General features: G+C 41.0%; 3 protein-coding genes across 8 annotated transcripts in view; 1 reads left to right on the forward strand and 2 right to left on the reverse strand.

The window, feature by feature from the left end:
• Positions 1-6,914: 6,914 nt before the first annotated feature.
• On the reverse strand, positions 6,915-20,850 carry MAPK13 (mitogen-activated protein kinase 13). 2 transcript variants are annotated; one of them, XM_036909406.2, is made up of 12 exons: positions 20,646-20,850; positions 19,785-19,914; positions 18,525-18,583; positions 15,990-16,098; positions 15,788-15,817; positions 15,347-15,394; positions 15,105-15,219; positions 14,878-14,949; positions 14,252-14,331; positions 13,931-14,009; positions 13,655-13,831; positions 6,915-7,250 (listed from the first exon to the last, which is right to left on the reverse strand). In XM_036909406.2, the coding sequence occupies exons 1-12, from the start codon at positions 20,762-20,764 to the stop codon at positions 7,168-7,170; spliced, it is 1,101 nt and encodes a 366-aa protein (XP_036765301.1). In that variant the 5' UTR covers positions 20,765-20,850; the 3' UTR covers positions 6,915-7,167. The 2 variants fall into 2 exon arrangements, with proteins under 2 accessions (XP_036765301.1, XP_057349802.1); XM_057493819.1 differs by lacking the exon at positions 6,915-7,250 and adding an exon at positions 8,107-8,357.
• Positions 20,851-36,817: 15,967 nt separating this feature from the next.
• Positions 36,818-119,534, reverse strand: MAPK14 (mitogen-activated protein kinase 14). Of its 4 annotated transcripts, none has more exons than XR_008994416.1 (13): positions 118,978-119,531; positions 81,339-81,468; positions 75,385-75,443; positions 64,823-64,934; positions 64,037-64,066; positions 63,660-63,707; positions 62,378-62,492; positions 61,743-61,814; positions 51,967-52,046; positions 45,773-45,851; positions 39,926-40,099; positions 37,573-39,121; positions 36,818-37,311 (listed from the first exon to the last, which is right to left on the reverse strand). XR_008994416.1 is itself a non-coding variant. In XM_057494126.1 (13 exons), the coding sequence occupies exons 3-13, from the start codon at positions 81,351-81,353 to the stop codon at positions 39,054-39,056; spliced, it is 852 nt and encodes a 283-aa protein (XP_057350109.1). In that variant the 5' UTR covers positions 81,354-81,468; positions 117,286-117,344; positions 118,978-118,997; the 3' UTR covers positions 36,818-39,053. The 4 variants fall into 4 exon arrangements, 3 of the variants coding, with proteins under 3 accessions (XP_057350109.1, XP_036765305.1, XP_036765304.1); XM_057494126.1 differs by adding an exon at positions 117,286-117,344 and having other exon boundaries at positions 36,818-39,121; positions 118,978-118,997; XM_036909410.2 differs by lacking the exon at positions 51,967-52,046 and adding an exon at positions 48,109-48,188 and having other exon boundaries at positions 36,818-39,121; positions 118,978-119,534.
• A 10,939-nt stretch (positions 119,535-130,473) lies between these two features.
• Positions 130,474-144,179, forward strand: part of SLC26A8 (solute carrier family 26 member 8) — a 152,886-nt gene continuing 139,180 nt past the window's right edge. For both annotated transcript variants that reach the window (XM_057494044.1, XM_057494045.1), the window contains exon 1: positions 130,474-130,658. In XM_057494044.1, the coding sequence (XP_057350027.1) occupies positions 130,474-130,658 (185 nt within the window). The remainder of the gene's footprint in view (positions 130,659-144,179) is intronic.

Here is a 144,179-nt window from a genome sequence, read left to right on the forward strand (position 1 = left end):
ACAGTGGGCAATACTGAATTTACAAAGGAAGGAGGGAGAAAAGGTAGGAAGATAAAGAGGGAGATAGGAAGAATTTCCCTTTTTAAAAGTAACTCACTTTAAAAAACTTTCTGAAATGTTAACAGTATTTCACAATGCAGACATCTCATTTTGACAGCTTGATTAATTTCCTGATTTCCAGGAAAACAACTGAATTGTCATCTTGCTCCTCCTTGGCAGTTCTTACAAAATGTGAAATGGCTGCTGAAGAAGGGATATTTCATTCTTTCCAATGTATTGCTCTAAGCCACCGACTGTTTCAAAGATGAAGACAACCAATGGAGAAACTTTCCTCCCCTCCATGTAATGAAGAGAATGAAGAATTCCTGAAGAGTTGTTTCTTGGGGAGATTTCCCATGAACTAAAGGTTCTGGACCAGTTTGTTGGGCAGGGAGGCCAGTGGGAATGAGCACAGTGCATTTTGTGAGATACCTGCATAGCTCAACCAAAGCTTAAGAGCAGTGACCTAAGCTCAGTGGCTTGTATTTCCCAAGAATATCATCATTGTCACCCTGCATTTTTGAGTACCTGCTGGTGCAAACACAACAATAGTAAAAGCAGCTAACGTTATGCACTGTATGCACTTTCCCCTCACCAGTCCTAAGAGGTAGGCTCTTCTCTTATTGCTTTTTAGTGAAAGAAAATGAGGCTCAGAGGAGTAGAGTACCCTGCCCAAAATATAGGGCATGATGGTTAATTTGCTTAATTAACGTGTGTCAATTTGGCTAGGCTGTGTGCCCAGTTGTTTGATTAAACACTAGTCTAGATGATGCTGTGAAAAATTTGTAGATGTCATTAATATTTACAATTAGTTAACTTTAAGGAAAGCAGATTACCCTTCAAAGTAAAGTTGAAGGCCTTGGAGCTAAAGCTGAGGTCTCCTGGAGAAGGAATTCTGCCTCAAGACTGTAATATGGAAATCCTGTCTGAATTTTCATCTTGCCAGCCTCCCTTGCAGATTTCAGACGTGCCATCCCCCACCCCACCAGCAGACACATGAGCCGGTTCCTTAAATCCCTCTTTCTCTTAACCACTGGTCTTTTTGTTTGTAAAGTCCATGTTCTCGACTCTATACTCTGCTGCCTCCCAGGCTGCATATACCAAAGTCCTAAAATAAGCCAACAGTGGCTGGGGCCAGACCTCTTGAGGACCTGCTCGGGGAGGATTTAACATGAAGGAGTCCAGAAGAGTGGAGAAAACTGCTGTTGAGAAGGAGGAAGTGAAGATGCCAGGAATATGGGGTAATCAGGGAGGGAAGATGTGGTAGAAAAAATAGTAAAAATAATAGTTAACGTTTGGTGAGTGCTTTTGTGCCAGGCCCTGTTCCAAATGCTTTCTTTACATTGATTTCTTTAGTAGTGTTATCCTCACTTTATAGATGAGGCCCAAGGTCACATGGCTGGCTAGCAGGCCATGTGCCTTCAGAGCCCAACACTTAACTACCATACTTAGACAGAGGGGCTGCTCTTCAGATGGAATATAAAAAGTAGAGGCTGGGCTGAGCCTCAAAGCAAGGCCCTGGTCTATTGGGCAGGAGGAAATCCAACTACAGTCATTATTAGGGCTCCTCCTTGGAATTACACAGAAGTTCTGGGATCTTATGGACCCCACAACATGAGGAAAGCCTCTCTGATCATCAGTCTGCACCTAAAACCACCAAGAGGCTATGTCAATTAAGAATTTGTGGAGCTGGTCCTGACCTCTCAGGCCTCCCTCTCCCTTGGAGAGTGTACTTTCTCCTTGCTAAATAAAATTGTCTTCTAGCCTTCTCAAAAAAAGAATTTGTAGGCTAGAGGTAGGAGAGACCCTGAGTGATATTGGCTTAAACTGCAGAGGTATTTAATTTTTTAACATAACAGTACATCTGGAGGCAGGCAGTCCTGAGTGCTTAAATAGCTTCCTAATGTCTCCAAGGATTCAGGATCTTTCCATCCTTACATTCTATCATCCTGAGTGTGTGGACCTTTAATCCTTAGGCTTGTTTCCTAATGGACACTAAGTGGCTGCCAGAGCTGCAGAGCTCACAAAAACTATCTTCAAGGCAGATAGCAGGGGCAGACCATCTGGATCACCTTCCTGCTCTTCTCCTAAGTCCTCTTGGTCAGAACCATAAACCAATCACTAGCAAAAGAGCATTGGCTCACTTGGTTTAGAGCAACCTTTTCCCCTCCCAGAGTCCTAGCAAAATATCCTCAGAGGTGAGACCTTTGGGAAAACAGAGAGAAACTTGTCTTTCTGGCAGCTTCCTCTCTTGGCCAGTTAACACAAAGCTGTTGTAGGTGATGCAGGGTGAGAAGACCACACTTCAATCTCAATCAGTGGTCATGCCATGGTTGTAGGGCAAAGAGCAGTGCAGAGGTACATAGGAGACCAGTCTCTGCTCTGGGCCCAGATATCTTCACTGGTAAAATTGTTTAGAGGGAACTCTGGGTGGGGATGGGAGAATTCCACCCAGCTTGCAAACTAGATATAGAGGCCTTGTCAAATTCCTTAGCAAAATGCCCCAGTCAGACCCATTTCTATCTGGACAGTGAGCTCAGGATACACAGTGAAACAGGGGGTAATGGGTGCTGAAGGCATCTGGGTGCAGATCTGGGAGTTTCCAAGCTGGCTCCATGATCATACAAGGTGGGGGGTGGGGAGTGAGGGGATGGATGGTGTGTGGGGGGATGGTCAGTTAAGAAATAGCAGTGCATACCTAAAGCCACATTTCAGTATCTAGAACAAAAGTTCTTAACTAGGATGAATGAACCATGGACTGTGCAATATAATTCAGAGGTTCATGAACCTGGATTGGAAAATACTACAGTTTTACTTCCACTCCCATTTCCTCAGTTATGAATAAAGACAGCAAACCACAGTTGTAGTAGCAGTGCCAATAGAAAGCACAGAGCTTTGATTTCCCTTTCCAGTTGCAGGTACTACCTCAGAACATCATTTATGCTCATTTCTATTTCAAATTTAGTTGAGTAGGTTCACCCTCAAATAGTTATTTAATGTATTGTTAAAGAAATCCATGTGTTACATCACACATTTAAATATTTTCACAATTGTATTTCAACATAACCAGCTTCTTTTGTAATCCTGTGTAATTTATCTTATGCATATGAAAATATTATTTTGAGAAGGGATCCACTGCACAAAAAAGGTCAAGAGTCCCCAGCCAAGAGTGAAAGCAGCTGTTCAGCTGAGCAGGGGTCCCACAGGTGCAACCAGATCAGAATTCCAGCTGGCAGAGCCCCAGTCAAGAAAATCTCGGGACAGTGGGGTGGGGTGACATGTTGACAGCGACAGACCACTGAGATCAGTTTAGTTGAGTGGCACTGGAACTCTACTGCCTATTGTGAAAAAGGAGAAAATCGAAAATCACCAGCCTCTTACCTTAAATCCTAGGTTTAGGGAGAATGAGGATAGGGCCCAGAGATCACTGTGGAATAAAGTAAGGGGGAGCACCCCAGCACTGGTCTTTAGGGAACTGTTTGGGCTTCTTTAAGACCCTCTGCCTAGAAGGCCCTCCATCCATCTCCTCACTTAGGAAAATCCTCCTTCTCCTTCCAGACTTTGCCTGAGGCCTCTGTCAGGGAAGTCACTCTCCATTATTTAGTGTGGTTGTAGAGCTGCTCAGGGATGTGAGAAGCAAGTTTCCCACACCTGTGTGGAGAACCAAAGGTATTTCAATTGCCCAGGGAAAATTGAGCCATGCCCCCTTCCTAACACGTCCAGCCTCACAGGTACCAGGGCATCCATGCACACTGGGCTCTCCCTGCGAGGACAGCTCCTCCCTCTCTGCCTCCCCATCCCTGCCCCTCCCTGGGAGCAGCGCCACCCGCACTACATTCCAGGCAAGCCCTGGCCGGCCTTGGCCTTGCTGTAGGTCCCAGTAGCCTTGGGAGAGGAGCTATGTGCCACTGTGCAGGGACACCTGCATTTCACAAAGGAGGGAATCGAGAGCAAGATTGCTGTTAGTGAACTGACCCCCGTCCCTGAGTCTGGCTTCCTTCTCTCTGTCAAGTCTGTTCCGACTACCCCACCAGCCACAGGGCAAAGCCCAACCTTGATGACCTAGGGTGAGGGGTACCAGACTCCCTGAGGTCCTGCAGCCCACTGTGAGAGTAGCTGAGCCCAGATCCCCCAAACTCAGCCCTTCTGCCCCACCCAGCCTGAGAATGGACTTGTTTCCTGTCACTCTGGCCATGTGCTCATAGGGTAAGGTTGGAATCCATGAACCCTTTCCACTGCTTAGCACCCTCACCTCCCTTTGGAGAAACGTCCCAGGTTTGAGAGAAGGATAGGGAAGGGGCTGAAGTGACACACAGAAGTGTAATTCCAGGGGTAGGGGAGGGACACTGAAGCATGATGTGGAAAGGCCTGAGAGTCTTGAGAGCCTCAAAATGTTCAGGGGAGCAACTCTGGTGGAGGTCAGGGCCGCCCACCTCTGCTTCCTGCTGTATTCTCTGCTGCCCTGATACTGTGCTGGTCTGGTCAGGACAGAGAATAACCAGGACCCTGGGGACATCATTCATGCAATTCACTCATTCATTCATTTGCAGGCATTTGTTCTAAGCAGGGGCTCACATATGCCATGGGAGGGGAGGCAGGACCACGCACACTATAAATGCTGTCCCTGGGCAGCCAGGACAGAGAGAGGGAGCTACCCATTCTCTAAGGGACGATAATGGAGAGTGACTTCCCTGACAGAGGCCTCAGGCAAAGTCTGGAAGGAGAAGGAGGATTTTCCTAAGTGAGGAGATGGAAGGAGGGCCTTCTGAGCACAGGGTCTTAAAGAAGCCCAAGCTCCAGGCCTGCACTGGGCAGAGGGCTCTGTGCAACGGCTGTCAGGAAAAAATGGGGTCCTGTGGTTAAGTACATTTGACAAGCTCTGGATTAAACAATGTTGAACAGACATCTTTCCTGTAGGACCTGTTAGAGCCTTTAACCTGTTAACATGCAGAGTGAGCCTCCTGGTGCATCCCAGGGCTGACATGCCATAGCAGGCCATGCTGGGGGAAGGAATGGGGAGGCAGTGGGAGTTGATGATGAGGTTAGAGAGGATGCAAAGGGCTTTGAACGCCAGGCTAAGGCTGGACTTTTTCCTTGATGCCAGTGAGGATGTCAGAAGGCAATTAACTGAGGGATTTAGACTCAGGGGACCTGGGATAGTTTAACCAGCAAGGTTAAGGCTATGACAAGTCACATGGCCAACCCTCCCTTCATCTACTGCTCCCTCCTTGGCAGCAGGGCTGCTCTAGGGGAAGAGAAAAAAGAACCCATGGACACAGGCATCAGTGAAGGAGCCCCGAGACAGGCTAGAAGGGAGGGAAGGCTAGGCAACACTTGAATTCAAGTTTGGATTAAGACTTCTGCACAGTGGTCCAGGCTGCTCTGGTTCAAATCCTGACTACACTTGCTAGCTGTGTATCTGGTATACTCAGATTGGGTATCTGCCCCAATCTTTCTTGGGGAAAGAGGCCTCAATGTTTTTTTAAGACATGATTTTTTAGGTCAGCTTTAGGATTATAGAAAAATTGTGCCAAAAGCATAGAAGATTCCATATACTTCCTCCCCAACCCTCGCCCCACCATTCTCCTATTATTAAATACAATTGTTACAATTGGTGAACCAACATTGGCACATTATTAAGTAAAGTCCATAGTTCACTTGATGGTTCACTGTGTTGTACAATTCAATTCAAATGGTTTGACAAATGCATAATGTTGTGTACCTACTGTTATAATATCATACTAAATAGTTTCACCACCCTGAAGATGCCCTGTGTGAGCCTCAGTTTTAACATCTGTAACATGAGAGTGTGAAGCCCTTGTGTCAAACACTGTAGATTTCTACTTTAGGCCTCTTGACAAATTAAGTGGTACTGAAATCAACTAAATGTTTTGCTGAATATGGTTTGATATCCATCAGAATCATTGGGCTTGGGGAAGTTGAGTGATCCTCATTCAAACATTGGAGCCTGCATTTTAACCAGGCTCCTTGTGCATAGGGAAGTTTGAGACCCACTGTGCCCAGGGCAGGAACTCTGGAGCCAGGATCCTGACTCCTTGTGCATGGGAATTTGTTCTACTAAAGCTTTTCAAGCCTAAATAAAAGGCTCCTAGCCATTGTTGCATTAAAGATGTACCATTCCCAAAAGGGGGAAGAAGGATAGTTTTCCAGAAAGCCTAGAAAAAGCCCATTTCTGCCTCTGCAGCTCCCTGTCAACAAGCCTATTTTTCCCTGTCTTGATTGCTTATCACTCACCCAAAATAACTTGCATGCAGTATCTCACCAGCTGCAGCTCTCTCTGCAACTCCCTTAATTTACCAGCCAAATACATTTGATTCTGCAAGAGCACAGGGTCCAGGAGGGGACCTCCCCCCCTTGCAGCCATGCTGTAGTGAGTTGAATAGTGTTTCCCTGAAGTTCATGTCCACCCAGAACCTCAGAATGTGACCTTATTTGGAAATAGGGTCTTTGCAGATGTAATAAGGATTGAAATGAGATCATATTGGATTAGGATGGGCTCTAAATTCAATGACTGAGTTGTAAAAACAGAAGACGGACAGAGATACAGGGGATAAGGCCATGTGAAAACAGGCAGAGATCAGAGAGATACAGTTACAAGCCAAGGAACACCAACGATTCCAGGAGCCACCAGAAGCTAAAAAGAAGCAAGGGGAACATGGCCCCACCAACACCTTGATTTCAGACTCCTCACCTTCAGAACTGTGAGAGAATGAATTTCTGTTGTTTTAAGTCATCCAGTTTGTGGTAGTTTGTTACAGCAGCCCCAGCAGACTAATATGCCATCATTGCTATAGACACCTGCCCTGGCTCAGCCCCACTGCAGCCGAGAAGGAAAGGACCCCACACACAGGTGATTCTCCCAATGGGATTTTAATGTAGTGGGTTATGAACAGAGTAATTTCTCCCAACCAACTTCTTTGAATTCTGCATCCAATAGGCCTGCTTTCTATACAAGGACAAGGGTGCTCTGTCCTCTGCTTGGAAGGCTATAATCCAAGAAGGGTTGAAATTTTAGTAGTGACAAATAAACATCGGTTCTATGGGCAGTGTCTGGTAGTTGGTGCCTGTGGCAGTCCCCAGGCTCAGTCAAGTGTCAGGCTGGATGTGTCACTGCAGCTTCATGCCACTCCGGCGCCGTGAGTCCTTCCGGGCAATGGGTCTGAAGTTCACAATCTCCTTGTAAATGTGCTCTGAGAAAGGCAGGATGGCTCAATGTGGGTGGAGGGTGCTGCAAGCAAGAGAGAGCTTCCCTCCTCCCCCAGATAAAGCGTGGAGGAGGGAATCAACTCAGGGAGAAAGAAATGCACATAGGTGACGATGTCTGCCCAGGGAGGAGGCAGGAGTCTTCAGGAGGGTGGTGGGGCTGGCTGAGGCCAGGTATGAAAATAAAAGAGGAGAGGCGCAGTGCTCTGAACAGAGGCAGAGACGGAGGTGGATTATGAACCTGCAGACTGTTGGATGCAGACATGATCCTAGTGCTTGATGTACGCCATGAGAATAAAGCCAGGGAGAGGCGGAGCCAAGATGGTGGTGTGAGTAGGACAGTGGGAAGCTCCTCCCAAAAACATACATATTTCTGAAAATACAACAAGTACAACTATCCCTAAAAGAGAGACCAGAAGATATAGGACAGCAGCCAGACCACATCCACACCTGCGAGAACCCAGTGCCTGGCGAAGGGGGTAAGATACAAGCCCCAGCCCAGCGGGACCCGAGTGCCCCTCACCCCAGCTCCTGGTGGGAGGAGAGGAGTCAGAGCAGGGAGGGAGAGGGAGCCCAGGACTGATAAATAGCCAGTCCTAGTCATCCACACCCAGGCGTGGGGTGCTGGATACTAGGGAAACAGGACAGTAAGACCTGTGAGCAGGTTCCCGCAATCAGCGCCCCTGGGACAAAGAAAAGCAAGTGCTTTTTGAAAGTCTTAAAGGGACAGGGTCCCCACAGATGGACGGAAGTGTTCTGGGACACTTAGCCCAGCAGCTTGGAATCCTGGGGAACTCCGGGCACCCTAACCCCCTGGGCAGCAGTTCTGAGACCCCTCATGGTGATAAACAGCACCCCCGTCTGTTCCTACTCTGGCGTCCCGCCATAGCAGAGAAGCAGCCTGAGGCTGGCCATGCCCACAGCAAGGGAGCTTCCTCCATAGCAGCTGGGCAAGAAACAGACCCAGTCTATGCACAATTGCCCAACAAAAGCCTCTAGGGGTTGTCGTTGTCCCAGTAAAGAAAGGCCAGGAGCAAGTGGAAAAGGTCTTGGCTCTCCCAGCTGACAGACAAGTCAATAGCACACCACTGCACCTATCAACATGAAAAGGCAAAAAAATTTGATCCAGACCAGGCTAACCCAGACACCTTCGACATCCTCTCCTGAGAAGGAATCTGGGGAGGTAGATTTAACCAATCTTCCTGAAAAAGAATTCAAAACAAAAGTCATAACCATGCTGATGGACTTGCAGAGAAATATGCAAGAACTAAGGAGGGAGAATACAGAAATAAAACAATCTCTGGAAGGACTTCAAAGCAGAATGGACGAGATGCAAGAGACCATTAATGGACTAGAAAACAGAAAACAGGAATGCAGAGAAGCTGATGCAGAGAGAGATAAAAGGATCTCCAGGAATGAAAGAATATTAAGAGAACTGTGTGACCAATCCAAAAGGAACAATATTCCCATCAAAGGAGTACCAGAAGAAGAAGAGAGAGAAAAAGGGATATAAAGTGTCTTAGAAGAAATAATTGCTGAAAACTTCCCCAACTTGGGGAGGAAATGGCCTCTCAGACCACAGAAACACACAGAACTCCCATGACAAGGGACCCAAGGAGGGCAACACCAAGACACATAATAATTAAAATGGCAAAGATCAAACACAAGGACAGAGTATTAAAGGCAGCGAGAGAGAAAAAAAAGGTCACCTACAAAGGAAAACCCATCAGGCTATCATCAGACTTCTCAACAGAAACTTTACAGGCCAGAAGAGAATGGCATGATATATTTAATGCAATGAAACAGAAGGGCCTTGAACCAAGAATACTGTACCCAGCATGATTATCATTTAAATATGAAGGAGGGATTAAACAATTCCCAGACAAGCAAAAGTTGAGGGAATTTGCCTCCCACAAACCACCTCTACAGGGTATCTTAGAGGGACTGCTCTAGATGGGAGCACTCCTAAAAAGAGCACAGAAAAAAACACCCAACATATGAAGAATGGAGGAGGAGGAATAAGAAGGGAGAGAAATAAAGAACCATCAGACTGTGTTTATAATAGCTCAATAAGCGAGTTAAATTTGACAGTAAGATAGTAAAGAAGCTAACCTTGAACCTTTGGTAAACACAAACTTAAAGCCTGCAATGGCAATAAGCACATATCTTTCAATAATCACCCTAAATGTAAATGGAATGAATGCACCAATCAAAAGACACAGAGTAATAGAATGGATAAAAAAGCAAGACCCATCTATATGCTGCTTACAAGAGACTCACCTCAAACCCAAAGACATGCACAGACTAAAAGTCAAGGGGTGGAAAAAGATATTTCATGCAAACAACAGGGAGAAAAAAGCAGGTGTTACAATACTAGTATCAGACAAAATAGACTTCAAGACAAAGAAAGTAACAAGAGATAAAGAAGGACATTACATAATGATAAAGGGCTAAGTCCACCAAGAGGATATAACCATTCTAAATATATATGCACCCAATACAGGAACACCAACATATGTGAAACAAATACTAACAGAATTAAAGGAGGAAATAGAATGCAATGCATTCATTTTGGGAGACTTCAACACACCACTCACTCCAAAGGACAGATCCACCAGACAGAAAATAACTAAGGACACAGAGGCACTGAACAACACACTAGAACAGATGGACCTAATAGACATCTATAGAACTCTACATCCAAAAGCAACAGGATACACATTCTTCTCAAGTGCACATGGAACATTCTCCAGAATAGACCATACTAGGCGACGAAAAGAGACTCAGTAAATTCCAAAAGACTGAAATCCTACCAACCAACTTTTCAGACCACAAAGGTATAAAACTAGAAATAAATTGTACAAAGAAAGCAAAAAGGCTCACAAACACATGGAGGCTTAACAACATGCTCCTAAATAATCAATGGATCAACAACCAAATTAAAAGGGAGATCCAGCAATCTATGGAAACATAGGACAACAACAACACAAAGCCCCAACTACTGTGGGACGCAGCAAAAGCAGTCTTAAGAGGAAAGTATATAGCAATCCAGGCATATTTAAAGGAGGAAGAACAATCCCAAATGAATAGTCTAATGTCACAGTTATCGAAACTGGAAAAAGAAGAACAAATGAGGCCTAAGGTCAGCAGACGGAGGGACATAATAAAGATCAGAGAAGAAATAAATAAAATTGAGAAGAATAAAACAATAGAAAAAATCAATGAAACCAAGAGCTGGTTCTTCGAGAAAATAAACAAAATAGATAAGCCTCTAGCCAGACTTATTAAGAGAAAAAGAGAATCAGCACACATCAACAGAATCAGAAACGAGAAAGGAAAAATCATGGCAGACCCCACAGAAATACAAATAATTATTAGAGAATACTATGAAAACCTATATGCTAACAAGCTGGAAAACCTAGGAGAAATGAACAACTTCCTGGAAAAATACAACCGTCCAAGACTGACCCAGGAAGAAACAGAAAATCAAAACAGACCAATTACCAGCAATGAAATTGAAGCAGTAATCAAAAAACTACCAAAGAACAAAACCCCCGGGCTAGATGGATTTACCTCAGAATTTTATCAGACATACAGAGAAGACATAATACCCATTCTCCTTAAAGTTTTCCAAAAAATAGAAGACGAGGGAATACTCCCAAACTCATGCTATGAAGCCAACATCACCCTAATACCAAAACCAGGCAAAGACCCCACCAAAAAAGAAAACTACAGACCAATATCCCTGATGAACGTAGATGCAAAAATACTCAACAAAATATTAGCAAACCAAATTCAAAAATACATCAAGAGGATCATACACCATGACCAAGTGGGATTCATCCCAGGGATGCAAGGATGGTACAACATTCAAAAATCCATCAACATCATCCACCACATCAACAAAAAGAAAGACAAAAACCACATGATCATCTCCATAGATGCTGAAAAAGCATTCGACAAAATTCAACATCAATTCTTGATAAAAACTCTCAACAAAATGGGCATAGAGGGCAAGTACCTCAACATAATAAAGGCCATATATGATAAACCCACAGCCAACATTATACTGAACAGCGAGAAGCTGAAAGCTTTTCCTCTGAGATAGGGAACAAGACAGGGATGCCCAAATCTCCCCACTGTTATTCAACATAGTACTGGAGGTCCTAGCCACGGCAATCAGACAAAACAAAGAAATACAAGGAATCTAGATTGGTAAAGAAGAAGTTAAACTGTCTCTATTTGCAGATGACATGATGTTGTATATTAAAAACTCTAAAGACTCCACTCCAAAACTACTAGAACTAATATCGGAATTCAGCAAAGTTGCAGGATACAAAATTAACACACAGAAATCTGTGGCTTTCCTATACACTAATAATGAACTAACAGAAAGAGAACTCAGGAAAAGAATTCCATTCACAATAGCATCAAAAAGAATAAAATACCTCGGAATAAACTTAACCAAGGAAGTGAAAGACCTATACCCTGAAAACTATGAGACACTCTTAAGAGAAATTAAAGAGGTCACTAACAAATGGAAACTCATCCCATGCTCCTGGCTAGGAAGAATTAATATCATCAAAATGGCCATCCTGCCAAAGCAATATACAGATTTGATGCAATCCCTATCAAATTACCAACAGCATCCTTCAATGAACTGGAACAAATAGTTCAAAAATTCATATGGAACCGCCAAAGATCCTGAATAGCCAAAGCAATCCTGAGAAGGAAGAATAAAGTGGGGGGGATCTCGCTCCCCAACTTCAAGCTCTACTACAAAGCCACAGTAATCAAGACAATTTGGTACTGGCACAAGAACAGAGCCACAGACCAGTGGAACAGAATAGAGACTCCAAACATTAACCCAAATATATATGGTCAACTAATATTCGATAAAGGAGCCATGGACATACAATGGGGAAAGGACAGTCTCTTCAACAGATGGTGCTGGCAAAACTGGACAGCTACGTGTAAGAGAATGAAACTGGATCACTGTCTAACCCCATACACAAAAGTAAATTCTAAATGGATCAAAGACTTGAACGTAAGTCATGAAACCATAAAACTCTTAGAAAAAAGCATAGGCAAAAGTCTCTTAGACATAAACATGAGTGACTTCTTCATGAACATACCTCCCCGGGCAAGGGAAACAAAAGCAAAAATGAACAAGTGGGACTATATCAAGCTGAAAAGCTTCTGTACAGCAAAGGACATCATCAACAGAACAAAAAGGTACCCTACAGTATGGGAGAATATATTTATAAATGACAGATCCGATAAAGGGTTGACATCCAAAATATATAAAGAGCTCACACACCTCAACAACAACAAAAAAGCAAATAATCCAATTAAAACATGGGCAGAGGAGCTGAACAGACAGTTCTCCAAAGAAGAAATTCAGATGGCCAACAGACACATGAAAAGATGCTCCACATCGCTTGTCATCAGAGAAATGCAAATTAAAACCACAATGAGATATCACCTCACACCAGTAAGGATGGCTACCATCCAAACGAAAAACAACAACAAATGTTGGCGAGGTTGTGGAGAAAGGGGAACCCTCCTACACTGCTGGTGGGAGTGTAAATTAATTCAACCATTGTGGAAAGCAGTATGGAGGTTCCTCAAAATGCTCAAAATAGAAATACCATTTGACCCAGGAATTCCACTTCTAGGAATTTACCCTAAGAATGCAACACTCCAGTTTGAAAAAGACAGATGCACCCCTATGTTTATCGCAGCACTATTTACAATAGCCAAGATATGGAAGCAACCTAAGTGTCCATCAGTAGATGAATGGATAAAGATGTGGTACATATACACAATGGAATATTACTCAGCTATAAGAAAAAAACAGATCCTACCATTTGCAACAACATGGATGGAGCTAGAGGGTATTATGCTCAGTGAAATAAGCCAGCTGGAGAAAGACAAGTAACAAATGATTTCACTCATATGTGGGGTATAAGAACAAAGGAAAACTGAAGGAACAAAACAGCAGCAGAATCACAGAACCCAAGAATGGACTAAGAGTTACCAAAGGGAAAGGGACTGGGGATGTTGGGTGGGAAGGGAGGGATAAGGGTGGGGAAAAAGAAAGGGGGCATTATGATTAGCATGTATAGTGTGTGTGGGGCACAGGGAGGGCTGTGCAACACAGAGAAGACAAGTAGTGATTTTACAGCATCTTACTAAGCTGATGGACAGTGACTGTGAAGGCATATGTGGGGGGGACTTGGTGAAGGGGGGAGCCTAGTAAACATAATATCTTTCATGTAATTGTAGATAAATGGTACCAAAAGAAAAAAGAAAAAAAAAAGAAAGAAAATAAAGGAGGAGAGAGAGGCTGCAAACAGAGAGGAAGGAGCCTGAGGCATGCAGCTCTTACGCTTCCACTCGTCCACTGTAAATTTCTCATGTTCTAAGGAATCATCAAATGGCTGCTGGGCCTCCGTCTCCTCCTCCGGGTCCCGGAAGGGTTCAAAGAAGGGGTGGGTGAGGGCCTGCGAGGCTGTCAGGCGCTTGTCCACATCCAGCTCCAGCATCTTCTCTAGCAGATCTATGGCTGTGGTAACAGAACAGGAGCCTCACACCCCAGGCCCAGGAGAGCAGACCTGGTGGGACAGAATGCAGAGGCCCTGCAGGGACAGGCCTCAGGACTCACCCTGGGAGCTGGCTTGCGGGAAGAGCTGAGAGAAATCCTTCTTGGGGCTCTGTGGCAGGGCCTGGATATAGGATTTGGCCTGGAAGACAGAAATGCACTGAGTAACACCAACTGTCTGCTGCCCAGAGCTCAGGCCTTGGGTTACAGAGCAAGGACTCCAGAAAAGTCCCCGAGCAGGGCTGAAGGCTCAGGTCAGAGTCCAGAGTGGGATGAAAGCAAGAGCACCTGCCAGGGCTTAGGGAAGCAACTTCCTCCCCCAAAGAGGTGAGCCCCTCAACCCCTGGATGGCTAAGTGCACGGCCTAGGCCCATTGCCACTCACCGCTTTGTCCTTCAACTTTTGCACAAACTCTGCACCCGGCACCCCAGTCACCTTCAGGATCTGGGTCAGCTGGTCCAGGTCTTGGCAGCGGGTTAAGGCTCAGCCTTGCTCTCTGCTGGTGGGTCTGAAGCTATCCTTCCCGCCTCCCTCCGTCATTCCCACCCAGGCACCTTGGCGACCAGCCAGGCGCCTCGCTCTTCCTGTTTTCAGAGAGGATGTTCATCCCTCAGGACTCAGGTCTCTGGGAGGATTCCCATCTGCCAGGCTGGGTTAAAGGTCCCTCCCCACAAATGTTCCTGAGTGTGCTACCTTCCCAGCCTCCTCCCACTCGGCCACCTTCATCCGTTTCTTCATCACTTTACCTCACCCTCTCACTCCGCGATCAGTGCGACTCTGGTGGGCCACAGCCTGGCACACACAGGTGCTCGGTCAGTGCAGTATTTCCTTCATGGTAGTGGAATGACACGTGACTAGTTTTTGCCATTCTGCTTACCTGCACTTTAAAATTGTTCTGCAGTGAGTATATATCACATTTGCAATAAGAAAAGAGAATGATTTAAGTAATAAACATGTCTGTTGAAGGAATGAATCCCTGGATGGAGTTTGGCTTTTCCTGCAAAGGATACAATCTTTCCCTTTGAACAGAGTTTTTCCTGTCAGCATCTCTGCCATGATACAGCCTACAGACCAGATGTCCACTGCAGAGGAGGGCAGGGAAGTGTCGCCTTGACTGGCTGACCGGGACCCGGCAGTCAGTCAACCCAGAGTAACCCAGACGGCCTTGGGGAAGCTGCCAGAGAAGACCCCCAGCCCCCAGCCCTGTGCCCCTCCCCTGGGGCAGCTGACCACTGACCAGTCTGGTTATAGTGCATCCAGCTGAGGATCACCTCGGGGGCCCGGTACCAGCGGGTCACCACATAGCCTGTCATCTCTGCGTCTGCAGGCCGTGCCAGCCCAAAATCCAAGATCTACGACTCCAGGGATATAGGGAGAAGCAGCTTGCTGAGAAGAGGAGCGTCCCAGAGCAGATTCTGGGGCTCCCACAGGAGAGGGGCCCATCCCTACCCCAGGCTGACCCTCCTTGGGCCTGCTCACCTTCAGCTCACAGTCCTCGTTCACAGCAAGGTTGCCCGGCTTCAGGTCCTAGATGAGAGGAGTGAGTGAGCACTGGGCTGAGAGACACAGACGGGAGCTTGGCCTGGCCTGGCCACCACCCCGCATACGGCCACAGCCAGGCCCCTTGCCCTCTCTGGGCATCGGTCTACTTGTGTAAAATGAGGGTTGGTGTAGGTGTCCTCTAGGGCCCATCCAGCTCTAAAATGTTCCTGATTCTTAGAGCCAGAAATGCCCAGCTCAGGGCTTGCTTTGTTTGCATGAACATTTCCCAGAAAGTTCCCCATAACAAAGCAATTCCTGGGCCAAGGGTGGGTCTGAAAAATCCACATTCCATGCACCTGAGGACTGTCCCCTCTCTCTATCTTACCCTGTCCGGGGACGGGAGGGGCATCTGAGGACCACAGCAGAGAAAGCACTCACCCTGTGGATGACGCCAGCTGAGTGGATGTACTGTTGAGGAGAGAGAGAGAAAGAGAGGGGTTGAGGCCAGCGCCCAGCTTCCACAGCAGGCTGCTCACTCAGATCACCCTCTGCACTGTCAGTGTGCTCTCCTGGCCTCCCCCAAGGCTCAGGGCTCAACTCTGCAATGCCTCCCTCTGCCATCTTCCATGCCCTTACCCACCTTAAGACCCTTGAGCATCTGATATACCAGGTACTGGATCTTGTCCTCGCTGAACTCCATCCCCATGATCTTCTGCAGGTCCGTCTGCATGAAGGGCATTACCAGGTAGCTGCAAGGCACAAGGGCTTCTAGAACAGTCCCCAGCCCCACCCAACCCCAGGTCTGAGCTCCAAGGAGGGGCAAGGGGGCTGGGAAGAACAGGAACCTTAGCAATGACCTCCACCCGCAAGAAGAACCAGCCCCACCACAGCCAGCTGGACCTCCGCCGGGCCTCCTGGCTCCTGGCCCCCGGCCTGGCCACAGCAGCCACCCAGCTGGCAGAGCTCAGGGTAAGCACAGCTGGAGGATGCTCAGGAAAACCAAAGGAGCTGTGTTCCTTCTTCAAAGGTGTCCTCTCCCTGCCCTCCTCCATGCCCCACAGAAAGCCACAGCTGCCAGTATTTCCTGCTGCGTCTGTCCAAATATTTTCTCCCCAAGAGGCTCACAGCCAGCTGAGATGGCTCTACAAGCAAGCAAAAATGTCTCGGCTTCCAAGAAGGAAACAATAAAACAATTTCCAGGAGGAGACAGCTGAGCCCCTGCACCCTCTCAGGGGTTGCAAAAGAGGTCAGGGTCAAGAAAATGTAACTGTTACTCAAAGAAGTAACAGCAAAGTCCAGAACAAAGAAGATTTAAAAAGAATACTAAAAAAGGAAGGAAGGGAAGAAATAAACGATGCAGTGGGGACCATCTCCACCAGCCTGTGACTTTGAAGCCTTCCTCTACCTGACCACCCTTGCCCCCACACAGGGACCCTGCTCCAGGCACAGTTCCCTCCCTGCCTTTTCCTCCACTTCCACATGGGCTCTGGTTCTTTCTTCTCTTCTAACAAATCCGAAGCCTCACTGTGCTAGAACCACCTTCCCTTGACCTTGTTACTTCATATAAGTACCCCTTCTCCTTCTTTCCCTTCCAATCAAACTTCTAGAAAAAGTGGTCCACTGCCTGAACATCCAGCCCCCTGACAACCTGGTGTCTACTTCCATGCCCCACCCTGCTCCCGTCTACCCCCACCCCGGCCAAACTGCTTCCTCATGGATTGATGTCAGTCAGCAGCACTACATCACATCCCACACTAAGCCTGTTCATGGGCCTCAGCCATCACCCACGGGTGATAATTCTGGCCCAAATCCACAGCCCTAGCCCAGACCTTCCTGAGCAACAGATGTATTTGCAACTGCTGATTAAACACTTGAATGTTCACAGGCTCTTCAGAAGTGAAGTGTCCAAAATAGAGTTCATCGAGATCTGTTTTTTCTCGACTTTGTAGTCCAAGCAGGGGCCTGGTATTCCTGACCCACATCACCTCTCCCAGCCACTGCAAGCCACTGGATGCAACATTCTGATTGGTCTCAAGCCTGCGCTCAGCATGCCATCACCTCTACTTTATATAGATCAAAGTCTGCATCCGGACCACCACCCTCCAGGCATTCCCACACAGAGTCGCTCCTGGCTCCTTTCTCATTGCCACCACAGTAAACCTCCAAATCCAATCTGACCACATCACCTCCAACACTACTCAAGCCTCCATGGACTTGAGGTTACCTGTGGGATCAAGTCCAGACTCTCCCCTTGAGCAAACCAGCTGCCAGCCTGCACTAGCCACAGCCCAAACAGGGCAATCTCTTCCCTGCACTATGACCTTTGCCCAGGCAGTTCCTTCTACCTCAGGCGAACTGCTGCTCATCCAACAGGGTGGAGTTCCAATGCTCTCTCCTCTGTGAAGCCCCCCGAGGCAGCACGCAGTCCCAGCCTCCACTGTACCTAGAGCGCTGACCACACTACTGGCCTTTTTCATTTAGAAACTGCGCCCGCACCCCGCCTGAAGGGTTGGTCCACTTTAACGTCCCATTGCTAAACCCAGCATGTGGCATTATAGGAAAGACTCCACTCAAAGTTACTGTGTTAAATTTAAAACAAAAGTGTCCTGACGAAAAGACCTTCAAGCTGCATTTGATGTAGGACTGAAAAAAAAAATCCACCTTCCCAAAGGTTCCTGAATTTTCGGCCAGGCACTGCACTAACAAAGCCACACTTTTAGCAACTGAATTTTCTGGTTCTGGGTGATTTTCGAACACCTCCATCAGCCAGAGGCAGCCAAGGCTTCCTGATCCTCACTTCAGGCTAGGAAGAGCCCCAAGGTCCAGACCACCGCTGGGGCCCAGGGAATGGCGAGGTGAATCAGGGCAAACCCTTTGAGGACTGACAATGATCCTGAGGGTGTTAAAGCTGCGTAACAAGTGAAGCAAGTGGGCAGGCAACTCTGTCAGGCAAGCACACCTCAAAGCTCCTCCACCATTCCTGCCTGCCTTTTTCTCCACTTTTGGCTGCAAAATCTCTCCAGAAAGAATCACACCTCGACAGCCCAAAGGCACAAGAACAACCAGGGCAGGAACCCTCCCAACCTAGGTGAGAGAAGCTAGACCCTCGCCAAGTTGCTCCCAAGTGACAAGGGAGGCATGCAAATGCCCTGGAACCCAGTGCAGCCCGACTCACAAGTCATAGAAGCTGCGCAGAGAGGAGGCTGAGGTGAAGACATCCAGGAGCCCGATAACCTGGGGAGAAGGTTGCCAGTGAGGACTGGGCCGATGTCATGCTCTTCCACCCTCCCAGGAGACGCAGCTGGCACAGGACCACCCTCCCTTTCCTAATGTACCATCCCCAGCAGCAGGCAGCTTCCCAGGCTTCCTGGAGGCAGTAAGGAGCAGAGGTGGAAGAGGAACCCCCTTAATTGGAAGGGAGCCTGCTGTGCACAGTGATGGAGTCAGGCTGGGGAGAAGGGGAATTGGACATTCCTGTACTCACTGCTCCCAAGTCTGTTGTTCAGGGCAAGCAGCACAAACCTGCTTTCAACTCAAGCAGAGAACCACCAGTGGTGAAGGGACTCAAGGAGGGAACAGGAAGGGGGCCTTCCAGCAGGCTCCCTGCCCCCAGACCTCGGGTCTCCCACCACATCCAGCCTTGGCCACCAAGGGGCTGGCTCAGAGCCAGGTGCAAGATCACCCCTGGCTGTAGACCACAGGGAGAGGTCTGCTGAAGAGGAACAGGACTTAAAATGTGCACAACATTGTGCACTCATTTTAAACGTTTGCCTTCCAATCTTGGTATCCCAGAGCAAAGCCTGGTCATCAAGCGCACACTGGGTCACTGGTTTTCCTAGCTGTATATATCAGACAGGACAGGCTAATATTTAGTCCCTTAGCCTGGAGCCAGCCTGCCTAGGTTCAAATTCCAGTTCTGCCACCGATCAACCATATACCCTGTGAGTCGTTCTGTGCCCCATTTTCCCCATCTGTGCATGGGAGTAACAGTACTTATGTGATATTGTGAGGATTAAACAAATTATTCAAAGCTCTTAGACCCCAGCACATAATAAGTGTTCAGTAAGTATCTATAGTTGTGGTTATTACTCTCAGGGTCACATGTGGAACAACACGTGGAACTAGGATTATGGGCACCAGTTCTTAGATCTAGGCAAATCACAAAGTTCCTCAGTGCCCATTTCCTTATAACACTGAGACAGGAGTTTGCACCTCGCAGAACTCATTCTGCTCCACTGCCAAAAATACCTGCACACCCTTCCTGGGAAGTAGGCAGGGCAGGTCCTGGCACCCCATTTTAATAATGAGGTGAGGAACAAGGGTGGGAGGAGATTCTCCTGACCTTGTCCTGAGCTCTCCATTTCCTCTCCTGCACACAAAAGGGTCTGACCCCTCCCCTTCTGCCCTTCTCAGAGCAGCCCCAGGCCCAGCCTACATTCTCATGCTGCATGTGTTTCAGCAGAAGCAGCTCGCGGTAGGCCCGCTTGGCAAAGATCTCGGACTGGAAGGGCCGGCTCAGCTTCTTGATGGCCACCTTCTCCCCTGACCGCTTGTCAATGGCTGAGCTGTAGGGCACAGGTAAGTCATCATGCAGCAGCTTGCCTCCCCCGAGGCCCCCACTCCAGATCCTGGGTGGTATCTCCCAGGCCATCCCCCAGTCCCTCTTGGCCAGCAGGCCAGGCTGGGAAGAACTGTTGCCCACCACCTGGAAATAAGGGAGCAGCGGGAAGCAGGTGCAGGTGGGGGTGGGGAGAAACAGAGGGTGGGACACAAGTTAATACCAACAGGATCCAGAGCCTGGAGGGAGTCTCGCTGTATGCAACTTGGCAAGTCACTTCTCCCTCTTTGGGGCTCAACACACCCACTTTTAACAGTGGGGATTCACGAGGATGAACTCTGGGGTCCCTCCTAAGGTTCAGGTCCTGGAGAACGAGACCCAGTCCTAACTCAACGCACAGAAACCCCACAAAGCCGATGAGGAAATGAGATGGCACCTGGAGGGGCCCCAGGCCAGCGTTTGCCACAGCAGGCTGCCCGGCCTAACGCCTTGTCTGTCGCAGCTCCCCGCTTACGTCTTCCAAGCCCGCAGGACTCTGGGTCCTGGGGTCCTCAGGCCGGGAGGCGGGCGCGCGACTCCGAACACCCAGCAGGAGAGGGGACACCCAAAGGGGGTCCGGGAGGGGTGCCTTGGTCTGGTCCCGACTTGTCGGGAGGCTCCACCTGCGTCCAGGTGCCCGGGCGTCCGCCCCAGTCCGCCCCGCGCCCCTCAGCCGGCGCGCAGGCCCGGGGGTCTCACCACACGGAGCCGTAGGCCCCGCTGCCCAAGTGCGTCGGGGACACGTAGGTCTTGGGCAGCTCCCAGGCGGTCCTATTGACGTCCTGCTTGTAGAAGCCTTTTTTCCGGGTGAGGTTCATCCCGGGGGCCCAGTGTCGGCGGCCCGAGCGCAGTGGCTGCGTGCGCTGCCCGCGGGCTCCCACACCCGGCCCCTGCCTGCCCGCCCGCCGGGTCCGCCCCGCCGGGTCCGCACCTCCCCCGCGCGGGGGCGGGGCCTGGGCCCGCCGCGCGGCCACCTGCCGGCTGCCCCGGTGCGCCGCGCGGCCACGCCCCGGCCTGCAGGCGCTCCCTGCGCCGCCGAGCCCCGTGTTTCCGCCAGTCCTGGCGTGTGGGGCCCCGACGGGGTGCGGACCTGCAGAAGCCGGTGCCTCCCGGCAGAGCGCTGGGGTGGGCCTGGGGCTGTGAGGGACCCGAGGCGCCCCGCGTGGAGGGGTGGGAAGCCAGGGCCTCCTAGCTGCCCCCAGCCCGGGACTCAGTAGGAAGATCTCCCCGGAGATGTTGAAGACAACTTTGAAAAAAAACAAAACAAAACCTCACAACCTTTTGATTACGGAAAGTTTCAAACGTTCAGAGCTGAATAGCCCAGTATTCTCACATTTGAAGTGCGCCCGAATCCCTTGGGAAATTTATTAAAACATAGATTGTGATTCAGTAGGTCTGGGATGTAGCCAAGATCCGGCATTTCCAACCAGCTCCCAGGCTCAGAGGATCCCAGTCAGCATTTTGTGAGGTTCTAGTGAACCTGCATGACTCCAATCCCTCAGCTTCCACAATTAAATCAACTCTTAGTCAATTTTGTTTCATCTACATCCCTCCTTCCCCATTACTTTGAAGCAAAACCAGGCATCACAGAATTTCATTCATATTTTTTGTATCTCTAAAAGATAAGGATTATTTAAGAAACATAACCACAAGTTCATTTTTACACCTAAAATTACAACAGTAATTCTATAATATCAACTATCCAGTCCACGTTCAAATTTTCAGTTTTCAACAGTTTTTTGCTGGCTTCCTAATGCCCATTGGGGCAATGACAAGCCAGGGCCTTCTGCCACCTGTGTCTGGTGGCTTTCACAGACTGAAGAAGATTATATGCTCACATTATATCACAGAGGCCTCCCAGGAACAGGGCTGGGGACAGAGAATAGCTCAATGCCTGGCTGACTAGTGCCCTTGCTGGCCTGCACACTGGGACGTGGAAGGGGTGGGGAATTCTTGCTTCCTTTTGTTAAAAGGAAAGAGGGTGTCTTAAAGAAGGAAAGGAGCTTACTTGTGGTCTACAGCAAGCCAAGGGTCCTCACTAGGGTGTTCAGCAGGCCCTCAACCCTGTACCCCATCCCCACCCATCCAGTCCTACAGCATCAGGCACAGCCTAGAAGAGCATTCCAGGGTGAGGGAGCTATGCAGGCATTGCAGGCAGAAATCTGTCTTTTTCATATCTGGCACACAGTAGGCTATCAGAAACTGTATGGAAGAGTCAGCCCATTTGAAGTGAAAAAAATATTTAATGAACACATGTGTTTGCCATGTGCCAGTCATTATTCTAAGTGTTTTGCATTTTGCAACTCTCTTAATCCTGATGAGAGGCCTATGACTGAGCACTATTATTATCCTCATTTTAGAGATGAGGAACCAGAGGTATAGAGAGGTTAAGTAACTTGTGAAAGGTTGCACAGCTAGTGAGGGGCAGAGCTGGGTCAAAGAAGCTAGCACAGCCTGGTTCTAGAGTCTGTGCTTTCAGCTCCAAGGCAATGAGTGTCTATGGGTTGAGAGGCGTTGATCCTTAAAGGAAACAGCCTGTGTTTCAAATCATCTGCCTCACCCACATCAGGAGGACATGTCTACTGATCAAGCCATGGGGTATCTGACATAGTCCCCACCCTCTTCCCTGCCCCATGCCCTACTGTAGCCCTGAGGCCCTTTGAGAGGAAACGGGAAGAGGAGTGGAGGTGCCAGTGGAGGGCACCCTGATTCTGAAGTCAGAGCAGAGTCCTGGAAGCCGGTGGTCAGGACTGGGCACAGCAAGGGAGCGCCATCCAGGGTTTCCTTCTGGGTTGAGGATCCATTTCTCCAGCGTAGGGCTGGGGCTTGAGCCTGTGTAGTGTGTCTTGAAAACCAGAGCATGGTAGACGTGAGGCCAGAAAGGTGAGGAATACCAGGAAGGTAAGTGCGCATTGTTCCAGTGGGTGCAATGCTGTGAGGGCCGAGCTGGCCGCCAGGCTGTGGCCCTGACGCCTCTTAAGCAATGGTCAGGAAGTGACTCAGGCCTCAGACTCTGAGGACACCTACCCCCACCTTAGGCCTCAGCTGTGCCTGGGTTTACTCAGCAGCCAGGCAGCCTTGGAAAGAAGTGCCTTACAGGACCAGTCAGGAAAGTCATACATGGGCGAGGAAGAGGAGAGGGTCACTGAGGATCCTGCATGTTTCCCTCCCTCAGCTCCAGACTCCTTTCCCTTTGAGCTCCAGCGCCTGTCTGCTCTTCTCCTTCCAGACACTGGTCCAACATCATAGTGTTGATTTCTGCCCTACCAATGCCCAGGCAAGGGGGTTAGGAGACCCACTTTGGAATGAGACCTGAATTTCCATCCCACTCTGTACTACCAGCTGTATGACCCTGGGCAAAGTTCCTTCTCCTCTCTGAGTTTCAGTGTCCTTGTAAAATAGAAATCATTAAAACATGACAAGCATATTTAAAGAGTCCTTGGAATGTATCATTCCAAGTGTAATATAACAACCCGATGAGGTGGGACTGTCCCTGCCTCCAGCCAAAGATCACTAGAAACACACCCATGGGTGAGCAAGCTGAGTTTCTCACTCACTGCGGCAAAGGAGAGCAGGCACCATGGGACCCGTGGGGCATCTCTGTGAGGTGGGGGTGGAGAGGACTTGGTGTCCAGTTTGGGCTTGTGTTAGGTGCTTGGAGGAGGGTTTAAGGAAGCAGGACTTCCTCTTCCTTGGATTAGATGCTATCAGGAAGTGGAGGTGAGTCTATGATGAGGTGTCTTAATAAATCTTACCTAGAAGGAAGGCTGACTAGAAAGAGGAGAGAGCTGAAACTGGTAAAGAAGCAGTAGCTAGATTTGGGGGCGGGTGGGTTGGCCATTGTAGTGGTTTGGACTACATTTAGTGGGTATTCATATTCATGTTTTGTCTGTGTTCAGACATGGTTATGGGGTGGCCTTATTTTTGTTTTGATCCCTCATAGTCATGGATGGCCTGGCTGATAGGGTTAAGGCTGCTCCTGGCTCTCAGGGCCGCGTTTCTCTGCCTGGATGCTTTTGTTCCCCTTGCTCAGATGGAGAAACAGACACCCAGAGAGGTTAAGTAATTTGCCTGAAGTCACACATGACCTAGAAAGTGGTGGATGTGGTCTTCAAACCTGGTGTCCTATTCCCAAGTCTGCACATTTCGCCACCTCCTAGATGGCTCAGTGCCTGGCAGGTGACTACATCGTATAGGATTTGTTGTCTTCCTAGCTGTGAGCCTCTGGATGGCAGGGATGGTTTTGGGAACTGATAACTGGCTTCCTAGAAACTGAGACAAAAGCCCCACATGATTATGAGGCTAGCTGCCCCTGTTGCCCGTCCTGCCAGCCAGACTCCATCTTGCCTCGGGAACATGGCCGTTCCTCCAACACAACAGCCTCGTGCCTCAAACAGCAGGGCCAGCAGCACAGCCTCTGCATGACTGGCCATGGGGCCTCTACAAAATGAAGAATCATGGCATGCCTGGGGTCCTGCAGGGCGTGTTCCTTAGGGACTTTCAAAACCCATGGAACAATCAAAATCGCAAGGACATAGGGGGATGCAGAGGAGAGACCCTGCGTGCGGGGGCTGTTCCGTGGTTGGTTGTTAGTTCCTCAAAGGCTTAGTTAGCCTCCCTAAGCTACAGCTCCCTCATCCGTAAAATGGGAGTGGGTAACAATACCCACCTCATGCGGCTGTCATGAGAACTAAAGAAGGTGACATGGAAGCGTCTAGTTCAGTGCCTGATGCTCGTCCCTGGGGCTGCCCCCCAGGAACACCCTCTGCCCTTTTGCTGTTGGGTTCCCATCCCAGAAGCAGCTCCCTGGTCAGTTCTAACTCACATCCAGCTCCTTTATCAAGTTTTTTTGCCAAATGCCCAGTCCAAGGATTTATTTGCTCACTCATTCAACATTTATTGAGGGGCTTCTATGTGCCAGGCACTAGGTGGTAGGAATGCAGCGGAAACGCAACAGATACAAACCCTGCTGGGTGGAGCTGACATTCTAGTGGGGGAGGCAGATGAAAAACCAATGGAGAAATACATAGTACCCTGTAGAACTGCTGATCTTTGACCGTTTCATAGGGTTCAAGGCAATGTAATGTCAGAAAATATTAAGTGCTATGAAAAAAATACTGCAGAATAAAGATAAGAAAAAAGACTGTGAGTACTGTTTAAGATGGAGGACGGGGGAAAGAGACCTCAGGGAATGTCTGTCTGAGGAGGTGACATTTGAGCAACAAATGAGTGGGCATGGGAGTGCATCAGGGAGGGAGGGTGGATCCCTGTGCCAGGAGAAGGTGTCTGCCTTCCAGACTTTTCCACTCGGTTCCCACCTCTGACCTAGAGCTCCAGTCCCAGTCCTCCTGGGCCATCCTGCACCCCCAACTCCAGCAGTCCCCTAGCTTACTGGGCCATCCTTCCCCAGCACCTCTTCCCCTTCTGGGGGCTGAGGCTGCCCGAGCAGAACATCCATCCCAAGAACAAAGTAGCAGGCTGCCCCTTCTCACTGGGGCCCTCTCAGCCTCCGCCCCTTGCTTTGACCTTGTCCTCTCTCCCACCCTCAGCTTTAGCGCCCTCTGGTGGACGGCAGAGGAGGGACAGTTCAGCTGGAGCGGCCCCTCCCAGCCAGCCTTGGGCCCCGGCAGGTGAAGTTCCCCTCTTCACACCATACCCCGTTCTGTTCCTCACCGCCCCCCTCCCACCACCCCCATGCCCACAGCCCTCCCCCCAGACTGCAGGCTGGGGCGTTTGGCACAATCCTGGGAAGATGTGGCCTGGGGTGGGTCTGGTGGGTCATCTAGCGATGACGAGGACTCTGCCCCGACTTGATCTCTACATTGTCCTTTGTGGCATTCATCATAATTTTAACTAATCTACATTGTCTCCTTTGGAGTGTTCACCTCTGCCACCAGACAAATGAGTCCACGACGGCGAGGGCAGACTGGGTCACTGCTGAACTCCTGGAACTGTGCCTGGCCCACAACAAGTACTCAATAAATACTTAGTGAATGAAGGAACTATAGATTTTTCAAATCTCTTGTGGCTTTAAGAGGCAGTGAGGATTTGAAGACTGAGATGGTGGGATTGAGGACGCACCAGGAGGGGACTTGCGCTTAAAATCAGGTCTAATGGGAGGTGTCTGCATGTGCGTGGGTTTGGGGGGGCCCAGTCTGTCCCGGAGGCATTCTGGCTTTGCCCTGTGCTTTTTCCCTCTCTGAGGCGAGGCCTGTGGGTGTCTTGCTTGTATGACCCTCCAGCTCCTGTGTGTGGTGATAAAAGGCTTTTGATTAAGAACCAGGGCACACAACCCGAATTTTGGCACCTCTTCTTCTCTTACCCAGAATTTGCACCGAACTTCCATTCTAAGGCAGGCCTCACTCTGCCTACAGCCATCACTGCTCCCACCGAGGCTCCCAGTAAGCCAGACCCTCTCCCTTGAGATTTGCCCTTTCTTCCTGGTCTTTAAAGCTCATCTCTAAACTCGCCCCTTCAAGGAGGTGCTCCAGACTGACTCGAGCCCCGCTCAGCCCAGCAGCCCTGCACCTGCCCTCTGACGCATGGCCCCGGCCGCTCCCACCAGACTTACGCAGACTGTGAATGTGCTTTGCCTCCTTTGAGCTGAGGACTGGGAGGCGGGGCTGGGTCTGAATCTCAGGCCAGCCCTTATGGGCTGTTTGACAAGCAAGTGGGTGCATGTCTCTGAGCTTCAGAATGGGACAGCAGCACCCACCTGGCCAGGGATGGCAGAAGGATTTAATGAGACTGTGGGTGCGAGGCTGCGGGCTTTGTGTGTGGTGCGCCCTCCTGTCCCTCAGGACTGCTCGTATGTCAGCTCCTCTGAGAGTCCTCCCCAACCCCATCTTAGGCCATGCCTCACCTGCCTTTCTTGGCCTCAGATTCCTTCCAGCTATCTTTCAGTTAACTTGGTTATCATCCACCTCCCCCTTCTACTAGAACGTCATGTCTGAAAGAGTAGGGGCTTTGTCTATTTTGTCCATTGCTGAATCCAAGTACTTGGAATAGTGCCCCGCATGCAGCGACGGACGACATGGCGGGGACAGAGTAGGGATGGAATATAAATGGAAGCTACTGTTCATTATAAATGGCAAACAAAGCTAATGTGCACCATTGTTTTTTCTATTTGGAACTGATAAGTTGGCAGAAATCACCTCCCCGCCCAGGGCAGTCATAGCACGAATGACCTGCCAAACTGCAGTAATAGTGTCACTACCCTGCCCAGGCCCCTGTGGGCCCTGCCTTGGGCAAGGAAGGCTGTGCATCCTGGAGGCCACCTCAGCAACCTGACCCTTCCAGGTCAGAGGCCACTGGGTCTGCCTGCTCCACCCCTTCCATGTAAACATCAATCCAGGACATATGTACTCTCCGCAGGAGACCCATGACTCTTGTCAGGGTCACAGAAATCCAGACATGCCTAGCAGGCTGCCTGCCGTGACAGAGGCTGGGGCTCTCATTCTAGCTCTGCCTGCAGTTTGCTATGTGACTGTAGGTAAGTCACACTGCTTCTCCAGACACTTCAGTTTTCTGTTTTATGAATTTTGCCAATATTGACAGAGTTACTTGCCAAAAATTGTTCAAGAGCTTTAGGTACATGGAACGCATTTAATCACCTGGAGAACCCTAGGAGATGGGTTAATAATATCCTTTTTTACATATGACAAACACAAGGCCCAGAAAGGTGATGTGTGCCCAAGGTCACACAGCTGGTAACCAGCAGACCCAGGACTCCAGCCCAGGCACACTCCTGGCAGAGCCGCTGCTGGTAACGCCTGTGCTCAGCAGCATGGAGCTGCACTGGGAAGGGTGAGCTTGCCTTTTAGAAATCTGAATTTACTTCTCCTGATGCTTCCTCCATTATCTGGCCAAATGCTCATCTTGTAAAGGTTCCACTGGCCTCCCTAAATAAGAATATCCCTTCTTGCCCTCTGCAAACTGAATAAACTGAATCCTCTTCCTTCCTGAAGGAAACAGCCAGTGGTGTGCTGGAACACAGGTGCTGGGGTCGAGGTTGGGGAGCCCCAATGCTCAGTGTTTATTGATCTCTGTGGTGTTAACATTTCCACCACAGCCAAGTTCAAGCTACCAACCTGATGTCCCTGAACGTGGAGTTGAGGGCACAAAATCAGCTCTCAAGAGCCCCAGTGTGTGGGCTCTGGCACAGGCCTGTCAGCACCAGCACAGGTGTGGCAGCAGGGATGTGGAGGGGCTGCTTGGGAACAAGCCACAGCGTGCCGTCTAAGCCCAGGGACTGTGCTTCTCCCCACCTCACAGGCCTTCCCTCCTCACCCAGGGCGGGATCCAGCTTTGGTCACCTGGAAGTGTACCCTGGCAGCTTGGGAGCAGTACCGAGCAGGTGTGGCAGGCAGCCCAGCTGTGACCAATTTTCCTGGTCAGAGCAGCTCCTCCTGGCACTCCCCACTATTAGCTCCTGGTTGCCTCCAGGATCAAGTTTAAACTTCTTAGCCTGTTGAGCAAGGCTTGCCCCCTTCCAGGCCCTGCCTTCCTTGCTGATCGGATCCCCATGGTGCCTCTTGGCACAGACGACCTCCATCCTAACTCTGTCACAAGCACGCCTTACTCATCCTGGCACGGCACTTTGCTCGAGCTCTTGCCTTCTGGAATGCCATTTCCCTGCTTTGCCGAGGACGGGGAAGACCCTCATGACTCAGGACCTGCTCGGTAGTACTTGCTCAGGCTGGCTTTGCCAGGCCAGTCCCACCCCGTGCCCTCTCCCCCTCTGCCTTCTGTAGGACATAGGGCACCACAGGCCCTTAGACTTGAATTGTCAGTTAACTGAACTGTAAGTCTCTTGAGGGCCCAGGTGTCTTATTTCTCTCTGTCTTCTGCACCTATATCAGTCACAACGTGTTGTAAGGTCTTAATCCATTCAACCAAATTTTGCTGAGCACCTATCCCGACATTGAGGACATGTGGACAAACGTCACAGTCCTTTTCCTCACGAAGCTCAGACCCTGGGGAGGGAGGCGAGGCAGAAACGCAATGACTGTGCAATGCGGCCTGCAGGGGGAGTGCCAACTCGTGCAAGTTTTTAGGAGAACCATTTGGCAATGTTATCAAAATGGCGAAAATGTGTACCTCAGTTGTCCTGATAATGCCTGGCTATCAGTTTAGTCTACACGAAACCAACAAGGGAGAACACGTTTATCACTGTATTGTTTATCATCTAGATCAACAAAGAGACACTAGCAGCATCACGGGAAAAAAGGAAAAGGAAAAGGGAAATGCCTGGATGGATTGTTCCAGATCCAGGGCATTGGCGTGTATCATTCCCAGATGGGATTTTTCCATGTGCTATATATGTATGTATCTGTAAAGATATCAGACTGGGCCGTTCTGCACTTCCTTCTTCACTGAAGGCTGGTGGCGAGATCAGCCCACGTTGACTGGATGCAGCTCAGGGCTTCTCAGCCTTGGCCTTCAGGGCCTGGTAATTCTCTGCTGTGGAACGACTGTCCTGCACATCACAGCCATATCCCTGGCCTTTACTTCACTCCCTGCTCCCCAGTTGTGACAACCAAAAACGTCTTCAGACATTGCCAATTGTCCCCAGGACAAAATCGGGGAGAGGGGGTGGGGTGGGGGGGCAAAGCCACTCCAGTTCCCTTGTTCTCACTGCTGGGGAGTATCTTGTAAGAATGCACTACAATTTATTTTCCTATCCTCCTATGGATAGATTTTGACCAGTTCCAGTTTTTTCCTGCTATTATAAATAATGCTGAGTGAAGTCATTGTACTCATTTCCTTGAGCCCATATGGGAAAGTTTCTCTAGAATAATTACCTAGAAGTAGAACACAGGGTCATAAAGTATGTGCAGCTTCCACCCTTACTAAGTCCTGCCAAACTGCGGCCAGTTGGGAAAGCTTTACAATTTTTGTGTTGGTTTCTTTAGCCCTTGCCTTTACGGTTTCTTGGTTTTGTGGCATATTTGAAAGCGCTTCTCTGTTTAAAGCCTTGATTTGTAGAGAAGTGATTATGTCTACGGGAGGAAAGTAGCTGTCCAGTTGTTTCCACACCATTTATTGACATGGATGACTGACTCATATGCATTCAATTTTATGAAAGTTAAGTCTTTTTACAGATTTAGGAAATTTCCCAGTAGTTACACCAACCTGTCAACAGCTATCATTTCTGGGTAGTGGGATAATGGATGTTACCTAGGTAAGTTTAAAAATTTTTCAATTACAAACACATTTTATTTGTGTCATGAAAGAATCATAATAGTTAGAAAAGTAATGTGGCAAGTGCTCTGACTCCAGGAAGATTGGTGCAAGATGCAGAGGCACCTGCTGCGGGTGCCCACCTGGACAGGACGCTGGGGAGGGCCTGGGCGGGGCTGGGTTTCCTAACCTGGGAGCAGGGTGGGGCCCGCTGGGGGCAGAGCAGCCTCCGGATGGGACACGCCCCGCCACAAGCACTCTGTCAGCAGCCATTATCAGATAGTCACTGCCTCTGTCACTGGGCAGAGCTGTGGGTGTGAGTTTTCCGTACAGTGCCCAGCCCATCAGCTGTGTCACGCCTGAGCAGTGGCGAGGGGAAACAGGCCCTCGTGTATGGGCAGTGGATGATGATCTCACACGCTCCTCACAACCGAAACAGAGGCAGAGGCTCCGTTGGCAGCCCTGCAAGTGGAGCCAGCTGATCAGGCCAAGGTAACACCCAGCAGGACCCACAGGCCTAGATCCACACGGAAAAAACCCCACCACCTGCCATCTGTGTGCCAGAGAGGTGGGTCCAAGGTGTGCCTGGCCCAGGACGGCCACCAGCAGCGGGCGGGCCCTCGGAGGTTCTGTCCCAGGGTGCCAGGGAAACAGCACATTGTTCCCACTGTCTTTTCCCATTAGAACCCCAGCCCCAAGAGGGCAGGAATATGACTTTTATTTTTGTCCTGTTTCCAGCGCCTGACATGTGGAAGTTACCCAGTAGCTCTTTGCGGGGTGGTTGAATGAGGCTGCAAGTCACCATCCTGACCCAGTTCCCCTTTTCCGCCTTTCATATTTTTATTTTAAAGCAGTGGATGGATGGGGAAACAGTAGGAATTATCTGAATCACGGCCATCAGACGCCTTCAACAATCCTTTGATTCTTGTACCAGTTCATGAAATTGTTGTACATTCAACTTGAATTACACGGCAAGATGTAGCCAAGAGAAGCAAAATCCAGTTCCAACACTCTCTTCTTAAACTGGGAGCTTACACACAGTACCATTTCTTAGGGCAGATGAACTGTACATACTTGGCTTCTGTCTTTCTTCAGATGGTCTTTGCTTCTAAAGATTGTGGACTGTAAAAACAGGAAGCAGAGGACAAGATGATTTGCAAGTGATTAAAAGATGACAGCCATTCACTGACTCAGGCAATAAAGACTGGATGCCTACTGTGTATTGGGTGCCATGCCTGGTGATGTGGACATAGTAGTGAACAGGACAGTCTATGCCCTCAAGGACATACCAGCTTGATCTAACATTTGCTGAGCATTTAGTATATGCCAAGGGCTTTACTTGCCTTAACTCATTTAATCTCACAACAACCCTATGAGGTAGCTTCAGAGAGATTAAGTAATCTGCCCAAGATTGTACCAGTAGGAGATAGATGGACTGGGATTTGAACTCAGGCAGACTGGTTCAGAGCCTGTGTCCTTAACCTTTATGTATTTTTCTTCCCTTGGGCAGCTGATGCAAACACAAGGCAGTGACAAAGCAGTGTGACTGGTGCCACAACTGATCAATGCAGACGAGGACGAGAAACACACAGAAGGGACGTGTAATCCAAGGGTCATCAGGCAAGATTTACAGATTTTACAGAGGGAGTGATATGGGAAGTCAGCCAAAGGAGTGGGAGAGAAGGCAGGGGTTCTAGGCAGAGGGAGGATCGCACGAAAAGACGAGGGGAGAGAGCGCTAGGGCACATGGCGGCACCGTGCATCTAGGGGGCACCCCTGAGAATGAAGGAGAAGGAATGTGAAGCTGCAGAGACGCACTGAAGGGAGCCAAGGGAGGGCAGAGGCAGCTGCTGCAGCCCCATCTGGGCCGCTGCTCTCCCAGGGGCTGGGGGTGCCTTTCTATCCAGGTGAGTAAGGAAGCGAAGGGAGGCAGGCTGTGACCTGGGAGGAAGGCCCAGCCCTCGCTGAGATTAGGCACCAGGGCCCAGCTTTGGCTGCCGCGGACATCGGTGCCCTTTCAACTCCTCTCCTCTTTGGCCAGCAGCAGCCAGCAAATTCTTAGGGAAATTATGCAGAATGAATACATTTTTCTCGATTTCTTTCAAACCCAGGAGAGGCATATCTAACGTCAATGCTAAAAATAGTTGTGGAACTAGGGGTCTTTTGCCATTGATTCCAGGATGGTCTATTGATTCCAGCCTCAGTTGCAGTGTGACTCTGGATGAAGATTTGAAGGAAGGGGAGGAATAGGAAATCAGATCTGTCCTACAATGTGGAGGTTTCATTTCTTAGGGCTCCATATTCCTTCAGTCATACCATCTACGTCAGCAGTTCTCAAAGGGTGCCCTCTGGAAATCTCTGGGGTCATTATTAGCCAAAAATGCAGGAGCCATCATGCACAGCAAGAACTGCTTCATGTCACAACCAACCATCCTGCTGGACATTCCTGTAGGTGGAAAATCCTATTTATGATGATCTGAGCCTAGACTGTAACTTGATTTTAATGTATAAAACACCAAGTTTTTTTTGCATATGAGTGTACTTAAAAAGATCACAATGACTGACTGAATAAAAAAGATTACACTCACTTGGGTTGAAATTTTACCACGAGTTGTTCACCAATTTCAGTCACATGACTGACAGCAGTCATGGTGTTTGAGTTGCTGAGACAACAATGCAGTTGTCACATTCAAGGGAATTCAGTGTTTAGCTGTAGGCATAATTGTTTAATTACATTTTTTATGTAGTTGTGCTTGAGTGTTTACATATTGAAATGAATTTTTAGTTTTTCTTTATCCATTGTTTATTTTTTGTCATTACTTCCTTAGAAGTTCTGTGTATGTGTATGTATATTATCTATGAATTTCACTTCAGGATCTAAAAGGGATGTTATGAAATATTAATTATGCAAAGGGTGTTGGATCTGATAAGAGTTGAGAACCACTGATCTTTGTTAAGGGGTTAGGCTGGTCCTGGGGTTTTATATATTTCTTTCTTTTCCCCCTTCAAATGACACTCAAAAGGTGGTGACATGTATTTTTCTAACTGCAAAGTTGGACTTAAGGTTACTTCCTCACTTAAGTGCTTAGTGATTTCTAAACAAAGCACATTTTCTAAAATGAACTAATCGGATGGGGTTGCAGTACATTATCCCACTGGCTGTGACCACTCAGACCACAGGCTCTGGCTTGGTAACGGTTTTCCAGAAACTGCGCTGGAGCTAGCCCCTGGGCCACCCTCAGGAGCTCTCCTCCTGGTTGGTTTTTGGAGGCTCACACTGTTCCCAGGGCAGAACACTCCCTCACTCACTCTAATAGGAAAACTCAAATCCCAAGGTCAACTCAAGTGAAATCCAAACTAACCAGTATCTTGACTGTCCACAACATACTGGGCACATTGAGGTGGTGTTACTTTGTTGAATCTTTACAATCACCTGAAAGCCAGTGTCACATACCTGGTAAGACCTTGAGCTGGGATTTGAGTCCAGGTCTGTGTGACTTCAAAGCCCAGTATTCCTTCCACTGTAACCCATCACCAGCCTATCTAAGAAAAATCTTGTGGTCATACCCCAGTTTAATCACTAGTTTCTGGCTACGGATAATGGCCAAAGAGCTTCTGAACAAAGGATAACTTTATTCACTAAATACCCACCTCCTTTTTTTTTTAATAGGAAAGGAATTGCCTTAATCCAGTATGGAACATACTTTCTTCTGAACTACCTAAGATCTGCCCTTTCCCGCAAAAGATATACTCAAGTCTTCCTTTCATACTTACACTTTCCCTCAAGATATCAAGCTACTTCTTTAAGCAACAACAGATTAGAAGTTGTTAGCCTCATTTCAAGAAAAGAGGCTTTGTTATTCTGCAAGACTGCAGGTGTCTAAGCTTTAGATCAGTGATTTTCAGCCAATGTCTGGAGATGTTTTTGGCAGTTATAACTGGGTGAAGGGGGTTATGTGCTGTCACCTTGTGAGTAGAAGTCAAGGAGGCCGCTTAACATCCTGCAGTGCACAGGCCAACCCCCACAGCAAATGACCCTGCCAAGTTATCAATAGTGCCAAAGCTGAAAATCCCTGCTGCAGACCTTCTGCTGGGGAAGACACCACCATGCCGTCCCCTGCAGCAGAAGAACCCTACTATAAAGTATAGAGCTGGTGCTCTGCTTGCCGGAGTGCCAGCTGAGTGAAACCCCTTCCCAGCAGGTGTTCTCCTGTCTTGCAAAGTCAGAGGAGGGGGCAAACTGGCCCTGGCAAAACTGAAATTGGGAAATGATTCCCCAGGTCATACAGACTTAAAAAAAAAAAACTTACCAAAAACAATTTGAAGTTTTTGTTTACAAAAGAAATTACTCAGTGTTAACACACACACAGAAATTGCACAAAAATAGAGCGTCTCCTACAATCCCAGTACCCAGGGATGGTTGCTAAGAGTTGGATGTGGTTCTTCCTGGTTTCTCCCAGCCAGAAACTATCTTTCCATCAAAAGTGGGGAGAGGATACTATAGTCTGCCACTCACTTTTTCTCCCTCATTAAATAGCCACACCTGGGTGCATGGTATGCCACCAGACAGACGGCATCTGATTCAACCAAGTCCTCATTGACAGATACATAGATTACTCCCAATGTCTTGCTATTGCAAAGAACATGACATGAATAACCTTTTATTTTGTCCTTTATGCTTTTGTGAGGCCTTTAAGTTCTGAGAAGTGTAAATGCTAAGTTCAAAGGCTATGTATATTAAAACATGTTATAAATAAAAAGGGCCCTTATTATTTGCATATTCATTAGTCAGGTCCTCATAGCTATCAGATTGTATAGAGAAGTGCAAGTCATCACATGAAAACATCCACCAATGAACGGACTACTTATGAAAGTAGACCCTCCTTGCTTTGTAAGCCCTGGAACCCAGTGTCTCTCCTACCCAATCTAGTCATTTTCTGTTAGTCTGTAATTTATTATATTGTAAGCATATGACAAATGACACAGATGTAATGCAGGTTAATTGCAATTGCAAAACTTGTGCAAGATGGTAGATTGGATGAACTTGACAAATAATGCTAGAAAACTGCTCAAATCTGAAGCAAAGCCACTGGAAAATGTGAATCCGGCACACTCAGACCAGTTAACAATGAAGGGAAGGGTGGTAAGGTAATCACCAATACATATGTATGAAAAAGAACAATATCCAAAGATTGAGGCTCTTAGGAAAACTGAGGAAGAACTCAACTACTGTTGCAAAAATTCCCTGTAAAATGATGCCGCAAAAATCAAATGGGAAGGACATTATAGGATATGGATTCACTTGAAAAACAAATACAATTCCTTGTTTATTCATTATAAGAATATGTTTGAAATTATGAATAGGCTTTAAAATTTCATTGTTTCCATGATGAAAGTCCCAGTCAGCTTCCTCTCTCCCCCAGCTCCCACCACAGGCAATGGATTCATCTTAGGCGAGCTTTTTTTGGTGTCAGCTCTTTCCTTGAGCTAAGCAGGGCCCTCACTCTCAGCAGCCTGGATGAAGGTTATGTCCAATGCTCATGGCTGGTATGTAAAGGCAAAGTATTTCCTACAATTGTCTGATCCTTATAGGGGCTGATATATCATACGCGACAACTGGGTCCTTTTCTTTTACCCCCTTATGAGTCACTGAGGATAAAGACTTGGTGTGCCTTTTATCACTGTCATCATTCCCAGCTGCCAGCCAGGAACCAGACAGCACAGGACAAAACCCCAGCTGCCCTCCCAATACATTCACAGGCTGGGCCTCACAATCCACCGGGGACACCTGTCGGCATTCCTGGGTCCCTGAGCGAGGAAGCACACAATGCAAGCCCTGAAAACAGCTGTGGGACCTCGTGGCCCTTTAACTCTGTGATACAATTCAGTAGTTTTGAAGAATATTGCCAAGGGCCAGATTTTAAAAGAGTCATGAAATACATTTGCTTAAAAGTCTACAAAAATATACACATATATGTACACATCCAACCTTCTTCTCTCTGGCAATTTTACAATAAAAATACGCTTCTACAGATGGTCTTAAATATCAAAGCTGAAAAGAAAAGCAAACTTTACTTGACAGATGAGGAAACTGCAGTCTTCGGTCAGGGTTGGCAAATGTTTTCTGCAGAGGGCCAGAGAGTAAATGCTTCAGACTTTGGAGGCCACATGGTCTCTACTGAAACTAGTCAACTCTGCTACTGTAGCATAAAAGCAGCCGTAGGCAAGATATAAACACGTGTGGTTATGTTCTTTTAAACCTTTATTTATGGACATTGAAATTTGGATTTTACATTATTTTTCACCTGCTACAAAAATAGTATTCTTTTGTTGATTTCAGTCATTTAAGAACCATTTTTAGTGGGCTACACTAAAGCAGTGTTGGTCCTTGGGCCACAGTGTGCTGACCCCTGTCCTAGGCCACGCTGACACCCAAGTGTAGTAATACAGAGCTCCCGTGTTATACCTTGTTCCTCTGCTCATTGCTTTACCTAGCCACATCCAACTCAAATCCACTTCACCATAAAATGTACAACTAAGGGGCCCTATAAATGTTTTGTAAATTTTGGAGTACTGTTAAGGTCTATCAGAAATGTATGCCAGGCTACAGCTGAAAGAACATTGATGTAATGCCATATTGTGCATTAAATAAAAACAAGAGAAAAATATGACAAATTTGAGAAACTCACTACATTTGAAAAATAGCCTTTATTTTAACCAGTGGTATTGTATGACATCCTATATGGCATAATTGATTACAGCCAAGTTTTATGAATACAAATAAAACAGCAATTTCCCTCATTCTCTCTTTTGTTTTCTGTTCAGAGAAATCAGGAGATGGAGCATTATGCTCAGAAGTCAAGGAGCTCTTGCGCAGACTCCAGCTGAGTCCAAGCTCCTAACACACATATGGTCACATGTGCAAAGACCTTTAAGAGAAAATATTCAGAGCGGTATTTCTGTAGAAAATCACAATAGCATTTACAACCAAACATGGCTGATACAATTCATCTTGCTGCGGATTGTGAGGATTTGAACTGCATATAAAGGAGATGAGGCCTTCGCACTCACTTTCCTTTAGAGAGGGGGAGAGGTGTGATCACCACCAGCCTGCCTCCTTCCTTCTTGCTCCAGCTGACTCAAGGGTCCTACCCTGTCCCTCTGGAGTGCATGAATCACTGCGCTGCGACAGAGAAATGCAAATACCTTAGTCCCAATACAAGATTTCATCACACAGCCAACCCTGGAAGTGGCTTTATACTTTCTTATTTCACAAAAGCTTTGACTATATGGGCCCATATGTAGCAGAAGATGCCTGAAATTCAAAAATTACGAAAACAACTCTTCTCCACCCCTGAGGATATTTCACCTTTTATAAAGTTGAAAATACAAAATATTAAAATAATTTGCCCTTTCTCCCCATCAAAAGGAATCACATTCTTACCAAGAAGTCAATGTTAAGCTGCCAAGAAGACCCTTTTCCAAAGAAGGGTGGAAGAGACATCTCGTTACTATTTTTTTTTTAAATACCATATTTAGCAAAGATAGCCAAAGGAGTTTCTGTCCTCATGAGCTTTTGTTTTTCACTTTGATTTTCAGCATTTCTTAGCACTGATTACTGGGAGTGAAGAGAATAACTTGTTTTCCAAAGTCTGAGATATTCCTGGGAAAAGCCCTGATCTTTCCCATGATAGCTCCTCAAAAACAGTTTGTTGAAAATCAGATGGCAAGACTGATAATGTTATACACCCATCTGTTCCATTTCTTCATAGTTTTCACATCAAAAGCACCTGGAATATCAATTGTGTTCAACACAAAACAGCACTGGGAGCTGAAGAGAGGATGTCATCACCTGCCCACAGCGTCAGTTGCAGGGACGTGGGTTCTGAACGACCCAAGAGGTCTCCACTGGCACCAGGGCCTCCCGAGGAGAACAGGACAAGCAGCTGTGCATGCTCAAATAGCAAGACGTGCAAAACATATTGCCACTCTGCTAGGGAAAAAGAACACACAGGAGGTATACTGACAGCAAGAACTGGCTTCTCACTACTGGAGCCGATACTCAGGGAACCTCTGCACGGAAGGTGGGCATAAGCAAAGGAATGGCAATGCCTGGGGGGTGAGGCAGAAAGAGAGAAGCACATATATGCATGCTCACACATGCACACATGGTGCCTTAGAGGGCTCCCTGGTTACTTCAGGTTCATAAACGGCCGTCTGACAGCCTGACTACCTGCCTGGCCCAGAACCTCACTGGCTGCACTTTCCTACAATCTACACTCCATCTCTCCTTTTAAGGCACAAACATATTTATAGTTTCGGATACACTGCTGAGTTCTGAGAATCATACTGAGCAAGTTAATCATAGCCTAGTGCACAGAAGCCAGTTGGTCCTTTTTGGCTTTTCTCATGGCTGAGGGATGGCTTCAGATCTGAAGCAGCCAGACGGTACACGTCTTCTCTTTGTTCCACTGTGGGATGGGGTCAAGTCTACACCCCCACCATCAATGTGGGGCCACAGGATGACAAAAGCATGACCGAGAGCTGGGACATTTAATATTCTTCACTTTGCTTTTAACAAACCCTATGAGATGGCAGCTCTTGCCTGCCCGAGCTGACCCTCACAAAGAGCAAGCAGAGGCTGCCACGGAGCATCTTACCTCTACATAAAGTCACTGTGATCATTGTTTGCTCACCTTCTCTTACCCTCCCACAAAGACAGACACACATAAGTGCACATGCACACGCACACACGTGCGCGTGCATGTGTGCTCATGCACACATGGACACAGACACACACACACGCCCCTTCCACCATGGAGGAAATCTTTGCAACAAGAGGCACTTGAATGATATTTGGAGAGTTCCCATGAAAAGGCCTTCCCCTCACAGTGAAGTGGGATCAGCAGAACAGAAACCAGGTGCTCAAGATTCCATCTCTTCTTGGTCAAGGGGCGGGGGCACAAAGCTGATGACTTCACCATAGGTCAGGCCTAGAAATTGAGAAGGAAAAGTAGGAGGTGAGAGTTTAGACTGTCTTTGCTGGCAAGCCATCTACCTTCCCTGTCTAGGCCAGTGGTTTGATGCGCTACTTCAAATAACTGCCTCACTGCTTGAGTTGATATCCTAGTGGAATATGTCATTACACAGAAGTTCAAGGATACGTATAAAAGAAACATTTTTTCTCATTTATTTAATCATGTAGTGCCTCCTCTTTAAAGCTCTCTGAGAAAGTACTCAAGAATAACAGAGCATTTCCACAAGCTAGAGCAGCAGACAGTCCTGGCTTAAAATCCCAATAAATTGGGATTTAACTGGAGTTTGAACTTCTGCTTTACGGAGAAAATATGAGGTTGGACATAGGAGACGTGGGTGCCATTTCTGGCTCAGTCCCTAACTAGGCCTTAGGTAATAGATAAGACAGAAACTCTTTTTGCCCCAGTTTTATCAATTGTGAAACTACAAAAAAATGCCCTATTCCTTACTTATCTCAGAGAGCTACTGTAAATACAAAGATTCTGAGAACCTCAAAGCTCTGTGCAGATGTGAAGGGCTGTACGCAAAATCAGGTCAGATATAAGCATCTCAAAGGTCCAGAGAGTGTCATCATCTACAACAGACAGTTTCTATCAGAAGAACATATTTATTCTGCATTAGAGATCCTAATTACAAATTTTAATGAGTTGGTTATAACCAGAATTTTAATTTTTCCCAGCTTTTGGTGAGTGGCTCACCTAGGAAAGATTTTTAAATCTAAATTCCCAAGCTAGATGTGAATCTTGCCCCTTATGACTTACTTTTCCATTCATCTATAAGGAGGTCCCTGCTTTCAAAGGACTGATCGTAAGGATCAGCCACTGGTTCATCATCAGGATCGTGGTACTGAGCAAAGTAGGCATGCGCAAGGGCTTGGGTGGCTGTGATTCTCTTGTCTGAGTCTAACACAAGCATCTTCTCCAGCAAGTCGACAGCTATCAGTGTCACAGATAGGAAGGAAAAAGGAAGAGTTTTTAATGTTACCAAAAAAGTATGCCTTTATTAATAATGAAACACAGTTTTGACCCTTCCTATCTAAACAAAGAATTCTCTTCTGAAGTGTCTGATCTAGGATATACAATCCCTCTTTTCCTTGTGTGTGTGTGTGTGTGTGTGTGTGTGTGTGTGCATATGCACTTACATGTATTTTGCACCTTTTAAGAATATGTAAATCTGTGGCTTTCCTATACACTAACAATGAACTAACAGAAAGAGAAATCAGGAAAACAGTTCCATTCACAATTGCATCAAAAAGAATAAAAAACCTAGGAATAAACCTAACCAAGGAAGTGAAAGACCTATACCCTGAAAACTATAAGATTCTCTTAAGAGAAATTAAAGAGGACACTAACAAATGGAAACTCATCCCATGCTCTTGCCTAGGAAGAATTAATATCGTCAAAATGGCCATCTACCCAAACAAATATACAGATTTGATGCAATCCCTATCAAATTACCAACAGCATTCTTCAATGAACTGGAACAAATAGTTCAAAAATTCATGTGGAAACACCAAAGACCCTGAATAGCCAAAGCAATCCTGAGAAGGAAGAATAAAGTGGGGGAGATCTCGCTCCCAAACTTCAAGCTCTACTACAAAGCCACAGTAATCAAGACAATTTGGTACTGGCACAAGAACAGAGCCACAGACCAGTGGAAAAGAATAGAGACTCCAGACATTAACCCAAACATATATGGTCAACTAATATACGATAAAGGAGCCATGGACATACAATGGGGAAATGACACTCTCTTCAACAGATGGTGCTGGCAAATCTGGACAGCTACATGTAAGAGAATGAAACTGGATCACTGTCTAACCCCACACACAAAAGTAAATTTGAAATGGATCAAAGATCTGAATGTAAGTCATGAAACCATAAAACTCTTAGAAAAAAACATAGGCAAAAATCTCTTGGACACAGACATGAGTGACTTCTTCAAGAACATATCTCCCCGGGCAAGGAAAACAAAAGCAAAAATGAACAAGTGGGACTATATCAAGCTGAAAAGCTTCTGTACAGCAAAGGACACCATCAATAGAACAAAAAGGTACCTTACAGTATGGGAGAATATATTCGTAAATGACAAATCCGATAAAGGGCTGACATCCAAAATATATAAAGAACTCACGCACCTCAACAAACAAAAAACAAATAATCCGGTTTAAAAATGGGCAGAGGAGATGAGCAGAGAGTTCTCCAAAGAAGAAATTCAAATGGCCAACAGACACATGAAAACAACAGACACATGAAAAGATGCTCCACATCGCTAGTCATCAGAGAAATGCAAATTAAAACCACAATGAGATATCACCTCATACCAGTAAGGATTGCCACCATCCAAAAGACAAACAACAACAAATGTTGGCGAGGTTGTGGAGAAAGGGGAACCTTCCTACACTGCTGGTGGGAATGTAAATTAGTTCAACCATTGTGGAAAGCAGTATGGAGGTTCCTCAAAATGCTCAAAATAGAAATACCATTTGACCCAGGAATTCCACTTCTAGGAATTTACCCTAAGAATGCAGCAGCCCAGTTTGAAAAAGACAGATGCACCCCTATGTTTATCGCAGCACTATTTACAATAGCCAAGAAATGGAAGCAACCTAAGTGTCCATCAGTAGATGAATGGGTAAAGAAGATGTGGTACATATATACAATGGAATATTATTCAGCCGTAAGAAGAAAACAAATCCTACCATTTGCAACAACATGGATGGAGGTAGAGGGTATTATGCTCAGTGAAATAAGCCAGGCAGAGAAAGACAAGTATCAAATGATTTCATTCATATGTGGAGTATAAGAACAAAGGAAAACTGAAGGAACAAAACAGCAGCAGAATCACAGAACCCAAGAATGGACTAACAGTTACCAAAGGGAAAGGGACTGGGGAGGATGGGTGGGAAAGGAGGGAGAAGGGCAGGGTAAAAGAAAGGGGGCATTACGATTAGCATGTATAGTGTGTGGGGGGCACGGGGAGGGCTGTGCAACACAGAGAAGACAAGTAGTGATTCCACAACATCTTACTACGTTGATGGACAGTGATGGTAATGGGGTTTGTGGGGGGGACTTGGTGAAGGGGGGAGCCTAGTAAACATAATGTTCTTCATGTAATTGTAGATTAATGGTAACAAAATAAAAAAAAAAAGACTATGTTACCTAAGAGGAATTTTTTTAAATAACTGAAATTCTGTTTGAACAAGCTTTTGTCACTGTAGTCAAATTGTGTCAAATGAAAGCCTACAACTGATCTAGACATGGTAAGCAGGGCTGCTTTTCTGTTTTTATTTTTTACTTTTTTGTCCTCTGTCACTGTTTATTTACTAACATAAGGCAAATGAATATTCACTGAGCTGATCTTCAAACAATGAACAAATTGAGGTTTTTATATGGGTGTGTGGGTGAAACATGTTATTTGGAAAAAAAAATTCTTATTTTTAAGATTTTCATTATGAAAAATTTTAATATACAAAATTGTACTGTGAATACTCATATGCCCACCACCCATATCCAACAGCTAACATTTTTTATTTCTTTACCTGTCTAGCCATCCATCTATCTATATGGTCCTTGCTGAACCATTTTAAAATAAAATTATGGACATGACACTTTACCCCTAAATATCTCAGCATAAAGACATCTTCCTATACAATTATAAAACTGTTACCTGACAAATAAATTCCCAAATATCCTATAAACTCTAGTTCATTTAAAATTTCTCCAATTATCCTCAGAGTTGTCTCTTATACCTACTTTGCTCAAACCAGAATCTAATTAAGGGCCATGCATTGCATCTAACTGAGTTTGTTTAGTCTCTCTTAATATAGAATAATCCCCCCACCTCTAACCTATTTCTTCCCAATTTTGACCTGAAAAGACCCTCCAATTGTTTCAAGAATACTGCTTATACCCTGTTTTTCTCTGTCCCTTATATTTCCTGAAAACCATGTTAGATCTAAAAATTTGGTAAGAATCGAGTTAAACATTTTATAGGTGATGCTGTGTACCTGACAGTGTATTAAGGCCATTTGTCCCATTACTAATGATGCTAAAATTGATCACTGAGTTTCCTTTTTGCCCTAAGAAAGTAATCTGTGGGATACTTTGTCACCCATGATGTGAATATCAGTTCCTTTCACTTAGGGCTTTTAGCAATCTTTGATTTTCCTTCTCAGCAATTATTTCATAATGGGTCACAAAGTGGTGATTGTTCTAATTCTGTCTTTCAAATGAGGATGTTGACTTTGAGAATGGCTGTGCTTGGGAGGTTAAATATGCCATGACCATAGTTATAACTTGGGTGAAACAAAGACTTTTGAGGCTTTATAAATTACCGATGGTTCCTTAAATGTAGAAAGAGCTGGGAGTGGGTAGTGAAGGTTAGCCAGTTTTCTGAAAAGATCCCTTGCTGCTGTACACTTGTGAAAAGACCTGTCCTGCAGCCTGAATTGCAGAGTAACCCGAGAGATATGTGGGTTTCAGAGGGACACAGAAATGGCGAATATTTATGTATCAGTTCAAATTCATAAGTTTACACTTAAAGCACTGTTAGAATTGTGAATATATATATTCTTCTCTTAGAAAAATAATCAGCTGTTGTTTGGATCCTATGGGGAGTCTTTGCCATCCCTGGGGTAAAAAGTACCAGGTCCTTATAACCAACATCTTGATGAGGAAAAGGTCAGGAGTAAGAAAGAGATTCCTCTAAGATCTTGGCAGATACAAATACACACATTATGTCAAAGGATGATTTAAGTTTTAATCAGGTTTTGAGAATAATGGTGAAACATGAAGTCAGTGACCAACAAAATAGAGCTGTCATTATTTTTATATCACTGGTATATTTCTGCTCAGTTACTATGCTGGGCACGGTTTGTGGTCAGTACACCATGTTACATCTGCAAGAAGAGACCCTTTATGTAACAGTATTGTTTGGCAATGAGCTGCTAGGTATGTTTAAATTCTGAAAACTGTAGCCTGAGCACCAGATGGCCCAAAGCCTCCATTTACCTCACTCACCATCGTCTGTATTCCTGAGTGGTGTCCAGTTTTTTTGTATGTTTAAATGTCATGATTCCAGAGGATGGATGTGATGTGACCTAAACAAGCTGTTGGGACACACACATTTCTCCCCTTCCCCAGAAAAATGAACAAATCTCTAAATTGGTGAACAGGAAGTCAAACAGTGAGCATTGCCATGTCTAAAAGATGAGCTGATGTGGTGAAAAAAAAATTCAGAACAGAATGACAGACAAGACAGCCACCAGCATACAACATTGTTTCCCAATATTCTAGAGTACTTCTGACTCAGGGAGCTCTTTACAGATCCTTGAACTAGATAATATGACTCAAATATATCACGCAAAGCCAATGACAGCATACCGGGCACATGCAAACCTAAATCAAGCCCAGCTGAATTCTGTGTACCCCTAATGAGTCTGTGAATTCGTCCCTGGGTGTGAGAGTGACCCGGCTGAGATCTGACATGCTCTCCATTTCCAAGACAGACATGGACGCATCCACGACTGCCCACCACTGCAAAGAGGGGGGCATCCCTGCTATTGTAAGAGTTACCCCAGTAACACTGGAACCACTCTCAACAATCACTGTGGATGAAGTACTTAAAATACCACTTAGCCTTCACTTCAGCCTCTGGAGGGGTGGTCATGGCTGTTAGCCCTGAGGCTGAAGCTAAACCTGCAGCACAGCTGCTGGGACGCTAAGCAGCAGGATGACCTGAGGAGATTCTGAACCATTCCACTGTAATGCATCTTGAGAAGAGTGAGGAGAATGACGGACTGCTGTGGTAGCACTGCTCCCCTCCTGTCACAGGGAGGTCCTGGTCAACTTTTCTGAGTTTGCCATTAAACAGTACTGCTCCCTGCTCTATTCTAGAGTCAGGGGATTAGAGCCTCAGACAATGTCACTCTTGGGGACCAAGTGAAAAGCACATTAGCCCCCAGTTTTAAGGAACAAAGCAACTCCTTTTATTAGCCAAGGCAGGTCATGTCCTACAGCTGCCGCTGTCACGTCCCTTTGCCAAGGACCCTGGAAGTGATGGTGGGAGGAAGGAATATACAGCCATTCCTTAAAGTCTGAGATTGCGAATTAGCTCCACAAAGAAGAGAGAATGCTACGTCTCAGTGCAGAGGAAGGGGGGAGGGACAGCATGAGAACGGCAGGACCTGCAGCACTGGGAAGCTCTGTGCAGAGCAGGCACTGCAGGGGCTCCTGGGGGGGCTCTAAACATCCATCTGTGCTACTGTCGTTTTTATCCTCAACTTGGGACACCGTAAAATGACAGCAGTTGTGAACAAATCAGTGTCTCCTCTGTACCTCTTCCTCCCAGGGCCCTTCAATCTCTTCTCCCAAAATTCCCATTACTTTCTCTCCTTTTTTCACTGTACTAGCCCATTTCCCCCACCAAATTCTGTATGTCACATGATTTATAAAAACTCTCAAAATGCAGAGATAACAAGCAGTAGCATAATTTACCACCTTCTAAGATTGAATTAATGGTACCCTTTTTAGTCAAAAGGAAAAACTCTCTCTAATTTATGTCATAACCAATTTTATATCCATGAGATGAGGATATGGTCAACTTACCCAAGGGATTGGCACCAATAAATACATTTGCAAAGTTCATCTTCGGCATCTGGGTCAAAGACTGAATGTAGTTTCTTGCCTGTAAAAACATAGGGTTTTCAAAATGGTCTCGTTCAATAATTTTACTGCTCTAAAAGGAGTCTTGCTTCTGTCAAGGAACAAGTGTTAACTGACAAAGTCTGCCAGCTCCAGTGTTGATGACTTATCTCTGACATTCATTAAACACTTCTCCCTTACCGCCATCCTAATTCCCTTATGTACGGTCACCCCCTTATTAACTCTGCAATCTCTCACAGGTATATTTCAAGTGGACAAGAATGCTTTCATTAAGCTTTGTGATCACAGGATCAGAAGTTTCAAAAATGAGGCCAAGATATCTAATAAGTAGCCTTTGTGAGAAAGCCTTCCTAAAAAGCTGAAACTGGCACAGGGATTGGGATTTCTGAGGACAGTCTAGGGCCAGCAGACTTTCGATTGTGCTGCTCTCAGTACATCCAAAGGGTATCAGTGTTAAACCTGGCTAACCAAGTAATCTTGGTAACAAGAATGTAAGCATACGCTTAGTGTATTATTCTAGGAAGCTCAAACACATTTAAAAATATTAAACCAACTTAATAAGAGTAATAAAGAATAGTGGGTTGGTTAACATGATCTAGGCAGAAATCTTTCCCCTACAGCTTCTTGGGCAAGTCTCAACTAACATATCAATTTCTGTATCGGCAAAATATTAGTATTAATATTAGTCATGAGTGTTTGCCTTGCCTATATCATATGGTTATTGTGATGCTCAAGTGAGACGAAACCCACAAAAGAGCTTCAAACTGAAATTCTGATACAAGCAGCACTTATACTACTAATGTAATTGTAAGTTTGGTCCCTGGGTTGGGACAGGCTTGAGTTTGAATCTTGACTTTATCCCTTTGGGCAAGTTGTTTATTCTCTTTAAGTCTTGAATTCCTTACCTATAAAACAGAATTAAAAACAGTGCCTACCTCAGAGTGCTGGAGTAAGGATTAGAAAAACAAACCAGTACTTTGTAAGCACAGTGCATGGTTCAGAGCAACGGCTCAGCCAACAGCTGCTATCACTGCCGCCTTTGGAAAGGAAAGTCTGCTCTCATTGCATAAGGATGTTCAGCTTTGCAATTTCTGAATTTCATTCTAAAGAACTTAAAGTGCCAAGTGCTTTCAAAGACTGATAGCTCTGATCAAGGCAAAAACCAAAACTAGTCTTGAGAATAATCATATAAATACAAATGTAACTCATAAATGTATGCTTCAGATATTAGGTATTCAACTATGTCTATGACTTTCCCTGTTGCAAAGAATTAAACCCCACTATCAATCCAAGTAGCTGTTGTAAAACTTCTTTGAATCTATCTTAATCACCTCCTTAAAATTCCTGAATTAGAAGAAGCTCAATAGTAAAGGTATGTATGTCTACAAACGTACACAAGATCAGAAGAGAGGGAGAGGTTCACTTTGAAAAGCAGTTGAGAATCTTCCCAATTTGAAAAGAAAGTTCTAGGAATTGAATATCCACATGGCTGTAATCCCTTCCTAATTAGCAGGTAGATAAAAAGATAAAGGGAAAACAGAGGCAAGAATGACCTGTCTCATGCAGAGAACAGTCATCCCTCTAATAACATAAAGATAAATAAAAAGACTACCTGAATATAGAAGTAGAAACAAAACTGCTGGGAAGGGCCTCTGTGATGCCGACCTGGTTCCCAGAAACACTGAGGGCGCCTTAGAAAGATACACCTCAATCATCTAAAACTAGAGTTAGATGAAGTAGTTAAGAATTGGTAAAGAAGGCACCTAACCCTACTTAAGTGTTCATATTTATTCTGTATTATTTATGGATTTTCCTTTAAATATTGTACTTATTAGTGTTGGATTTTATTTTATTTTAATGAAGAATCCTCTTTGGTCATTAAAAAAAATTGATGAATAGGAAGGCATGCTAATGGCCTCCTGTTAACTACATCTCCAGTGGAAAGTCATCAGATGGGCAGCACACCCTAACTGCAGGCAAGAACCTAGGAAAACACATGCAGGCTCTTGAGCACTGAATTTGTAAAACCCAAATATAAAAGTAACATCATTTTCTATACACAAGCCTATGAGCTATATTCTCAGTCCACAGGACTAGATGACATTTCACTCCAAACGTCAACATCTCATGATAGCACATAGGCAGTCCTTGCCTTAGTAGCCCTCAAGGCACATGCAAGCATTCAGTGACATTAAAAGTTGTGTTGGTTATACAGTGGCAATAAAATGAGAATGTGGCCTTCTGAATTAGATATCCCTGTACAGTCTATTTGTTCTCACCTCATGGCTTGGCATCCTGTTAATGAGATAAGCAGGGGGGGTCCCCGTCAGACGCATAATCTGCTGAAGCTGGTTAATATCTTAGATGCCTAGTCAAGGGCATTGTTAAACATACAGTGCAAAAAATAACTTTAAATTCAAGTTTTAAAACAGGCCCAAACAAACAAAAAAACCTACTCCCCACCCATCCCACCCACCTCAGGCCACAAAGGCTGCAGTTAAAGCATGCTTCTGTGAATGGCATGAGAGTTTTTCAGCATGGAGCCAGTGATTGGCCACGCAGATAAGAAAAATTAATTTTCTTTGGTTTTAGCATCATCTTTGGTGTTAAATATTTTAGGCTCCCTGGGAAGAGACTGCCCTTTGATCCAGGATGCCAGCCAGATAACTGTTGTCAAGTACTGACGGCCAAAACCTATTTGTTTGTGGGGTAAGTAGAGATAATTCAGAAAATTCTGACTCAACTTTGGACAAAATAAAATATCTGATATATCCACTCAAGGAAGAGGTTAAATTTTTGTGGCAGAGGTTCTGGTGATTCTCCAAGGTATTACCCCTTCAAATATAAGACATAGGTGGGTGTGTGGGTTGATAAGCAATGCCAAGTTTCAAAGACATTAGTAGTGGTACATTTAAAATACATGCCACAAACACACAATGGTAAGTGAAGAAAGGGGGGGTGGGGGGAAGTTAGAAGCTAAGGGCAAAGACAAAACAGAAGTCATGGGCTGTTGAGAGCATTACAGCATGCCACAGTGATTTCTCCCACAAGGCTCCTTAACAGGTCAAGACTGACTTCACTTAAATAGCTGCAAGGAAATTCGCAGAACACTCTGCAATTATCTGACAAGGGCAGAGCTATGAGGTCTTCCATATATATATAAACATACACATAGTTGTTTTCCACACTTCTCTCTTTATTTGTCTCATCAATTTTAACACACTTCCCCCACCTCCAAAATATTATGAGAACTGTTAGTTTATCATGTGCTCCCATTAAAGGAGAAATGATGGGAGTTTTAAAATCCTTAACACAATTCGATCAAACCCATTTTATAATCCCTTTTGATGTTAACCATCAATTCCCTCCTTCAATTGTAGCATCAACCTCAGTAAGCACCCTGGTCAAGTCATTTCATCACTTCTTTGTGGCTCCCCTCAACAAATTTTCCACTGTAGCTCATTCTCTGAACTCAAATTCCTGAGTGGTCAGATTTTACTACAAGTACATGTTGAAGTCTGACCAATAGGAACATGCTGGGGTCACGTGCTCCACCCTGGTACTCGGTATATCACAAAAGGGGGTCACTAAGTAAACTCGCAGTAGAAGAATATCAGTTGGGCTTCAAAATGCTAAAATCCTGCTACCTCTCTCTTCCTGTGAACGATACTTGGCCTATACATTTTCTGTTTCTGTCTCCTTTAGTCAAATAGGTTACTATATCCCTGTCTTGTCAGGAGGTTAGAAAGAATGTGTTTCTAGAGAAAAATATGAGAGTGAGTCAGTGAAAGGGCTTTTGCTTTCTTAATAAGATTTTTTTTCTTTCACTGATCACTATTGGTACTGTCACCAACCAAAAAAATTCTCTCTCCTTAGCCAATGATCACGACCCATTCCTCCCTTCTCACAGCACATTCTAACTTGTTCTCAACGAGCCCATCCATTATTGCATTCTCTTGCAGAGAATACCTATTACTTACTGATTGAATTTCTACATAAATGATGGCATCACTACTTCACTTTTCAGGAGTAACAAAAATAGCTACTGGCTTGCTCTGTTTATTACATTCCTTCACTAATGAGTTTTTAATTTTTAAACGCGTCTACTCACCTGGCTTTGTTATTTACACATCATGTGTACTTAGGATAAAATGGTACTTGGGCAGTACCACTAACATCAAATTAATCTTGTATACCCTTTTGAATGTTCAAACTACTTTTATCCACTGACCTTAACTATGTAGGAGAAAAAAATTTTTTCTTATACTTATATTCAATAAGATATTATTTGGGAAAGTTCTGTAGTGTGGTACTCAATTTTATTATGGCCAACTCTACACAAGAGCTGTTGAAATATATGGTATGCCCTATTTCGCATAAGAGAAATCTCATTATTAGGCTGGGCACTTGGTATTGTTTCTTTCTTTAAAATAAATGATGGGTTAATGATAGGTAAATACATTTTACCCATACTTCTTCTTTTAGAAATTCTAATGACTAACAGCACACATCTATAGGGAAATGTTTCAGCAGTAGGAGAGGGGACTGAGAAAGAGTTGCTAGTAGCCATTCCCAGACAGCAAATAAATTTGCTACCTTAGTCTCATTAGCACTATTCATTAATAAACTAAGCTTCCCAACCCCACTCCCCTGCCTCCACATCCTATCAGTCAATCTTTCTAAGCAAATGCATTTAAAATAAAAAAGCACTATCTTTTCTAATCATAATCTCATATCATCTTTGATTCCCTCCAATCCAGCTTCTGCATTTCCTAAAGCAAAATAAAACTCCTTCAGGTTGACACTGTGGTCAGCAACTCTGATAATGGCTTTCAAAATGGTGTGCAATCACCTGAGATTGGATTTGAGATGATGTTATCAGGACATCTGGGATCTATGCTAAGCTCTGCCAAGTGACTCAGTGGGCTCACTCAAGGACTCAGACAAGTCATAGGCCTTCTGTGCTTTTGCTTCCTCATCTTAAATAAGTAAAGGAAACAAAATATAATAGGGCCAACATGCTCTTATATCCCTCTGTGTGGAAATTCACAAATGCGGTGGGCTTTTTCTTCTCTTTAAGGAATGCACCAGAAACACACCAGATGACAATATTCTTTCTTTCGTCAGGGAGATGATGAACAATTCAAACTCACCTGCTCAAGCTGGCCTCAGGCTACCCAGCAGTCTTCCCAACTGGGCAAAGGGACCCCTTCAGTCAGAATGCTGGGAGCAGAATCCAGGAAGGCACAGCTGGAGCTCAGCTCCACAGTTCTTTTTCCTTTTGTCAACTGCCTGGCAGCAGGCAGAGAGGAAAAGGGAGAAAGGCTGGGCTTTCATGATTTCTCTCATGTCTCTAGGCCAAGAAAATGACCAACAGCAGGAAATCATAGCCAAAGTAAACCAGAGTCACATGCCCATGGCTTCTCTCTAAATCCCTGCTTAGAGGCAGGAAAGCAATTAGCTCTGTAGCTTTTTCTCAGCTAATAACTTGTAATTACAAAGGCAGGCTGTGGGAGGAAGGATTTACAACTCTATTCTTACGGATCTGAGGTATCAGGGTTGGTATATTACCTTTGATGGTCTGGACCCTGGGTAGAGAGGTACCCCTGTTGGAAACATCTCACACAGGATGTGCGAGTTGTCTATTCTAAAACAATAAAAAAAGCAAGAAACTTCTGGAAAAGGGGCATTCAGACAATGCATATTTCATTCTTTTAGTGATGAAGCTAGATTACTACATAGTGAAACTCATGCTCTGAGGACAAACACTAACCAAAAAGTAAAAAGAGATCCAGTACATGTGAAAGTTATGAGATGATGATGACAGGACTTGAGAATGGAGACAAATTTTCCATTAATCTCTTGGAATGAACTAGAATCTCATAATTCTTTTACTGGGATACTACTGCCCAATACAAGCTCCCACGATGTAAGTACATACCCAGACAGAACAAAACATACTCACGCATATGAGTGCACGCACACACACACACATACCTCCTCCTATTCCTTCTGGAATTCAGCACACAAAGGGCCCACATGCTTACAAATATACCCAGTTAAAGTACAGATTGATGGCAGGCAAGTAGCAGAGGTTCCCAACAGGGCAGATAGTTACAATCAAAGCATCAACTCACAGACTCTGAGGAGATTTTCTTCAAAAGCTCAGCCCCTGGGGTTCCAACGAGTCTTAAAATGAGCTTCAACTGATCAATATCTAATGGTGGACTATAAAGGAAAATGTTGGGACAAAATAAAAATGAAAAACAAACAATAAACAAAACAAAACAAACAAAATACCCCAATAACAAAAACTAAAAACCCAAAACCAAGCCAAAATGGTGGTTTCATCTAGGTGAAGGCTTCTGCAGGAGGGTCACTTCAAGTTGAACATGCTCCTCCTGCACAAAGATTCAGAGCACTACCACACACATATCTAACTTATATTCGTTTTGTGCATCTGTCAGCATTACCTATTGAGCAAAATGAAGCGACTTTAGCTGGGTATTTAGCTGCCACTGTTAAGCAGAGTGCTACAGATAAGAAAAGGCAGCAGAGCATAGGCGGTAGGGATGTACGAGCCTACATGAGTATTCCCTCAAGGCTTACCTAAGGAGCATGTGTGATTATCTCAGAGCCTAAACACTTGAGCATGACATCTAGGAAACCACTCCCTCTGTACTGGCCATACAGTAGGCAAAGAAGGATTGTGGGCGACAGAAGGCCAGCAGAGGGCCCCACTTCCCCACTGCATCTGCAAGTTCTTCAGGAGTACCATAATACAGCAGGACAGAGGAGGGGGCAACCTTATAAATGCACTAAAATTTGTAAGGCTCTAAATGATAGGCCACAACATCCAAACCTTTATCCTGGTAGCCAACTCTTCCATGTATATGCATAACGTATGTGCACGTATTAACCAGAGGACAAAAACTTTCCATTTGCTTTTACTACTTTCAGCCTTGCCTAAAAAGGAAGTTAAAAGGAGAAATAAAAATCATGTAAAAATAGCTTGTAATTTTCTCAATGAGTATTTGAATAGTTTATCCACTATTCAGGGGGAAAAGGGAGGATGGCTATCTTCTGATCCCTGTCAAAAATCCTCTCACATTTTTTGCTAATTAGATCCTTCTCAACCTTAGGTCTCAGCTTGAACGTCACTTCCTCAGAGAGGCTTCCTCCAGCACTCAGTATAAAGGTGCCCCCCTTCCCTTTTAGTCTGTATCCTCACAATGCTTGAAAATATCACAGTGTTTATCATAATCTACAGGTTCTGTATCTGCTTACTGCCTGTCACCACTACTGCTGTGTAGCTCTGTGAGGGCAAGGGTCCCTCTGCCTGGTCACTTCTCCCTGGTGCCGGGTCTAACAGGGTACATGGTAAGCACTCAAAATATTAGAGGAGAAAGTAGGGCAGGATGGAAGAAAAGATTTCTGCTTATGATTATACATACAAATGGAATACAGCATAACTTAAAAATACTGACCTGCGAACCATAGTTGCCCAAGATATTGGAATTATTTATGTAGTAATATCATTGGCATTTTGCCCTGTTTTTTTTTTATTTTTCCCAGATACGAAATTGGCTTAAGTGGAAGAAAATGCTAGATGGGAGTCAGCAAACTGCAGCCTGCTGCCTGTTTTGAAAATAAAGTTTTATTGGAACACAGCCATGTCCTTTTGCTTATGTATTGTCTATAATTGCTTTCATCCTACCCGGCAGAAATGAGTAGTTACAACAGAAACAATATGGTCCCCAAAGCCTAAAATATTTACTATCTGGCCTTTTAAGAAAAGGTTTGCCGATGCCCATCCTAGACCAAACAACTTGTGTTCTATAGAAAATAAGGATAAATTGAAAACAACTCCACTCACACAAATTATTTCTGAATTAAGAATAGTAGAAAATTTTGTCATCTGCAAATGACAAAAATCAATGTGTGTGGAGGTTAAAATATCAATACTGATTCTTAGTTCAAGGTGTTGACAAGAAAGGAAATTTAAAGGACACATTAATGGGGACAGAGCAGGAATGGGGGGATGGAACTGTCTTGCTCTAAAATTAACAAATTAACGATATTACAATTTAGTACAAAATCCTCTTTAATCATTTAAAATGATTCTGTTTACAAAAATGTAGTTCCCTCACACTCCTCCAGAACATTTTAACTGGGTAGCTACCTACAAGATAAAACATATTGCATATGAGAAAAAACTAGACTACTTCGACTCTCAAGCAGGTACTTTTACAATATATGCATCAAAACAAATCTCTAGAAATAATGATGTTGAGATTGGTACTCTTATTTAGAGACTTCTGACTACTGAAAATGAGAGTCAAGCTGGAAGACAGAAGACCCTGGGCTATGAATTTTTCAATTGCCCTGACTTATGCCTGAAAGTATGCCACTGCCACAGGTCACAGTGGTTCACTATGGCAATGAGTTGGGGGACCCCATGTCTTTGTCCCACTTCTGTCTGTATGAAACAAGCACAGGCCTGAAGAACAAAGCCCCAGTCCCTCACCTCATCTTCATGGTGCTCTCTGATTTGGTATCAAGCTTGTTTTCTGACTCTGACTCAAGCTATTATTTCCTTAACGCACTCAATGCTTCAACCAACAACATTCTCAAACACCCTAACTTAAGTGTTTACACCATAACAGGAATACACATATAGTGCCATGATTGTGTAAGGGCTATGGACTAAAAGAGTTGGCAGGGCATGACAGCCAATACTTAGAGGTCATTAGTAAACACACAATGCAAAATATAAATCTACTTAGTAGCTAAAAGCATTTGCATGAAGGAAGTCAAACCATGCAAACCTCAGAAGAAATCACCATAGGTTCTCCAAGAGCTGGCACATCCACTGAAATACAGGTCAGTCTTCCAATAGCACCAGCTACAGTAAGGCCACTACTATTTGTCCAGGCAGTTAAGGCCAGAAGGAGCTTCAAGTAGCTATATAAGCAGAGCAAAGCAAAATTTACCACATTATAACAATTAGTTATTTCCACAGCAAACCATCCTTCAGAAGAAATTTTTACTAATAGGTAAAAATGTGTTTTACCTGAAATCACAATGTCAAAATTTAAATCTAAAACCCCTGATCCTTTCTAAAACCACCACTTGGGCCTAAGATTACTCTTTACATTGGGTTCCAAAATAAAAGGCAGAATGAATAGGTGAAGGAAAAAACGTAAGAATAATGGGGTAATTAGGAGGGAAGTAAAAAAGGAATATTTTAGTCACTTCCAAGTGTTCCAGGCAACTCCTAGAAGACTTCTGTAGGTTAGAGAGTTGAAGATGAATAAAGCACTAGGTGCAGGACCTACCTGCGGCTACAGCTGCGTGGGAACAGCGGTTTTCAGTGAAAAAACTCCATATGGGACAAAGCTGGAATACTGATCTTTGGAGGGTAGAAAATCCTCCAGGCGACAGACAGGGCAGACTAGAATGAGACTTAGCTTACTTCCTTCTCGGTTGTTAAAATAGTCATTTTCACTGTTACACAGAGAAGATTTCTTAAGGTACTCTAGGTTTGTGGAAAAACCTGAGAATTCTAGCCTCTATGGTAAAGTATATATTCTCAAGGTAGATAAGAGAAGGCAAACAGCAATCAAATAAAATATTTTTCTTCAACATTTATTAGGACGCTTGCTTTAAGTGATAAAGAAACTGGATTTTTTTAAATGAGAGAGAGTATTTGAAATCAATGCCTGAAAGTAAGGGGTAATTGTGACAGGAAGGGTTCACCAGAAGTTTTAGCTCTGCTGGCATGTTTTATCTCATAATCTGGATCCTATGAACAGGAACATAACTGTTCATTATATTATTGTCTTTTATATGAAGTCTTCATAAAATATTTGAAAAAATCAAAAGAAGAATGAATAAAGAAGAATTAAGGAGCAAATTTTAAGAAAATTCATATGGAGCAGGGCAGCAGCTGATGGTTAAGTGGATTATAATTAGTTAATATCATAACAGTACCCATTTCTATTAAACTTAAAGAAGGAAAAAAGTTTTACACACAAAAGAACTTCATCTGATTTACCTAGGAAGGCGAAACGAGAGCAAGTCGACGCTGTGATCTCTGGAAGAGAGAACAAGTATCTGGCTCGAAACAGGGCTAGCAAACTCTCTTTCTGTCCCCTCGGGCTGCAGACTTAACATTTTCTAACTGACCCACCCTTCAAAACCAAAAGCATTTGAAATACGTTAGCACTATACCTGAGGAGACATTCTGCATCTTCACTCCCTTCTAATATAAAGCTCAGTCAGCTGTGTCTACTTGATATCCCCAGTCAGCTAGACTTAGGGCTTCATTCTCTAAAAAAGTATGTTACTATTTTGGAGCTAATGGAAGGGTTCTGCAAAGTCACAAACAAGAATAATTTCTAATCTAACAATATATAATTAGCTTTAAGACAAAAATTAGTATTTGTGATATCTTTACAGGAACTCCAGGGATTATTAACAACCAGTACCAAAAGAATCTCTCAAAAAATGAGAAAAAGGTAGAACAGGAAGACTTGCAGAGTCTCAAACTACAGTCCCAGATAACACCAGAAATCATGTGTGATTAAGTGTAAATGTAAATCTACAATGTAATCAAATTTGAAATTCAGATAAAACCACTCATAAGACTATGAACAGAAAATATTTCCTCAACATGATAAAGAGCATTTATGAAAAATACACAGCTAAAACTATGGTGTTTCAATGGTGAAAGACTGAAAACTTTTCCTCTAAGATAAGAACAATACAAGGATGCCCACTTTCACCACTGCTATTCAATATTGTACTGGAAGTTCTAGCTAGAGCAATTGGAAAGGAAGAAGTGAGACTCTCTCTATTTGCGGATGACATGATCCTAGACTAGAAATTACCAAAGAATCCACAAGAAACCTACTAGAGCAAATAAGCACACCGAGCAAACTTGCAGAACACAAGATCATCAAAAATCAGTTGTGCTTCTACATACCAACAATGAACAAACCAAAAAGGAAATTAAGAAAACAATTCCATCAACAGCACCTCACCTAAAAGAATAAAATATCTAGGAATAAATATAATCAAGGAGGTAAAAGACTTGTCCACTGAAAACAATGTTCTTTCAGAACATTGCTGAAAGAAATTAAAGACCTAAAATCAATGGAAAGACATTTCATGTTCATGGATAGAAAAACTTAATGTTGTTAAAATGTCAGTTACCCAAAGTGCTCTAAAAACTTATCACAATCTCTATCAAAATTCCAACAGCCTTTTTTTTGCAGACATGGAAAATCCCACCCTCAAATTCATATGGAATAGGAAAGCCCAAAGAGAAAAAAAAAAAAAATCCTGAAAATGAAAACAAAGTTGAAGGACTTTGTGATATCACACTTACTGATATCAAAACTTACTAAAAAACTACAGTAATCCAAACAGTGTGGTATTGCTTTAAGGGTAGATATACACCAATGGAATGGATTGGCCTTTTACAGGGCTGCCAAACCCATTCAATGGGGAAAGCACAGTCTCTTCAACAAATGGTGCTGAGACAACTGGATTTCCACATGTAAAAGAATAAAGTTGGACTCATAACCTTATATCATATAAAAAAATTAATTCAAAATGGATCAAAGATATAAAATAAGAGATACAAAAATAAGAGATATAAAACTCTTAGTAGAAAATACAGTGAAGCTTCATGACCTTGAATTTGGTAATACATTTTTAGATATAACACCAAAAGTATGAGCAAAAAATGAAAAAAATAGATAAATTGGAACTTCCTCAAACTTAAAACTTTTGAAAAAAATTAAAACTTTTGTGTATTATAGGACATTGTCAATAAAGTGAAGACAGCTCAAAGAATGGGAGAAAATACCTACAAATCATATATCTAATGAAAGTTTAGTACCCATAATATTTAAAGAACTCCTAAAACTCAACAGAAAAAAAGACAACTCTACTAAAAAGATGGGTAAGGGACCTGAACAGATATTTCTCCAAAAAGATCTACTAATGGCCAGTAAACACAGGAAAAGATGCTCAACATTATTGGTCATTAGGGAAATGCAAATCAAAACCAGGAAGAGACACCACTTACATCTATGAGAATGGGTATGAGGAAAGAAAGAAAGAAAAGAACAAGTGCTGGTGAAGATATGGAGAAATTGCTCATACATCACTGTTGGGTATGTAAAATGGCACAGGTGCTGTGGAAAACAGTTTAGCAGGTCCTCACAAAGCTAAACATAGAATTATCATATGACCCAACAATTCCACTCCTAGATATGTATCAGAAAGAACTGAAAGTAGGGACTGTAACAGATATTTGTATGTTAATTCCCATTATAGCCAAAGGGGGAAACAACCCAAGTGCCTATGAACAGATGAATGGGTAAACAGTGTGACATAAACATACAATGAAATAGTATTCAGCCACAAAAACCAATGGAGTTCTGACCCATGCTACAATATGGATGACCCTTGAAAACATTATGCTAAGTGAAATAATCCTAACACAAAAGGTCAAACATTATGTTTGGGGATTAAATATCCACTTATATCAAGTATCTAAAAAAAGCAAATTCATAGAAACAAAGTATGAAGGAGGTAACCAGAGGCTGTGGAAGGAAAGAATGGGGAGTTATTGTTTAATGGGTACAGAGTTAGTTTCTAATAAAAACATTTGGAAATACATAGTGGTGATGCTTGTTAAACTTTGTGAATGTAATTAGTGCCATTGGATTGTATACTTAAAAATGATTACAATGGTAAATCTTATGTATATTTTACCACACAAAAAAAGTTAAAATGGCAAATTTTATGTTAATATAATTTTACCACAGAAAGATTTTAAATTCAGTTCCTAAGTTTCACTAGACACATTTTAAGTGCTCAATAGCTACCTATCACCATAGTGGACAGCACAGATATAAAACATTTGCAACACCACAGAAAGTTCTATTAGATAATTCTTATCTAGAAGTTAAAACCACCAATTCTAAATGCAAGATAATAAATAAATTAGGAAAACAGAGAGAAAAGCGTGCACTAAAATAAAGAACATACTCTACAGGCTGCCTCAATATTCAGCTGCATTTGAAAATCATAAATAAGCTGTAGCTTCATGCTTCCATGGCAAAGGAAGAGTGTGTGGGGCCAATACATTCTCCAAAGGTTTTAAGACGAGGAGTTCTAGGAATTCAGTGAATAAGCAACAAACAGAATATTGGAAAGAAACTGGCCTAAGTCCCCGATGATAGCTTTGGATCTATCTTCCCCTGGGTCTCGGTTTCCTGATCTATAAAAACCAGGTATTCAAGATGTTTTCTAATGTCTTTTTAGGCCCCCAAGTGAATAATTCTAGATTCATAACTTTCTGGTATCACTGGTACCTTTTAAAAAAATGAGGAAAGACCACTAACTGAATAACTTTCTCAGGATCAGCCCAAAAGTTTTTAGTAAAATTCAACTGAGTTAACCTGTAGTTGTGCTCAACAATGGTTTACACGCTAGAATGAACTAGGGCCTTAAAAGATACCAAAGCCTGTGCTTTGACCCACACCTATTGAAGTGGAGTCTCTGGGGTGGTGGCCAGGCATTCAGAGTCTTTAAAAGCTCCCCAAAGTATTCTGATGCACAAAGAGGGTTAAAAATCACTATGCTAGAATATAAGCGATTGTACACTTCAAGCAAGAAAAAGGAACAGAAAATATTTTCATGTCTCCTTGTCAGAAAACCAAATCTACATCCACACAGATGGCAACTGACAAGATAGGGGTTACATATATTACAAATACAAATTCTCTAACTGTGACTTTTACGATCCAGGAGAACATCTGTTTGACAAAGAGCCACGTAGGAAAAAAAACACTGCATTACTAAAATACGAATTTTGAAATGAATTCCAATGTATTAAAGTAGGAAACCCATAGTGAAAAGTTTAAAGGCTGCATTCCCTATCTAAAGCTCATAGAAGGAAAGATGCATAAACGGGAAGACTTTACAAGTTGAAAGTTAGCCATCTAAAAGGGTCAAGCCATCAGGGAGTGGGCCTGTCTGTGAGATAGGACCATTAAGGGTACAACTGCTTTGAAACCTTTTACTGCCTGCTAAGGGGATCCATTCTTTACTACCTGTCACAAAAATCTAATAAATAAAACAAAAAATTAACCTTCAGTGATTCATAGATAAACAATAAAGTGGTAAGGTGAAGGGAAAATCAGTTTCCCAAAAGTCACTAATGAAGATGGCTACTGTTCCCCTGGCAGGCTCTGTTCTAAGTACTGTTCAGATATTACCTCACTAAATGCTCATAACCACATTGTGAGGTATGTACTATTATCAGCATTTTACGGTTAAGGAAACCAAGAGGCAGAGGTTAGAATACCTGCTCAAAGTTACACAGCTGGAAGTAAGAGGTAGGATCTACACCCAGAAAGTCTGGTGCCAGAGCATGTGCTCTTAATCAGTATGCTCTGCTGTCTGACTCTCTACACCGCTCTGAGTGTCTATGACTGAAGGCAGATGGAGATACAGATATAAAAAAAGTAGAAAGGAAGGGAGAAACAGAAATGCATCAGAGCAGTGTGCTTGGGAGGACAGACTGAGGGACGGGACTCTGGGATATGCACCTGAGGAAAAGGGGAATTACAAATCTTCCCTAATCCTCTTAGCTTGGACTATAATGTATATACCAAATTTTTAGGAAATAGATATAAGGTGGATGAAGCAAAGGGCAAAAGAGAAACACTGGGTATTAACCTAACTTAAAAGCTGAGGATAAAGAGCAGTAAGGTGAGCTAAGTATAGACACACTGAATTCTGTATCAATCCCGAGGGAAATAAACAGAATTTCCTGAGGGACAGAAGTTTTTTCAGCTCATTAGGCAAGTACATTTTCTCTAGCAGAAGACAGAGTATTTGGACAGATAACATGAACATCACAGTCACTATAGAGGTATATCTAAAACTATAAGCAAGTAACATTCTGGTTTAAAATTCAGTGACTTTGCTGAGGTGAGGGGCTCAAACAGCTTCTAGGTCTCTATGCCTGACAGAACACAGGAGACATCTCAAAAGCCCCAACAAAATCCATGGAAGGCTAGTCAAGAGAATTTCACAAAAATCCTCACACCTAATTCTGGACACGGATTTCAACATTCTTTCTCACCAAAACATCTTCCCCACGAAGAGCTGATGGAAGTTCTAACAAACCACATTGTGATGATGACATTACTAAACCATGAAACGGGCATGCAGCAGATGGGAAAGGAGCTAAAACAAAGGGGCAAGTGGTAAACCATAAACTAGGCAGTGACTCTGGAAGTGAAAGGTTTGGCTGCAATCTGCAACAGAAACAAAGCTGTGCTGGGAAAAAAAAAGCACACCACAGGTGACCTTATCATTTCTTGTTTTTATTATTTATTGTTAAAATAACACACACAGTGAGAGTTAGCAGGTGTATCAGTACAGGGATCAAATATAGCCTTTTTAATACGTAAGCCAAACATAAAAGCAAGCTACTCCTGATTGATAAATGGGTATCTTGTGCTTACTAAATGTTTGTACAAGCTGACTAAACCAGTCACTGAGATCTAGAGCGTCTCATGAATGCCCTCAGGTGGCAAAACTGCTGTCGGACGATTAATGTAACAAGAGACTTGCTGAAAAAGATGACATTTGAAAGATTTAAAAGGTTTTCCAGCTAACGAGGAATTTTTCCAACTCACAAAAGTCAATCAAGTCCAAGGCAAAGCAAGACACTCAGCAAGAGGGTAGATCTCATAATGCGTATCTGGACTATACAAGCAAGTAACTGAGAGCCTTTCCTAGAGATATGTAAAGTAATAAATATACTTCTATGAGCACTGAAATACAGGTAAGTAACAAGAATCCAAAACTTTTTAAAGGATACGGTCTGTACCAGGAAACAATGTTCTTCCAGTCAACAGCTCGGCCATTATACATCCCACTGACCAAATATCAACTGGCAAAAATAAAGAGAAATTAAAGTACATACAATGTCACTATTATCACACCTGGCTACAAATGAAACTAAATGGGGTGAAATACCCAAGTTAACATTTAAGACATCTGAGGTTCAACAACCATATTCAGTTTTAAGGAAATAAGACCTTTGCCCCACTAAAGGGCTTCATCAGTGAGATAAGTCAAAACATAGTTAAGGCAAGAGAAATAAGCTGTTCACAAAGGGGCAAAAGTTTCTTTTTGTTAGAAATGGTGGATTCTTCCAAGTAATACTAAGAAGATTATGAATCCATTGTCTTCAGGTAGAAGTACTCAGAGAATATGATGAAAATCTAAATAAAGAAAAACCCAATTACTAAATCACAAAGTTTGAAAGCTATGTATAAAAACCCTACCTTCCTCATCTGAAAAACTGAAATATTTTTTATTTGTGGACTGTAAAAGGATGACTGAGGGAAGAAAAGATGTTTCCTTCCACTCCTACCATTTCCACTTCTGAGAAACCAAAATACACTCAACATTGTATTAATAAGGCTCTCAATAACCAGTAAAAGCAATAACCTGTCTGGTTGTAATGCATCCAATTCAGCATGATCTCAGGAGCCCTGTACCACCTAGTGGCCACGTAGCCTGTCATTTCATCATCTGTGTGTCGAGCCAGTCCAAAATCCAAGATCTAAGGGAGAAAAAGGAAAATCAGGTTCTTAAGCAGTCAAATTCCTAAGACTTGTAAAACAGAAGAGAAAAAACTCTAATGCCTTATAAAAAGGGAGAAAAATAGAGCACTTTCATATTTCCTGGACCAAGCTTAGAATGCATGGTAAACATTAACAAGAACTTTAAAACATGAAATTACAAAAAGCAAAACAAAATTGCCACTCATAGGTATTTATTTGAGAGCAATGAAATCATACACTTACACAAAGGCTTGAACCTGAACATTCACAGCTTCTTATAGCTCCAAACTGGAACGGAAACAAATGCTATCGATGGGTGGATGGATAAGCCAATTGTGGTATATTCATAAAATGGATACTATTCAGCAATAAAAAGGAATGAACTATTGATATACATAATGCATATGGATCAAAAATATTATAATAACTAAAAGTCAGACAGACATACACACACACACACACAAATACTGTATGATTCCATTTACATGAAACTCCAGAAAGATAAACCCACTCTATAGTGTCAGAAAGCAGATCAGTGGTTGTCTGAAGATAGAATTCAGGTTATCAGGGTGGGGACTGCCTAGGAAGGAGTGGGTGCAAGGGAAACCTCCTGAAGTAATGAAAATGTTCTTTATCATAATTGCGTTGGTGGTTAAATATATGTTTGTCAAATGTACACTTAAAATGGTGCATTGTAGTGTATACAAATTATGTTTCCAAAAAATGGAGTAAAAAATAAAATGAAACAAAAATTCCAGAGCTGCTTTCTCTTTATAGACAATTAATTTACCTCTGATTTGAATTATTTTGAATGAGTGGGTTTCTGTCATTTTTCTCTTAGGAACCTACAAATAATTATCTCTTCAGGATTGCTTACTTGATATTCACATTATAGTTTTCCTTTATTATAACCAATATATTAAATTTCTAATTTAACTTTATTTTAGAATGAAAACAAGACACCTGATGCCACCTTCACTGTCACTTAAACTAAAGCTTACTAATTCTATGCTTTAAATTTCAAAGTCTGATATTCCTAAGGACAATATGAATTTTCAGATAAAAAGTCATGGCTTATAAACCCTCTCCCTATATAAATTTGCCTGGTTAGTCAAATATATAATTACAAGGTGAGACGAACAACTACCACTGCCTCTTCATCTTACCTTCAGCTCACAGTCTTCATTCACAGCTAGATTACTAGGTTTTAGGTCCTAGGAAACAAGTACAGAGAGGAGAGGATCAACTTTATGACGCATGGTGAATTGTCTCCCTACAGTTGATGATGAAGATCCAAACATAAAAGTTAAGACTTCATCCAGCTATAAAAACACACTCTCCATTCTATAGTCACTATCTAGTCCTAATTAGCCTTAAATAGGTAAAAACAACACATCTTTTTTCTTTAGTCCATTACGAACAGAAAAAAGTTACAGTCTTTCAAAGGCTGAACTAGATTTAGATTAGGACCTTGTCTAAATGTCAGTCTTCCCCCATCACCTACCAGCTTGCCAAATAATTTAATAAAAATTACAGAACATACCCTGTGAATTATGTCAGCTGAATGTATATACTGTGAAAGAGAAAAAAAATCAGTTAAATGAAAAACTTATCTCGAACCTCCTCCTGTCACATTATATGACATATATGAAGTTTATTTTCATGAATCAGTAAGAACTGCTAATATTAACAGTGCTATTAGAAATCAGAGCAAGTAATAATCAGTAGTCTGTACATTTATTATAGTTGTGATTTCCATACCATAACTTAGAGAGCTGGAGTAAGAGTGAAATTGAGTTTTCAACCTATTGTCTGGTAGGTGCTCTGGAGCTCAGTAAGGACTCAAAGCTGTTATATATCAAAGGTGGTTTAATAAATTTTAAATCACTGCTTACTGCCCTTCCCACAAATAAATTAGCTTCAATGAGGATGTTTTTAAAGTTTCAACATGATACTGACCACATAATTAGATTATATCAAGAAATTATTATTACTGTTTCGATGTAGTAATAAAAAGTCCTTAACTGTCAGGCATACATACTGAAGTATCTAAGGGTAGAATATGATGTGTAGACTTGCCTTAAAATAATCCAGGGGTTGAGGAATACAAAAGAAACAAGATTGGCCATGTGTTGGTAACTGTGGTCACTGTGTAAACATAGGGGCTCATTACACTATGACTGTACTTGTAATTTTGTGAGTGTTTGAAATTTTCCCAAAGTTTATTTTTTTTGCAGTCTCAAAAAACTTTTTCCTTAAGCCCTAAATGGAAGGGATAAAGCAAGAAGGAGAATTCACTCCTCAAAATTACTACCAACACTGTCTGTACCTTGAGGCCTCGGAGAATTTGGTAGATAAGAAACTGAACATGGTCATCTGTAAGCTTCTGACACTTCACAATGTTGTTCAGATCTGCCCCCATGAGATGGGTCACCAAATACCTAGAAATTAATGGAGAGTTACACAATAATCCAGAACCCCTAAGAAAGCTCTTATCTTCAGAAGACTTTTGAAAGTTTTTAAGAAAAGGCCACCCTTTTAAGTACCATACCAACAGCTAAAAGCTTAACTACTCATGGGGGGGCTCACTATCAACACTGCTATTTTCACTTTACCACCTACCATCAACTTTTCTAACATTCCTTATACTCATTCCTACTTGACATATCTTTTCCTAGGTTCTCTAAAGAAAAAGGGGAAAAAGCAAAGATGGAGATTAGAATGATGTATGTGTTAGTATCAGTTTTCTTTAAAATGTCACTATTGCATGAGAAATACAGTACAACTAAACTAAATGCATAGCCATAAAAACATTGCATTGTTAAATCCACCATTACATTTCACCTTACTATAAATCCTCCAAGTTGTAGGTTCTAAAATAGAAGTATCTTTAAATTTTCAAATTATGATTCTCCTTTGTTTTCAGGGATGACTAATAAAAGGATATTGTTACTGACAATGTTCCTACATTTACTTTAAAGGAAAGAGGAACACATTTTATCTGCAAGTAAGATGAGGCATTCCAGAACTTCTCACAGTTGTGGTGCTGGTTATTAATCCTGTCTTTACATGGTAAGATTAGGGAATGATTACATTCAAGTCCAACAAGTTCACCACAGGTATTCTAGATGCAATGTCTTACTCACTCATTACTCTATTACACAGCTTTGGGAACAGAAAAACCAGATTAGTACTAAACAGGATGAATTTCTAAAAATTAGCTTAGGTTTTATTTACTATGTAAGAATCATCACCCATTCCTGAGACTGAATAATAATGTGTACCAGTTGAACTACAAGGAATGCTGATTTCATTTTTTAAATCTATTAACCTAGTTCATGAGAATATATGTGTATGACCTCTCTTTATACACACACGCTATATTTATTATTTTCTTTCCTCAAAGAGGAACTGAATTTTTTTTGTTTCATAATCTCCCTATTGGGCTGACATGGTCAGTTCCCAATTTCAGGAAGATCACTAGGACTTAGCTTAGATGTAACCTTAAGAAAAGATTTAAGCCTTTCATATTTTAAAAACCTTTGTGTTTATATTGCCTTGAGGAAATATTGGACTCTAAATGTAATTTAAGAGTAAGCTGGACTTTTTGAAATGTTTACATAAAGGTAACTGTGATTTAAGAGATGCTCTAAGTTCAACATAACTAAAGGCGATTAGTACTTATTCCATGCCAAGCACTGCTTATTATGCCCATGTCTCATGTACTCTTCCCACCAACTCTATACGGTAAGTCCCATTAGCATTTCTATTTCATTGATGAGGGAACAGACAAAACAAGGACATGTAACTTGCTCAAGGTTAAAAGGACAGTTATGTCAGGGGTAGAATACCAATCTATTTGATTTCAGAGACCATGATCTTAATCATAGCACACACTGCCTCCACATTTGTCCAGTTGACAAAGAAGTTAAATCAAGAGAATGATCCTTTAAAAAAGTTTTATAAATGTGACAATAACCAGGAAAATGGTATCGCCAAGTAATTTCCTTAACAATTCTCAATACTTACTATCGAAGTTAATCTTTAACTAATGAAGAAGAAAGCTGACAAAAACAACAATATTCCATCCTAATCAGTGTCTTTTTAACCCAAAATTGACAAAAAATCTGATAAATATGAGAATGTTGTGAATAACTGGTTAATATTTTGAAATCAGGAAGCCCCCCAGAAAATCTAGGACAGTGGTTGCCATATTCATAACATCAATTATGACAAACTGCAAGACTCAGGATAAAGAAGAGAGAATCCAATTTCTGTCTTATAAAAGACTGCTTTCCAAATAATGACATTTTATGACATTGAATAGTAAGGACCATTCTCTCAACTTTTAAAAATAATTTCAAGGAGAAAAGGCAAATAAAGGAAACATTGTTCTGGATGATTCTACATAAAATCTATCTTAATTTGTCTTGAAATAAAACTTAAAAATCTTAACTCTCTGATATGTCTGTACATATGTCACAAAGGTGTTGGCAGTATTACCAATGCCACCATAGTAATTTCAAGTATAACTATTGTATTTAAATGGTTACCAGTGACTTATGAAATCCCATAGAGCCAGAAGGCCACTGACTACATAGCCTGAGAGAGAGCATGCTTTTAATTACAATACTCTACCACTGCGTAATGCCCCTCAAACCCCCTCCCCAATAGAGACCACATCCATTTTACAGCTAAAATTTCCAGACAGAAGGTGAGACTATCAAAACATTATGCAAGCATATAAGATAACCAGTCTATAAGGTGATAACTATCAAGTACTGCTGGGCTACAATTAAATCAACTGAAAAGCATTATTCATGGCAGAAATGATTTGCAGGAACTAACATAATCACTATATGTTGTTTCCAAGAAGCCCAAATACCAATTCATGACAACCAATTGTCATATTCTAACTCATCAGATATAGAAATGTTTCCAAAATAAATCTCACAACACTGGCCAAAAAGCAAGCATCATACAAAGTTACTGGATGTTTATGGGAAGAGATATCAACTTTTAAAGTAGTGAACAAGGGAATGGGGGTAAACTGTAGATGAGCACATTTTAAGCATGTCAATTCCAAACAGAACATTAATGGGCAACCACATAATTTCTACAGTATTTATCTCTGGAAAGCAAATTTAATTACATTTTAGTAAAGACATGCCTACTGCTGTCAGTGTTCATAACACCTCAAATAAATTGATGGTTTGCTTTGAGAACACTTGGAAAGCTATCTAGTTCTCCCACCTTTAAAAGGAATTAAGTAGGACTTTACTAGGCTAAAGGCTGAAAAGATGATTTCATGGCCTCGTATAAATCTCGTTTTGTACATTTCTTGTGATGATGGGCTCCTCTTAAATTTAATCAAACTATAAAGAGCTGTGCTGAGAAATCACCATTTCTCAATGGCTTAGTTAAATGCACAAGCAAAAAGGCAAAACTACAATAATGGTTGTCAGTATGCTAGATGGTGCCCTATTCTAGAGCTTCATTCACTAAGCACTTCTTTGACAGCACCTGACTGCCAAACTCCTCCCCTACTGCTTTTCTTTTTTAATGTGTAATACAATTTGGAAGAACCTACAGATAAAAGAACCTCTTCTTATATATAGATTGGTACCTCTACTATTGTCAGCCCGATTTGATAACATAATTGTCAAAAAGGCAAAAAGCATTTCCATATTTAAACCAAGTGTTTAAAATAATCACAGGGATTGACAATTTATAACCACAAGCCTCTGAAATACATCCAATGATCTTTGGGACTCACTGTCATCTGTTCCTAATACAGCAGCAGACACAGTGATTCTTTAAAAATAAAAATCAGATCAGGTCACCCCTCTACTCAAAAACCTTCTCATTTCATTTAGAGTAAAGACAAAAGTCCCTTCAATGGCCAATCAAGCCAAAATCGTCTAATATCCTGTCCCCAAATACCTCTCTGACTTCACTGCCTACTTCTCCCGCTTGTGCCCATCAGCTCCACGGACTGGCCTCCTTACTGCTCCAGCCACACAGGCCCCCTTGCTGCAATTCCAATACAGCATGCAGCCTTTTGCCTCAGGACCTCTGTGCTGGCTGTTCCAGAAGGCTGGAATGCTCTTCCCCCAGATTTCCATGGGTCTAATTCCTCTATTCCTTTAAATTTTTGCTCAAGAAATTCACCTTCTAAATGAAGCCTATCTTTACCACCCCATTAAAATTGCATCTCACCCGCTGCCCTCTCACCCTATTCTCCCTTCCTTCCCTGTTCTATCTTGTCTTTTTGTCCACAGCATTTTCACCTACTAACATACTATCTAATTTCCTTTTTTATATGCTCATTGTTCATTGTTAACTACGTGTAGTCAAGGAGGACAGGGTCCTTTTTTGTTCCCTGTAGTATCTAAAATGCCTAGAACACTGTCTGGTGGATAGCAGGCATTTCGTTACTACTGAGTTGAACTGAATGACCCAGGACAACTCATGGCATTACTAGTAAGACCAGGCAAGGGTCCGGGTTTAATGTGAGGGCGAGGGCGAGACTGAAGTTCAGAGTTACAGCGAGGTTTGGGTGATGTCGATGGTGACGATGAGGGGTTGGGTTCAGTTTCAAAGATTAATGCCAAAGATTTTGTCTGGTAGGCAGACCAGACTATTCTAATGTGAAGGGGGAAAGCACCATTCAGCAGCCAGCTAGGCAGCTTAGCCAGCTTATTTCACAATAAACAATTCACCTCATTTGAAGTAAAGATTACTGAAGGGTGCCCTCTGAGTTACCTGCAGCAACCAAACCAGACCCTGCATCTACATTACAGGATAAGAACAAGAAGCTAGTCAAAAGAGGATGCCTTGGGCATGTTCTCAGACAACTAGATCATCCATGAGTTATAAACAAGACAGCACAAAGTTATTCATTCATTCAATCCCTCTATCAACAAATATTTATTGTTGAGCACTGGGGATGCAACAGTGGAAAAGATACAGAATTTGTATTTAGTTAAATATAAAATCATAATAGAGCATGATTAGAGCTATAAAAGGGAACATCAAGGTGCTAGATAACACAAAGGAGACGGCTCCAACCCAGACTTAGGGAGGAGTTAATTAGGGAAAGATTTCTTGGAGGAATCAAACTCTAAGCTAGAAATTTAGGCCTTTTTACCTTTCTAAAGTCAGCTCATCTGAGAAAAAGGGGGCATCTTCTGGGTCATGTTGGAAGAAAACTGAATGATATTTTCTTAAAGGATGTGTAATTTATTTAGATTTTTTAATGTGAGTCAGTGAAAACATCTACAAGGAACTTCACCCTCCATTTGGGCACACCTCTCTGCTAGGAAATAAATTGCACAATATAACTGCTCATAGAGTTATAACTCATTCATCTTCCTCCCAGACTGCTTCTCTTCCTGTGTTACCTATCTTGAGCATTGAGCCTATTTTCAAAGAATAAAAGTATGTCTGTAAGTCCAAACAATTGGCCTGAGTATTTCTTTCAGTGATGGAGGAAAGCATTATTTCCTAACAGATAATACGTATTAGCTAAATTAGGAAAACAACTCGCCTCTGCCACAAAAATAAATAAATCAGAACTTATGAAATACAATTTTTATCCAAGTACAAAAGAAATATCAATGGTTATCTACTCCTTTAACATTCTCCATTGCATACAAATCTCTTTTTCTGTACACTTTCCTTAATTTCTTTGACTATCTGGAATCAATTTCAACCTCTACACCCCATCCATATTTATTTGTTTCTTCAGATACAGTTATTATCTTCTTTAGAAGCTTTCCTCCACTAAGTTTCTCTCACATTCTGAGATCACTTAATACCCTGTAAGTTGCTTAGACATTACATATTTGACTTGATCCTTTAGTTGTTTTAGGTATTTATGCTTCATCTCATTCACGATACCCCATGCAACTGAAAGGCCTTTAGTGTTAACATCTGACACAGGACCTGTCATAGCATTTGCCCAGTAAGAAGGCTTAGCAGACTTTGAAATAATAATCATAGCCCTGGAGCAAGAGAAATATAATTAAAAATGGTCTTAGAACCAAAACACCTGGGATGTATGCACTTTTATATGTGGTAATATACAATTCGGTTCATCTCAACATTAGTGTCCTCAACTGAAAACTTCTAAGTACCAAAAGACTCAACAAGGAAAAAAACAAACTTTCTACTCTAATCAAGTTAGAAGGAGAAGAAAGACAATAACAGATATATGATGGTAAAATTTGCTAGGAACAAGTAGGAAAACGAGCAGACACTGACAGTGGGGTAGTGTTTCAGCTATGGTGGTGCGGGAAAAAGAGCTTCTGATGCAGACCTTTGAGTATGGTTCTGAAGGAGCCAGGCACGTGGATGAGGGTGGGCAGTGTTCCAGACCAACATGAGAAACCAGTGCAAAGGTCCTCCCAGAAATGTGGATGTCTGTGTTCAAGGAAACACAAAGAGGCCAGAGTGGCTGGAATGGAGAGAGTGAGTGGAAAGGCTGTTAGATGAGGTCAGAGAGTGCACAGGAGCAAATTGTGTTAAGATCTTTCAGAACTCACCACACAAAATTTCGTTTCACCATTGAAATTCTTCTTCTCTCCCATTAAGAGTCTCAACTCTATCATCAGGGAAGGGATCGTGTCTTATTTATTGTTATGTTCCCCACAGACCAGTACTGTGCTTAAGCCTAGGATGGGTATTCAAATATTTGAATATTCAATATAATATTCAAGTAAATATTCAAATATAACCTGAATCAAATCAGATTAAAATGGAAATCCAGAGACTCCCTTTACCTATTCAATGTGTTCAGCAGTTTTCGTAATGATACAAAAGGCTAAATGTACTGGTTGAACCATCATTTTGAGTAAGTAGAAGACTAAGCTAGGTGATTATCTGCCCATTGGCTTTCACTAAAACAGTGGCTGCTGACCAACCTTACTGTGGTGTTCTGCTAGATGACAGCAGAATCTTTAAAACCCCACTTCTATTTCCCGCTACGTGAACTAAGCAAAGATAAGGAATTTGGGGGTAAGAAACCTGGAATGGGAAGTTGAAGAATAAGGAGAAAAGTGGCAGAAAATAGTAGGGAGAGACCATTTTCTGCTTAGTCCATGACAATTCAAATTTTCCTTAAATTTGAGGAAATAGTTCCTACTAAGATTGCTAAACTTGATCAGAGAAACACTATAGTTTAGAGAAGGTAGCACGACGTTGCATCTTACTCTAAGAATTAGGTTCTAATATTGGATATTTAAAATTTTTTATTTCTATTGCTAAGAAATTATTTGCATATATGTGCACATGTGTGCCACCTCTTGCCTAATATATACCATCAAGAAGCCAACAGAAATGTCCATATGATTTCTAATCATTTAAAATATCTAGATGTATATTTACAAAATTTTGCCATCTGTACAATCACATCATATGGCAGTCAAGAACTTGATATACTCATCTTTTAACTCCACGTTTTCCAAACACTGTATGTTAGATTCAGTAACTGTACAATGCTCATAATGATCAAATTCACTACCTACTGTTCCTTTCTCAAAAGTATAGTCTTACAAATGAAGTATGCAGGATGCCTATTAACGGATGAATTCAAGTTTTGAATTTTATGATAAATGAAAAGTGCTAACTGAAGCATAAAGGCACAAATACATCATAAAGGCATGTAACACATGATTTAAAGCCAACTATAAACATGAACGGTAATTAGAGATTTTGTTAATTAGCACAGAATATTCATTCTTAAATTCATTCTTAAAAAAAGTTCAAAATAACCTGCTCTACACCTAGCAGCCTGTACAACCACTCTAGCCTTCAGCATGTCTGATTTGGCCAGAACAGTGGATTTTTACTTGTTTGCTTGTTTTGTTTTAATGTGAATTTGAATGCATTTAGGAAGTGCAGGTATTCTGTTTTACTACAGATGCCACCATTCCCAGTTGTGTAACACTGAGCCTCATTTGTGTTTTCTGGCCCTAAAGGCATTTAAATTTTTAAGTTTTGCAATTGCAGGTGAAGATGTTTGGTTTCTTATGCAAATTCTGAAATGGCTTTGGAAGACACTGAAATAGACATAGTCCAGAGCAAGCACTCATTTTTTCAGTGATACAAACATCATAAGAAGCAAACAACGACACATTTTCCTAAAGGCAACCTTAGGTTCCTCATTCTATTTTCAGAGATTCTCTGGGACTGAAAACCTTCAGAAGTTAAACACCCCAATTTTCACCATTTAGGGAAGTTAACAGGGGCCCAGAGTGGCAACGACTTGTCCAAAGTCATACAACCAGCTGGCAATTTGATTATGGAAGTGGTTTGAATTTATTTCCCCTAATAAGATTTTTATTTAATCAAGGGAAAAAACTAGTATTTCTAATTATTCTGGGTCCACTCAGCAAGTATTCAACAAGTAGTACACTGAATTTGCTCTGAAGAAATGAACTCAGTTCTTGTTTGTAAATAATCAGAACCCAAGTTACACCCTGCTGTATGTCAATTATATCTCAATAAAGCTGGAAATAAATAAATAAATAAATAGTGACAGTTAAGTAGAAAGAACAGATTGCCGCTCAGCAGCCATGGTATTTGCTGATTGAATAAAGAAATGAATGCAACTTTAGTTCAATGGGTATGTTTGTAGTCAGTGGACCTTCAAATGGATAGAAGAGCCAAAGGCACTACTATGGATTAAAAAAAACTTTCAAATAGACAACTAATCTTAAATAAAATCTTTTCACATAGGAAAAACAGGTTCATAATTCAGTTCCAAAATGCCTGATTAGCCAAAATACAGCAGTTGTCCAGGTCAGCAAAGCATTAATTCCTGTTAAATAAATCCACCCTCATTATACCTAAAATTTGCTCAGACCTGATTCAAATTTTCCAAAGTAATTCACAAACACATTGCTTTAGCGTTTCCTCTGCATTTAGGCAGGATATCAAAAACCATCATTCTTAGGGCAGTGAAAATATACTGTACAATGTTATAATGGTATGTCATTATACATTTGTCCAAATCCATTGAATCTGCAATACTAAGAACGAACCCTAATGTAAACTATGGACTTTGGCTGATTATGATGTGTCAATTTTGGTTAAAAAAAATCTACCATTCTGGTGAGTAATGGTGACAAAGGGGATGGGATGGGGGGAACTATGCGTGTGGGTGGGGATGGGAATTCCTGAACCATCCTCTCAATTTTGTTGTCAACTTAAAGCTGCTCTAAAAAGAAAAGTCTTTGAAAAAATAAATACTAATTAATTAATCTGAAAGGAAAAAAACATCATTCTGCAGTATTCTCTTTTCCAAGCATAACCTACTGCAAGGCTCAACAACTTGCAACATACATGTTCCTACCAGGCAGCACCCAGTAATCTTTAGAAGCCTCCGCATTCTAGGGCCAAGCGGGGCTGCAGGAAGCACAACTGTTCTCAGTTATTTCCTCTGCTTGTTTCTTAAACTTTCATCAGCAAGATCAAGGTAATGAGGGTAAGATGTCTTATGCTTAGACCAGATTCTCCTCTCTCATCTATTCTCCGCCATATCACGTTCCAACTAAGTCTAAATGGTGGGAAAATTTTTTGCTCCCTTTCCTCCTCCTCTTTCCATTTCATATTGTACTTTTTTTTCTCATATTTTTCTTTCCCCCTTTCATTAGACAGAACACACAAGCTCAAACATATGCCCCCGCTTGTTCTTTGGGAACGGGTAGAATGGTGCTTGCACTCAGCCTAGGATAAGCATAGGAGAAAATGAACATAGGACTAGGGTGGAGAGAAAATGGTTAATTCAGCATTAGGGACAACGGGGAGTACAGGTTAAGGAAAAGCAGCCATGATCTGCAATTCTGTTTTGACTTCACAACAGTCATCCTTTCCAGATAGGAATGCCAAAATTTCAACAAAACAAAATGTATAACTGTGAATTTAAAGTTTCCTTCTACCTTACGGTATAGTATATCTGCAAACTGGGGGCCGGAAGGATGTGTGCTAATACAGATAGTGGGAAAGCTACAAGTAGGGGGCTCATATGTGCACATCAACACCTGCTGGACTCTATCTTGCACTCATAGATGTGCAGCCTGGGCTTATGAGGCATTAATGCCCCAGGAGGCAACCCTTACCAATGGGGTCAGGAGCCAGTTGGTAAATGCTCCCATTGCAGTGCATTCTGTACAGCTTCCCAGAAGATCCTGGCAGTTTTCAGCCAACTGCCCATAATGAAGACCAGCATATTCTTGTAGCAACTTTCTCTCCCCTGTTTCATTTTCCCTAGCCACCCCCAACCCCCTCTCCCCACTACTGGTTCCTGAGAATTTCAGGCTCTGCTCTCCAGGGGGGTCCTAGGCTAAAATAATAGAGACTGTCACAAAACTGGGAGACTTAGCACTATTCATCAGCTTTCTCAATATGTGAGGCCTATTCCTTGCCCCACTGCAGAAATCTAATACTTCAAGGACCAGCATGCAGTTCAGGTACCATTTCCCACATGCAAGTGGGAAATAAAAAGAGAGGAAAGAATGCATATGGAACCACAGATCCATTACATTTCTTGATGTAAATATAATAATATAAAGGTGTCCCTTTCAAAGCTGAGACAGGCAATTTGAGAACAAAAATCAGTCAAAACTCCCTGTACTCTTCTCCATGGAATTCTTAGGACTCACCACTGACTTCCCAAATAGGGCACAATGTACCTGAAATGATGAAAATACTAATATATACCACTTATAATATACATCTTCTATATCTCTCCCCACCCCTTGAAAGAGCTGGATGATAGAAGTAAAGAATCTTTTGAAGTCTGCACACCGCTAAACCGTTTGGAAATAGAGATGGGTTGCTAATCTTTATTCTCTAGCTAAAGAAGGCAAACACAAAAGATGTACTTACACATCATTGAACTCCTCCAGAGACCTTGCAGGTGTGAAAACATCCAACAGACCAATCACCTAAAAGAAAACATAAAAACCTAATAGTAAATAAATATGCAATTCACTACAGTATCCATCAGGTCTTAATAATTTTAACATGTAATTCCAAATCCTGTTCTCAGTTCAGTATCACATTATATACTTAAACTCCAACTTATTTTCTACCCTAATTATTCTTTTTTTTACTTATTATCACTTTTCACAATAATCTATTTTACTATTAAAAATCTTCATCTCTTTAGAATTTGGTCACATAGAGCCATTAGTTTGTCAGGAGGCAAAAAGATTTAGGGCCCTTGACTTATATATGCACTAATAGTGTAATGATTAACAAACAGAAAAATGTAACACTTCTATACCTGTTGTTACAGTATCATTTCTCTTTTTAAAACATATTGTTATTCCATGAAAATGTTCCAAGTTACTATGTAGTCTTCAAAATTGAGTTTTAAATCCCCAAAACATTCTCTGAGTATATTTGAGGTGTTATTCTTATAAAATTCTTAATATTAAGATAATTTTCTTAACCATTATCAGGTATTTGGTTCTGACTATTTAAAAGTGAAAAAAAAAAAAGCTATCTTTATAAAGGATAAAACAAAGAGCTACTTAATACTCATTAGCCCGCAGTCTTTGAGCAGTTTTCTAGCCACGGATTTATACTCATTAATCCACATTTACTACCCTTCCCCTCCTCCCAGCTCCTCCTAAAACCCAGACCACTTATTTCTACAAAGTCAGGCACTGAGAAGGCAAACCAGAAATATGCCCAGCCAGATTTAAGGGCATCCTAAAATGACATAGATGAAAGCTGAATGGCCTATGTGAAACTGGCCCATGACTGTGGTCTCATCAGCATGCTGCTCTAAGGAACCAAGTTAAACAAACAGCTCTACAAGTAAAATATACCAATGCTCAAAACATTATCATGAAAAAGAGCACTTCTAATTAGGATGTTACTTCACTCATCCAAATATCAGACTTTTAAAAGCAATTTCAATTGTACAACCTGAACCCAAAAGGTTAACTAAAAGTAAGGCCTTGGAATTCAAGGTCAATACCTTTTTAAGTCTTTGCATCTTATTTCAAAGGAAAGGCACAGCTTCCCATCAGGTCCTTACCTGGACAACTGTACACAAGAACACCAAAATTACCTGTATTTTCATTACCCATTAGAACTACCATTAACATTTTGAGACATTTCCTTTGATTTTTTTATGTGCATAAAATAAATTAGGGTTATACTATGCGGTTTTTTATCCTGCCTTGTCACTCAAATGTAATGACTACTCTCATTTCCTTAAATATTTTCCAATAATATGCTCTATTATTTGTATATAGCATAACTTAATCCATTTCCTATCTTTGGACATTGAAGGAACACTACAGAGGTGTGTGTATGTGTGTGTGTGTGTGTGTGTGTGCTGGGGGCAAGGGGCACTACTTGTATTTTCTTTCAGAGAATAAATTTCAAGACATAGAATTATAGGATAAAAGGACACCAACATATTTAAGGATCTTAATATTGTCAAATTGTCTACCACAAAGGTGAGGCCAACTTACATTCCCACCAGTAGTATACCAGCCATCTTTTAAGACTCTGAAAAATGCTTTAAATGTAAATCAAATCATTTTTTTTCCTTTCCCATCCAAAAATAAACCATACTTGTTTTCCTTGAATTTGATACACTCCTGGCTTAAGACCTCTGGTCTTTTGGTTACTCTCCCCAACACCCACTTGTGCTTAGGTAGCTGAGAACTACAAGCCATTTGTTTTTACCTGCTCCAATATTTTCTAATCGTGATTCTTGTTATCTGAGATGCCCCATCTCCTCAACAAGAAAGGTTTAAAACAATTTATACTGTTTTATATTATTTCAATTATGATTGTGAAAATCATCCTCAGAACAAAATAAAATTAAACCACTACAGATCTTATTTATTCAGGAATATTTATGCAAGAGTTCTCTCAAAGACAGTAAAACAAAACAAGTCCAAAACATGTTCAAATAAAAGCTACAAAAACAACAGGCATTTCGGAATCAGTTTTAAGTTTGAACCCCACAATCAGTTTGTGATTCCTTGGATCCACGAACTTGTATCTTTTCCATTCTAATAACCCCAGCACTTGGAATAGTGCCTGGCATAAACCAGCTCAATTAATATTTGGTAAATAAATGAAAGAAAGGTTACTTCTCTGAGCCTCATTTTCCTCATATGAAAGACATGGGGATATCACTGCTTATTTTCACAGTATTATGGGGAGATTAAGTAGACAATATATCTGAAAGTGTCTTGCACAAAGTACTGGCCTTCTGTGGATTACTAAAACACTGATCACATTTCAGAGTATAATAAAATGAATTACAAAATACAAATCACAGAGACAAAACTATTTGAAGCAGCTATTTCCAGTAACAAAATTTGAGATATAAAGTTAAACCACATTATTCAAGTGATTAAAAAGCATAGCTTCAAGAAGCACAATTAACTTGGCAAAAATAATAGAGCAAAGCATATTAGTAAGTACCCTATCATATTTTAACTTCCTAAAAAGGAATACATTTTATGAGATTAAAACTACCTATGTAACATCAAATTATTTTTATTTTTTATGGGCTTTTACAAATATCCTTTCTCCATTAATCGTATTTATGGAGTACTAATCATAAGGGAAATAGTGTAAAACAAAAGCTACCCAGCATTAAAATAGATCTGGGGAACATTTTAGGATTATTCCATAGTCTATTCATTTTTCATTTCTTAAATGGAAATTTCTTTTTAGTTCAAGTTGTATCTTAGCTTATTGGCTTACTTCTGCCATTACATGATTTCAGACACCTAAAAGTAACCCAGGAATCAAGTATTTAGAAAAGATATTTATAATACCAATAATCAGCAATTACCTCTGATAACTGTCCTACAACTGTCCAAAAGCTGACAGACACAATACATTTTCATTAAACTGTAGTATTCAATTGTACCAGTCAAAAAAACACTTTAACTCAGTAACCAATCAAAGACAATATTTAATGTCTTTAATGCAAGCACACCAAAACCACCATTTGGTCTACGATGGTAAGGTTAAATGTAAGGCTCCGGAGCAAACCTGATAAAAGGAATCCCTTAATCATTTTTAAATTTCAAAAAATGTACAGATCTCCAGACCCTTAACTGGGTGAGCTCTGTCGTACCTACTCAGCAAAAGGATGCTGCTGGTGGGCTACTTCCGTCATCTCCTCAGAGCAGGTGTCAGTGAGATCAAGGTCTCAGGGACAGCCAGGTGGGCCAGCTAACTCCGTCGGAGAATAACTCTAAAGTCACAGAGGACACCCTTACTTAGCTCCTGCTGCCCTTCCAATAAGGTGTACCTGTCACTCATTATCACTAATAAAAGAAGTAACTTAAGATGAACTATGGATTGTGAGTCAGAGGCATTTTGTGTAAAAGATCACATGCACAGGCTGGCATGTAAAAATTACATTTGTTACCAACACTTAGGATTTTCAAGAATTTTTAAGCTGCTGCCGCTGCTCTCTCTGGAAGCCTGATGCTAAAACCTGGATGGTAACCAAAACAGTCATTTTTTTAATAAAAGAAAGAGGAGGATGAAGAAAAGGAATTCCTCTTAAAGTCCTCGATCCAACTTACTCAGAAGTCTTGGTTTTGCACTGGGCAAAACTACTTCTACATCGTAGGCACCTAACAAATGCTTGGGGAATAGGCTGAAATTCAGAAATTTTTGTACATTGAGTCAAAGTCTTTGGGCTCTTTGCCATCCCCCTTCAAACATTTGCCATATAGAACAGAGAACTAGGAAACATTCAGCCATGTGCCTTCTTACGTTCAAACAACAAATCACCAATATCTAAGTATAGGTGGCTCTCTACACCGATACTGCTAAGCCTTACACATCTTAATATAAAAAAGATGTATTTCTATGAAGCAAGCTGCTTATAAAACAAGTTATATAAATTAAAATCCTGTTTTCCTAATACTGTTAGCCCTGTTTTTCAAGAGTCTTGTTGCCTTCATCTCTGCAAATACAGAATGGCCCAAAAGTAATCAGCCCAATGTCACATAAGACACATTTTGAAGTATCTCATTACAGAAAATCAAAGCATAAAAAACCTAAATAAGGTTGCTCCTGTGATCACTAGAAAAGCCAAGGTATGGATTCAGATAACCCAAAATAATTTTTGCCCTAAATGTTGGCTTAAATTTTCTATGAAGAAAAGCAATAAAGTGTAGTGCTGGTAATCCTCTAAACAAGATGTTCTTAAAGTAGCATAGACAACATCAGTAGGATCCCGGGGCCTCCTGGAGGTGCTTTGGGGTTCCATAAATGTTTGGCTTTCATTCCATTTTCAAAGTATCCTCTATATTTAAAAAGCTATTGCAATGTCTCTGTCACATTTTTAATGTGTAATGAAAAGCAGCATACACATTCAACTGTATTAAAAAGCAAATGTAAACTCATCAGTTAAGCTGCCAGTCCACTTTGATTTTATGCAGACCTTGGAATAAAGCTTCTCCTGCCAGCTTTTTCCACATATCTCAACTTCTTGTAAACATGTCACTGATCAGGAAGGCAACAGCTCTGCACTGAACTTTTCAAAAACTCAGGTCTATACATGGATGCTCACACAAAATTATACCTAGGAACAGAGGTTACCTGTGGAAAGCAGGATTTTCTCAGTAGTATGCAATCAAAGTAAAACACAAAAATAAGAAGCTGCATCTATGATTACAATGGCATCCATAATCCAAGTCCACATTTAAGTCTCAGTTTAGAAGAAATTTGTACTTTGTGAAACAAATTTATATTAAAGTATCACTTATCTGTGACTTTTTTCTTACCATGCTGCGCTGGTGGACAGTGACTGTAATGGGGTATGTGGTGGGGACTTGATAATGGGGGGGAATCTAGTAACCACAATGTTGCTCATGTAATTGTATATTAATGATACCAAAATTTAAAAAAAAGAAAAGAAAAAGTCTGAATAGCCAACTAATAAATTAAGATTTTGAATTTTTTTCTACACAGTAACAATCAATAGGGTAAAATGACTCTAAAATCTCTACAGCCATTGTTTCTACAGCACTACAAATTTTAGTCCCTTTCATACAGCAATCACATAAAATTCCTTTTAACTTAATTTGGAATTCAGAAAAATAAGTATCCTCAGGCTACTGCTTTTTCACTCAGTTAATATTCCAGATGCAATTGGAATATTAACTGAAAATGAAAATATATCTCATCAGGATTTTTAACCACATCCTAAGCAGAATGGCACTGTTCTCAAATTTCCAAATTGATAGAAAAGAAAAAGTTATATTTAACTAAATAACATCTTTGTCACACTTATTAAAATACCTGAATCTGGAAAAGGTGTCTTTTGAAGAAGATTAAAGAGAAAAATTACAGTATTAAATTACACATAAAATAATAGCCATCTTTGATACACTGAGCCTAAGGCACTCTTCCTCAATCTTCTGTACTGAAATAACCCATAACAACACAAAATGGCCAGGGACTCCCATATTCTGGTCATGTAGCCTTAAGTAAATCAGATAAATACAAAATTTCTTGGTAATATTTTCGCTTAAACACCTTTGTGAATTTTTTGTTGTATCCCATAATATACCCTTTTTAAATATTTAAAACAAATTTTTTTATGTTTTCCCACTAACAAACTTTGAGTAAAACTCATACTCCAGGAAGGTGTACCAATTTCACTGCAAGGCTTTGAGTAGCTGCCTGACAGAACGCAGTGGACACTAAGACCCCGCACAAGAAGCATGGTCCAAATTTTGCACACTTTAATGTATTCCCATCTGCAGTAATTAAAACACAATTTTTTCTAGTCTCTTCAAGAGCCGTATATATTCTTTCTTGAATGAATAACTTACATTTTCATGTTTCATATGTTTAAGTAACCGCAGTTCTCTGTAGGTCCTTTTGGCATGAATAATGGACTGAAATGGTCTGGATAGCTTCTTCACTGCTACACGCAACCCAGTTTTTGTGTCAAAAGCAGCACTAAGGAAAAAAAAATTTTTTTTAAATCATCATTAAATGTACTCTAAATACTTCTATATTAGTACTTACAAGGCTATTGCATTTCTAAATTAAATGGTCTAAAATAAAATACAAAAAAATAATGATAAAAACTAAAACGACCTGTAATCGCACTACCCAAGGCAGTGGTATTTTTTGGTGCTTCCTTCTCATCTTTTTCCCCATGCATCTAGATCAGGAGTCAGCAGACTTCTGTGTAGGACCAGGATAGTATATGTTTTAGATTTTGTGAGGTTTTTAGGGTCTCTGTCACTACTACTGAACTCTGTGGTTTGGCTGGAAATCAGCCAGACAACAAATTTAAAATGGATGTGGCTGTCTCCGTAACACCGTAAAACAGGCAGCCACCTGATCTGATGAACTAACAGACTGATATGCAAAGAGCTGGATTCTGTTGGTCTTCTCTGCCTAGGCCTTACTATCACCTTCCTACCATATGCTGTTTTCAGGACAATTAGTTGGCACAAAAGTTTCTTGAGCACCTACAAAGTATTTGCCACTTTTTAGAAGCTGAGATACAGTGGGGAAGTGGAGATACAGTGGGGGCTGGGGTTAGAGGGCAAGAGTAGAATGATAAAATTTCAAATAGTGATGAATGCTATGACTAAGTAACACAGAATAACTAGATAAAGAGTGACAGAAAGCCAATGAAGTTATACTATTTTAGCTAGGATGTCTGAGGAAGTACATGTGAGCTGAGACAACTGAATGATGAGAAAACAGCAACCATATAAAGATACAGGGGAAAAAAGCTTCAAGCAGAAGAAACATATTAACATTCACTGAGTCTTTATTGCATACCAGGAATAGTGCTAAGCCCCTTATGTTAATTTGTAAGATTTGACTCTTCTGATCCCCTATAAAGTAAGTACTATTATCATTCCTCGATTTACAAGTGAGGCAACTGAAGCAGAGAGAGGTTAAATAACTGTTCAGTCACAAAGCTAGAAAGGGGCAGAACAGGGAGTCCAGATCTTGAGCTCATGCTATTAACCACTTTGCTATGCTGCCTCTCAGAAAAGCAAGTATGAACAAAGGAAAAAATGAAACAAAGTAGAAAAAACATGGCTTGCTGGAGTGACAGAAAGACAGCCTGTGCAGATGGAGCACAGGCAGCAGGAGGAAAAGTAGAAAAGAATGAGGTCAGAGATGTAGGTAGAGGCCAGATCATGTAGGACATCTATAGCAAGAACCATGAGGTCTATTTTAAATATTTTTACGGACCATTTGGGCTAATTCTATCATGCTTCATCCTCAGTCTCTAAAGGGCATCCAGGACTTTCACATTGCCTATCATCAGCAAACTGTCTTCCCGTATGACTCTGTACTTGCTCCAAAATCCCACCCCCTTCACTCCCAAGTCCTTCCACCTTGTCCTTGGTTCTTTGGCTCCCCTTCTATGACAAACCTCTGTAACTCTTCACCTCCTTTTCTGAGCCTTCCCTTCAGCATCTCTTTGCTTTAATTAAAACTAGGCTGTACCTTGGAAGACACTACTTGTTTTACAGCCCTGCCATTAGAGGGGATCCAATCTCTCATACTAGGTACCTGATGGCTAGCAGATGTGGTGGATGTCCTCCTTGTCAACCATTAACACTTCTGAAACACAACTCTCCCTTTGTTTTACAAAAGTCCCTGCTTACAAGCATTTCTCCCTCTCTGCTGCTGCTATCCACTGACCTGGAATTTTCCACCATTCACCAAAAAGTTAGTTCCTATTTCAAAGTCTCTCTCCAATCCCGACTTCTGTCATCATTCTTGGCAACTTCAACATCCAAGTAAGGGCACATCTAACATCCAGGCCTCTCAATTTCCTGGCTCTCCAGGAAACTCCACCTCATCAAGCCACCTCCACAGTCACACCCTGGACCTCTATCACCACCAAAAGCTGCCCTGCCTAGAGAATTCTGAATGCCAGCACTCATTTTCCATCAGAAATCTCCTATGCCTTTTAGTTGACTTGTACCCTGACTGTAACAATTCATTGACCTCATCACCTGCTTCTCTCCTTCAGCCCTCTCCTGTCTTCATTTCCCTTCCTGCCTGGCTTATACTACATGCTCCCTTGTATCTCTCATTCTTTCTCTCTCATACACTCTGATAAACCTAGATAAAGTCTAAATTCGGGTGATCTTAACTATTCACCTTGTCTGAATCCAGTAACTACTTGTCAGTGGAGAAAAAAAGAATGCACAAACATACAGATTGGTTTCATTCTTAATCTCTGACCTTAACTTCATAAAAGGCTCTCAATACTGTCATTTTTTTCTAGTAAGTTCATTTTCTTACTCATAGTCATCATTTGACACCACCACTCTCCTCAAACTTCCAATTCACCCCCCTCCTTCAGGAGTTGCCCTTACCTTCATTGAGAAAACAGACACCATCAAAGGGGGACTCCATTTGCCTACACTAAATCTACAAACCATCTGCATTTGGACTCATCTTCTATACTTTCTCTCTTGCAATCAGTAAGGACAGTGCCCTTTCTTATAATATTCTAAGACCTAAATACATGCTTTGGAGTCACCCTCCCTCATCTTTTCAAGGATTCACTTGGTTCCCTTTTTCTCCTATCTTGTGGATCATTCTCATCAGCATAAAAATGCTCTAATTATTTTCAACGTTCAACAAACAAAAAAATTCCCTTGAAAGCATCCTATCAGTTAAAATTCTCCAGTGGTTCTCAAAGTGTGGTTCCTAGACCAGCAGCATTAGTTTCACCTGATAACTTAAAAGATAAGCAAACTCTCACATGCCACCCCAGATCTACTGAATCCCAAACTTTCTCAAGTTTGTCCAGTAATCTGTATTTTATCAAGCCTACCACATTACCCTAACACTGAAAGAGCAACAGGAAAGAAGGCTGCAACAAACTGTCTACATATGGGGGGAAGAGAAGACCTCACAGAAAAGGGTAATGTAGCAAAGCCGCTATCCTATGGTACCCAAACTCTTCCCCCACCCCAGCTCACTGGCTGGAGGAAGAGAAATGGAGGGGGGAGGGAGTGGAGGCCTAGGACTGGTGAACACCCAGCCCTGGAGAACACCCATACCTGGGAGAATGAACCTACATTGCATGGTGCTCTGGATTAGTGGGGTTGTAAAGCTAAGACAGGTGGAATACTTGGAGAGACTAAAATTCCAGCAGTTTGTGGAGAACAGACATCCAAAACAGCCTGCTCTGGGACCAAAGAAAGGCGGGTACTCTGACTTTCCAACAAGGAGAGGGCTGCTAAAGAAGCAAGGATTACACAGAGATCACTGCTCAGGAGAGAGGACAGGTGGACAAAATTGTGCCAGCACATTCATCCCAGCAGATTAGGAACTTTCAGGAGCTTCAGGTGCTCCATTCCCCTGGCTGGCAACACAGCGCTAAGGCTCCCCACCCTGATATGCAGCCTGCCGCTCCTTCCTCCTGCTGGCACAGCCTTGCAAACCTGCTGCCCCTGCCACTGTGCCAGGCCAGGGAGAGGATGGCCTCGCCTATGGCAGCTACAAGGCGTAGCATAGAGGCTCCTCCCTGCATGCAAGAGCCACCAGCCCTGACAGTGGAGGCAGGCACCGCAGCTGGGAATCAGGAAAGAGGTCTTTCCTCCTGGCAGGCATCAGCACTGCTTGTGTGCCATCCCCACCATCGCTCCGGGTGCTGGGCAGCTCCAGAGAGTAGAGCTTCTGGGCATTGGAGGTGCCACCTACACAAAGTTATTACTTGATAGGAATCATTAGAAATATGAAACACAATAGTTTCCTATTATTCTGTGTTTCGTATTACAGACTAATTTCGTATTACAGAGATACCTGGTAGAAACCAAAATACCACAAACACCATAAAGAGGACCAAGTGAAAATGAAATCACCAATCTTCCTGAGAAAGATTTCAAAATAAAAATCATAAAAATGCTCACAGAGCTACAGAAAAATATTCAAGACCTCATGGAGGAATTCAAGAAAGAAACAGGAACTTTGAAAAATACAGTATCCAAACTGAAACATACAATGGAGGGAATTAAAAGCAGATTAGATGAAGTAGAGGAGACGGTAAATGAAATTGAAATTAGTGAACAGGAATACAAAGAAGTTGAGGCACAGAGAGAAAAAAAGGAACTCTATGAATGAAAGAATATTAAGAAAACTGTGTGACCAATTCAAATGGAAAATATCAGCATTATAAGGGTACCAGAAGAAGAAGAGAGAGAAAAAGGGATAGAAAGTGTCTTTGAGGAAGTAACTGCTGAAAACTTCCCCAATCTGGGGAAGGAAATAGTCTCTCAGGCCAAGGAAGTACACAGATCTCCCAACACAAGGGATCGAAGGAAGACAACACCAAGACATATAATAATTAAAATGGCAAAGATCAAGGATAAGGACAAGAGTATTAAAAGCAGTCAGAGAGAGAAAAAAAAGATCACATACAAAGGAAAACCCATCAGGCTATCATCAGACTTCTCAGCAGAAACCTTACAGGTAGAAGGGAGTGGCATGATATATTCAGTGCAATGGAACAGAAGGGCCTTGAACCAAGGCTAATCTACCTGGCAAGATCATCATTTGAATTTGAAGCAGGGACTAAATAATTTCCAGATAAGCAAAAGTTGAGGGAATTTACATCCCACAAACTGTCTCTACAGTATATTTTGGCAGGACTGCTCTAGATGGGAGTGCTCCTAAGGCTAAATAGCTGTCACCAGAGAAAATAAAACCACAGTAAAGGAAGTCGACCAATTAATTACTAAGCAAATGCAGAATTAAATCAATTACCCCCAAAGTCAGTTAAGGGATACACAAAGAGTAAAGAATATGACACCTAATATATTAAGAATGGAGGAGGAAGAAAAGGATGAGGAAAAAAAAAAAACCTTTCAGATTGTGTTTGAAATAGCACACTAAGTGAGTTAAGTTAGAAAGCTAGCTTAGTAAAGTATAAAAAGGAAGGGGAGAGAAACATTAAGTCACATTCCCAGAAGCAACTTTGTGTATGTGCAGTAAAGAAGCTACCTTTGAACCTTTGGTAACCAGGAATCTAAAGCCTGTAATGGCAATAAGTACATAGCTATTGATAATCACCCTAGATGTAAACAGACCAAATGCACCAATCAAAAGACACAGAGTTACAGAATGGATACAAGAACAAGACCCATCTATATGCTGCCTACAAGAGACCCACTTCAAACCCAAAGACATACACAGACTAAAAGTAAAGGGATTGAAAAAGATATTTCACACAACTAATAGGGAGAAAAAAGCAGGAGTTGCAGTACTTGTATCAGACAAAATAGACTTCAAAACAAAGAAAGTCACAAGAGACAAAGAAGGACATTACATAACAATAAAGGGATCAGTCCAACAAGAGGCTATAACCATTATAAATATCTAAGCACCCAACATAGGAGTACCTTCATATGTGAAACAAACACCTACAGAATTAAAGGGGGAGACAGAATGCAATGCATTCACTTTAGTAGACTTCAACACACCACTCACTCCGAAGGACAGATCCACCAGACAGAAAATAAGTAAGGAGATAGAAGCACTGAACAACACATTAGAACAGATGGACGTTAACAGACATCTACAGAACACTTCACCCAAAAGCAGTAGGACACACATTCTTCTCAAGTTCACATGGAACATTTTTAAGAATAGATCATATACTGAGAAGCAAAAAGAGCCTCAGTAAATTCAGAAGGATTGAAATTGTACCAACCAGCTTCTTAGACCACAAACGTAAGAAACTAGAAATAAATTATGCAAAGATAACAAAAAAGTCCACAAACACATGGAGGCTTAACAACATGCTCCTAAATAATCAATGGATCAATGACCAAATAAAAACAGAGATCAAGCAATATATGGAGACAAATGAAACAGTAAGTAAACACTGCAGAATATGTGGGATGCAGTGAAGGCCATGCTAAGAGGGAAATATATTGTAATGCAGGTTTGCCTCAGGAAAGAACAATAACCACATATGAACAGTCTAAACTCAAAATTAATGAAACTAGAAAAAGAACAAATGAGGCCCAAAGTCAGCAGAAGGAGGGACATAATAAAGAGTACAGCAGAAATCAATAAAATCGAGAAGAATAAAACAATAGAAAGAATCAATGAAAGAAGCGAGTTCTTCAAGAAAATAAACAAAAAAGATAAACCCATAGCCAGACTTATCAAGAAGTCTACACATGTAAACAGAATCAGAAATGAGAAAGGAAAAATCACTACAGATACCACAGAAATACAAAGAATTATTAGAGGATACTATGAAAAATTATATGCTAACAAATTGGATAACTTAAAAGAAATATACAACTTTCTAGAAAAATACAATCTTCCAAGGCTGATCCAGGAAGAAACAGAAAATCTGAACAGACCAATTATCAGCAATGAAATTGAACTGGTAATCAAAATACGACCTAAGAACAAAACCCTGGACCAGATGGCTTCACCACTGAATCTTATCAAACACTTAGTGAAGCCCCAATAAGTTCATCCTCCTTAAAGTTTTCCAGAAAGTAGAGGAGGGAATACCTCCAAACTCATTCTATGAGGCCAGCATCACTCTAATACCAAAAACAGGCAAAGACACCACACAAAAAAAGGAAATTACACACCAATATCCCTGATGAACATAGATGCAAAAACAATCAACAAAATATTAGCAAACCGAATTCAAAAATACATCAAAAAGATCATCCATCATGATCAAGTAGGATTTATTCCAGGAACACAAGGATGGTACAATATTCGGAAATCCATCAATATCATCCACCACATCAACAAAAACAACAAAAACCACATGTTCATCTGCATAGATGATGAGAAAGCACTCAACAAAATTCAACATCCATTCATGATAAAAACTCTCAACAAAATGGGTATAGAGGGCAAGTACCTCAACATAATAAAGGCCATATATGACAAACACAGAGCCAACATCATACTTAACAGCGAAAAGCTAAAAGCTTTTCCTTTAAGATCAGGAACAAGACAAGGATGCCCACTCTCCCCACTTTTATTCAACATAGTTCTGGAGGTCCTAGCCACAGCAATCAGACAACACAAAGAAATACAAGGCATCCAGATTGGCAAGGAAGAAGTTAAACTGTCCCTGTTTGCAGATAACATGATATTGTACATAAAAAACCCTAAAGAATCCACCCCAAAACTACTAGAACTAATAAGTGAATTCAGCAAAGTTGCAGGATACAAAATCAATGCACAGAAATCTGTTGCATTGCTATACAATAACGATGAACTACCAGAAAGAGAAATCAGGAAAACAATTCATTCACAATTATAAGACATTCATGGGAGAAATTAAAGAAGACAGCAATAAATGGAAATACATCCTGTGCTCATGGATAGGAAGAAATAATATTGACAAAATGGCCATCCTGCCTAAAGCAATCTACAGATTCAATGCAATTCCTATAAAAAAAACCAAGAGCATTCTTCAACAAACTAGAGCAAATAGTTCTAAAATTCATATGAAACAACAAAGTACCTCAAATAGCCAAAGTAATCCTGCGAAGGAAGAATAAAGCTGGAGGGATTATGCTCTCTGACTTCAAGCCCTACTACAAAGCCACAGTAATCAAGACAATTTGGTACTGGCACAAGAACAGATCCATAGATGAATGGAACAGAATAGAGTCCAGATATAAACCCAAGCATATATGGTCAATTAATATACAATAAAGGAGACATGGATATACAATGGGGAAATGACAGCCTCTTCAACAACTGGACAGCTGTATGTAAGAGAATGAAATTGGATTATTGTCTAACTCCAAACACAAAAGTAAACTTGAAATGGATCAAAGAACTGAATGGAAGTCATGAACTCATAAAACTCTTAGAAGAAAACATAGGCAAAAATATCTTTAATATAAAATGAGCAACTTTTTCTGAACACATCTCCTTGGGCAAGGGAAACAAAAGCAAAACAAACACATGGGACTACATCAAACTAAAAAGCTTCTGTACAGCAAAGGACACCATCAGTAGAACAAAAAGGCAGAGAATATATCCATAAATGATATGTCTGAAAAGGGGTTAACATCCAAAATATACAATGAACTCACACACCTCAAAACCCAAAAAGCAAGTAACCTGACTGAAAAATGGGCAGAGGATCTGAACAGACACTTCTCCAAAGAACAAATTCAGATGACCAACAGGCACACGAAAAGATGCTCCACATTGCTAATTATCAGGGAAATGCAAATTAAAACCACAATGAGATATCACCTCACACCAGTTAGAACAGCCAACATCGAAAGATAAGCAACAACAAGTGCTGGCGAGGATGCAGAGAAAGGGGAACCTTCCTACACTGCTGATGGGAATGTAAACTAGTTCAACCATTGTGGAAAGCAGTATGGAGGTTCCTCAAAAAACTCAAAATAGAAATACCATTTGACACAGGAATTCCACTCCTAAGAATTTACCCAATGAAAACAAGATCCAGATTCAAAAAGACATATGTTTATCACAGCACCCCTATGTTTATCACAGCACTATTTACAATAGCTAAGATATGGATGCAACCTAAGCATCCATCAGTAGATGAATGGATAAAGAAGATGTGGTACATATATAAATTGGAATATTATTCAGCCATAAGAAGATAACAAATTCTACCATTTGCAACAACCTGGATGGAGCTGGAGGGTATTATTCTCAGTGGAATAAGCCAGGCAGAGAAAGACAAGTACCAAATGATTTCACTCATTGTGGAGTGTTAACAACAAATCAAAACTGAAGGAACAAAATAGCAGCAGACTCACAGATTCCAAGAAGGGACTAGTGGTTACCAAAGGTGAGGGGTGGCGGAGGGCGGGTGGGGAGCGAGGGAGAAGGGGATTGAAGGGTATTATGATTGGCACACATGCATGGTGTGGTGGGGGTCATAGGGAAGACAATGTAGCACAGAGAAGACAAGCAGTGACTCTACAGCATCTTACTATGCTGATGGACAGTGACTGCAATGGGGTGGGAGGGGGCTTGATAATATGGGTAACCACAACGATGTTCATGAGAAATCTTCTTAAGAGTGTATATCAATACCTTAATAAAAAAAACAAAAACAAAAAACACCATGAATTTAAGAAACATATGTGTGCACACATGCATACACAAAGTTGTTTCTGGGAATGTTACTTAATGTTTCTCCCCCTTCCTCTTTATACTTTCTTGGTACATTCCAAATACTTATTAATAAGTACCTATTGATTTGTCTGTGTTTATTTTCCTAATTATAAAAGCAATAGCTGATGATGCAAAACTTAAGTGCTTCAGAAACCTTACAGTCACAGTCTCTATCTCACTTGACATTTTTTTATGCCTACATATTACTTGTTGTGCGCTGTATGCAAAAGTTTTGAGGTGGAAGTGTATACTGGTGTGTGTGGGTATGCACCAAAAAAGTACAATAGGTTGACAGATGCACCGAAGTATGGATAAATGTGTGCTAAATAAGCAGACAAAATGCAAACAATAGAATCCAGATGGTTGAGTATATTGATGTTTACTGTAAAAATCTTTCACCTTTACTGTTTGAAACTTTTAATAACAAAATGTTAGTGGGGGAAAAACCCATAAAGATTAAGAAAAAATATCAAGTATCTATGACAATGTAAGAAAATGGGCACTTTCTTATATACCTTTAGAAAAAGAAAAGTTGGTGCTTCTCTGGAGTGTAATTCAGCAATAAGTATTTATCCAAACATGTATGCCCTTAGACTCAGAAATCCCATTTCTAAGAATTTTCTCTGAGGAAATAACCAAGGATATTCACAAATAATAGTATATTGAATAAATATTTAATTTTGAACCACACATATAAGCAATATATGTGGTCAGCTGTGCTCCTCAGTACCCACAGGTTCCAGGCAGGAGCCAGCAGAGGCCCACTTCCGCTTCCACCACAGTAGGTCTGTTGTGATCTTCTTTACATACTGGGGTTCCATTTAAGTCAGTTCCACTGCTTTGCAATCATTTGAAATAATTTGAAAATCTTAGGAGCAGAATATGTAGTAACATCCTAAGATGTTCAAGATATTACTAGCAAAAAACATCATGTATAGTATGATTCCATACATACAAGTAACAATGAACATCCCTCAGATTGCTAACCACTGTCGGAATCTAGGTGGAAAGATTATAGGTATTAGACTATCAGTGTCACATATCTGTAATTATGTTTCTAAATATTCTTTAACACATATTACTTTCATGAAGAGAAAAAGGTCACTAAAAGGGCAATCAAAAAATGTTCATTATAATTCTTTCTATTGATGATGTTAATAAAAATATAAAATTGCACATCCTAAAAAAACAAAAACAAAAAAAACTCCAGGTTAATTCATATACATCTTAACATTTGAGAAGCACAGATCTACACACTGACTCATTTCCTCAGCTCATTCTTCCCTCAACCCATTCCACTGAAACTTCTCTCAGGCCTCTGTCACCAAATCCAATGACCACTTTGCTGCATTAGCAACTGACACGAACACTTTCCCTTTGTCTCAATGCCCTCCCTCCTGGAGTCCTTATCAGCATGTTCTGCTGGTTTTCTATGACCTCTACAGCAGCTCCCTCTCTGTGTCCTTTGCATGTAGTTCCTCTACTCAGACCCTGTATGCTGGGATTCTTCATGTCCCGGTATGGGGCCTTCTTCTCTCTCCCATTCTCCTAGATAATCTCATCTAAATCCATGACTTGAAGTTAAATGACATCTATATCCTGAAAACTCCCAAATCTACATTTCTCACTGAAATTTCTCTGGGCCCTATTGCCTACTTGACATCTCCCTATGAAAAATACATAAGCACCTTTAACTTAGCAAATTCAAAACACTGAGAATTATTCTTTTCCCTAATTTATTTCAATAAATGGAGTCTTCATCCAGTCGCTCAAGCCAGACATTTGAGTGTCATCCTTGCTATTATCTCCCTTTCCTCCAGCCTCCATCCAAATCTATTAGCAAGTCTCGTGGTTTCCATCTACAAAAAAGTCTGATCCAACCTCTCTTCATTTCATTGCTACCATACTTGCCCAACCAGCCTTCCTTTTATATTGCTCTCCCCGCCTCCTATTTTGTTCCTTTCTAATATACTCTCCACAGGCATCCATACAATCTTTTAAAAACAGACACCAAATTTAGATAACACCCCTCCCCTGCTTCAAGTCCTTCAAAGAATTTCCTAGGCATATAAAATAAAATGCCAGTTTTCTGTCCCAACCCACAAGGTTCAGGTGGTCTGACCGCCACTGACCACCCCATCCTGCTCGTGCGCTCTACTTCCTTCCCCTCAGCCACTACATCCCCACCGTGCTGGCTCCTTTTCGTTCCTTGAACTCTTCAGACAGGCTGTTCCTGGCTCCTGAAATGCTCTTCTTCTGCACCCCCATTCCATCCCACAGCTGAACCCTTAATTCTTCAAGCACTGGCTTAAACAGTCATCCCCTCGTACTAAAGGTCTCAGGCATTTATTCTCTGTCACAACACCCTCAATGTTTCCTTCCTTCTCCTACATAAAGGATATGTAGGATATTTTCTCTCCCACTTCCCTTATTTCTACAAACCCATAAAGAGTAACTTCATCCCTCTCGAAGTACCAAGGAAATTCACACTCTTCTCTAAACCCCTCACTGGCTTTGGTGAAACTTGGAAAATGGCATTGCTCCTGTGTGACCCACCTCTTTAACTCCCTGCCTCAGAGTATGCCTGCTTGCCTGCAGCCTAAGCACTTTCTCCTCTCCTCCACTGGGAGGCTTGCTGGGGCCAGGAGTGACTTGCCTGTGACCGAGTATGCAAGTTCCATTTAGCGAGGAAGAAATAGGAAGCCCACTTGAGCAACCTGTCTGAGCCATTCTCCATGCCAGCTTTACAGTAATTAAGTACGTGTTCTTATCTCTATTTGACTCCTGTATCTATTTGGCAAAAGGCAGGCTAGGATTAATCAGTACCTGGCAGACTCTATTAATGACAATATTTTACTATATGTTTACTTACATCCAGCAAAGTGGTTAAATAAGGGCTGGAGCTTTGGTACTAGAGTATCTGGATTTTAATTCCAGTTTCGCAACTTAGTAGCTGTATAATCTTAAGAAAGTTAATTAAATTCTTTCAGCCTCATATACAAAATGAAGATAATGTTTGTATCTAATCTGTAGGAAGTTTTTTAGGATTAAATGTGGTAACTTTTACAGTAGGTTTAGCAAAGGGCCTGGCCTATGATAAAGCTCAAATATTAGACATTAATCATGTCTGCCTTTCCCACTCATCGTAAGCATCCTGAGAGCAGCAGTGTCATCTGTTTTATTTACTGCTGTATTCAACAGGACTTACCATAATGCCAGGCACATAGTACATTCTCAATAAATGTTTAACAAAAGTATAAAGGAGTATTTTATATTGCACTTATCTGAAATATGAAAGAGAAAACTTCAGCTTTATCATTTGGCTCTCAGTTTTTATAAATTCAATAGCATCCAACATTAAACTGATATTAATGTTAAAAACTTACATTATTGGGTGCTTATTATTGCTAGGCACTATTTGTATATCTTTACAAGAAGAAACATCTTTATCACAATTTAAGACAAAACGTAATTATTCCCACTTTTCAGATGAGAGAACTGAGTGAGGTACAAAGAGGTTAAGTAATGTGCCCATGGTATAGACAGAAAATGTCCACGCTGGGACTCAAATCCAAGTGGTGTGTTTCAAGCATGAACTTATGACCACTATACCATAATGGAAAAAGAAGTTTAATTTTGCTAACAGTATAGTCTATTTTAAATATATTCTAATTGTATGGAATCTGTTTCTTTTCTAAAATGCTTGCAACTACTGCATTTTACATAGAGAAAGTTTTCCTATAATCTGACATTGAACTCAGGATAGAATTAATGAAAAATACTTCATTAGAAACAGCTTTCACTCTCTATATACTACTTTATTAAGGGCAAGTTTTTCAATCCCTGAAGTTCTACTACTCCCTGTGAATCTAAAACACTGAAGGAGACAGCGATGTAGTATTTTACAAATACCAAATATCACTTCCTCAGCATTTAATGAATAATCTCCTTCATGAGATTCTTTGTGAGTACAAAAGAAACACTAAACTTAATGTCGGATGTCACAGAACTTACCATTTAACTGAGATGGTTAATCATATATGAAAGCAAAGAATGTTTTCACAATAATATAGTGCAGCTATACAGACAGTTGACCACTTTCATAAAAGTTGGGCTTAAAAATATATTAATAAGGAGAGGGGCAGAAGATGGCAGCGTGAGTAGAGCAGCGGAAATCTCCTCCCAAAACAACATATATCTATGAAAATATAACAAAGACAACCCTTCCTAGAATAAAGACCAGAGGACACAGGACAATATCCAGACCACATCCGCACCTGAGAGAACCCAGCGCTTCGTGAAGGGGGTAAGATACAAGCCCCAGCCCGCGGGAGCCGAGCGCCCATCCCCCCAACTCCTGGCGGGAGAAGAATAGGCAGAGCGGGAGGGAGACGGAGCCCAGGACTGCCGAACACCCAGCCCCAGCCATCCGGGCCAGAGTGCAGGGCCCTGGATACTAGGAAAACAGGGCAGCAAGAACAGTGAGCAGGCACTGGAGGCTGGGCGACAGAGGGCATAAGAAAAGCACGCGACCATTTTTTTTTGCTTTTTTGCTGTTTTGTTTTGGCGAGTGCTTTTTGGAAGTCTTAAAGGGATAGGGACCCCAATACTAGGGAAACAGGGCAGAAAGACCGGTGAGCAGAGGCCTGAGGCTGGCACCGCAGAATAAAGAAAAACGAACGACCACTTTTTTTTTTTTTTTAATTAAAAAAATTTTTTTTCTTTTTATTTTTTTGGTGGGCGTTGTTTTGTTTTGGCGGGTGCTTTTTGGAAGTCTTAAAGGGGCAGGGCGGGTCACTTAATCCAGAGGTAGGGAATCCGGGATCTCTGGGCACCCTAACCCCTGGGCTGCAGGGAGCAGGGAGGCCCCTTACGGAGATAAATAGCCTCCCAGCAGCTCCTGCTCCAACGCGACTCCACCATTTTGGAGTAGCTGCCCGAGCCAGGCCACGCCCATGGCAACAGCGGAGATTAACTCCATAGCAACCGGGCAGGAAGCAGAAACCCTGTCTTCGCGCAGCTGCGCAGCACAAGCCACTAGAGGTCGCTGTTCTCCCAGGAGAGGAGGGCCACAAACCAACAAGGAAGGAAGTCCTTCCAGCCGTCACTCGTCCCAGTTCTGCAGTCTATTCCTATCACCATGAAAAGGCAAAGCTACAGGCCGACAAAGATCACAGAGACAACACCAGAGAAGGAGACAGACCTAACCAGTCTCCCTGAAAAAGAATTCAAAATAAGAATCATAAACATGCTGACAGAGATGCAGAGAAATACGCAAGAGAAATGGGATGAAGTCCGGAAGGAGATCACAGATGCCAGAAAGGAGATCGCAGAAATGAAACAAACTCTGGAAGGGTTTATAAGCAGAATGGATAGAATGCAAGAGGCCACTGATGGAATTGAAATCAGAGAACAGGAACGCATAGAAGCTGACATAGAGAGAGACAAAAGGATCTCCAGGAACGAAACAATATTAAGAGAACTGTGTGACCAATCCAAAAGGAACAATATCCGTATTATAGGGGTCCCAGAAGAAGAAGAGAGAGGAAAAGAGATGGAAAGTATCTTAGAAGAAATAATTGCTGAAAACTTCCCCACACTGGGGGAGGAAGTAATCGAACAGACCACGGAAATACACAGAACCCCCAACAGAAAGGATCCAAGAAGGGCAACACCAAGACACATAATAATTAAAATGGCAAAGATCAAGGACAAGGAAAGAGTGTTAAAGGCAGCTAGAGAGAAAAAGGTCACCTATAAAGGGAAACCCATCAGGCTAACGTCAGATTTCTCAACAGAAACCCTACAGGCCAGAAGAGAATGGCATGATATATTTAATACAATGAAACAGAAGGGCCTTGAACCAAGGATACTGTATCCAGCACGACTATCATTCAAATATGACGGTGGGATTAAACAATTCCCAGACAAACAAAAGCTGAGGGAATTTGCTTTCCACAAACCACCTCTACAGAACATCTTACAGGGACCGCTCTAGATGGGAGCACTCCTAGAAAGAGCACAGCACAAAACACCCAACATATGAAGAATCAAGGAGGAGGAACAAGAAGGGAGAGAAGAAAAGAATCTCCAGATAGTGTATATAACAGCTCAATAAGCGAGCTAAGTTAGGCAGTAAGATACTAAAGAGGCTAACCTTGAACCTTTGGTAACCACGAATTTAAAGCCTGCAATGGCAATAAGTACATATCTTTCAATAGTCACCCTAAATGTTAATGGGTTGAATGCACCAATCAAAAGACACAGAGTAACAGAATGGATAAAAAAGCAAGACCCATCTATATGCTGCTTACAAGAAACTCACCTCAAACCCAAAGACATGTACAGACTAAAAGTCAAGGGATGGAAAAACATATTTCAAGCAAACAACAGCGAGAAGAAAGCAGGGGTTGCAGTACTAATATCAGACAAAATAGACTTCAAAACAAAGAAAGTAACAAGAGATAAAGAAGGACACTACATAATGATAAAGGGCTCAGTCAAACAAGAGGATATAACCATTCTAAATATATATGCACCCAACACAGGAGCACCAGCATATGTGAAACAAATACTAACAGAACTAAAGGGGGATATAGACTGCAATGCATTCATTCTAGGAGACTTCAACACACCACTCACCCCAAAGGATAGATCCACTGGGCAGAAAATAAGTAAGGACACGGAAGCACTGAACAACACAGTAGAGCAGATGGACCTAATAGACATCTATAGAACTCTACATCCAAAAGCAGCGGGATATACATTCTTCTCAAGTGCACATGGAACATTCTCCAGAATAGACCACATACTAGGCCACAAAAAGAGCCTCAGAAAATTCCAAAAGATTGAAATCCTACCAACCAACTTTTCAGACCACAAAGGCATAAAACTAGAAATAAACTGTACATAGAAAGCAAAGAGGCTCACAAACACATGGAGGCTTAACAACACGCTCCTAAATAATCAATGGAACAATGACCAGATCAAAATGGAGATCCAGCAATATATGGAAACAAATGACAACAACAACACTAAGCCCCAACTTCTGTGGGACACAGCAAAAGCAGTCTTAAGAGGAAAGTATATAGCAATCCAAGCATATTTAAAAAAGGAAGAGCAATCCCAAATGAATGGTCTAATGTCACAATTATCGAAATTGGAAAAAGAAGAACAGATGAGGCCTAAGGTCAGCAGAAGGAGGGACATAATAAAGATCAGAGAAGAAATAAATAAAATGGAGAAGAATAAAACAATAGCAAAAGTCAATGAAACCAAGAGCTGGTTCTTCGAGAAAATAAACAAAATAGATAAGCCTCTAGCCAGACTTATTAAGAAGAAAAGAGAGTCAACACAAATCAACAGTATCAGAAACGAGAAAGGAAAAATCACGACGGACCCCACGGAAATGCAAAGAATTATTGGAGAATACTATGAAAACCTATATGCTAACAAGCTGGGAAACCTAGGAGAAATGGACAATTTCCTAGAAAAATACAACCTTCCAAGATTGACCCAGGAAGAAACAGAAAATCTAAACAGACCAATTACCAGCAACGAAATTGAAGCGGTAATCAAAAAACTACCAAAGAACAAAACCCCCGGGCCAGATGGATTTACCTCGGAATTTTATCAGACATACAGGGAAGACATAATACCCATTCTCCTTAAAGTTTTCCAAAAAATAGAGGAGGAGGGGATACTCCCAAACTCATTCTATGAAGCTAACATCACCCTAATACCAAAACCAGGCAAAGACCCCACAAAAAAAGAAAACTACAGACCAATATCCCTGATGAACGTAGATGCAAAAATACTCAACAAAACATTAGCAAACCGAATTCAAAAATACATCAAAAGGATCATACACCATGACCAAGTGGGATTCATCCCAGGGATGCAAGGATGGCACAACATTCGAAAGTCCATCAACATCATCCACCACATCAACAAAAAGAAAGACAAAAACCACATGATCATCTCCATAGATGCTGAAAAAGCATGTGACAAAGTTCAGCATCCATTCATGTTAAAAACTCTCAGCAAAATGGGAATAGAGGGCAAGTACCTCAACATAATAAAGGCCATCTATGATAAACCCACAGCCAACATTATATTGAACAGCGAGAAGCTGAAAGCATTTCCTCTGAGATCGGGAACTAGACAGGGATGCCCACTCTCTCCACTGTTATTTAACATAGTACTGGAGGTCCTAGCCACGGCAATCAGACAAAGCAAAGAAATACAAGGAATCCAGATTGGTAAAGAAGAAGTCAAACTGTCACTATTTGCAGATGACATGATACTGTACATAAAAAACCCTAAAGACTCCACCCCAAAACTACTAGAACTGATATCGGAATACAGCAAAGTTGCAGGATACAAAATCAACACACAGAAATCTGTGGCTTTCCTATATACTAACAATGAACCAACAGAAAGAGAAATCAGGAAAACGACTCCATTCACAATTGCATCAAAAAAAATAAAATACCTAGGAATAAACCTAACCAAAGAAGTGAAAGACTTATACTCTGAAAACTACAAGTCACTCTTAAGAGAAATTAAAGGGGACACTAACAGATGGAAACTCATCCCATGCTCGTGGCTAGGAAGAATTAATATCGTTAAAATGGCCATCCTGCCCAAAGCAATATACAGATTTGATGCAATCCCTATGAAACTACCAGCAACATTCTTCAATGAACTGGAACAAATAATTCAAAAATTCATATGGAAACACCAAAGACCCCGAATAGCCAAAGCAATCCTGAGAAAGAAGAATAAAGTAGGGGGGATCTCACTCCCCAACTTCAAGCTCTACTATAAAGCCATAGTAATCAAGACAATTTGGTACTGGCACAAGAGCAGAGCCACAGACCAATGGAACAGACTAGAGAATCCAGACATTAACCCAGACATATATGGTCAATTAATATTTGATAAAGGAGCCATGGACATACAATGGCAAAATGACAGTCTCTCCAACAGGTGGTGCTGGCAAAACTGGACAGCTACATGTAGGAGAATGAAACTGGACCATTGTCTAACCCCATATACAAAAGTAAACTCAAAATGGATCAAAGACCTGAATGTAAGCCATGAAACCATTAAACTCTTGGAAGAAAACATAGGCGAAAACCTCTTAGACATAAACATGAGTGACCTCTTCTTGAACATATCTCCCCGGGCAAGGAAAACAACAGCAAAAATGAGTAAGTGGGACTATATTAAGCTGAAAAGCTTCTGTACAGCAAAAGACACCATCAATAGAACAAGAAGGATCCCTACAGTATGGGAGAATATATTTGAAAATGACACATCCGATAAAGGCTTGACGTCCAGAATATATAAGGAGCTCACACGCCTCAACAAACAAAAAACAAATAACCCAATTAAAAAATGGGCAGAGGAACTGAACAGACAGTTCTCCAAAAAAGAAATACAGATGGCCAACAGACACATGAAAAGATGCTCCACATCGCTAATTATCAGAGAAATGCAAAGTAAAACTACAATGAGCTATCACCTCACACCAGTAAGGATGGCTGCCATCCAAAAGACAAACAACAACAAATGTTGGCGAGGCTGTGGAGAAAGGGGAACCCTCCTACACTGCTGGTGGGAATGTAAACTAGTTCAACCATTGTGGAAAGCAGTATGGAGGTATATCAAAATGCTCAAAACAGACTTACCATTTGACCCAGGAATTGCACTCCTAGGAATTTACCCTAAGAACGCAGCAATCAAGTTTGAGAAAGACAGATGCACCCCTATGTTTATTGCAGCACTATTTACAATAGCCAAGAATTGGAAGCAACCTAAATGTCCATCAATAGATGAATGGATAAAGAAGATGTGGTACATATACACAATGGAATACTACTCAGCCATAAGAAAAGGGCAAATCCAATCATTTGCAGCAACATGGATGGAGCTGGAGGGTATTATGCTCAGTGAAACAAGCCAAGCGGAGAAAGAGAAATACCAAATGATTTCACTTGTCTGTGGAATATAAGAACAAAGGAAAAACTGAAGGAACAAAACAGCAGCAGAATCACAGAACTCAAGAATGGACTAACAGGTACCAAAGGGAAAGGGACTGGGGAGGATGGGTGGGTAGGGAGGGATAAGGGGGGGAGAAGTAGGGGGGTATTAAGATTAACATACATGGGGGGGTAGGAGAAAAGGGAGGGCTGTACAACACAGAGAAGGCAAGTAGTGATTCTACAACATTTTGCTATGCTGATGGACAGTGACTGTAAAGGGGTTTATAGGGGAGACCTGGTATAGGGGAGAGCCTAGTAAACATAATATTCGTCATGTAAGTGTAGATTAGTGATACCAAAAACAAAGCAAAAAAAAAAAAAAGGGCAGTTCCTGTGTGGTAACCTCCAACGAGTTCTACACAAGGGTATAAAGGGCATATAAAAGGGTAGGCAAAGGGTCTGCTTGTGTTTACACAGAGGATCAAAGCCTAATTGGGCTACCCCAAAAATGAACTAAGATACGATATGAAAAAGAACTTCCAACATCTGCACTCTCTGGAAGACTCATGGCAGAAGATGATCATCAAAAAACCCCAAGAAAGATCCACGCACTGCTACAGCTGTAGATGCACTCATCCCACCAGTTCCTGGACTTGCCATGGGAATGAGGAAGGAGATATCTAAGCTGGCCTGTGCATACAGTAAAACAACAAATTTGACTGGATCTATACTGTTGGAACTCAACCAAGAATTTGGAGAAGTGCAAATTGTAGCGCTCCAAACTCTTACAACTACAGACTATTTACTGTTAAAAGAACATATGGCATGTGAACAGTCCCCAAGAATGGGTTGTTTTAATTTGTCTGATTTCTCTCAGACTGTTCAAGTTCAGTTGGACAATATCCACCATATCATAGATAAGTTTTCACAAATGCCTAAGGTGCCTTAATGGTTTTCTTGGTTTCACTGGAGATGGATGGTAATTACAGATATGCTTTGGTTATGTAACTATACTCCTATTATGTTAATGTGTGTGCGCAATTTAAGTAGTAGCTTAAAACCTATATATGCTGAAGTTACTCTACAAGAAGATATGTCAAAGAAATAATCAATCTTCCCATGTTTTCTTCCGTCTGCTACTTCTATAGCTTTTCTTCTTCCTTCCTAATTACAACCCTTAAATAGAATTCGTGCCTCATATCAAATTTACCGAGTATCATAACTCCTCCAAGTGGTAAAGATACCTCAAGACAAATGCTGGGCATAGAAGCCACAGGGCATAAATACGCAAAGAAGTAAAAAGCTAAGCTTTTCAAACAATAAGGCTTCCCTCTCACTTACCAACTTCACATTTCCCTGTATGGCCCCGGAAGATGACTGGTTAGCCAGAGACGGGTAAGATTCCTCAAGGGAGGAACAACCTAAGACAGGCACAGTCGCAGGGGGGCCATCAGGTGAGAAATTGGGGATCAACAGAGGTGAGGCTTAGAACCTCACCCCCCCGTTCTGAGAGAAATCTTCTGCATACGTGGATGTTTTATTGCCCTGGTCTAGCTTGGATTAACACATAGTCTACAGGCACACACCTGATCATCTACATTTGCTCTCTTACAACACTAAACTATGTTTTCTACCTTTATCTTGTATCTACCTACCACTTCAGCATTTTATTAAAAATAATAATAATAAAGAGAGAAATGTGGTATCCACATATAAATCAAGTATAAAAACCAAATGAGTATTCATATTTGAACTGACTGTTTAGAGTTCATAATGCATGAGCAAAACCGAAAGTTTCTGTGATGACTGCCCTTGTACTGTTCACTATGTAACTTATTCATTATGTAAGAATTTGTTCTACATGTAAGAACTTGTTTGTTATGCCTCAGAAGATTGGAGACTGACGAAAATTAGGCTTGGGGTGGATTAATGATTGTGCATTGAGCATTGACTCCCCTATACAGAATTTTATTGTCGTTAACAACCATTTGTTCAATAAATATGAGAGATGCCTTCACAAAAAAAAAAAAAAAAAAAAAAAAAAGGACAGACTTCCAATGGTAAAATAAATTAGTAACCGGGATGTAATGTATAGCATAAGGAATATAGTCAAGATATTGTAACAGCTTGGTAGGGTGATAGCTGGAACCTAGAATTATGTATATAAATGTTCTACCACTGTGTTGTACACTTGAAACTAATGTAATGTAATACTGTGCGTCAACTACCCTTCAATAAAAAATAATTATAAAAAAAAAATATTAATAAAAAATTTTAAGTAAAATACTTTTAGTTTTTATTTACTTAACATACATATTTAATTATATTTATATTTTTAATAAAGTGAGATATATAAACAAAAATTTATATGTAAAATATATTAGCTAGGTTCAAAATATATAAAGGTTCATTGCAGTCTGTTCACAAGAACAAAACCACAAACTATCTTAGTGCCCCAATAGGAAAGAATTTAAATTACAATACATTCTCATGTACCATATATATTATAGCCATTAACAAGAATCTCCACATAGTAATATGTACATGTTATATTACTGATGGGAAAAAGAAGTTTCAGAAGAATGAGACTATCTGTGGAAAAAGCAATGTATACTCTATATGAATATATACCTGTACAAAGAAAAGTTAATATACTCTCAGACCTTTATTATTTTTGCTTTTTATATTTTTCTATCCTATTTTAAAAAGATGAGCTTACATCTTTTAATAAAGTCATTAGCAAAGTTAAAGGCATAAATCATCTGTGTTTTGTTACCCTTAAAAAAAGAAGGGCACTCTTTCTAGCTTTAAAAAACCACTATTAACAATTACATTTCCTTCAAAAGATACTTACATGGCTATATTCAGTATACAATTAAATTCGTATCCTCTAATCCCTAAGTCATAACATGAACAATATTTACAATAATTTAATTAAATGTCTATACCATAATCTACTCAATCAGTTCCCTTACTGCTAGGCATCATAAGCCATTCCATTCATTCACACACACAAGTAATACAAATACTATTACGATGGACATCTTAATTCATATTGCTTGTTCCATTAATTGCATGATTTTCTTAGAACAGACTAGTAATGTTTACTTCAAAGGACATACATTTTCACTTTTTAAAACGTATTTTACTTATGAAAGAGAACAAGCAGAAACTGCTGTTTACAAGTCAGGAATCCCTATAGCAAAAGCAGCTGAAGCAAGGAATCTATTACCCACTCATACCCCCATCTTTAAGCATTTAACTGCTCTGACCTAGTCTCCGGTTTCTTTCACTAATCAAAGCAGTATTTGGAGAGAAGGTAAATCACATCTTTCACCCTATATTGTACATTATAATTACCAAAAGCAGAAATTCCTAATAATTTTTTTCATCACCTGATAAAACCAACTGAATATTCAGAGAAGAAATTTAAATTTATGTAATAACTGATTATGCCACATATTATTTGGGAAATGTTTATTTTAATCTTATAATAACTTTGTGAGATAATTATTATTTATTTACCTAAATTAGAAACAAATTGTCAGAAACATTAACAACTCACTCAATGTCATGTAACTCATATGCAATGAGATTCAAACCCCGGTCTATATCATTTCAATGCTCACTCTTTTTCCAGAATGCCAAGCTGTCAGGGATAAGGACAATCCAAGGCCCAGCTTTGCCTTTATTATAATGATTCACTTACTAGTATTACCAGTTGGGCCTCTTAATCATGTCTTAAAAACCAGAGCTACAAATAAACCTTGTTTTCATTAACATAACAAAATGGAATTACGTTTATGATGATCAGGTTCCCCAAACTGAAATCAGTACATTAAGTTTTTCCCTCAACTGCAAATCCACATAAAGTCTTCCAAAGTTATAAAATTCACATTTTAGAAAATCAATGATATGGTAAAAAAAAATTAAGGGAAGGAATATAAAATTCATTAAAAGCAGTTATATTAGATGTCATTGTCACTCATTTACTGCTCTCCAGTGCTTGGGACACAATATTTATTAAACAAAATGCAATACTTTGTTACACATTCATACTTGCCTCTCCCATCCCCATCCCTCCCCTCCCCACACCCCACTGAAAAAAACTGGCTTTCTAGATTCTTAATATATCCTAACATAATATAATTTTGTTTAATTTCCAAAATTTTTTTCATATACACTTCTTAATTCCACAATGGATTTAAAGCAGCCTGGAACTGTATATACACAACTTGACAGAGCAGTAAGTGACTAAGGGAAAATAAGATCAATTTTGTATGGGCAAGAATAGCATACAAATGTATACAATGAGGTCCTTTCAAATATCTACGAGAGGTGGGCCTCAAATTTGGCTCTGAGCCCACTAAAGCCATCACACAAGAGACTACAACCAGTTAAGACATGAGTCACAGGGACCATACCATAAGAACAAACCAGGTACTCAGGAGAACTAAAGAGAGGCATAATTATTCCTGTAATAAAACAAGAGAAGAGTGTGTATGTTTATGAAAGAGACACTGTATAATGTGGTTAAGAATGTCCTAATCAACATTCTTACACAAATATAATAGTGGGTTTCAGACACTTCTCTTCTTAGAGCATCCATCAGTGCACACTGTTTCATAAAGCCAAAATACGGCTCATTATTAGCAAAGGGGGAGAACAGTACAAAACAGCATGGCATGCTGCTCCCTGACAGATTTAATCCAAAAGGTAATGTTAATAACTTCGTTTAGAAAAATAGATAAGCTCCATATTTTTCAGACAGTCTTCCAAAAATGATTTTCATCAATGGAGCTTTTGATAGGTATAAAAATATAAGGACTTTGTTAATGCTTGGCACCTGGCTTGCATATTTTCCGTGTTGCAAGGTAAAGGCAGATCAATATGCTTTAACAGTCAGCTGAGTTCCTCGGCAGCGGAAGACGGAACACGTCTTTAGAAAGGTGAGATGCTGCCTAGTCAGGACAAGTACCCACATCCACAGAGCATGACAGTAGAAATGACCACACCAGGATTTTCCTTAAAAAACTATTTGGGTTTTCCCCAACAGAATGAAGAATGCACTATCACCTGACAAGTCTGAGTAATTTGTGAGGATCGTAAATGATTTAACAATTTCTTTCAATGGTCTTAGATGCCTTCTCTAATCCCTGAATGATTTTAAGGAAAAATGAACCCTCAGTAATGGTTAGGAAGACAAACACAATTTTATTTTTGGAAATGGAAATATTTAAATATGTTAAAATCTGTAGTTACACTGAATTGATAAATTCTCATTAGTGCATCAAATTCATTAAAATATCTAAATGGAAAGAAATAATTTGCAAAAAAAAAAGGCATTTCTTCTCCTGCTCATACCATTTGAGACTTTTTTCTGAATGAATTCATGTTAATTGATACGTGCCTTCTGACTAATTCAGACTACCAACTTGGAACTTCTCTTCAACTATTAACACTTGATACAAATTTCGATAAATACCATACTGGGAATATTTTTCAGCACATATCTCCCTCCTCTAAAGAAATATACTTTTTCTTCCTTCTAAATTCAGATAAATGTGCAAGTAAGCGCTTATCAGTGACTGATGTTTGCTGAACACACATTCTGTACTTGGCGTTAAGTTTCCCATTTGGTAACAAAAAAACCATGTGCAAGTATCATCACTGTAGTTTAGATACTTGTGCTCTGCCCCTCCATTTTGGAAATAACTTTTATGAAAAAAAGGCAATTTTATGCAAAATCCAGAACTCAAGTTTTGATTTAGAAATCTCAACAAATATTCTTCAGAGTAGCAAGGGACTAAAACATTGACTTTAAAAACTCAAAACATTTGAAATATTATTAGCTTTTTTAGAAGGATCTTTGCTACCTCTCAAATACTTTTTAATGTCTATATTAACACTTTCATTTTTTTTAAATCACAAAATAACTTGACAATTTGCACTATATATATAGTATCTTTAAATGAAATGTAGTTTCTTACAATAAGACTTTCATATTGATGAGAATGTCTGATGTTCTTAATATAATAGTAGCAAGTATGTGTAATACAATCAATCCCCAGCTTCAGTTTCTAAAAATTCCTCTCAGAGGTTTAAAACATAAAATGACATAAAGATCTTATCACAATAGATAAGCAGCCCAGAATGCAAAAAGAGTCATTTAACTGACCACTTACCTTGCCTTACAGAACTTACAGTTCAAGAACTTTTGTGCAAATTCAGTATTTTCATGAAAATCTCATTCAGATAGGAAAACACATTTGTGAAAGGATTTACTAGAGACATTAGCTACGGAGCAGGGACTCAGGAAATGGCAACACATATGCTAGATACTTGCCATTCCTAATCTGGTCCAGCTCCTGCTGCAAAAACTTCTGAAGCAATTCATTCCTTCTAAGCTACTGGGGCAGAAATATTTTTTACAACTGCCTCAATTTTTAGTAGGCTAATGAAAGCTAACATTCAAACAATGTAGAAATTCATTTAGACATGTAATCTAAAAATCCAAAACCATTTTTGATTAAAATGTGAAATAATCTTCATTTGTTGCAAGATCCATTTAAAAATGAAATTTTGTATTTCTTCACTGAAGTTTTGAAAGCTACAGTGGTGTCAGTTAATACATTTCTTTGCTTACAAATGTGAAGTGATATATCTGCAAAGAACAATGGTTATCCCATATTAATTGCAAAAATATTACAAGTGGATTATTTTATTTCTTTTAAAAGAGATTATTTGCCAAAGCCTCAGTAGAATGTTGTCAAATGGGTGTTATCTTCTCTGTGTGTTTGATATTTCAATAACATGTTTTTGAAGGCAACAATTTTTAACTCCTTTCAAGCAAATCTGAAATACTGGACTAATTATATATTACATTGTAACTATTTGGTATTACTATCAATTTTGCCTTGCTACTACATTCAAAGGCTTTTACAGTAATAATATTATAAGCTTCATATCCAGAAAAGTATTCTACAAATATATGCTATGAACATACTATAGATGTACATAATAGGCATTGATGTGTCTTCACAACTTTTGATGTTTGCTCAGTTTGTGTCTTTTCATCCAATATGACATTTTTTTTTACATTAACACTAAATGTAACACTTAATTGTCCATTGCTAGAATAAATTACCCCCAAATTTGGTGGCTCAAACAAGATTTATTATTTCACAGTTTCTGTAAGTCAGGAATTCAGTTCAGGAGTAACTAAGCTGGGTGGTTCTGGCTCAGTCTCTCAAGAGGTCACAGTAAAAACGCTGGCCACTGCTACAGTCACCTGAAGGTGTGACTGAGGCTGGAGTCAAGATGGCTCACTCACATGGTGTTGGCAGGCCTCAGTCTTTGCAATGTGGGCCTTTCCACAGGGCTGCTTCGATGTCTTCTTAACAAGGTGGATGGCTTCCTTTGAAGCAGTGGTTCTCAACAGAGGGCATTTGTACCCCCAGGGGACATTTAACAATGTCTGAGACATTTTTGGCTGTCACAACTGGGGTGTGTGGGGGTCCTACTGGCATACAGTGGTGTGAGGCCACGGATCCTGCTAAACATCCTTCACAACCAAGAATTATCTGGCCCAAACTTCATAATAATGAGGTTGAGAAACTGCCCTACAGCAACTGATCTCACAGAAAGATCAAGACAGGGGCCATAATGTCTTTTATGACTTAGCTTCAGAAGTCACACTCCTCATTATTTCTGCCACTTTCTATACATTAGGGGAGTCACTAAATAACAGCCTTCACTCACAGAGAAGAGAATTAAGCTCCACCTTTTTTAAGGGAGGACTATCAAATAATGTATGGCCATATTTTAAAATCACTACACTTGGCAGCTTGATTTTTTTAAATCAAAATACTGAAATTTTCAAGATATCTCACTTTTTTTTTGTTTTATGGGTTTAATGTTTTATTATTTTTTTAAATTAAGGTATCATTAATATACACTCTTACGAAGGTTCACAAGAAAAACAGTGTGGTTGCTACATTCACCCATATTATCGAGTCACCCCCCCACGATGCCCCACTGTAGTCACTGTCTATCAGTGTGGTAAGATGCGACAGAGTCACTACTTGAATCTCATTTACTTTTGAGAATACTAGATGAGAATCTTTTTTACTGTTCTAGAAATATCACTGTAATTCCATTTAACAAAGCACTTTTGAAACCTAATGAATGAATGGTCTCTGCAGTATTTTGATGACTTGATCTTGAAAAATTCTATTAAGCATAAACATATGCAGTCTGATACAGAGAAAAGTAAAATAGTAGTCAACAGACTTTATTTCTAGTTTTGGTTCTGCCACTTCCTAGCAGATGATCTTGCCCAAAGTTACTATAAGCCTGTTTCCAAATCAATAAAATGTGGGTATCACCAGCCCTGCTTACCTCACAAAGCCGTTTTAAGGCTCAAAAAAGATAATTATGTGAAATTGCTTTATGAACTATAAAAGGCAGGTAGTTTTAAATGTTTCAATTTGAAATGAAACTGCTATTATAACATGGTTCTACAATCAGCTTCCAGCATGGGGTTAATCACACAGTAAATTCTTTATATTTTTAGATCTCTTATTCTCAAATTTGAGGTTTATTATTTCTGAAATAGCAGTAAAACAGGCAAGGTTATTAAAATATAACTGAGATCCCAGATCCTTGACCATTTGCTGTCATGCTAAGGATAACTAAAATACAGTTTCTACAAATTAAAATGCAATTTATTCAGCTATTGTTAGAAAGGATCTAAAAACTACTACAATCAACAGCATAATGTAATAACCAATACTGAACCAAAAAATTATTCCTTTATGTATTTGCTTCCTACAGTGTGAGGGAGAGCAGAAGCTATAGTTTATTTATCTGTTTATCCTCAGAATCCAACCCAGTATCTGGAATACCAAAGCAGATACATTCTGACCTCAAGAAACTGAGCAATCTAGCTAGGGAGTTAGAATGAACACACATACACATAAACAAATTACTAAAGACTTTTACAAAGCAACATATTTGCTTCCTCCAATCCATTCTGTACTCCAGTAAGACCAATTTTAAAACGCTTTTCCTCACTACTTTACAACCCAAGAAACTATGAGAATTCTCCATTGCCTATAAAAATGCAGTTGCCTTAGTCCTACTCCAGAGCTAATTCTTAATCCTGGGGGCAGACCCAGGCACCTGCATGTGTAAAAGCTCCACAAGTGATTCTGGAGCACAACCAGAATGAGAACCACAATTGGGTTTCACCCCACCTGAGATATTCCTCCTGTCAGGCCAGTCCATCTCATACCTACCTAATTCTCTTAGTTTTGTTTTCTCTTGTTACCTAAAAATGTTCCTTTTCTTCCTCTCATATCGCCCATTCTTCAAAATAATCTTTAAATCCTTCTTCCTCCATGAAACCATTCTAATAACTACTACAGCCCACAATGGTCCCACATCGCTATACACATCAGTACCTTTTTAGATACTCAGTTCACGAGTATCTTGTGTTTCTTTAATACAATGTGGGTATTTAACACTATCTGATGGATGACTAACAGATTTCCTTCACTACAGTAAGTCTAAAACATAACCATAAATACATATACAGACAATTTCAAACTTTCAAAATTATGTTGCTTTAATACCTAAAGTTACAGAAATCTTCAGGTAATTGGCTTTTAACCTCACTGTAGTTTTCATGACCCCTGTCATTCATTAGTGCTAATGATAAGCTTCCTTCAAATATCTCCTCCACATATCTAAGGCTGAACCCATTCAAGTTTATCTTGTGAACCTATTCTGGGTAAGTTAGTGCTATGTCTCTGAGATTGTCCTCAAGAAGCATGTACAAAAATAATCAAAGGTAAGTATGAAACACTGCATTTCAATAGACTTGAAATCCAGAAGGCTCAACATTTGTAAGATCAGGTTTGGAAGTACAAATCTGGAGAGATAGTATATGAACAAAACTACTGTTAAGACTCTATCAGATGTGAATTCAAAAAGAATAAGTACAGAAAGTATAGGGTTTCTGCCTTTTGCAGGTGGGAGGTTCAAGTTATCCTATCTAGTTTTTACTCTGGGCCAATCATCCAAATATATAGGGTTATGTAAGTTCTCAACCAAGGATGATGTTGCCTCCAGGGGACATGTGGCAATGGCTACACATTTTTGGTTGCTACTGGTGTCTAGTTGCTAGGTTAGAGGGATGCCACCATACATACTACAGTGCACAAGATAACCCCCCCAACAAAAACACTAGCCCACCAAAAAAGGTCAACAGGTTGAGTAACCCTAGATTATGTCACATTTGGGAATGTAAACACAGCTTGACAGATGCTCATAATACTTCCTGTCTATTCTCTTAATTTGCAATATTTTTCCCTTTTGCTCCCTTTAGCATCAGTATCATTTAATTTATTGAGATTGCTAATTTCAAAACATATTAGTCAAAGCATAAGGCACTTAGCACACTAACTAGGAATCAGAAAACGAAGCAAGCAAATTTATAATGTCAATTGAGGAAATTATTAGAAATATATCAATATAAGACACAAACATCAATATTTCATTTCAATGTAATACGAAGATCATTTGGGAGTCATATTTTATTATATCAAATGAAGAAGATAACCAATATTTTCACAGGCATTTGATAGCTTGGAGAACAAAGTTTATTATGCAAAAGGTTAAGGTTCAAGCTAGCTAAAGCCGTAGATGAAGGATTTGATAGAAGGCAGAAAAAAGTAGCTACTGGGGACATTAAGAATAAAGCAATTAATTCAGAGAATAAAATTATTGTATCTACTACAGGGGTGAAGAAATACAAGAAAGAAGAGTTCAACATACACTTGCATAAATAGACACTTCAAGCTGTGTGTCACAGGACAAATTAAGGGCATGATTAGGGGCACATAATTCGTAGGTGAGAAGACTGTCACAGCAGACACACTACCCCAGCAGAAGAGCTATGTTAAGGATCTAGAGGACTTTTACCCCCCAGCTACTTTCCTCCCCTAAAACATAGCCTCCTCAGCCCTCTACAGATCAAAAGCAGAAGTTCGGACCTCTTGTGGGCACAAGCTGATGTCATCACTTTCTAGATCTGAATCATAAGATGGAAAGGCTTCTCTGACATAGATTTCCAACACGTATCCTTGCACAGAGTTGCCCTAGATGTAAAAAGTGACCAGTATGTCACTAGACTCAAGAGAGACACAGAAGAATCTAAAAGAGGATTTCAAGGGAAGCATTAGAAATATAAAGATTGATCTGAGATGACAGCTTAAGCTGAAAAAATGCAGAAAAACTACAGACAATTTGCAAAGCAATCTACAAGGAAGAAACATAAATATGTTCCTTCTAGAGTGATACTGTCAAAAACAGGGACCCTTCCTGCTTTTTTGCTTATTTAATCTATATAAATATAACACATAGTACAGTGCTTAGCAGTGGCAATACTGAAGTAAGGAATTTTAATAAACAAAGAGGACAATTGGTATGCTTTTTTTCATAGTCATGTGTTCTGTGATGCCTACACTCTGGACCATAGCTTGGAAAAGCAGCCAGTGCATGCTTGTTGGGTACACTGACAGTAAAACACACATTCACATATCTTCTTTCATGTTACAGAACAGTGACAATACCAAGGCCTAAGAGAACATTTTGAGGAAAACAAGGAAATCTGTAATAACATCATTCACAATAACAGGAGCCAACACGTTCAGGGTCTAAAGTAACCCAGCAGGTCTAGACAAAATAAACATTTGTTCTATTACCTTTTTGTTATGTTGCCATGGGAATCTGTGTTTAGGAACACTTATTTTCTGCAACTAGATGACAGAGCAGTGAAAGGGGGATAGCTTTCATGAAAGAGAAGCTTGTATCTGTAAAGGCAATAAATCCCATGGGTTTTTAGAGGGTCACATGTGTAGAATCTTTCAATCTGTAAGACTGATTCAAATTAACAGAGAAGTCCTTGGGGCCTCAAGGCCAAAATATTAGTAACAGGTAAACAACAATCCAACCTCTACTAAAATTATTGTAATGGGGGAAAAGGAGGAGTAATGTAAAGCAGATACAAGGCCAAATAAAACAGAATATCAACGAGACCTTAAATGTTGCAAGAGAGTAAAGATAACTAAAAATATGACCCAATAGTTCAGAAAAAAAACCTAGAAGCCCAATAAAAGTTAGAAAACATTCAACCTGCTAGCAGGCTAATCTTTTGTCTGCAGAAGTCTAGAGCTAATCTCTTTGCTCCCTCCCTTTTAGCAACAAAAATCCTGAGAAAGTGAAACAAGCCCACATTACTTAAAGAGCTGGACTGAATGTCTAGGGCCCACCAGACGTACTGGTACTCTGGTACTCTGAGCCTTCTAGAATGAGAGGAGAGCATGGGTCAGGACTGTGCACCAGTGCACCTGACTCCCATTCTACCATAAACTAACATCACCACCTCTAACAGGTAAGGAACAGAAATGTAAAGACACGAACCCCAGAGCAGAGTGATGTGCTAAAACGCAGGTTAGATCGTGTCTCTCCTCTGGTCATAACCCTCCATGGCGTCCCCTCTCACTCAGAGGAAAAGGCAGTTCTTACAAAGGGACAGTAGCCCGTCTACCTGCCTCTCCTCTTCCTACTATTTCGCCCTGGTTCACTCAGCTCCAGCCACGCCAGTCTCCTAGCTATCCCTGGAGAATGGAGCCTTTGCTTCAGGCTTTTTGTACTTGCTATCTCTCAGCCTGGAATGTTCTCCCTCCCCACCCACGTCCAGCTGGTACCCACATCACCTCCTTCAGGTCTCTGCTCAATTGTCACTTTATCACTGAGGCCACCCTGTCCACACTGCTTAAAAGTACAAGTCCATCCCAGTATTCTCTCTCTTTTCCTTGCTTCATTTTCCCCAGAGCACTTACCATCTGACAAACTGTACATTTTACTTATTTATTTATTATCTACTTCTACTTTTACCCTCCTTAGAATATAGTTTCTTATGCAGTCAAAGTTTGTCTGTTTTATTCATACTCCATCTCCAGCACCTAGAGAATAACCCATAGATACATATATAGTAGGTGCTTAAAGTATCAGTATAACAAACAGTCCAGTCCTCAAGGAAATTAGCATGAATCCATCTTTTTCTCCCTTGGCCTCCACAATCCTGTAACTTATAATATTCCAAAGTTCAGATCTTGACACTAAAATCTACCCATTTGTCCAACATCAAAATTTAGGGGTCATCCTAGACTCCTCTCTCTTCTCCACCTCCTTCTCCCAACATTGAGCCTAGGAGCCAAGAATGCCAGAACCCAGGGCCTATTTGTCAAAAGTGCAGAATTTACACATCACATCTTCTTCCCTACAATAATTCTTAAAAGGCTGAAATGGTAGAAAACTGGTTAATTTTATAAATTCTTAACACAGAGGTACTTAATTCATGGAACCACTATGCAAAGAGAAACTACTTCTAATACTGAAAGCTTCATTTAAAAAAATACCAAGTTTAAAGAGTTGGTTTTGTTTGTTTTGTTTTTTGTTTTGTTCTTAAGAAACATGTGCATGACTTCCAAGTACATGGCAGCCATGAGACAAAATCCCTAGGTTCCAAGTCAGGGGAACCTACCTTATAATGGGGCTTTTATGAGCACTACAGTAATTATACCTCTTGGATGGACAGAAACAAATCAATACCAAATTTCACAGCAGAGAGCAAAACTCCAATGTATTTTCAAAGGCCTGGAAAAGCAGTTATTTCTATTTATATCCTACACTTACATAACACAAACATGTACAGATAGTCCCAACTTTATAAAATGCACCATTGAAGAATTTCAAACCAACAGGATTCATAAATTCAGGAATTAACTATTTGCACTGCATATGAATTATTTGGGAAAAAAATGTAAACTGGGGCAATGAGTTAACGAACTCATTCTGGTTTATCCATTCCAAGGAAGAGATGTGACTTTAATAAGTTAAGTCATCATCCCTCAGATAGGCTGGACAATGACATTGGTGGGATTGGTTTCATTTGGTCACAGTGACCCAGCAATCTCTTTCTTCACAAAAGAAGAGATAGGAGGAGACAAACAGCACAAGGGAAGGTACCAGCACACAACCTCAGCAGCCTACATGTACAGGAAAGGAGACATCCAAAGTGCTGCAACCCCAAAACCAGACCCAAAGCAGCACTGAGAAGCATGCCATTCCTTTAATGAGTGAGTCCAGCTCCTCGTCTACATAACTGGGTCAGCAATAACAGCCTTCATGGAAGCAGTGCAGACAGAATGTTAATGCTTGAAGGAAAATACTTCATAAAGTGTAAAATCACATAAAAATATCAGTCAATACTAAAGTGACAGTGAGCTAGCCCAGTGAGTTCTTCCACTCTCAATCTGAAACCCCTGGAGCTCAGTACTGCCTGCAGTGTTGCAGTGAAAGACAGAGTCAGAACCCACATTGTCCCTGAGGCTTGAGTTAGAGGGAAACCAAATGCAGAGTTCTCCTCAGTTATCAAGAAATTAAACTGACTGAATTGCAAAGTCAGGGACCCAGGATACCCTTATTTTACACTGGGAAACAGAAAAGTATTAATGGAAAAATGGGATTCAATAAATACAATAGGACTCTATAGCCAACTTGATCAAAAAGTCTTTCTTTAAAGTCTTTATATATTAATAATATAAATATTTGCCACTGTGATGAACATTTATTAATGTTATTGGTAGCACGCAGCCAATCACCTTGCTTTTGGTTACAAAGAAAAGCAAATGGGAATAAAGATCAACATGGGTCTATTATCCACTAGAAAAGTAAAGGGCATGCCCTCTCGCTGACAAGGAGTCAAGAAAGTCATTTTTGAATACTCAATAATGACATTTTCATTTGTTTGTGCCCTAGCTCATCTTTAAAAAAAAATTTTTTTTTTAATGGTGAATGACTATTAATACTAAAAAAATTTAGCTTCATTTATTTTTTATTACACTATTTGTATACAATCTTGTTCCACAAAGCATTTAGGAAGTGGGATTCAATTTCTTATTAAATTTTGCCATCCTTTTACTGAAAGTCTTGTTATATACTTTATACACTGATGATAAATATATACTGCACAGTACAATGCCTAGAACACAGTAAGCAATCCATAAAATGTAGCATTATTCACATTAGGCTAAAAGCTCTATGAGGGAATGCATTAATTCTCTTGTTCTGTCTTGTACAGCACTCAATCTCAAGAAACCTAGCCCGCTATCTGGTCCACTGGTATTCAATAAATATTACTGAATAAGCGATTTAAGAGTAACTCTCTCTCTCTCACCTATTTTATGGCTACCAATATCTCATTTCCTCTAATCAACATCAAGCGTCTGGAAAAACCACCGGGAGGAAAGGCATTTAAATTCCTGTTTATATTTCCTTAAACTCACTGGCAAAGAGTCCCCCCTTCTGTCCTAAAACCACAAAATCAATGCTTTGCAACAATGTATTCTTAAACAATTTTGCTTCATTTCCCCTCACACAGAGTGCACACAGTTCCTTAAAACTGCAACTTACTTTAGTTCCCTTCACCCCTGAAAAAGGGAAGGCATATTTACAAAGCCCTATCAATTCTCAAATTTCTGGTCTGTTTCCTTGATCTTTGATTTCATAGTTGGTTATCACACTGGCTGCTACGTACTTTTTTACTAATACACTTCGTGCAAACGAAAATAATGAAAATAGGTTTACTATTTAAAAAACATTTTTAAATTACACATTAAAGTGCATCACACTTCAGAGAAATCACATTAAGAAACTGACACATATTTCAGTGATGTTGCATTCCTTAAAATATCTTTCAGAGACTCTTTCTGGAACAGACTTAAGATCCAGTTCTACAAGTCACACAAGAAATTGTGTCATAATTGTTTATAGTTACAACTCCTATTTGACCTAAACTGTATCACCAACCTGGTTGTCTCAATCTTTTTCACCAGACTTGAGTACAAATTTTCTACCTTATTTGGACTCTATTTGATTTTGCTATTCCCTAAAATCCAATCTGCTCTCAAAGGATGATGGTGAAAAACAGGCTTTATCCAGCACGAATTCCAAAAGTTTAGAAAACATACTTCCTACCATACCTTAAAAGTTGCTAACTGAAAGAACAACTTCAAATTACTACTGTGAATAAGGTAACACTTATAAATCTACTGCTGATATTTTTCTGATTCCCAAATCAGTTACATTTGTTTATAGTCTATTGTCACAAAGTATCATTTGTATTTTCCTCCACCAACATGCTATAGGTTATACTTAAGTCCCTTAGCACACATAAGACTAAAAAACAAACTCTGCCTCCCCGGAAAGACACCTAAGAAACTTAACAGTGGTCATCTCTGACAAAAGATCCCATGGTTGGAGAACAGTAAAGGAAAGGAGACTTTTCACTAAACTTCCTTTTATACTACTGGAATTTACACAATGTGAGTGTACTGCCTATTTTTAAAAACCTTTTTAAAAAAATTACATCTAAGTGTCAGATATTTCTGACTTCTGTAAGCCAGAACAGTATTAAAGAAATGGGGAGTTTGGCTTAATGGCATTTCACTGTAAATCTGGATCACCAGTTCTAGGGCAGTTATTCACACCAACATTAGAGAAAACTTACAAGTTCTTTTCAAGCTGATTAAACTTCCCATCGCTGAGCTGTGTGTCTGTTGTGTCACTCTATTAAAGAATAAACATCATTGGAAACAAAAACATAATACTACAAAAATAAGTATGTCAATATAAGTAGGAAAAACGGAGGTAAACTAATGAGCTATCCAAGGAGCAATAATCCAAACACATGTTTGAAAATTAGGAAACCACTACACACACACATAAAGTAAAATGCTGCAAACTCCCATAAAATGTAAACTTCCATACTATAAAAATGGGAAAAAGGTATCAAGCACGGCACCATCAGCAACACAACTTTTACAGCCTAAGCTAGAAAATGCAATATGATCTGTTACTGGACACAATTGCACAATCTCAATTACTCAGAAGATTCTACCAAACAGGAAATGCATCAAGTAACTTTTTAAGAAACTGCAGGAATTGATTAACATGTCCAAAAGCCTGCCACATCTTCCAAAACAAAAAATAATTTCATAGATCCCTTTTCATATGATGCATGAACATGAATTACATAAATTAGTTTCAGGTCAGGAACGTTCAAATTACACTAAACCTAAAATACAGTGTATAAAACCTTGTAAATTAGATAAGTTAGTGAAATATTTAAGGTACGGAAATTTTACATCAATTTAATTTCAAACACTCAGTATGAACTAAAGCTGAAAAGCGTCTTTTCCTTTCTTCGATATGTATTCCATATTCTTAAAAAAACCATCGTGTACCTCGGTCTACAAATGTAGGTTAAGTTCCATGCAAACCTCTCAAGGGACTTTAAAAAATGATATTCACGAGAATTACCGCAATTAGAAAATATTTACAATACATCCCAGCATTGTTAATAATTTTTTTTATCTTAAGGGCGTCCATCGGATCTGATGCTCCAAATAAGACAGTTGTTTTGTCAAACAATACTTAAATGAGCAGTGGTATGTGACTAATCAGTGAGGCTGCCAGTTTCTCAAACTGCAGTGGTCTCGCAGGCAGTACCACCCGCCCCGCTACTCTGCGAAAAGGAAATACGCTTTCAAACGAATCGGAAACACACCACTCAAGCTGGCACAGTGCTCACAGAGATAAAGTCGGTATTTTGAGCTCTATGGGTCGCTGCTAATTGAAGTGCGAATTCAAAAAGAACGCTTCTCAAAATGAGATTCTGAAAGAGGTCTGCAAAAAAGCCTGGACAGAAGGCTTCGTCGTCAGTGTTGCTCAGATGACCGCAGTGTCCTGGTCCGTCCGGCTTTGCCCTCTTGCTTCTGCCGGCAGCTCCCTGGACTTCTGTGCTTAGACAGCAGGCTCCAGCGCCCAGGGCAGGCGCACCTCCGGAGAGGGTCCTTATACTCGACACCAGCAGGGAGACCCCCCAAAGAGAGCCCCCCACCGTGCTTGCCCCGGAGCAGAAACCCCCCGAGAAGGGATTACGCAGGGTGCGAGCCAAGGCCGTGCTCCAGCACCACCGCCCACCGCCCACCGCAGACCTGCATCCTGCACGCAGCTGACCACCAACCAGAGTGTGCAGGGTGAGGAGGGCAAGGGGTGCAGGGAGTGCAGGACAGGGTTTGAAGGAGCAGAGCCCTTCCCCAAAGAAAATTCCTGCCGCTTGGTGCATTGCTGAGCCGTGGAAGCAGGCCTGGCTCTGGGGCATGAAGTCCACCGTTGCCCCAGGCCCTGTGACACTCACCACACGGAGCCATAGGCGCCGGAGCCCACCGGGGACAGATTCTGGTAACGCTCGGGCACCTCCCAGATTGTCTTGTTAAGCTCCTGCCGGTAGAACGTGGGCCTCTCCTGAGACATCTTCCAGCGGCAGCCGCAGGACGAGGAGATGGCCCTGAGGGGCCCCGCCTGCTCCCGCACCCACTCCCAGGAGCCCAGTCGCCCGCCCTGCAGGGCGGGGACCCCGCTCTGGCCGCCCGCGCAAGTGCGGCAGCCGAGACCCCGCCGACTCCCGCGTGCGCGACCCCTGTCAACCGCAGCGCCTGGAAGCGCCTTAGAGGCCGGGACGAGCTCTGCGATGGGCAGGGACGCGCTCCGAGGCTCAAGGCTGCTCCCGACACCCTCTCTCTGCACCCTCTCCCTGACCACGCCGACTTCTGGGTGCGCCGCGAGGCAACGGCTGCAGCTGCAGCGTCCGCCAAGGTTCCAGTGGTCGCTGTTCCAGAGCCAGCAAACAGGAGCCTCCCGCAGTACTCTCGCGAGAACAGCTCCCGGACTCTCCGCCAGCCGAGATTTTACCCAATATGGAACCTGCCCACGGGAGGGGGCTTGGTGAGAGTAGAGGACGGGAGGATCAGTTCTCGCGACACGAGGGCAACAGCTGGAGTTCAGAGGCAGGAACTCCCAGTGCCTGTTCTTGAGGGCGCGAAGGCGGACCCGGGAAGCGGTGGATGAGCAGGTGCCACACGCCGCGCGCGCCCCGCTGTGGTCGGCGGGGCAAATGTCTGGTTCTCTCGTGGAAAATGACAGTGACAAACTGGTTCTCAGGGAAAAGAGCCAAAAGGTCTTTGAACTGCGCGTGGTTGTCAGCAGCCAAGGACCTGCTTAGGGAGCCGCCAATTTCCAAGAAATACCTGCATAAAAAAAAAGAAAGGTTCCGACCAGAGAGCCGTTGCATTCTCATCTGCCCAAGGACGTAAGGCTTTCTCTTCCGGATTCTCACGAAATCTGTCCCCAAAGCAAATATCAGCCCTGCATTAAGGCTGAGGTCTTCCACCAAAACTCTCCTAGTAGTTCTCCAACTTTTATGTGCAGAAGAATCACTTTAGGAGTTTCAAATGCAGATAACCAGGAGCCACAGGGAATCTAATTGTTTAGGTCTGGGATAGGCACCAAGAACGTACGTTTTTACAGCACACCTCAGTTATGATTGAAGAGTCTCTAATATCTCCCTTTGAGCATCTTTAGAACCATTACTCCAAGGGTTTGAAACTGACTTCAGCTTCCAGTGAAGAAGATTTTAAGCATTTAAGTCATGCCTCTCAGAGAAAGAAGGAAAGAACAGGGCAGAGAGTGGTTTTCTGGCATTGTTGCATAAGGTTAAGTCAGTTGACCTTTCTTAGACCTCAAATCCAGTTTATGCAAAAGAGAATTCCTGCCTTACATCCCCACCTAATAGAGTCATTTGTAAAGCTGAACGAGGTAGTAAATGTGAATGGACGAGGTATTATAACTCCATACATAATTCCAACTCTCTCACCAACTTGCTCTTATGCTAGAGCTTGTTACAGTAAGTAGAATTGGACCCTATCTTATTCTGTCAGTTGTTTTCTTTTAGAAATAACTAGTCCAAGCCAGGACACTTCTCCTCACTTCCCATGACTGTTTTCTTTCGTGTTATGCATCACTTGGAGTGCTCAGCTTTTGCCTATCTTGTAACCCAGCACTTAGCTCGTTGCCTAGAACATAAAAGATACCGAATAAATTTGCTGAACAAATTATGAACAATGACCATGATCTCAGTTTAACTGGTGGTGCAGGATCCTCAGTTTTCTTCAAGGAAAAATAAAGTCCAAAACCAGGGTTAGGGGTGGGTGGAGAGCTTTTTTTGAACTCAGTGTGACTTAGCCTGGATTCTCTTTCTGCTTGAAAATGTTCCAAGCCAATTTGCAGGTTAGGGGGCTTTCTGAGATGTAGTAGAGGTTGAAGGAGGAAGTGGGAGCAAAAAGGTAACTGAAGAAATGGGAGGGACTGGGGAATCAAGTTGAAGAGTGGATGGATGCAAAGGAGAAAACTTGGAAGTAGGGATCCTAAGAAATTCATATATATTTTTTTCTTTTTTTTTAAATTTTATCATTAATTTACAATTACATGAAGAACATTATGTTTACTAGGCTCTCCCCTCCCCCAAGTTCTCCCCACAAACCCCATTACAGTCACTGTCCATCAGCATAGTAAGATGTTGTAGAATCACTACTTGTCTTCTCTGTGTTGCACAGCCCTCCCCTTTCCCCCACTCCCCACATTATACATGCTAATCATATACCCCCTGACTTCTTCCCTGTCCTTATCCCTCCCTACCCTCCCATTCTCCCCAGTCTCTTTCCCTTTGGTAACAGTTAGTCCATTCTTGGGTTCTGTGATTCTGTTGCTGTTTTGTTCCTTCAGTTTTTCTTTGTTCTTATACTCCACAGATGAGTGAAATTATTTGGTATTTGTCTTTCTCCACTTGGCTTATTTCACTGAGCATAATACCCTCTACCTCCATCCATGTTGTTGCAAATTGTAAGATTTGTTTTCTTCTTATGGCTGAATAATATTCCATTGTGTATATGTACCACATCTTTATCCATTCATCTACTGATGGACACTTAGGTTGCTTCCCTTTCTTGGCTATTGTAAATAGTGCTGCGATAAACAGAGGGGTGCATCAGTCTTTTTCAAACTGGAGTGCTGCATTCTTAGGGTAAATTCCTAGAAGTGGAATTCCTGGGTCAAATGGTAAGTCTATTTTGAGCATTTTGAGGAACCTCCATACTGCTTTCCACAATGGTTGAACTAATTTACATCCCCATCAGCAGTGTAGTAGGGTTCCCCTTTCTCCACAACCTCGCCAACATTTGTGGTTGTTTGTCTTTTGGATGGTAGCCATCCTGACTGGTGTGAGGTGATATCTCATTGTGGTTTTAATTTGCATTTCCCTGATGACTAGCGATGTGGAGCATCTTTTCATGTGTCTGTTGGCCATCTGAATTTCTTCTTTGGAGAACTGTCTGTTCAGCTCCTCTGCCCATGTTTTAATTGGATTATTTGCTTTTTGTTTGTTGAGGTGTGTGAGCTCTTTATATATTTTGGATGTCAACCCTTTATCGGATCCGTCATTTATGAATATATTCTCCCATACTGTCGGGTACCTTTTTGTTCTATTGATGGTGTCCTTTGCTGTACAGGAGCTTTACAGCTTGATATAGTTCCACTTGTTCATTTTTGCTTTTGTTTTCCTTGCCCAGGGAGATATGTTCATGAAGAAATCGCTCATGTTTATGTCCAAGAGAATTTGCCTATGTTTTTTTTCTACGAGTTTTATGGTTTCATGACTTACATTCAGGTCTTTGATCCATTTTGTATTTACTTTTGTGTATGGGGTTAGACACTGATCCAGTTTCATTCTCTTACATGTAGCTGTCCAGTTTTGCCAGCACCATCTGTTGAAGAGACTCATTTCCCCATTGTATGTCTATGGCTCCTTTATCTTATATTAATTGACCATATATGTTTGGGTTAATGTTCGGTGTCTCTAGTCTGTTCCACTGGTCTGTGACTCTGTTCTTGTGCCAGTACCAAATTGTCTTGATTACTGTGGCTTTGTAGTAGAGCTTGAAGTTGGGGAGTGAGATCCCCCCCACTTTATTCTTCTTTCTCAGGATTGCTTTGGCTATTCGGGGTCTTTGGTGTTTCCATATGAATTTTTGAACTATTTGTTCCAGTTCGTTGAAGAATGCTGTTGGTAATTTGATAGGGATTTCATCAAATCTGTATATTGCTTTGGGCAGGATGGCCATTTTGATTATATTAATTCTTCCTAACCAGTACTTGGGATGACCTTCCATTTGTTAGTGTCCTCTTTAACTTCTCTTAAGAGTGTCTTATAGTTTTCATGGTATAGGTCTTTCACTTCTTTGGTTAGGTTTATTCCTAGGTATTTTATTCTTTTTGATGCAATTGTGAATGTAATTGTTTTCCTGATTTCTCTTTCTATTGGTTCACTGTTAGTGTATAGGAAAGCCACAGATTTCTGTGTGTTGATTTTGTATCCTGCAACTTTGCTGTATTCCGATATCAGTTCTAGTAGTTTTGGAGTGGAGTCTTTAGGGTTTTTTATGTACAATATCATGTCATCTGCAAGCAGTGACAGTTTAACTTCTTCTTTACCAATCTGGATTCCTTGTATTTCTTTGTTTTGTCTGATTGCCGTGGCTAGGACCTCCAGTACTATGTTAAATAACAGTGGGGAGAGTGGTCATCCCTGTCTTGTTCCCGATCTCAGAGGAAAAGTTTTCAGCTTCTCGCTATTCAGTGTAATGTAAGCTGTGGGTTTATCATGTATGGCCTTTATTATGTTGAGGTACTTGCCTCTATACCCATTTTGCTGAGGGTTTTTATCATGAATGGATGTTGAATTTTGTCGAATGGTTTTTCAGCATCTGTGGAGATGATCATGTGGTTTTTGTCTTTCTTTTCGAATTCTGAATTTTCGAATGTTATACCATCCTTGCATCCCTGAGATGAATCCCACATGGTCGTGGTGTATGATCCTTTTGATATATTTTTGAATTCAGTTTGCTAATATTTTATTGAGTGTTTTTGCATATACATTCATCAGGGATATTGGTCTGTAGTTTTCTTTTTTGGTGGGGTCTTTGCCTGGTTTTGGTATTAGGGTGATGTTGGCTTCATAGAATGAGTTTGGGAGTATTCCCTCCTCTTCTATATTTTGGAAAACTTTAAGGAGAATGGGTATTATATCTTCCCTGTATGTCTGATAAAATTCCGAGGTAAATTCATCTGGCCCGGGGGTTTTGTTCTTGGGTAGTTTTTTGTTTACCGCTTCAATTTCCTTGCTGGTAATTGGTTTGTTTAGATTTCGTGTTTCTTCCTTGTTCAGTCTTGGAAGGTTGTATTTTTCTAGGAAGTTGTCCATTTCTTCTAGATTTTCCAGCTTCTTAGCATATAGGTTTTCATAGTAGTCTCTAATAATTCTTTGTATTTCTGATGGGTCCGTTGTGATGTTTCCTTTCTTGTTTGTGATTCTGTTAATGTGTGTTGATTCTCTTTTTCTCTTAATAAGTCTGGCTAGAGGCTTATCTATTTTGTTTATTTTCTCAAAGAACCAGCTCTTGGTTTCATTGATTTTTTTCTGTTGTTTTATTCTTCTCAATTTTGTTTATTTCTTCTATGATCTTTATTATGTCCCTCCTTCTGCTAACTTTAGGCCTCATTTGTTCTTCTTCTTCCAATTTTGATAATTGTGATGTTAGACTATTCATTTGGGTTTGTTCTTCCTTCTTTAAATATGCCTGGATTGCTATATACTTTCCTGTTAAGACTGCTTTCACTGCGTCCCACAGAAGTTAGGGCTTTGTGTTGTTGTTGTCATTTATTTCCCTATATTGTTGGAACTCCATTTTAATTTGGTTGTTGATCCATTGACTATTTAGAAGCGTGTTGTTAAGCCTCCATGTGTTTGTGAGCCTTTTTGCTTTATTTGTACAGAAATTCATATATTTATCGAACAAATTGGGGTGATGAAGTGAGCAGTACATTCTCTCACTCATTCAACAAATGTGAATTGAATGCTTATGGGTGCCAAACACTTCTGATGAAAAGGTGGTTAAAATAACAGACACAGTTGCTGCCTACGTGGAGCTTACAGTTAACAGCAGGGCAATCATTCAATCATCCAGCACAAATTTATTAGGCACTTAACGTATCTGTCACATTGTTTTAGGCACTGATGATATACAGCAGTTAATGAAAGAGAGAAAAATCCCTGTCTTTATGGGGGTGAGACAAGTTACAAAAGGAATAGGTAAAGCAACTAATATGTTAGACATAATACAGTAATCAAGTAAGTGGAAAACTGCAACTGAGTCAGGCAGGAATGCAAGGTGCGATGACAGAGTGGCAGGCACTGAGCTTCAGAAGGAGGAGGTTGGGGCATAAGGGGGCGGGCAGAGCAGGAGACCTAGGCAGGAGAGTGTCCGTCAGTGGGAGCAGCCAAGCTTGTGGGGCAGAGAGGTAGGGTGGGAGACGTGCCTCCAGCCTCCGTTTCCTCATGGATCTTCCGACCCAACTTGGTCTTCAGGAGACGTAAGGGAATTGTCGTACGTGAAGTGCGGGGAGCGGGGCCTGGCCTCAAGGAGGCCCTCAATCAGGAGTAGCCAAGCCTCGAAGAAACGCGGCCTGGGTGGCACGGGTAAGGGGCTTCCACAACCCAGATACCCATGGTCCCCTTCCCCGTTCGCACTCTCGTCCCCCGCCCGCCCGAACGCCCGCGGCCTCGGTGCAACGGCTCGGGAACCGCCGGCGTCCGGGTCAACGGCGCCACCAGCCGGGCCTGAGCTGCGCGCGGCTGCAGGGCCCGCACTCCCAGCCCCGCCGGGGAATTAGGTGAGCGGCGGCGGGGAAGGCGCTCCGGTGACCGCGGCTGCAGGTTTGAGCGACCTGGCCCGGAGAGTCCCCAGCGCCGGCGTCCGGGTGCGAGGGACCGGCCCCTCGTTACACGTCCAAGTTCCCGGGCGGGGACTGCGTCTGTCCTCGGCAGGGCCAGGCCTGTCGCGGGGGCACAGTGTTGGTCCAATGAAGGAAAGTTGGTTGTCCCTGGGAATTTCTCTCTCTGAGGTTTCTCTTCTTTTGAAACGCCGCGTGGAATGGCGGTGACAAGAGGCAGTGTGTGCGTTTTGCAAGCTGAATCCTTTCAAACTCGTTCCTGGGAGCTCTCACTTGCTCTAGAACAAGTCGGATGCCGGAGGCCCACCCGACGACCCCATCCATCCCCTCCGGAGGCGTGAGTGGCCAGGCGTGCCTAATACTTTCAGACCTCACTGCTTTCGTTCATTTTGTTCCTTCTCACTGAGCCCCCACTTCTACCTGCCCTGGCCCCTTAGTCCTTCTATCAAGTCCTATTTGTGTACCAGTGTTCCTTTGCGAAGCCTTCTCCAGCATCCCCATCCCAGTAGCAATGAGTTTCTCTCCCAACACACCCCACTGGTAATAACCGCCAAAGGGCTGTTGATTCTGATGGAATTACAAATGCTTATTTCGAAATTCTGGAAGTGAGTTTTACCTTCCCATGATTATAGAGAACATGTGATGGGTGAGTATATCAGGGAAAAGATATTTTTGCAACTAAACTAAGGGTCAGGATTTCACATCTGTTGGATCAATAGTCAGAAAATTACATTGCATTTACATTTTTTGTTTTTGACTTTTAAAATAGTTTCACTACATTGTGTAAGTGAATCAGTGGATGGCTGCATAGATCAGGTATGGGGGATGGAGGAGCTAGGTCAAAAAGGTGAATATTTTAACAGTTCCCCCAAACTGAGCACTGAAAGACTGACTAAAGATAAGTGGCTACATGTGCAGTGGTCCTCATTCTTTATTGTGTGTCAGAATCTGCTTCAAACAGACTGCTGGCCTATTCTGAGTTTCTGATTAAACGGGTCTTGCTATGTGAGGCCTGAAAATCTGCATTTCTAACAAGTTTCCACATGAGGCTGATGCTATTTGTGTTGGGGACTAAGTGTGGTCTACAGAGATTAAGCCATTTTCTGTTAGTAATGAATCCAAATACCCCAAGTTATGCCACGTTTGTAAAACAAGAAAATGAAACCTCAAGTAGTCCAGACCCATGGCCTACCAACCTAAGTATTTTGTCTGATAGGAGGAAGCATCAGGGAATTGTTTTTTAAGCGGACATTTTTCTTCAGGATTATGAATAGAGTTTAGCATGCTGATCACACTGTGTGCAGAGGCCCCATCACACTGATGTCTTCAGGAGTAAGTCACAGAGACTCCCTATTGTGTTGTGTCTCAGTAGAAAGATCGTGATCCCATCAGTGTAGTTTGAATTGCTTTTTTCTGAAATGCATCACCTTCTCTACATCTCAGCAGGAGCTTCTAGTCATCATACCTTGTTAGGAAGGGTCCCACTAGTTCATGAAAATGAACCGTAAGATTTCCATGAAATCAGGAAAGACATAATTGAGCTGGAGGAATTCTAGAGAGGGCAACTAAAAACAATAGCAATAATAATAATAAGGAAATAATATGTTTTCCTTTGCTGCCTTTAGCCTGTCATATGATGGGCAGCTTCCTACCTGCCCCTCCTCGCTATCCTCACTGTGACCCCACGAGTTCCACCGTGTTTCTGTCTCCTAGATCACCATAATAGTAACGGTCCCCAGTTGGCCTTTATGCCTCAGTCTCTCATACCTCCTGCACAATCCAAAAGAACTTGCTGTGATGGTGGAAATGCTTCATTCCTCCGCTGTCGCTAAAGCAGCCCCTGCCACGTGTGGCTGCTGAGCACTTGAAGTGTAGCTAGTACAACCTAGGAACTGAATTTTCCATTTAATTTAATTTTAATTAAGTTCAGTTTAAATACCCACAGGTTGCCAGTGGCTACCATACTGGATTGCACAGCTCTAGACCATACCACTGACACAATTTGTCTTCCCAATGCACATTTCTGCATGTCACCACTCCTGCTTAAACATTTTAAATAGCTGAAAAGTCCAGGTTCAACCCAGCATTCGAAAACTTTCAGGATAGGCCTCAATCTCCTTTTGTGGGCTCACTACTGACTTTACTCAGTTCTTTTGATTTACTTGCCTTATATTATCTCTAATTTTATCCTGTTCTCTTCTGGAAATAACTTACACTTCCTTCTACCCCCAATTTAGACAAAGTAGAGCTCAAATCACATCTTCCCCATGAAGCGTTCCTCCTCCCTCTAGGTTAAGATTATTAATCCCACTCTGTACGATATCACATGATATTCATATATGGCATCTCTATTTTAGAATAAGAAAGACCAGGTTCAAATTCTGGCTCTGCTATTTAATTGTTGTATGAATATGAGGGACTCACTACACTCATCAGTAAAATTAGTATAATCATTATCAGGAAAATAGTACCTCTCTTGAGATAATGTATGTGCAGCATATGCCATATATCAGGGCAGTAATAAATATTAATTGCTGTTTTTCCTACTTCTGTACTCTCACAGCACTATATTTTGGTGTTTCTATTCTCCCAAATTATAGAGCCTTGTTCTTCTGTATGCCCAGAGCACTTAAAATTCAGCACTGTTCATGGAACACTAAATTAATTGACCATATTGGGAGAAATAGCTTCCTTCAGTTGGAAACAAACAAAAAGTGTGTATGATAGAAAAATTGTGAAAATAAGAGTGAACAAACTTACTAAATCTTAGTCTAGTAGATGGTCCACCTCTTAAACTATCAATGATGTAGACTGAAGACAATAAAATGAAATGTTGCTTTCCATAAGTGAATTAATGGGATATAGTACTTCCAAAGGGTGTGACAACAGGAAATATAAGTATTTTAGCTTTGAAAGACTTAGAGAAATTCTTGGGGGATGAACTATAATTTGTGATGGAAGGAGATGAGTATATTTTGTTTTCAACAACAAGGGCCTTGGTACAGAGGTCACACGCTGGTGGTCCACAGACTGAATCTGGCCTGCAGAAGTGTTTTGTTAGATATATACTGTTTTTTTCAAAATAGGTAATGTGACTGGCAACATTTAAAAGTCAGAATATTTCACATAAGAATCTAGAATTATGGCTTCTCTTGGAACAGAGCAGATCTGGTCATGATGAGGCCCACATGACCCACGGCAACAATTACTAGAAAAGAGTAGCTACTCCTGCCGTCGCCAGTCCCGCTGCTCCCACAGGGCTTTGATGTTCATATGTTGCCTGCTCCATGCCAACCCTGCCTTAGTGCCGCTTTCAGAAAGAAAATGCTGGATGCTAAACCTTGGATCTAACCTCAGACGGCAATTTTTATGATCTCAATATAATTAACAACTTAATCATGCTCTTTTCATTGTGAGGAACAGGTATCATCTAGTAATGGAAGTTTCTTTTAAGATTACATGGGAAGAGTAAGGAAGATTGGATCAATATTCCTATGGGTGGGGGAAAGAAAGGGAAAAATATTACTTATGTTTGAATGTACAGTTCTATCTGTAAAAACAGTGAAATACTAATTCTCTTGAGTGATACACTGTACAATATCTCTTCCATCTGCCTGTTTTCCCCAACCACATTCTCACTTCATTATTGAATTTGTGATCTTTGGTTCATAGGCGGTGTATAGCCCACTACTGCTATCCAATGCTTTGAGGGTAAAAATACAATATATAACTGTGGCCCAATTACTTAGTTTTTTGAACAACTTCATTTTTATCCCCTGTAAAGAAGGGATAATAATAGTACTAAGGTTGTTGTGGGAATTAAATGAAATAGCTCACGAAAAAATCTAGTGCAATGCTTGGTATACGGGAAATGCTCTGTAAATGTTGATGATGATACGTGCTCTTCTGAAGGTGAATGAAGTTGCTGATATATTAAGTTGTTGTCCCACCTGTAAAAGAACTATTTATGTAATCTACATAATTTGAGTGTTTATCTATATGTTTTATTGCTATGTGATATAGCTATATATACACTTTTTCACATTTATATGGGAGAATTTGAGTTTATGCCTTTTTTATTATTCAGAAACACAGATCATCAAGAATGGTCCTACTTTCTCCCAGAGATGGATCTATCCCCAGTAACTCCTCCTTTTCATTCTCTTAAAAGAGCAGGACAATATGGATTTTGAAAGCCTCATGTGCCCCTTAGAGATCATGGCCCATTCACGTCCTTTTATGGACAAGGAAACAGAAAGTCGGGTCTAAGACACTTGCCCCCCACTGTCTAGTGAGTTAGAAAGACAGCCAGGGCCAGAACCCCAGTCTTCTGACACCCCGTGCCATGTTTTCTCTGCTGCAGCATGATGCCATTAACGGGATACTTGACAGTCACTCAAGAAATATTTGTTGAGGGCCTGATGAGCAGCAGGCGCTGTTCTGGGCCCTGGGGATACAATCACGGACAAAGTCTTGCCTCTTGGGCTCACATTTAGCTTAAGGCAGAAGACCATGGACAGAAAAATATTGAATCAAGTGCTTTCAAGTGCTATGAAGAAAAAGGCAACGTAAAAGGATAATGATGGGTGCTATTTTAGATAGAGAAGGAGTTAGAAGACACTGTACTGACCACCTAAACCTTAGCATGTGCAGTGAAAATTGGTGGTTCTACTGACTTTTTTCTCTGTCATTTCCCAAGAAACATAGTCGAATATGAAGAAAACTAGGCTTCCTAGCAGGACACTTGGATTCTAGTCCTGACTCTAATTATTAAACAGAAGTTTAAAATTAAGCCATTTAGTTTTCTGGGCTTTGGTTTCTCCATTTGGAAAATTATAAAATATACTGTGCATTCTTTATAGGGGGTTTTGAGTATAAAATTGTACAGTGCATGACAAAGTTTAATAAAACTGCAAAGTATTATGCAAAAGTAGGATTTGGTTTTTTTGTCCCATAAAAATGTGCTGAGGATCTACATTTTTTTATCTGATCTTTTCCCACGCATCCAGGAATGATGCAACCGGAGAGGAGCGTCCAGGGTTTTAGCTCTAAATACGGGCAAAATTCTTTTACATATGATGTTAAGCGAGATGTGAACAATGAGGAGACCTTCCAACAGCAACACAGAAGGAAGGCCATTTCCTCTAGGAACCTGGACGTCGACATCACCACCTTCAGCCACCGTGTGCAGTGCCGGTGCGTGCATGCTAGATCACTCAGCTGCCACCAAACTGGCAGCACCAAAGCCCTACCTGCCCCCTTTGGTGCCTACTTCTGTCTTCCTCCTCTGAATTCCTGTCATAAGCATCCTTAGTTTACTATGTAATTTCTCGTTTGTTGTTGTTGGTGTGAGTTTTTTATGTGGTTTGTCTTGTAGCCCCTTTTTTTTCAAATTGGAAGTTTGTGCCTCTTTATTGTCTTCACCTATTTTTCCCACCCACCCTCCTCCCTTACAGCAGCCACCAGTCTGTTCTCTGTGTTTATGAGTTTATTTCTGCTTTGTTCGTTTGTACATTTGTTTTGTTTTTTAGCTTCCACATATAAGTGAGAGCATATGGTATTTGTCTTTGTCTGACTTATTAGCAGAATGATGCCTTCTTGTCAGTAAGCTTCTTGGGCATAAAGATCTTGGATGCCCCCCATAGCATCTAGGGATGGTATTTAATAAGTACCTTGCTTGATTAACCACCATTACCAGTCTCCTAACAACACAAATAGCAACCATGGGGGACTAATGAATGGAAGCAGAATGAGATCCTCCTAACCTGATATCCAGCCGCGTCAACATAGTACTTGTAGTCATCAATGCAGAACTCACCACCTCTGACAGTGTGACTATGTAGGTCCTACAGTTCACAGGCTCTTAACCTGTTTGTTTGTGCTATGAACCCCTTTTAGCAGTCTGGTAACGCTGATGAACCTCTTTTCAGAATTTCTTTTATTACTTTTTTTATTGTGGTAAGATGTTTACACATAAAATTGGTCATTTCAACCATTTTTAAGTTGTACAAATCAACAGCATTAATGACATTCACGATATTGTGCAACCATCCCCACTATCTGTTTCCAAACCTTTTTCATCACCCCAAACAGAAACTGTGTACCCATTAAGCAATAACTCCCCAGTTTCCCCTCCCCCATCCCTTGGTAACTTCCCTTCTACTTTCTGTCTCTATAAATTGCCTATTCTAAATATTTCATTGAAGTAGAGTCATACAGTATTTGTCTTTCATGTCTGGTTTATTTCATTTAGCATAATGTTTTCAAGGTTCTTCCATGTAGCATGGACCAATACTTCATTTCACTGTATGGCTGATCATACTCTATTGCATGTTTATATGACATTTTGTTCACTTATTCATCTGTTGATGGACACTTGGACTGTTTCCACTTTTTGGCTACTGTGAATAATGCAGCCATGAATATTTGCAGAGGATGCTATCTGTTTGAGTCCCTGTTTTCAATTCTTTAAGGTATGTACACCTGGAAACAGAATTGTTGGATCGTAGGTATTTCTCCATTTAACTTTCTGAGGAACTGCCAAACTTTTTCAAAGTGGCTACACCCTTGTACATTCACACCAGCAATGTGAGCTGTTCCAATTTCTCCATATCCTCTCGAATATTTGTTATTTTCCTTTTTTTTTTTAAATAATTATTTTTTATTGAAGGGTAGTTGATGCACAGTATTACATTACATTAGTTTCAAGTTTACAACACAGTGGTAGAACATTTATATACATAATTCTAGGTTACAGCTATCACCCTACCAAGCTGTTACAATATCTTGACTATATTCCTTATGCTATACATTACATCCCGGTTACTTATTTATTTTACCATTGGAAGTCTGTCTTTTTTTTTTTTTTTTTTGTGAGGGCATCTCTCATATTTATTGATCAAATGGTTGTTAACGACAATAAAATTCTGTATAGGGGGGTCAATGCTCAATGCACAATCATTAATCCACCCCAAGCCTAATTTTCGTCAGTCTCCAATCTTCTGAGCCATAACAAACAAGTTCTTACATGTAGAACAAATTCTTACATAATGAATAAGTTACATAGTGAACAGTACAAGGGCAGTCATCACAGAAACTTTCGGTTTTGTTCATGCATTATGAACTCTAAACAGTCAGTTCAAATATGAATACTCATTTGGTTTTTATACTTGATTTATATGTGGATACCACATTTCTCTCTTTATTATTATTATTTTTAATAAAATGCTGAAGTGGTAGGTAGATACAAGATAAAGGTAGAAAACATAGTTTAGTGTTGTAAGAGAGCAAATGTAGATGATCAGGTGTGTGCCTGTAGACTATGTGTTAATCCAAGCTAGACCAGGGCAATAAAACATCCACATATGCAGAAGATTTCGCTCAGAACGGGGGGGTGAGGTTCTAAGCCTCACCTCTGTTGATCCCCAATTTCTCACCTGATGGCCCCCCTGCGACTGTGCCTGTCTTAGGTTGTTCCTCCCTTGAGGAATCTTACCCGTCTCTGGCTAACCAGTCATCTTCCGGGGCCATACAGGGAAATGTGAAGTTGGTAAGTGAGAGGGAAGCCTTATTGTTTGAAAAGCTTAGCTTTTTACTTCTTTGCATATTTATGCCCTGTGGCTTCTATGCCCAGCATTTGTCTTGAGGTATCTTTACCACTTGGAGGAGTTATGATACTCGGTAAATTTGATATGAGGCACGAATTCTATTTAAGGGTTGTAATTAGGAAGGAAGAAGAAAAGCTGTAGAAGTAGCAGGCGGAAGAAAACATGGGAGGATTGATTATTTCTTTGACATATCTTCTTGTAGAGTAACTTCAGCATATATAGGTTTTAAGCTACTACTTAAATTGCGCACACACATTAACATAATAGGAGTATAGTTACATAACCAAAGCATATCTGTAATTACCAGCCATCTCCAGTGAAACCAAGAAAACCATTAAGGCACCTTAGGCATTTGTGAAAACTTATCTATGATATGGTGGATATTGTCCAACTGAACTTGAACAGTCTGAGAGAAATCAGACAGATTAAAACAACCCATTCCTGGGGACTGTTCACATGCCATATGTTCTTTTAACAGTAAATAGTCTGTAGTTGTAAGAGTTTGGAGCGCTACAATTTGCACTTCTCCAAATTCTTGGTTGAGTTCCAACAGTATAGATCCAGTCAAATTTGTTGTTTTACTGTATGCACAGGCCAGCTTAGATATCTCCTTCTTCATTCCCATGGCAAGTCCAGGAACTGGTGGGATGAGTGCATCTACACCTGTAGCAGTGCGTGGATCTTTGTTGGGGTTTTTTGATGATCATCTTCTGGCATGAGTCTTCCAGAGAGTGCAGATGTTGGAAGTTCTTTTTCATATCGTATCTTAGTTCATTTTCGGGGTAGCCCAATTAGGCTTTGATCCTCTGTATAAACACAAACAGACCCTTTGCCTACACTTTTATATGCCCTTTATACCCTTGTGTAGAACTCGTTGGAGGTTACCACACAGGAACTGCCCTTTTTTTTTTTTTTTGCTTTGTTTTTGGTATCACTAATCTACACTTACATGACGAATATTATGTTTACTAGGCTCTCCCCTATACCAGGTCTCCCCTATAAACCCCTTTACAGTCACTGTCCATCAGCATAGCAAAATGTTGTAGAATCACTACTTGCCTTCTCTGTGTTGTACAGCCCTCCCTTTTCTCCTACCCCCCCCATGTATGTTAATCTTAATACCCCCCTACTTCTCCCCCCCTTATCCCTCCCTACCCACCCATCCTCCCCAGTCCCTTTCCCTTTGGTACCTGTTAGTCCATTCTTGAGTTCTGTGATTCTGCTGCTGTTTTGTTCCTTCAGTTTTTCCTTTGTTCTTATATTCCACAGATAAGTGAAATCATTTGGTATTTCTCTTTCTCCGCTTGGCTTGTTTCACTGAGCATAATACCCTCCAGCTCCATCCATGTTGCTGCAAATGATTGGATTTGCCCTTTTCTTATGGCTGAGTAGTATTCCATTGTGTATATGTACCACATCTTCTTTATCCATTCATCTATTGATGGACATTTAGGTTGCTTCCAATTCTTGGCTATTGTAAATAGTGCTGCAATAAACATAGGGGTGCATCTGTCTTTCTCAAACTTGATTGCTGCGTTCTTAGGGTAAATTCCTAGGAGTGCAATTCCTGGGTCAAATGGTAAGTCTGTTTTGAGCATTTTGATATACCTCCATACTGCTTTCCACAATGGTTGAACTAGTTTACATTCCCACCAGCAGTGTAGGAGGGTTCCCCTTTCTCCACAGCCTCGCCAACATTTGTTGTTGTTTGTCTTTTGGATGGCAGCCATCCTTACTGGTGTGAGGTGATAGCTCATTGTAGTTTTACTTTGCATTTCTCTGATAATTAGCGATGTGGAGCATCTTTTCATGTGTCTGTTGGCCATCTGTATTTCTTTTTTGGAGAACTGTCTGTTCAGTTCCTCTGCCCATTTTTTAATTGGGTTATTTGTTTTTTGTTTGTTGAGGCGTGTGAGCTCCTTATATATTCTGGACGTCAAGCCTTTATCGGATGTGTCATTTTCAAATATATTCTCCCATACTGTAGGGATCCTTCTTGTTCTATTGATGGTGTCTTTTGCTGTACAGAAGCTTTTCAGCTTAATATAGTCCCACTTATTCATTTTTGCTGTTGTTTTCCTTGCCCGGGGAGATATGTTCAAGAAGAGGTCACTCATGTTTATGTCTAAGAGGTTTTCGCCTATGTTTTCTTCCAAGAGTTTAATGGTTTCATGGCTTACATTCAGGTCTTTGATCCATTTTGAGTTTACTTTTGTATATGGGGTTAGACAATGGTCCAGTTTCATTCTCCTACATGTAGCTGTCCAGTTTTGCCAGCACCACCTGTTGAAGAGACTGTCATTTCGCCATTGTATGTCCATGGCTCCTTTATCAAATATTAATTGACCATATATGTCTGGGTTAATGTCTGGATTCTCTAGTCTGTTCCATTGGTCTGTGGCTCTGCTCTTGTGCCAGTACCAAATTGTCTTGATTACTATGGCTTTATAGTAGAGCTTGAAGTTGGGGAGTGAGATCCCCCCTACTTTATTCTTCTTTCTCAGGATTGCTTTGGCTATTCGGGGTCTTTTGTGTTTCCATATGAATTTTTGAATTATTTGTTCCAGTTCATTGAAGAATGTTGCTGGTAGTTTCATAGGGATTGCATCAAATCTGTATATTGCTTTGGGCAGGATGGCCATTTTGACGATATTAATTCTTCCTAGCCACGAGCATGGGATGAGTTTCCATCTGTTAGTGTCCCCTTTAATTTCTCTTAAGAGTGACTTGTAGTTTTCAGAGTATAAGTCTTTCACTTCTTTGGTTAGGTTTATTCCTAGGTATTTTATTTTTTTTGATGCAATTGTGAATGGAGTTGTTTTCCTGATTTCTCTTTCTGTTGGTTCATTGTTAGTATATAGGAAAGCCACAGATTTCTGTGTGTTGATTTTGTATCCTGCAACTTTGCTGTATTCCGATATCAGTTCTAGTAGTTTTGGGGTGGAGTCTTTAGGGTTTTTTATGTACAGTATCATGTCATCTGCAAATAGTGACAGTTTAACTTCTTCTTTACCAATCTGGATTCCTTGTATTTCTTTGCTTTGTCTGATTGCCGTGGCTAGGACCTCCAGTACTATGTTAAATAACAGTGGAGAGAGTGGGCATCCCTGTCTAGTTCCCGATCTCAGAGGAAATGCTTTCAGCTTCTCGCTGTTCAATATAATGTTGGCTGTGGGTTTATCATAGATGGCCTTTATTATGTTGAGGTACTTGCCCTCTATTCCCATTTTGCTGAGAGTTTTTAACATGAATGGATGTTGAACTTTGTCAAATGCTTTTTCAGCATCTATGGAGATGATCATGTGGTTTTTGTCTTTCTTTTTGTTGATGTGGTGGATGATGTTGATGGACTTTCGAATGTTGTACCATCCTTGCATCCCTGGGATGAATCCCACTTGGTCATGGTGTATGATCCTTTTGATGTATTTTTGAATTCGGTTTGCTAATATTTTGTTGAGTATTTTTGCATCTACGTTCATCAGGGATATTGGTCTGTAGTTTTCTTTTTTTGTGGGGTCTTTGCCTGGTTTTGGTATTAGGGTGATGTTAGCTTCATAGAATGAGTTTGGGAGTATCCCCTCCTCCTCTATTTTTTGGAAAACTTTAAGGAGAATGGGTATTATGTCTTCCCTGTATGTCTGATAAAATTCCGAGGTAAATCCATCTGGCCCGGGGGTTTTGTTCTTTGGTAGTTTTTTGATTACCGCTTCAATTTCGTTGCTGGTAATTGGTCTGTTTAGATTTTCTGTTTCTTCCTGGGTCAATCTTGGAAGGTTATATTTTTCTAGGAAGTTGTCCATTTCTCCTAGGTTTCCCAGCTTGTTAGCATATAGGTTTTCATAGTATTCTCCAATAATTCTTTGCATTTCCGTGGGGTCCGTCGTGATTTTTCCTTTCTCGTTTCTGATACTGTTGATTTGTGTTGACTCTCTTTTCTTCTTAATAAGTCTGGCTAGAGGCTTATCTATTTTGTTTATTTTCTCGAAGAACCAGCTCTTGGTTTCATTGATTTTTGCTTTTGTTTTATTTTTCTCAATTTTATTTATTTCTTCTCTGATCTTTATTATGTCCCTCCTTCTGCTGACCTTAGGCCTCATCTGTTCTTCTTTTTCCAATTTCGATAATTGTGACATTAGACCATTCATTTGGGATTGCTCTTCCTTTTTTAAATATGCTTGGATTGCTATATACTTTCCTCTTAAGACTGCTTTTGCTGTGTCCCACAGAAGTTGGGACTTAGTGTTGTTGTTGTCATTTGTTTCCATATATTGCTGGATCTCCATTTTGATTTGGTCATTGATCCATTGATTATTTAGGAGCGTGTTGTTAAGCCTCCATGTGTTTGTGAGCCTCTTTGCTTTCTTTGTACAGTTTAGTTCTAGTTTTATGCCTTTGTGGTCTGAAAAGTTGGTTGGTAGGATTTCAATCTTTTGGAATTTTCTGAGGCTCTTTTTGTGGCCTAGTATGTGGTCTATTCTGGAGAATGTTCCATGTGCACTTGAGAAGAATGTATATCCCGCTGCTTTTGGATGTAGAGTTCTATAGATGTCTATTAGGTCCATCTGCTCTACTGTGTTGTTCAGTGCTTCCGTGTCCTTACTTATTTTCTGCCCAGTGGATCTATCCTTTGGGGTGAGTGGTGTGTTGAAGTCTCCTAGAATGAATGCATTGCAGTCTATATCCCCCTTTAGTTCTGTTAGTATTTGTTTCACATATGCTGGTGCTCCTGTGTTGGGTGCATATATATTTATTATTTATTTATTTTTTTATTTTTTTAAATAATTATTTTTTATTGAAGGGTAGTTGACACACAGTATTACATTACATGAGTTTCAAGTGTACAACACAGTGGTAGAACATTTATATACATAATTCTAGGTTCCAGCTATCACCCTACCAGGCTGCTACAATATCTTGACTATATTCCTTATGCTATACATTACATCCCGGTTACTAATTTATTTTACCATTGGAAGTCTGTCCTTCTTTTTTTTTTTTGTGAGGGCATCTCTCATATTTATTGATCAAATGGTTGTTAACGACAATAAAATTCTGTATAGGGGAGTCAATGCTCAATGCACAATCATTATTCCACCCCAAGCCTAATTTTTGTCAGTCTCCAATCTTCTGAGGCATAACAAACAAGTTTTTACATGTAGAACAAATTCTTACATAGTGAATAAGTTACATAGTGAATAGTACAAGGGCAGTCATCACAGAAACTTTCGGTTTTGTTCATGCATTATGAACTCTAAACAGTCAGTTCAAATATGAATACTCATTTGGTTTCTATACTTGATTTATATGTGGATACCACATTTCTCTCTTTATTATTATTATTTTTAATAAAATGCTGAAGTGGTAGGTAGATACAAGATAAAGGTAGAAAACATAGTTTAGTGTTGTAAGAGAGCACATGTAGATGATCAGGTGTGTGCCTGTAGACTATGTGTTAATCCAAGCTAGACCAGGGCAATAAAACATCCACGTATGCAGAAGATTTCTCTCAGAACGGGGGGGTGAGGTTCTAAGCCTCACCTCTGTTGATCCCCAATTTCTCACCTGATGGCCCCCCTGCGACTGTGCCTGTCTTAGGTTGTTCCTCCCTTGAGGAATCTTACCCGTCTCTGGCTAACCAGTCATCTTCCGGGGCCATACAGGGAAATGTGAAGTTGGTAAGTGAGAGGGAAGCCTTATTGTTTGAAAAGCTTAGCTTTTTACTTCTTTGCATATTTATGCCCTGTGGCTTCTATGCCCAGCATTTGTCTTGAGGTATCTTTACCACTTGGAGGAGTTATGATACTCGGTAAATTTGATATGAGGCACGAATTCTATTTAAGGGTTGTAATTAGGAAGGAAGAAGAAAAGCTATAGAAGTAGCAGGCGGAAGAAAACATGGGAGGATTGATTATTTCTTTGACATATCTTCTTGTAGAGTAACTTCAGCATATATAGGTTTTAAGCTACTACTTAAATTGCGCACACACATTAACATAATAGGAGTATAGTTACATAACCAAAGCATATCTGTAATTACCAGCCATCTCCAGTGAAACCAAGAAAACCATTAAGGCACCTTAGGCATTTGTGAAAACTTATCTATGATATGGTGGATATTGTCCAACTGAACTTGAACAGTCTGAGAGAAATCAGACAGATTAAAACAACCCATTCCTGGGGACTGTTCACATGCCATATGTTCTTTTAACAGTAAATAGTCTGTAGTTGTAAGAGTTTGGAGCGCTACAATTTGCACTTCTCCAAATTCTTGGTTGAGTTCCAACAGTATAGATCCAGTCAAATTTGTTGTATTACTGTATGCACAGGCCAGCTTAGATATCTCCTTCTTCATTCCCATGGCAAGTCCAGGAACTGGTGGGATGAGTGCATCTACACCTGTAGCAGTGCGTGGATCTTTGTTGGGGTTTTTTGATGATCATCTTCTGGCATGAGTCTTCCAGAGAGTGCAGATGTTGGAAGTTCTTTTTCATATCGTATCTTAGTTCATTTTCGGGGTAGCCCAATTAGGCTTTGATCCTCTGTATAAACACAAACAGACCCTTTGCCTACACTTTTATATGCCCTTTATACCCTTGTGTAGAACTCGTTGGAGGTTACCACACAGGAACTGCCCTTTTTTTTTTTTTTTGCTTTGTTTTTGGTATCACTAATCTACACTTACATGACGAATATTATGTTTACTAGGCTCTCCCCTATACCAGGTCTCCCCTATAAACCCCTTTACAGTCACTGTCCATCAGCATAGCAAAATGTTGTAGAATCACTACTTGCCTTCTCTGTGTTGTACAGCCCTCCCTTTTCTCCTACCCCCCCCATGTATGTTAATCTTAATACCCCCCTACTTCTCCCCCCCTTATCCCTCCCTACCCACCCATCCTCCCCAGTCCCTTTCCCTTTGGTACCTGTTAGTCCATTCTTGAGTTCTGTGATTCTGCTGCTGTTTTGTTCCTTCAGTTTTTCCTTTGTTCTTATATTCCACAGATAAGTGAAATCATTTGGTATTTCTCTTTCTCCGCTTGGCTTGTTTCACTGAGCATAATACCCTCCAGCTCCATCCATGTTGCTGCAAATGATTGGATTTGCCCTTTTCTTATGGCTGAGTAGTATTCCATTGTGTATATGTACCACATCTTCTTTATCCATTCATCTATTGATGGACATTTAGGTTGCTTCCAATTCTTGGCTATTGTAAATAGTGCTGCAATAAACATAGGGGTGCATCTGTCTTTCTCAAACTTGATTGCTGCGTTCTTAGGGTAAATTCCTAGGAGTGCAATTCCTGGGTCAAATGGTAAGTCTGTTTTGAGCATTTTGATATACCTCCATACTGCTTTCCACAATGGTTGAACTAGTTTACATTCCCACCAGCAGTGTAGGAGGGTTCCCCTTTCTCCACAGCCTCGCCAACATTTGTTGTTGTTTGTCTTTTGGATGGCAGCCATCCTTACTGGTGTGAGGTGATAGCTCATTGTAGTTTTACTTTGCATTTCTCTGATAATTAGCGATGTGGAGCATCTTTTCATGTGTCTGTTGGCCATCTGTATTTCTTTTTTGGAGAACTGTCTGTTCAGTTCCTCTGCCCATTTTTTAATTGGGTTATTTGTTTTTTGTTTGTTGAGGCGTGTGAGCTCCTTATATATTCTGGACGTCAAGCCTTTATCGGATGTGTCATTTTCAAATATATTCTCCCATACTGTAGGGATCCTTCTTGTTCTATTGATGGTGTCTTTTGCTGTACAGAAGCTTTTCAGCTTAATATAGTCCCACTTATTCATTTTTGCTGTTGTTTTCCTTGCCCGGGGAGATATGTTCAAGAAGAGGTCACTCATGTTTATGTCTAAGAGGTTTTCGCCTATGTTTTCTTCCAAGAGTTTAATGGTTTCATGGCTTACATTCAGGTCTTTGATCCATTTTGAGTTTACTTTTGTATATGGGGTTAGACAATGGTCCAGTTTCATTCTCCTACATGTAGCTGTCCAGTTTTGCCAGCACCACCTGTTGAAGAGACTGTCATTTCGCCATTGTATGTCCATGGCTCCTTTATCAAATATTAATTGACCATATATGTCTGGGTTAATGTCTGGATTCTCTAGTCTGTTCCATTGGTCTGTGGCTCTGCTCTTGTGCCAGTACCAAATTGTCTTGATTACTATGGCTTTATAGTAGAGCTTGAAGTTGGGGAGTGAGATCCCCCCTACTTTATTCTTCTTTCTCAGGATTGCTTTGGCTATTCGGGGTCTTTTGTGTTTCCATATGAATTTTTGAATTATTTGTTCCAGTTCATTGAAGAATGTTGCTGGTAGTTTCATAGGGATTGCATCAAATCTGTATATTGCTTTGGGCAGGATGGCCATTTTGACGATATTAATTCTTCCTAGCCACGAGCATGGGATGAGTTTCCATCTGTTAGTGTCCCCTTTAATTTCTCTTAAGAGTGACTTGTAGTTTTCAGAGTATAAGTCTTTCACTTCTTTGGTTAGGTTTATTCCTAGGTATTTTATTTTTTTTGATGCAATTGTGAATGGAGTTGTTTTCCTGATTTCTCTTTCTGTTGGTTCATTGTTAGTATATAGGAAAGCCACAGATTTCTGTGTGTTGATTTTGTATCCTGCAACTTTGCTGTATTCCGATATCAGTTCTAGTAGTTTTGGGGTGGAGTCTTTAGGGTTTTTTATGTACAGTATCATGTCATCTGCAAATAGTGACAGTTTAACTTCTTCTTTACCAATCTGGATTCCTTGTATTTCTTTGCTTTGTCTGATTGCCGTGGCTAGGACCTCCAGTACTATGTTAAATAACAGTGGAGAGAGTGGGCATCCCTGTCTAGTTCCCGATCTCAGAGGAAATGCTTTCAGCTTCTCGCTGTTCAATATAATGTTGGCTGTGGGTTTATCATAGATGGCCTTTATTATGTTGAGGTACTTGCCCTCTATTCCCATTTTGCTGAGAGTTTTTAACATGAATGGATGTTGAACTTTGTCAAATGCTTTTTCAGCATCTATGGAGATGATCATGTGGTTTTTGTCTTTCTTTTTGTTGATGTGGTGGATGATGTTGATGGACTTTCGAATGTTGTACCATCCTTGCATCCCTGGGATGAATCCCACTTGGTCATGGTGTATGATCCTTTTGATGTATTTTTGAATTCGGTTTGCTAATATTTTGTTGAGTATTTTTGCATCTACGTTCATCAGGGATATTGGTCTGTAGTTTTCTTTTTTTGTGGGGTCTTTGCCTGGTTTTGGTATTAGGGTGATGTTAGCTTCATAGAATGAGTTTGGGAGTATCCCCTCCTCCTCTATTTTTTGGAAAACTTTAAGGAGAATGGGTATTATGTCTTCCCTGTATGTCTGATAAAATTCCGAGGTAAATCCATCTGGCCCGGGGGTTTTGTTCTTTGGTAGTTTTTTGATTACCGCTTCAATTTCGTTGCTGGTAATTGGTCTGTTTAGATTTTCTGTTTCTTCCTGGGTCAATCTTGGAAGGTTATATTTTTCTAGGAAGTTGTCCATTTCTCCTAGGTTTCCCAGCTTGTTAGCATATAGGTTTTCATAGTATTCTCCAATAATTCTTTGCATTTCCGTGGGGTCCGTCGTGATTTTTCCTTTCTCGTTTCTGATACTGTTGATTTGTGTTGACTCTCTTTTCTTCTTAATAAGTCTGGCTAGAGGCTTATCTATTTTGTTTATTTTCTCGAAGAACCAGCTCTTGGTTTCATTGATTTTTGCTTTTGTTTTATTTTTCTCAATTTTATTTATTTCTTCTCTGATCTTTATTATGTCCCTCCTTCTGCTGACCTTAGGCCTCATCTGTTCTTCTTTTTCCAATTTCGATAATTGTGACATTAGACCATTCATTTGGGATTGCTCTTCCTTTTTTAAATATGCTTGGATTGCTATATACTTTCCTCTTAAGACTGCTTTTGCTGTGTCCCACAGAAGTTGGGACTTAGTGTTGTTGTTGTCATTTGTTTCCATATATTGCTGGATCTCCATTTTGATTTGGTCATTGATCCATTGATTATTTAGGAGCGTGTTGTTAAGCCTCCATGTGTTTGTGAGCCTCTTTGCTTTCTTTGTACAGTTTAGTTCTAGTTTTATGCCTTTGTGGTCTGAAAAGTTGGTTGGTAGGATTTCAATCTTTTGGAATTTTCTGAGGCTCTTTTTGTGGCCTAGTATGTGGTCTATTCTGGAGAATGTTCCATGTGCACTTGAGAAGAATGTATATCCCGCTGCTTTTGGATGTAGAGTTCTATAGATGTCTATTAGGTCCATCTGCTCTACTGTGTTGTTCAGTGCTTCCGTGTCCTTACTTATTTTCTGCCCAGTGGATCTATCCTTTGGGGTGAGTGGTGTGTTGAAGTCTCCTAGAATGAATGCATTGCAGTCTATATCCCCCTTTAGTTCTGTTAGTATTTGTTTCACATATGCTGGTGCTCCTGTGTTGGGTGCATATATATTTATTTATTATTTATTTATTTTTTTTTTTAAATAATTATTTTTTATTGAAGGGTAGTTGACACACAGTATTACATTACATGAGTTTCAAGTGTACAACACAGTGGTAGAACATTTATATACATAATTCTAGGTTCCAGCTATCACCCTACCAGGCTGCTACAATATCTTGACTATATTCCTTATGCTATACATTACATCCCGGTTACTAATTTATTTTACCATTGGAAGTCTGTCCTTCTTTTTTTTTTTTGTGAGGGCATCTCTCATATTTATTGATCAAATGGTTGTTAACGACAATAAAATTCTGTATAGGGGAGTCAATGCTCAATGCACAATCATTATTCCACCCCAAGCCTAATTTTTGTCAGTCTCCAATCTTCTGAGGCATAACAAACAAGTTTTTACATGTAGAACAAATTCTTACATAGTGAATAAGTTACATAGTGAATAGTACAAGGGCAGTCATCACAGAAACTTTCGGTTTTGTTCATGCATTATGAACTCTAAACAGTCAGTTCAAATATGAATACTCATTTGGTTTCTATACTTGATTTATATGTGGATACCACATTTCTCTCTTTATTATTATTATTTTTAATAAAATGCTGAAGTGGTAGGTAGATACAAGA

This window comes from Manis pentadactyla, chromosome 16 (genome assembly GCF_030020395.1).
Source record: "Manis pentadactyla isolate mManPen7 chromosome 16, mManPen7.hap1, whole genome shotgun sequence".
Lineage (NCBI taxonomy): Eukaryota > Metazoa > Chordata > Mammalia > Pholidota > Manidae > Manis > Manis pentadactyla.

Bases quoted from the DNA above. Each gene is read 5' to 3' on its own strand.
- MAPK13 (XM_036909406.2), bottom strand. From the start codon at position 20,764: ATGAACCTCACCCGGAAAAAAGGCTTCTACAAGCAGGACGTCAATAGG. The intron at 19,915-20,645 runs GTGAGACCCCCG...TGTGCCCTACAG, and splicing joins GGGGCCTACGGCTCCGTGTG to CTCAGCCATTGACAAGCGGT. The intron at 15,818-15,989 runs GTGGGTAAGGGC...TCTCCTCAACAG, and splicing joins AGATGCTCAAGGGTCTTAAG to TACATCCACTCAGCTGGCGT.
- MAPK14 (XM_036909410.2), bottom strand. From the start codon at position 119,093: ATGTCTCAGGAGAGGCCCACGTTCTACCGGCAGGAGCTTAACAAGACA. The intron at 81,469-118,977 runs GTGAGTGTCACA...TTTTTTCCTTAG, and splicing joins GGCGCCTATGGCTCCGTGTG to TGCTGCTTTTGACACAAAAA. The intron at 48,189-61,742 runs GTATCCTTTAAA...TAGGCATCTAAG, and splicing joins ATTGTTTCCTGGTACAGACC to ATATTAACCAGCTTCAGCAG.